The sequence below is a fragment of the Lates calcarifer genome, linkage group LG8, assembly GCF_001640805.2.
Source record: "Lates calcarifer isolate ASB-BC8 linkage group LG8, TLL_Latcal_v3, whole genome shotgun sequence".
Taxonomy (NCBI): Eukaryota; Metazoa; Chordata; class Actinopteri; family Centropomidae; genus Lates; species Lates calcarifer.
In genome coordinates this window covers 8,724,389-8,855,025 of record NC_066840.1, presented here as the reverse complement: position 1 = coordinate 8,855,025, position 130,637 = coordinate 8,724,389, and the positions used below count along the sequence as shown (strand labels likewise).

The following is a 130,637-nucleotide window of genomic DNA, read 5'->3' as shown; positions in this document are numbered from 1 at the left end:
TAAAATAACCCTGATGATGTCACAGTGAAGTCATTGGGGTTATTTCAGACTGGGTTTAAGGTTTCAAACTGTTAACCTGATAGCCTGTGTTAAAAACTTTGGAGGCTCTGGAAAGACACAGGCGTTCACCAGACAGGGAGGTTCTAATGAGTTGCATTGTGGGAAATGGAGGGTTCAGTGTTTTTGAAGTTGGGCCCACTAAATGTTTAGGATATCTTGATCTCTGCTGCTTTGGTTTTGACCATTCTGTTGTTTTTTCTCATCTGTCTCTTTAACTTAATAAAGGTAAATGCTGAATTGCTGAAACACCCCCTTTTTGAAATGGCATTTTTTCCTCTGAGAGAAAGGTCTGCCAAATATTTATGCAAAGCTACAGTCTAGGCAGAAAAATGAGATTGACAGCATTGCAGAGCATGTCTGCTTGACTGGCATGTGATCACAGTTTTGCTTGTGAATGTATTTTCTAATTCCAGCAGTCTCAAAGGTGGCCTCTCATCTTATTAAGGTGCCTAAGGAGTAATTACCTCTAAATTAATTGGGAGGGAAGAACAATGCACTTCAGAGCGGACTGGTCTTGTGTCATCCATTATGTATAGGCCCTCTGACGGCTTTGAAGTGATCATCACACTTCTGTATTCTTCTCCCAGAGTCCTGTGAAGTCTCTATTATGGCCTTCGGCTGTGTCTCTGTCTTCAACACATGAAGGTGAACAAAGAAAACGCTTTACCCCGTAGCCATGGCTATTACAATGTACAGACAGAATTCAATTAAAAAACACTACTAACAGAACATGTCGGAGTTATTGAGATTTAATCGGAGACTGTCGCACTGAAACACTCTAGTTGAATGCCACCAATTAATGGAAGACTAAATTAATGGATTACTGGAGGGCTGAAAGAGCAAAAATGCTAATTCCTGCCTGTTCCCCACCACATATTCTCCGAACTGCATTTAGATCTAGGGTATTGTTGTAAACCTCTAAATGGGAATGCATTTGAGCTTTTTAGCCTTTTCAGCATGCTTTTAACTACACACATTATCACACAAACTCTGTGTTTACTTGAGATAATGAAAATGAGAGCAATCCACATTTGAGGGTTCATACCAGGTTGTGGGCAAATTACTTGGTCATTGTTGTTTATATAACATATACCATAATGCATCATGCATGTGCTGTATATTGCAGGAACATATTGCTGCAATAAATGTTTAAAACCTTGACCCAGGTGTCCTGACTGACATAGTAAAGCTGTCTGCTGTGTTCACTGTACTTGATGGAAACTTGGAGGCAACAGGGTCCAGACATCATTCACAGGCATAGGTTGGGGAGGAGGTGGGGGTGGGCGGGTCCCAGGGGCCCTACTGCAAATCTTTGCCCTGGGGCTTCCTAATCCAGCCATGATTTCAAGTCATTTCCGCTGTATGTTGTTTCACACTATAGATTCAACATGGCTAATGGAACCATCCTGAAACAACTAAATATTGAAAACACACAGACTGTGTCATTTATTTTATGATTTTATGAATTGATCTTTCCTCCCAGTTAGATACAATAATCTCATATTTCATATACTTGTTATACCACTGTTGGCTGGTATGCCACAACAGACTTTAGCCAAACCGCGAGCTGGAACATTACTGCCAGTTTAAAAAAAAGCTTTCCAAGACAAATTGTTCTGAAAGGATCTGGTTTATTTTTTGTTTTTTGAGCCATTGCTAGGGAAATACTTTCACATCCAGAGTTTCCTCTACAGAAGTATTAGATTCAAAATATTGAGTTGTTGCCTGAGTCATCACGCCGCTGTCTAACAATATTTTACTTTCTCCAGCTTTGAGCAGCCCCCCTACACAGTATTAATTTTGCATTGCATTGTGGGAAAACAATGCCCATCAAAAACTTGATTTCACTCAAATAAAAGGAGCGTTTTTATTACGCATGTTTTCATTTCTAATGACATTTCACTTTGTCCTTCCAGAGTCAACATGCTATGATGTTGCTATGATGACTTTGTGGTTTGTTACATGCAACACTGCAGCAACACTGAATGTTTCTGCTCAGCGCTTGTGCAGTGAGTTGCAGCATGTTTCAGGCTTTTCACACCACATATTTCCCAGGGCAAAAATCTTTTACAGAGGACACAGCATTCAAGCCTCCCTGCACCTGATTATTATCTCGGTGAACGCAACCTTGATCTATTGATCCTTACCTGGAGTCATTCAAAATTTCAAAAGGCCCATTGAATCATGTCAGTCATTTCAATATCATGGTTCTCCTGTGGTTTTCAGTTTTAGTTTTAGGGCAAGCCCAGATAATTGGATTTCCTAACCTCAGACTGTCGACACTACCAGAGAGGTTTGGGGAAATTAAAATCTTCCCCATGCAGTGAATCAATATAAAAACAATCCCCCTCACTCTTAAAATGTGCAAGACATGCACAGAAAAGCAATTAACCCACTGCAGGAATTGATTTGGTCCACTTCAGCTTATCTCTTTTGGCATGGCCAGGCTTTTACATACCCGCTGGGAACATCAAAAGTTTTTCTTGTTTCAAAACCTGACAACATCCCAGGATTAGCACTGATTTTATCTTCACCAAGCAATTACCTGCTATGGTAATCAATGCAGGGCTGCTGCCTTTAATAGTCTGTGGTATCGCCTCCTCTGCAGGCTGCACAAATTACAGTGATTCATCACAGCGCCACACTGCATTGCCAGCAATGCTGAATCCATTCACACATACTGTACACACACACATGCACACGCCTTCACGTTGCTGTTGCTACTACGCTGGCTGCTAACTAGCTCTCTGTATCCTGATGGAGAGGTTGCACAGACCCTGATGCTTAGTCTCGTAAAAGGAAACATTTCATCAAGTGGATTTTTGCTAAGAATTAATAAATTAACAGCAAGAATGGAGGCATTCACAAGTTTTCTATCTCACAGCAGCAGATCCACAGGCTCACAACCTGCCAACAGTAGTAAACCATCATGGTGAAGCGGCTGTCCAAGTCCCCAAGAATCATATTTACAATCCTAGACAGTGTGTTAACCAATATTTTTTGGCACCCAGTATTCAGAGCTCAGTAGCGGCAAAAAAATGTGTCTAAATTCCACTACACACCACTACAAAACTATTTGAGAGCACTATAGTGGCTGCATTTATCCACTGCAGAGCAAAACTGGTCTGAAATTCCAGCAGACAAGAGTCTTCATGAGATGGAGTGAATTAAAGAGGATGGCCTCTGCCTGGCTGGATGGGGTTGGAGGTCACATCAGCAGCCTCAGAGGAAACTGGTGGACTCCAGGACACAAGCTTCTGCTCCAGTGATCTGCAATGAACACATCTGTCCATTCTCCCTTTTCACTCTCTCCCTAAATCTTTTATGCACATGCCCCCGCTCATGAAAAAAAAAAAAAAAAAAAAATCAATAGCAATCCCACCTGTTTCTATCTCCAGGCGACACCTGCCAACTCCTGCACACAAAACATCTCACACGCAGACATTTTAGACAAACACAGAGCAGCTGAGCAGTGCTCAACAGGAAAGACAGGAGACAGGAAAAGTCAAAACAGGAAAAGATCTGTATGCTCCCACATCTGACAGGCTGGATACATAATAGGAAAATAAGACAAGGGGGTCGCAGAGAGAGTCTGGTTTGGGAACAGGACAGAAGGGCGGGAATGGGACACTTCCTCTTTTGCTGTCACTAGACTGGGTTTATGAAGCAGCACTTTACTATAAATAAAATATATATACACGGGCGACAAATTAAAGGAAATACCAACATAAGGTGTCTTACTGAGGTTCCACCAGTCACCAGAACAGCTTCAGTGCGCAACAGCATTGACCCCTTGTGCGCTATGGATTGGGGCATTATCATCCTGGAGGAGACTAATGCCATCAAGAAAGAAATGTTTCATCATAGGATGAAGGTGATCACTCAGAAGTCACAATTCCCTCTAAGGTGACAAGTGAAACCAAACCAAGCCAGCAAAATACCCCCCACAGCAAAGAGATCTCCTTACTGTAGGTACAGCATTCAGGCCTGTACTGTCTACTTAGTGTACGACACACATGCACTCACCAACTTGTCTAGAATACAGTGAAGGATGAGTCATTAGACTATATCTATTTTTCCACATCTCTACAGACCAGTGCCTGTGGTTTTTGTACCACTGATCTATCAAATATGCATTCATCTTCATAATGAGGGGTTTATGCACTACAACCCCGCTATAATACCCCTCTCCATGTAATTGTCAACAGACTTGCTAGCACAGTCTGATCACGTTCTGCATTGATATTCTCAGTCAGCTGAGGAAGAGCTGCTCCTCTCTTTTTCCTTCCATAATCGCACTAATGCACGAGCATCACGGTCATCAAATGAGAGCCGCTGACCACAATTTCTATTCTATTCTATTTACTGATATCTCTCCCTCAGACCTAAATGTAGCCACTGTTCCTACTGAAACAGTGGCAAGTTGAGCAGTGTTTGAAGTTCCTGCCATCCGTGTCCAAACAATGAACCTTTCTAAATCACTGAGATCTTTTCCTCTTGCCATCCTGATAGCAAATCAGAATCAACTGGACCTTCTCAGCATTTTATACATGCCACAGAGCATGACTGGATGTTAATTGCTTAACTGTACCATGCAGTGCACCTGTGTGGAGGTATCTGCATTTATTATTAGTGTTTCCTTTAATTTGTCACTTGTCTTTATATATATATTTATATTAAAATGATATAGTGCATTATATTTTTTAAATATACTATCAATCTTGGTCGTTATGGTACATGTAAAGATTATATATCTAAATAGTTTTGGGGAAAACGGCTGCAAACAGCCTGATTTGGTCTTGACAGCTGTGTTTCAGAACAGTGGAGAGGCTGCATTGCCCTGCAGAGAATACGAGTGGTGCAATACAGCATGGATAGTTGGCACACATTATCTTGGACACTGTGAAAAGCTTGGATTGAAATTTCTTGCCTCCTGACTGCTCTCTCACCAGTAGGAGCAATAATATGAACCATGTTTCAATTTTATGTCTGGAATCTGCAAAGAGGCTGAATATAATTCTACACTGAGACCTCCTTAACAACAGAAATGTGAGCAACAGCAATAATATGTGAAACCCGGTCATTAAATGTGTAATGCTGAGTCTTGCATCTGACTCTAATTACTATAATATACCATGTATATACATCACTAAGCAGTAACGATGGGTACACATATTACATCCTCTCCTTAGAGTCTATTCCCTCTAGAGTCAGACATTTACCCACCCTGCAAGAAAAAAAATGTTTCATTTTAGTTTATCTCACATATCTTTTCCTCCTTCACCACTGCACTGGAGAGATTTGACATGAATTTTAGATTTCTATGTGGTCAGTAAAACTGAATGGTGGCATTGCAACTACATTTATTTAATAATTAAAACTCTATTCTGGGAATATCCAGTGTGAGACTTGCGTCTCTTTTCTTTTCTTGTCACTCAGTTCCTCAATTGACAACTACTTTTTCCTTAGTGCCAAGACACAATATGATTAAAATTAAAAAGATGTTTTACCCTTTCATCTAAAATGCCAGAACTTTGAGTGTTTTCAGATATTGCCCTTTTCAATTGAACTGAACATAAAACTGAATAAATCTTATTCATATTTCAGAATTTCTCAATATTTAATTCAAATGCCTGTATTTGATGTCATGTGAATTTAGAAAACATACCATAAAACATACCCCGTCCCGTTTGTTCCCCTTTCAATACACTTTCTTCATACGTATTAACTTGCAAGCCCTCAGACAGCAGTGGCTCTATGATGACACTGGCTCCTCACTGACTCCTGTGTGGGTGGATTACATCTGGAGTCCTGTCTTCCTTTGAGAGACAAGAATGGGCTGAGCATACAGACAGACTTATTCTGAGGTCTGTTCTCAAAAACAAGGGAACCGTATCTGAACAATATCCCCTGCTCTATTCAGTAATCCGAACAGATTGGTGGATAAACACAACCCAGACTAAATCCACGGCTCATGATTGCAACATTTTCTTTGGTTCAAGTCCCGAGGGTGAGGGATCAGCTGTGTGTGCATCAGCAGCCCAATTTGATTCTTTATGAGGCAGATGCTGCTGATAAGAGGCACTTAAGATGCTTACAGGTTGTAATTCTCAGTATCACAGTCCAAGATTTAAGGGTATAAACAGGAGAGCTGGTTTGTTAGTGTCAAAACACCTTTAACTCTTATGTTGAGAGATAAAACGAGTCTCTCAGCTGCTGTTAAAATGGAAATGATGATTAAGTGGGTCTACATGAGCAGAATGTTGCTTCAGTTCTGAGAAAGATTCAAGATTAGATTAATCAGATTAATGGTGCAGCAACATCAGCCCACAGGCAAATTCAATGACAACATAAATGCCAGTGATGAAGTGAAGTTTTCAGACCTTTTACTAGAGTAAAGGTGATAATACCACTATGTCCTGCATTCAAAACTGTATGTAAATTAAAGTACAGATTATCTGCAAAATATACTAATATACTGCTACTATACTAAATACACTAATTCTGGTCCATTTAGTAGCTGTACTGGTTCTTTCAATAAAATCTCATGATCATTATTGGAAGATGGACAACAAAACAACAAAATCCATTTGCTGATGAAGATCATGCGACATGATGAAAAGCACTTGAACAGAATTTAATAGACTGTCAGCTGAACTTTGACTTTCATTATACAGAATGCTTATTATCATATGTATATTTTATCCCAGATGCATTGACATGAAAGCAGTGTTTTATTATTGCAACTAGTGGAGCTGGTTTTACCACATACACTTCATACTGTTGGACAGTTTAAACTTTAATAATGCATCACTGTGTGCCACAGCAAGGACACCATCTTAATAGTATGAGCCACTGGTATGCCCCTCCAGTGCCAACTTTAAGTTTTAGTTGAAATGAAATAGTGTTTCTTCTTGTGTGCTATGCAAAAGTCATTAGGACAGATCATCCAGGAACCACCACATTTTTTTCCAACCATCCAATAGATAGGTAGAGATATTTAACACAGATAGTGAAATTAACAAAGTAAAATGTCAAACTGGTAACTATAGCTGTAGTGGAGCACATTTCCCATTGAAGTAAAAGTGGATATAAAGTACACTATAAAGTAGCATAAAATTTAAATATTTAGTTAAGGTACAAGTGTCCTTTATTATTGTACACAAGCACAGCACTTGAGTAAATTAGATTTACTCTCCAACACTAATAAAGTGTATATTGTAGAGAGACAATCTGCAGACTAGAGGACATTCACATGAATGATAATATGTATGCACAGAAATGCACATTATTATATGAGGATACAAAGTAGAGCATCAGAGAGTAAATCCCTCAGAGCCCATGTTCAACCCTTCTTAACTCCATATCATAGATTGAGTATTAGAGAGTGTGTGACCAAACCTTACTGTAAAAAGCCAAGACTAAATCTTGTTTTTCTTACAGGCTGGAAGAGTTTACACTGTCTGTCGACCAGGACACAAACAGAAGGTGAAAGGAGCTCCTAAATCTAACCAGAGGGTGAAGCACCTATCCGCTGTTTACAGAGACTCAGAGGGGCCTTTTCGCTGTTTAACTGTGGATTTCCGCTTGGGAGCTCTCCTCCGTACGAACATGCATGCCAGCCCATTTTCTGCAATGATAACATTTACTTTGCTGCAGGTGGGGTGTTAACAAAACACTGTGTGATGTGAACACGCCACAATAAATTTCCCACACACATAGACATAAACCGTTTCTCTCCTTGCAGCTTTGCCTTGAATCAAGAAAATCTTGCTGTTTCAACCCCAGAGCAGACGAGAGCTAATGGAACAATTTGTAATCACATCACATCACATCCAGCCTGTGACAGGTGGCTTTGTGGGACTTTTGTTTCAAGTTCTATCTTGCTTATGAACAGCAGCATGTTTTGAGGAGGGGGGGGGGCTTTGCGCGCCAGTGGCGATGTGTTGAGTGCTCAGATAAGAGCTGAGAATATGTCAGATCCTCTGCTGGATCAAAGCAGCCGTCACTCTCGCTCTGTCAGGAAAGACAAAATGCAGACTGTTACATCAGGCTTGCTGGGCTGGCTGCTGCCGCCGCTGCTGCTGCTGCTTCTGCAAAAGCTCAAACCCCGCTCCGACATCTTTGTTATCTCTGTCATCGCATTATTTTCTTCGTGTGCTTCTCTGCGACTTCTCTCTGCCTCTTTCTCCCAATTACCATGAGCTGCAGTTTGAACCTTGAATCAGAGATTGCAGAACATTAATGCTTGCGAGTTTCACAGGGAGAGAGAGAGAAGGTGAGACGAAAACAGGATGTCAGAGCCTCCTCGTCGTGAGTGTTTACATATTCAGCAATGAGAATATATACTGAAATTGCCTTTTGCTCTTGCCAAACAAAATAAGGCCAGGGGTTGCCTGAGATAGAAAAGAATTGCTCTGGATGGAGTAAAAGCCTCTATATGTAAACACAAGTCTTGTGTTTATTGAATTAAAAGAAAGACAGCGTCCAGGCGGCACTGTGATTCGTGTGTGTGTGAGTGCAGGGAGTTAGTGGCGTGTAATACTAATGAGATCTGATTGCCCCTGATCTCACTGAGGTAGCAGAGTTTCTCCCTTCGTGCCAACTTAACGTTTCTTTATTCAGTGGATAGTGCTTGCAGATGAACAGCTGACAGCACTTCCTTCCCTTTCAATGCTCAATGACTCAAAGGGTGCAGCTTTTCAGGGCCGTAGAAACATACAACAGCACTTTGGCAGCAACATGTATTCCTCCACTTCTCTGCTCCTGCATGAAATGTTTATACAGAATGTACCAAAGCCAGAAAAAAATGTGAGCATGGCTTATTTCCTGGCTAAAGACAAAAATACTTTTTAATGATGTTAGATAATAGGAAGGTGACGTGAGGACTGACTGCATCTGTCTCCTGTCTGGACACGAAAATAAAAAGTGTACACAAGTGATTAAAAATACATTAGTGAGAGCAGCCGTCTACTGACTTAATACTCTGCTGGTCCCAGGGGCTCCGGCGGCTGAAGCATGAAACAAGCTAGTATTTGTTTTGTTGGACGCAGGTAGCTTCAGTTCTCACGGGAGGTTTGCTGTTAATGACTTAGCAGAGAAAGAGCGTAGGTGTATGAGGTGGGTTGGGATTAGAAGAGAAGGGAATAAAAGCAAGAGAGGGAGCTAATCACCAAAGGCTAATTAGTCTTTCAAATTTATGCAGAAGTGTTCAGGTTTCTAGTCGGGAGAGATTTCATGCAATCTGTGCAATTTCAAGGTAACTCTGCCGATGACAGTGTTGTTTATTACTGTCAACTTATCGTTGCATCTGACTTCCTGAGAGTAGATGATGAATTTTATGTGAAAAGCAGTGCCTTAGGCTGAGGTTTAATTAATTAAAGGAACTTCTGGAAATATGCTCATTTGCTTTTTTGCAGACAGATGATAAGGTTAATACCACTCATATTAATTCATATTTCTTATGTGTTCATCTGTTTGACTGTTTCCTGACTGCGGCCGGTAACTTTGTGGAGTCTCTGCTGAGAAACAGAATGGCACCTAATTGCATGTAAAATGGTAAATTGGTGTCAATTTGTGAGGCGCTGGTTGGCAGATTTTGTTAGTTTTGGCTTAGCTTAGCATGAGAAGTGGAAACAGACGGAAAGAGCTAGCCACTAAACATAGCCCTGTTTCCAGTCTTTATGCTAAGCTAAGCTAACCAGCTGCTGACTACATATTTACCAAGATGAAACCTCTATCAAACTTAGTCATCTCTCAACAAGAAAGTCAATAAGCATATTTCCCAAAATGTCGAAGTGTTCCTTTATGTATCTATTCATCATGTGCTCTGTATTGATTTATCAATGTGCTTGCAACTTAAAACTGAGCCACATTTCCCACCTCCATTCCCTATTACTTCAAAGCTGATATTTAAGACCCAGGCCATGTATTACTTGTGGAGTCCATTCATGAATCACTCTTAAACCTTAAGCCTTAAACACAGGCTGTTTCCCCTAGATTGAATCCCTTGCCCCACTGGTCACCTTGCCCGCCAGCCATTCATGCCCTACTCAATCCTCAGCGGGCTTAATGTGTGTCAGGACTGGGATGGAGTGTGCCTGCTCAGAGACAGCCCAGTGGGATTGCAGCGTCCACCCAGCGCCCGACTTTATTACCTCCATCTGTTTCCTGTGAGCGAGCCCCAGCTGTGGCAAAATAACAGCGGAGCATTTGGGAAAAGCATCAGCCTGATTTAGGAGTCGCAACACTCCCTCCATCGTCCCTCTTTTCCACTCTCTTGTCGTGCTGAGGCGCGTTGTGCTGCATTTCACACTCACACATTCCTAAATGTTTGGACAAATCTCACCTCTTTATCTTCCTCTCACTCTTTGTTTTATCTCTGTTTGTCTTTTCCTATTATTTCCTGCTTCCATCAAGGATGTATGTGTCTTCTTTTGACCTCACTTATCATGCTCCTGTTGCTCTCCTCCACCTCCACCTCCATCCTTCTCTCTCCCATCACCCTTTACCCCTAGTCTCTCAAGAATACATGTTAGTAAGGATGCTTCTCTCCCTTTAGGGGAGAGACGCCCGCCCTTGGGGTTAGTCTCATCTAACTCTCCCTTTATAGATCGTTCAACTTCCTGTGAACTCATTTGCTTGCAATCATGCAAACCCACACACATACACACACACGCATGCACATGCAATGGAGGAATCCTGATCCGCGCCCCTAGTTTTCTCCTGCTTCTCCTCTTCGTCTTATCAATAATTCAAGCCTCACTGATGGCAGCCCAGGCAGGGTGAGGCAGTGGAGGCAGCTTGGGGCTTTGAACAGAAGGTCAGGCCTCACCAGGGCTTCTGGGATGGCATTAATTAGATGCTTCCTGGTGCCCCCTAAACAAACACCTCTACACTGGAATTGCTCTCATTACCCTTCCCCTCGCAGCAGGTCCTGAAGACTCTGACATATCCACACAATAACACTAACCGCTTTCGCCCTTAACTGCTCGCCTGGGAGGGGTCCCTGCCCCAACTCCTTCCCCCCCTTGTGTTAAACACACACCGATACACACTCACATAACCTGACCTCGATCTGTTACCAAGCCCCCTGTAAAAGCTATTTCTGTCTCCCACTAATACCTCAGTGTTTATGCCCTTCCTCATCCCGTCACACCTCTATGCTCTGACCTCCAGGCTGACCTTTGACGGGCTGATCCCACACCCACCCAATCCCCCACTCAGACTAGTTTCTGTCCCAACACCTCATTACAAGAGTGATGGCTCACTCATTCTCCCCATCAGGCTGTCCAAGGCAGCCGCCTCCGTCCTGATCTGTGGCCATCCATCTCTCTGGCAAAAGACAGAGGAAGGAGGAGGACAGTAAAGCAAAAAGTAGGTGTTAAGGCAGACAGATATATTGAAGCCGAGCTAATGTGTTGGCTGTAAAACTAGAACAAAATCTTGTTAACTTAGTCCTGCTGAATGGATAGTGGAACAGAGTGAATAAACTGCTTTTTCTTGTATCAAACTATTCATGTGTTACCTATGACAACTCCCTTTTGGGTGCTGAATAATAAAAAAAAATGCCACCTAAAACTTACTGCCTGCAAGCTTCAAAGAAAAAAGTCTTTGCCAAAAAGATTTTTGTTGAAATATGCTACTTTTGGTCTTTGCCATAGAATGTGAATCATTAAAATGTCTGCACTGAACAAGAGTGGCAGTCTAGTGTTGTATAATGTTCACCATTTAGCAAGCATAGCAAGCCAACATTTGCAACTCAGTACTAAACACAAAGCCAAGGATGATGGGAATGTTTGTTTTGCAAGTATTTCCAATGTAAAAAAACAAACAAAATTTTAAACAATGCTAGTGCTAGCTAAAATAACATAATCACTGAAGTCCATTCAGTGACTTTAAGTCAAAACCACAAATGTGTACCCTATAGTGTCAATGGAAGAAAATACATGAGGTCACCAATCCTCTGGGGATAATGATTATATGGGAGCTTATATATTTTCACAGGGTCCTATTTTCCCCAGTTCAATATTCTGCTAATGCACTTGAACCCTCTTCATCTTTTTTTTTTCTTTAACTGGAACAAGGCCCAAAACAGCTAAATAAACACAACAACCCTAACCATAAACCATTTGATAATCTCTTGTGTAGGCCTATTATACTAAGAGCCATTCGGCAGTGCTGGAGAACAGAAAACACCTTTGATGAGTTCCCACAGTTCCCACAATAGTCCATGTCATATTAAGCAAATACAGAGCTGGGGAACATCTTTTTCAGGTTCCCTTTATATGCCATATATAGGGCTGGGGAACATAGGAGTGACACCTAATGCATACAATTTTATCGATGCAGTAGCTGTTGAAATATTTCAGTCTGGCCCAAAGTGGTGAACTGAAAAGCCATACCAGTACTGGCAATACTACTACAAATTTTAGACTAATTTTCTTTAGAAAGCGTGACAGTGTTCCCATCAGGGAAAAAATGAATTTACAAATCAACAACTGTCCACCTGTCAGGCAGTCATTGAGGTCAAATCACCTGGTCTTTCGGCACAAGTACAACAGCCACACTGGCTTTTTAAACCTCTCTTATCTCATCGTCCTTCACCCTCAAACCAGCCTATCTAGATGTCTAACCACAGTGGCCAAATGTACTGACAAACACATAACTCCACTGCAGGCTACAAAGACACAGTTTATCGCTGAGGCAGCCAGGCGGGAGAGTGCAGCACACACAGTTTGCCTTGAGGCATTCCTTGGGCTTGTCTTTCCAGCAAGATAAAGGATGAAGGGGTTGTCTTCCTTCCCTGCATAGTAAGTCAGATTTAAAGGGGAAACAGAGAGAAGCCAAGATACATGCACCTCTCCCTCCCCTGCTGCCTCCGCTATTGATTGAATACTAGCAGGGGGAATGAATCGGCTGGCTATCCACGGTGTGTCATCAAGAGCCAGACGAGAAGCTTAAGATTGGAATCTTCTGTGTCTCCAAACACCTGAGGCCTCCGGCATACTAAAGACCTCTCACATCCTAATATAAACCACCAAGGGTATTTTGTGCAAGCTTTCGTGGAGCTCTTCATTTTCCCCTGCATCCAGTTAGTGTCGTTCCCTCACAATGACAATTCAGACCTGAGCTCGCGAGTGCTTTATCCCTGACCTCAAGCAGACAATGTCACCACACTAAATATTGGTTTTCATGAGTCAATTCCCCCCGGAGCTCCTCATTTCTTTTTAAATCCACAGCCGAAAACAAAGGCTGGTGGAATTGGATATTAATTGTGTTCCATCAGAGTTGATTACCAGAGAGGTGTGCACATGTTTGTTTGTGTGGCTTCGCATTGTGTGTATATGAGTGTGTGTGTGTGCGTGTGTGTGTTTGTGAGCGCATGTCTGTGCATGTGTGGCCACTGCGTGGGCTGGTGAATCACAAATCTATTTTGGATGCAACGCTGAGCATATAATTACAGTCATCTCTGTCAGTGACGGGAAGTCTGATGGAGACCAGGACATGATGGGCCCTGCAGGTTGATTGAAAGACACTCATTGGAAAAAAAAAACAGAAAAAAAAAACAGCAACAGCACTGAGCAGCAACTTGCACTTACACACTTAAACAGGTCTACAGCTGTACAATTATATACAAACCACACAATAAGACTCTGGAAGAGCAAACTAATTTCAAGTCTGTTTCCTGGGAATCCAGTGGGATATGTGGGGTGAAAATTAAACAAGACGCATGGCTTTTCCCTCAAGATTTGCCCTCTAGGGACGTCACCTCTCATTCATCACACTATTCATGATAAGTTCCTCATTGTTCGAAATGTGCCTAATATAACTCTTTGGTGAAAAGAGATCATCAATACACCTCCTCATCATAGACAACAGGCTATTTTAAATGAAGGTCTGGTTTACATTATTCATCTTCTAACTTCTAGGTGTCAGTACTCCTTCAAGGGGAAGAATCTTCTCATAAAGCCAGCACCAGACACTATATGATAAATAATGTATGGTTTCAGCTCTAAATCTGACTGTTGATGACTACCCTGAGCAAAGGACATACAGAGGACTGAGACATTTATCTTTTTCTTATTTTTAGCCACACAAGCAGCTTGTTTCTAGGGATTACAGGGCCGGTCAGTATAGTTGGTCCAGTAAACTAATTATTTTTACTCTAAAAGGCTACTTTGTTTTGGTGCCAGCAGGTGCAACTGCGTTGGCAACTGTATTTTTCAATATTTATGGATCACCAAGTCAAGTCTCTCCAGCATTTTGCCATCAAGTCTCAAATTAAGTCAAGTTCTGAGGCAGTCAAGTTAGCAAATGTTAGCATGCTAACACTCCATTTTAAAGGCTAAAATTATATTTGTGAAACACCACAGTCTTTGTTACTGTGAGCTTGTTGGCATTTAGCTAAAGTCAGCGAGTTGGCACTACTTTGACTTAGTACAGCTTCATAGAGCCGCTAGCATAGCTGCTGTGAGGGTGTGGGGTAGAGGGCAACTGTTGTTTTCTTCCATCCTATGTATTTTTAATGTGCTGTTTTGTGTGGTGTTTTATTGTTAAAGTTCATTAGAACTAGGACGTCACTGTGGCCCTGGGGTCTCAGAGGCCGACAGGGTCATGGCGACATCCCTGTGTCAGGCTGCCTGAGGACTTGTTACATGTTCTCCTTCCTCTTTCTTCTTGTTTCCTGTTTTCTCGCTCCTGTCACAAAACTGCCCAAAATAATAATATAATGAATATCAATAGAATATGCATTCATACATGTATTGATAATAGCTTTTAAAGTACATGAGAGCAGAGGTCACAGTGTCCATGTCTTAAAGGGTCTGAAACCGACTTAAACTGTCTTAATAGATTTCTTTCCTGATCCTCTTTTTACTTCTAAGGCTTACATTCAGCTCAGCAGTGTGGGCATTCAGAAATTCTCACTAGATGTTTTATTCAGTACAAATCTTGTTCATTTACCAATGTGCTTTGTGCCAAGCAGACAGAGTTGTCTCCTCTCTTCAGCTGTGAAATTAAAACTGTGGTAAAAAATAAAAAATAAAAATAAAATATAAAAAAAAAACCCTGGAGGGTGTCGCAGAAATGCTGTAAGGGAAAATGTGTGGCTGACCTTATGTGTGCTTGTACATCTGTGTCCAGTGATGCATGCACAAACAGCATGTCTGAGCGGCTCAAATGTTTCATGCATGATTCTGTACTGTAATTACAGTGTCCAATATGTACTGTGGCACTACCTATTTGCATGTGTTTTGGTGAGGCCTCTTCTTGTCTATGCTGTGATGGATATACATGTTTGAGCTGGCTTAGTGAACTCGCGATGTGTCAGTGTATATATTCATCCTGACCTTCATTATGGGACCACACAGAGAAGGCAAGCAGGGGTCAAACACGCTCTCCCGGGCAGTGGTGGCAGTGGCGGGGAGGGGGGCAGACTTTATTAGCGATTAGTGCAGAGTCCCAGGGGGAGCCAGCCTCAATTACTGCACACAGCTTGCCTCCCAAGCCATCGAGGGAACCTAACCGTGCACTGCTAAGCTGCAGATACCACATCTGGAGGAGATCGCTCTCTCGTTGAGCCAACCAGACCTCAGATAGACTTCAGCAGAGAGGAGTAAGAGCTCAATCATGCGTTGAGCTGTTATTAGTATCAAGGGTTGCATCCAGGGTAACAATACATCCTGTTTCTGGGGGGAAAATGGGATACCATGCACACCCAAATGTCAACATGTGAAGTGCAATCTCTCATCTTTGTGTTTTCCTCCATCTGTCCGCCACCTCACCTCTCCTCCCTCTCCTCCCTCTCCTCCCCTCTCCTCAGTTACGCTCCTCAGGATGCAGGCGTCTAAAGTGTCCGCCTGCAGATTACCGTAGCGTGTGAACGGGCTAATTTCCCGTTTCCATGGTCACAGAAAAAGCTGTCAGTCTCAGTATGTCAGATGTTATCAAAGCAAACCATCTATTAGAGCACTCAAACGTGCACTGTCTACACACAGCCTCACGCGCAAACATCAACACAGAAGAACACAAGTGTGCACGCACTGAGCTCATCTCAGCCAATTCTGTGGAAGATAACAACGCTGACAAAGCTGGGCCCCATGATACTTCCTGTTGACGTTTTTTTCTGAGTCAATATTTCAACAGATGTGCATTTTATCAAATGGTGCGTATGTTCATTGGACTTCTCAGATTCCATCTCTTGATGTATGCGTGTGTGCAATATCTGTGTAGTACATTATCTTCAAAGACATGCATAGAAAGTACAACATTTAAACATGACAATCAGTATCAGTGTACAGATAAACCATAAAACACATATAGGGAAGATGTGAGTCATTACTCCCCAGAATTCATGGGGATTTGGTAATGAAGCCTCTGAAATGCAAATTCACTTTAGTATGGATATATGTGTGCAATATTTAATTATTAAAATCAACAAATGGTACATTTAGATACAACATTTGTTCATGGTCCTCTCCTAACAGTGAGTCCTTATGTTCTTATACTCCTTGTCCAGATGTAACAGGACACTCCTGTTTGTGTACTTTTGGCCTTGGGCTGTCATTCATAGTTTAAGTTATGTTCCTATGTCACATTAATTCAATATAGTGATATTTCAAACAACAGTTTGCTTCCAACTTTGTGGTAAGAGTTTAGGGAAGAGGTCATATCCTGTTTCAACATGCCACAAAAAATCCATAAAAAATGGTTTTCTGAGTTTGACATGAAAGAAACTGACTGGTCTGTGCTGAGCCCTGACCCAAAGCCCAGCCCCCAAACTGGAATGCTGACAGCGAGCCAGACTTTCTACTTGAACATCAGTGTTGGACGTCACTGATGCCCCTGTGGCTGAATGAGGGCAAATACCTGCAGCCAGGTTCCAAAATCTTGCAAAAGTTAAGAGTGGAGGTTGTTACAGATTAATGTCCGTGGTTTTGGAATTTTGGGAAACAGTCTTAACCACAGGGTCTATTCAATAGCTTGATCACATCACATGATCTTCCTCAGCAGATGGAGTTTGTCATGTAATTTAAGAATTCTTTAAATGTCTTAAAAACCAAGTTTCAAAGTTCATTCGTGATCTTGGCAACAGTTAACGCTAAAAGATCCATTAGCTGTTTGGGAGCTTTGAATCAAATCACATGATCTTTATCAGCAGATGTAAGTCTATTGTATATTTCTGGAAGCTATACACTTTCTCATTTTAGACCCATCTATACTTCACATCACTGAAGCTCCTCAAACTAAGAATACCAATTCCAACCAGGAGGATAAAAATATCCACCCACCCAAGTCTGGATCCTTTGGGTTTCCGAGTTAAAACCAGGACAAGAGACGAAAACAATGAACAGAGCCTGCAGTAAATGCATACATTTCTCCGCGGAACCATCGGAGGCAGAAACAAAGAGATAAGGACAGAGCGAGACAGAATAAAGGAGGGAGAAGCAAGGAGAAAAAAAACATCTCACTGCTTACTTTTAGAGAAGCAGCTACCCCTGGGAAAAAAAAGTATTTTTCTTTTATCGGAATTGGTTCTTACTGGCTACCTAATTGCAGCTTAAGCAGACACTAATGATAGTCACAGCTGAAGCACTGACTGCTGTTCCACAACACAATGAAACTATCGTCAGATATTACTCCTTGAGGGAAAACTGTTTTTTTTTTTTTTAATCAGCAGATCATATTTCATTCTGTCTTTTTTTGCAGCTTCCACACTGCACTGAGAGCAGCCTCGTAGGTTTACGTAGCCAGAGCCAAGTGCAACAGTCTCCAAACCAGTGACGTGTTCCCTATTCAGAAGAGGCTCAACTGCAGAGGCTGACCTCTTAGTAATCCATAAACATCTTAGACACAAACACACACACATATGCACTCAGAGAACCCAATCTCCTTTTCCTCACATGCGACTAAATACAATTGGATTAACGCTTGGACTGTGAGGACTCTTTCCTTCACAGCTTATAGCACCTGAGAGTGCTGTAACACTGTCATCAACTATGACCACAAAACCCTGGCAATTGACACTGAACCAGTGAGAGGCAGGAATGTGAATTTAAAAGAGCAGAGCGCTACAGTGAAAAGAGACTGCCTCTGATCACAGGACCCCCCCCCCCCCCCCAAAAAAAAAAAAGTCCAGATAGGAAGAAAAAAACCTTCCTTCTCCTCCAGAAAGCCTTTTCCACCTGGTTAAACCTCACAATCTACTCCGATGCGAGCAGAGTGGCAAAATCTGCTCCTCAAAGACGAGACGAGCGAGATCAAAGCAGGCACGGCGCTGCAGGAGAGCAACAACCCGAGCCAGCACAGGATGTTCTGTTTCGACACACACACACACACACACGGAGGCCTCAGTTCCAGAAACACCAGCTACTCTTTCTCTGTCTTAATGGCTGGACTACATGTTGTTTGCAGCGAAGCGTCAGGACTCCGGAGAGGAGCGGTGTCTGATTGCTCTATCCTTCCCTGGTGGTTGCACGCTCGTTGGGCTGAGGTTTGCAGATGTATTCAGGGTTTGGCAGCGTTCTGGTGGTGGTGGTGGGGGCCGGTTCGGGCGGGCCTAAATTGCTGAGTGACCTTTTGCTCGCTGCCTGAATTGACAAGTTTGTGAAAAGGTTCCGCTCTCTTGCTGACGGATCCAGGGGATATAGCTGACACTGACACACGGCAGAAAGAAAAACAAAGATAGAGGACAAAAAGAAAAGAGGGAAGGGAGAGGAATGTGGAAATGTGCCTTGTTTAGACTTAACAATGTTCGCTTTCATGCTGTCTTGTCATTTTTGAGTTCTGACAGCTCAGGCAGAGCATGAAACCAAAGTTAGAGCTGGTAATTGGGTAGGGCAAAGGGGTCTCTGCGTGTGGTCTGTCATACGTCCCATCCCATCTTAATGACAAACCACAAAGCTCAAACTCAGCTCATTGATTGCTTTCACTTACATCTAACCACAGCTTGTCCCACAAAGATCCTCTCTTTCCCTCCTCCCTTTTTCTCACTTCATCGCTCCAACCCTGCGGTGGTGTGAGCGCGCTTCAGAAGAGTGTCAGAGTTGACTTGCTCTGGCACCCCGTGCCATCTGGCCTCTCCCCGCTGCGGCGATACAGACATCAGCGAATGACAGCGTGTGAACAGCCTCGTATGGATTTAGAGGGATTGCGCATCAACAATGGGCGGCTGCATAGCACAGGACATCTAATCAGCCCCATTTCGCTCAGCATTTGTTTTCTCAGGAGCGCTCAGAAGAGAGAGGGGTTTGAGCAACAAGAATGCGAGGAGGGCACTCAAGGACTTTCTGTTCCCAGTGCTGTTTCCTCAGTGATTCACAGGCAGCAGTTTTCCCACCTCATAGCTGCAAACCAACATAATTAATACTTAAGCAGACCTGGGCGTCTGTTCTTTTCTTCTCTCTGTTCTGCTCCTCTGTTTGCTTTTCTCTTTTCATTCTCATAATAGTTACAGGTCTTTCATTTGAGCTGGTTCTGCTCCATCCCCAGAGCTGTGGCGAAAATTGATGTAAACATTAAAATAAACTGCTCATTTAAAGAAACTGTTTGACATTTTAGGATATGTGCTCATTTTCTTTATTGCCTTTAGTTAGATGAGAATATCAATGCAGTCAAGTTGCAGTTTAACAGAGGATAACCTGTTGGACTGTTTTTTGGCCAGACATAGCTTAGCCTGTTATCTTTGTTTTATGCTAAGCTAACAGGCTGCTGTTGTTGTAACCTCCTGTCACTGAGGTGTTGCCAGGAAGTCAAGCAATAAAATAAAAAAATAAGAAATGTTAATGAGCTTTAGAGGTGCTGGTTGGTAGATTTAGTTAGCTTTAAACAGAGCCAGGCTAGCTGTTTCCCCTGTTTTCCCAGTCTTTATGGTAAGCTAAGCTAACCGGAAGCTGCTGCAGCTTTACACTTAACAAACAAACCTAAGAGTGGTATCAATCTTCTCTGTGCAAGAAAGCAAATAATATTTACAACCAACCTCTGAGCCTATCTGATTTCCGGAGGTAAAAAAAAAAAAAAATGTTAGGGTCATTCCCTTATTTCTCTGTCAATCTTTAGTCTGATTTTCCACCCTTTCTTTCTTTTTACATTTGAAAGAACTTGACTGAATTAACCTCTTCTCCATCATTATTTATGCCCATTTTCTGACTTTCCATTACTGTCTCAGTACCTCATTCTTTCTCCTCCTCTCTGAGTCCTATTTTGTTGCAAACACAGCCAACGGCCTTCACTGCCCCCCACGTGTTCCTCTCCAATCTCATTTTCCCTCTCCTTCTGCTGGAACAGTTTGATTTGAATGCAGAACTGCAGCTTTCTCAGTCTCGCTCTTGCTGCGGGCCGTCTATTAGATCAAGGCCTTTTGCTTTTTCATCTTTAGACAAGGAGAAGAAGAGGAATCTCCCCAGTTCCTTGACTGAATAGTGCCAAGAGCTGCCCGGCCTTTTGGCTTTACCCAGCACATCATCAAACGGACAGTGAGAAGAAGGGAAAAGGAGCCAGGGAGATTGAGCAGCGATAGACAGAGCTGAGATCAAGGTCCCGACGGAGGCCAGCACTCCCACTCGCTCCACGCTGATGACTCACAGAAAGGATATCTGCTGGTCGGCACATTTCCATCAAACAGGCGGAGATAGAACACAGAGAAAGTTTCACCTCCTGCTACGTTCAAATAGAAGGTTGACTGTTGGGCATGAAAAACATCTACATTTACATCATTTACAGCACACCGTAACCTAAACACCCATTCGCTCTGGTGTCTGTCACAGACAGAAAAATGCAAACATGAAGTACTGAGCCATCTTTGATTTGTTAATCCTGGATGACGTTATCTTGAACTGTGCTGTCTTTGAAATAAAGGCAATAGGAGCAGAAAGTTAAAACTATGATCAGCTCTAGGGAAGACTTCCAGAATGCACTAGGGCAACAGACTCACTGAACAAAAGTCGACTTTTATATGTGTTTCTACGGTGTTACTACTGCTACTGTGCCTTACACTGTAACATAGTGATTAAGATCTGTTAATGCAGTATTATTGATTAGAAAACCTAGTTCAGCTAACAAATCCTCTAAAATTGATCTTAACATAGATCACTTTTCCTCAGTTTAAGTCCATACCTGAGAATTATACCGTATTTTATCTATGATTTATAAACAGATTTAATACATTTTAGCATTCAAATAACAAATATCCATCATAATGTCAAAGATAGGAGCAGGGTCCAAAGAAAATATTAATAATGCTGTGGAGGGCCTTGCTTTTTAGTAACTGTCCCTTAACTCTTTATGATGAAAGTTTAATTCCAATGATTTCACCCAGATTGTAATGATTTTTTAGTTTCACTTCTAATAAAATGTTGAACTTTTGTCATTGTATGTCATCATACCTACGTCACACCATGATCCAGCAAACTGGTGAACAGGTCTGTGCCTCTGCGGGTTTGGGCTCTAAGTCTTGTTGCTATGACAACGGCTTCAGATCATTTTTAAGCCCGTTTTGAAGAACTGAAAAAATCTGGGCTTGTGCAAAATCATCAACAATCAAATCAAGCTCGCTCCTCTTTCCACTTTCAGGTAACAAGGCCTAACTGCAATAAACAAAAAGGAAGGAAGGGAAATAGAGATGTAAAATAATTTTTTTTGATGACTGAAATATGTGCAGTACCCATCACAATCCTTCTGCTGTCCCATCACCTAAAAATGGATCACTCTCACCAAGTCTCATTAAACTGCCTGCCTTAGTTAAACGTATTGTAGACAATAACGTGCACTCATCCTTTCTCATCTTATTCAGCCATAACAGTACTCGGGCGTGCCTCTAAGAACTGCTTTCCTGAATACCTTTGAATTCATACTTGGCAGAGTTCACTGAAATAATAAATCAAGCACCAACGCAGGTGGTAACAAAAGTTTTACAGGCTGTAAACAAACATTCGGCATTGTCTTGGCTGTAAAACATTTAGAGACAGAACGCAGAGGAAATGAGCTCTAAATGTTGCTGCAGAGATGTTGTAATGAGCCTATTGGTGGAGTTCAATACATCTGTCGTTTGTCACAGCCACCACCCATAAAGGTCAAGGGAATTTTTCAGAGTAAGCAGCATGTAGGGGCTTTTTTTTAAGCCTCTGCAACTGATTGAACTTGTGGGTGTCTCCCTAAAGTGAATGATGGCCCTGAAAACCAGATTGGTATAGACCATTAACTCCAAATGTACAGAAAGAAAAAAAAAAAAAACACAGGCTTTGAAGAATGGCACAGATTCTGGGTAACTCAGAGATGCTGAGCTAGAGGGCTGTGTCCATCTAGTGTTCGGACGTGGTAATTGAAATGGTAGAAATATGATAGAAATGAACTACATTACAGTTATGCATGCTACAGGAACAAAGTGTGGTTTCCGGCGCCTGAAAATACAAGCAGCGTGTAAATGTATAACCCCCCCGCCCCAAACAAACACACACACACACACACACACACACCACAGTCAATTCTTCCATTATTACCGTACAGCTGTACAATAATGTGCTGATTTTGTGTAACACTTCAGAGTTGTTTTGTCATGTCACAAAACAGCAATGGAAAAAAAACTGTTTGGTTTTAACCACCATTTTATTTGGCATAATTTAAAATCATCTCACTGTTAGTTCATTTATACAAATATGCTTTTGTTATATATAAAACAAACAGATTTCTACAAATCAAGTTCCCAGTGTAAAAGCGTAGTACCACGCACACGGTAGCATACAGCTCCGGGACACAGACATACAGAGCCCACAGGTGTATGTTCCACTTCAACAGCATTATCTGAGTGAAATCAGGACATGGCAAAAAAACAAGCTCACCACAGTTGACAGTTTGACATATTGTGCACTTACATTCAACCCTCCACACACCGATCTGGGAAATTTTCACACATCTTTAGGCAGATCTCAAACCGCATCACTGTTGTTACATAAAACCTCCCGCTCGTGTTGCGCGTCAGTTATTCTAGACTTTACACAGGCCATAATCTAGGTTGACTTATTATAATACACACCGCTCGAGTGAGTAAATGAAAATAACTATAGTAAAAGGGTTGCTGTTATTACTGGCAGCTGTAAGCACAAATGAGCAACCAGTCATTACTAAAAAAAAATTTATAAAATGTATAAAAATCCTCAGATGTGACAAGGCACGTTCCACCAACGCATCTCTTGCTAACTGTATGTGCAAGTTGTGCTTGTGCCTTGCCCTCACTGCACCATGCAATGCAGGGATGAAAACCACAATCTGTTAAGAGCTGTGGGCCACGAGCGCTCCGTTTCGCAAATGCACAAAGACTTGCCGCGCAAAATGTCAGTTTAGCACCTGTGTCTTACAAACAGTGCTGCAAGAGGAGTGTGTTTACTGGCAGGAACTAAGGCAGAAAGCTTCAGAAGAAATTACAAAAATGGAACCCAGAGTTGGTCTGACCTGTATTTGAAAGGTCTCATGGCACTTGCAGCACTGTAATTACCACCTTTGGGCTTGACAAAGGAGCCCTGCTATGGTCTTTGGTTTAGATAAGGCACCTGACCAAATAAAAGGCTCCTTCCATACTGTAGACAAACTGCTGTTATATGGTTAACAAGGCAGATATGACACTGCTTCTTTCAAGATGAAATGATATTCATCTAACCAAGACAATATAGTAAAAGAAGTATATAGCCTAGCATAAGCCAGTTAAAACATATTCTGGTATTATATGCTATATTGAATCAATTATGCAGTCGTAATAGTCTGTTGACCTTAAATGTAAGGCAATTGTGTAAATGAAATGGGAAATCTTATGGAGTTCTGGTTTATCAGAGTATTAATTACAAAACAAACCTTACTGATCAAATAAACATAGGCTATTACAAAAAAATATATTCAACTTTGGCCATTACCACACTCATAGGTTAAAAACATTTGAAGAAAAAAAATCATTTACAGAGTAAATTCAACATAATTAGATAAAATAAAGTCTCTTTGACACCACCCCGTCAAAAAGTTATTCTTAGGCATGTTTTTAATGGCACTCAGTGTGAGCCTCAAGAGTTAAGACGAAGACAGAGGAGAGCTGTACTACAACCTGACTTCTTGACGATGTCAGCCCAAGAAATCCAGTACCGGTGCAGGTTAATTTAGCAGAGGCCTTATGACACCTGCTCTTCTAATACTGAAGAGGGCAAATGGTCGGCTGCTTTTAATGGATCCGGTTTATCTTCAAAGGCCTGCTGGCTCTTCCATGCGTGGCAGTGAGAGAGCGGTGCGAAAGGCTGGAGGTGGGAGCAGGGGGGCAGCCTGCCAGACAGCTCTAACATGCCAGACTGAGCACAAAGGGAACTGCAACTCGAGAGTTTAACCTCTAATCTGTGCATATTGGTTAAGGGGTACTGGCATTCGTCTGGGAGTCATCACACCTTGCCTGGACTCAAGCTGCTTGAAATTAAAACTTGTTCACCCTCTACTTGTCTGTTTATTACATCTAAATAGGCAAGTCAAAGCACTTTGATGGTGATGGTGCTTGAGACTCATGAGATGCAACCTAGGTGAGAGTATGAGGTAGTCATTATTTCTCCACCTGAACAAAGGCAGATCTCTTCTCTCCAGTCAAACAGGGTAGCTTGGTTGGTTGGTTTGGATGTTATTATGGCTTGTGACAACCATGATCAGCTTTTTATAAGGCAAAGCAGAGAAGCTATAAATCTAGAACAGGTGTAAAATTGGAAAAAAAAGGTGTAAATATAAAAAGTTAAAATGTAAGAAAAATAGAGGAGATACAGTCTGTTGCCCCCATTTAGGCATAGTCACTTTGGTGATGAAGGCAACGGAGAGAAATCCTCCAGGAGATGAATAAGGAAGAGAGGAGTAAGAGAGGAGAAGAAACAAAGTCTGAACTGCTGGAGGTGGTATGGAGGCAGCCAGATGACGACCTTCGTTCCTCAGCCTTCCTTTGCATCTGTGGATCTCCATCATCTCTCTACGCAGTCTACATGTGGGAACCGTTTATTACAACAGCACACATTTCTTGGGGTTCTTTTTCGTGACTGGATACAACACTGCCCTCACAGCATCAGCAAACACCTCCCTGACACCATCCTGCTGCAGAGCAGAACACTCCATGTATTTAACAGCCCCAATCTGCTTGGCCAGGGCGTTGCCCTGCTGCTGGGTGGTCGGGGCCAGGCCCTGCTCCTTCAGCTTTTTCACCGTTTCTGCATCGCCCCTCAGGTCCTTCTTGGTACCCACGAGCAGGATGGGCACGTTGGGGCAGTGGTGGGACACCTCGGGGTGCCACTTGTGCCTGACGTTGGCGTGGGATGAGGGGCTGCCAATGGAAAAGCAAATGATGAAAACATTGGTCTGGGGATAGGAGAGCGTGCGCAGACGGTCATACTCCTCTTGGCCCGCCGTGTCCCACAAGTTGAGGCTGACAGTGCGGCCGTCCACACTCATCTGAGCGCTGTAGTTGTCAAACACTGTGGGAATGTACTCTTCAGGGAAGGCATTGGTGGTATAAGAGATAAGTAGACAGGTTTTACCCACTGCCCCGTCACCCACCACCACACACTTTATGGTCTGCATCCTGCCTACGACCACTGGGGCTGCAGCACCTGACAACAGAAAAGAGGGCACCTGGGTCACTTCTAGTTACAGCACTTCATTCTCTGAGAAGCTAATCTCAGCTTTTCATCACCAGTGATAACGGCCACGATTATTAGACGTTAAGAGACACAGGTAAAATTACCGGTTAGTGACTCTGCAACAGTTTGTTCAGTGGTCCGGCTTTTCACCCAGTTAGCAGACGAGCTAACCGCCGCCGACGTTAGCTCATCGACGTAAGTAACGGTACATAGGTTAACGTTAGCGACAAGTTCAGCCGCCCACTAATTAACAACGTCTGGAAAGTGTACAGAACTAGTCCCTAAACAAGGACAATGGGCGAAAGAGAAGCAAGACGCTAATTTTCTGGCATGTGTTATTTGGCACTGTTCACTTACGATACTAGGCGTTCCCCTACTAACTAGCATCAAGCTAAGGAACTAGCGCATTTGGTGGCTAATAACCTAGCTAGTTAGCAAACAAGTTGAAAGTTTTTTTGCGAGGCACTTCTCTAAAAACCTTGTACCTGACCCGATGACATCCTAAAGTTACTCAAAAAATTATGTTCTGCTCTAACGTGTGTCTCAGAAGCAGTAATTTGCTGCGGCCGTGAAATCTGAAGGATTTTGTGACTTACCGCCACTTGGCTTTCGATCTCTTTTTGCCTGGTATAGTCAATCACAGCCGCATCCGGGGAGCTGTCCGTTACGTAAAAAATGACGTACGGAAACAATGCAAACCGGTAGTTGTAGTTTCGTTTTGCGACCGTTGTTTGTCTAACACTAGATGGCGTTGTTATGCTGTTCTGTTTTGCCGTGATTTATCTAACTTCCGTATGGCCTATGCGGAACTCAGTAGGGTACTACGAAAAAGTTAAAGCACTGTAACAAGAATCTCAGCTTTTAGTTTTGGCTTAAACTGCAGGTGTGCTGACAGAAAACAGTGTCACAGTAACAGGACAATCTTTGTCTGACAGCATAAATAGTGATTTGCACCCAGTGGTGGAGAGCTTCCCTTCAAATTAAAAGTAGCAACACTTAAACCTAAAAATATTCCATTACAAGCAAAAGTCCTGCATTCATAACTTTAATAAAGTCAAAGTATAGAGGTGTCTGAAGCAAAATATAATAGAAACAAATTCAAAATCACCTGTGTGGATTGGCCCCTTTCAGAGTGTTATTTTGGATTTATTTATGCTTTGACACATACAGAGCATTTTAATGTTGCAGCTGGTCTAAGTGCAGTCTGCTTTATACACTGTTGTAACAATGCTTCATATTTCTTTAATCAAATATTTTGTGTTTGAATCTTAATCTGAAAATCTACAGCTGTCAAATGTGTAAAAGGTACAATATGTAGAATGATACTGAAATCAATGTTTATAAAGCAGCAGGAAATGGAAATACTCAACTGAAGTACATGTACCTAAAACTATATATGCAGAAAATGTCACCCACACATTCTTGCCTCTAATCAAGGTCATATGAAACTGACAGATTTCTGAATGGAGTTTGGCATATTCTCCCACAATATTTAGCACTTAAAATACCTCCATTACATTTTGTGACAACTATTGAAAAGGTGTTCCTGAACCATACTGACTTCCAGTCAAACACTTTAAATCCAGTCAATGTCGCTGCAAATGAGGGAGGCTTGTCTTGGATTTTATCAGCCTGTTGACATTTAAAGAGTCGCCTGAATGCATGGACACCCACAGACTTTGTACTTTGGCCTTACCCTTTCTTCTGAACTTGCCACATTCTTGCCATTAAATGCCACAGTGTGTCAGTGTGTGTGCATACGTACCGCACATACAAACAGGCCATAAAACAATCCTGTCTCCTGTCTTTTGGACCTCATCCTCACTGTGGTCAGCACTGGTCTTAAAGCCCATACATCATTTATTCACCTTCAGACATGGCATTATTCTCACTAAGCCAGCGCTTTCACATCAATGCAGAATACATGAAGGCAGCTAAAAGAAGGGATCACTTTTGACTACTCTGTCCAGCACCCCTGGAGACCCGTTGATGATGTCACCTCTATACACTGAGCCAGGTTAAGAGGCCAGCGCTGACCGACAACCGGACACTCAAGAACACAAAGAGGCACCAGTTTATTGCCTTTCCCAAGAGGTTCTGGCGTCACTGCGGCCTATAAAGAGAGAATTCCCACTGCGACCCTACACCCACAGTCACCCTCCACCCCAGCCCTTGCACCCCGCCATTCTGCCAGGAGATTCCCTGGGACGTCTGTAGCATTTCCATGACAACAGCCACTGACAGAATTGGGGGTGACTGTGTCAAGGGATGCAGCGAGCGGGACTTCAGATGAGGAGGGAGAGAGAAAAATGAGGGTGACAAGAAGACAAGGGGACAGCAAGATGCAAGTGCAGCAGTTGATGAAGAGGAGTGGGGACCTTGAAAGTGAGAGCTGTCAAAACAAGTGCTTGCCAGAATACAAAGCTAAAGAAAAGGTTTAAGGATATGTCAGTAATACAGACTGGAACTTTTTAATTCAACTGATGAGCACCTTTTCATCAACAGACAACACCTCTATCCACATCTCCATCTTTATTCATCTTCTCTTATTTACAAATCCACATAATGCAGTGAATAACAACCAATGCCATTCAATAAAGTTATAGAATATTTTGATATAAAAGAGAAATTACAGTAATCATCTCCTCGCAGCCTCGTCTTCAGTTTGTAAAGTGCATCAGAGCGATAAGGCGACAAGAGGATGAACAGTTCAATAGTGTACCGAGTTTAGTGTGAGGATGCAACGATCACTTAGCAGGGGGGGTCACAGTACTCAAAACGTTTGGACACTTTCCTAAAATAGAATAAAGAGAAAAAAAACATTTTTTTTAATGCCAGTGTCATTGAAACAGTTGTTGCAAAGGACACTCCAGCCATATAGTGTTCACTTGGTTGAATTCATTTTAACAACATGAAATATATGTTAAACTGTTCTACATGTACACATGGGTCTTTCTGTAGTGTCCTATTGCCTGCAAAGGACACAAGTGGATGTAAAAAGAGGTAGGATTTAAAGAAGGTATTCTACTTTTCTAGAGGTGGGTGAAACACATGAGATAAAGTATCGCAGATGCTCCCAGTGCAGCTCTGTGTTACATGTGTAGAACCTAAGCGCTCAGAACTACATACAATTTCATTCATAAGAGTTGAATTTAGATGAGCTACAGTTGAAAGAGAGCAGATTCAGACCAGAAATCATCTGACGGATGACTTGCACCATTCATGAATACCCACACTGTATGAATTAGACAAATGATAAAAGGCATGAAAAGATTTGACAAACAGCACTTTTTTGCTTCCATCACCTCCAGAGTGGCTGAGCTGCAGCAGCCCGGGGCATTTTGGGACCAGGTATCCGTGAAGCTGTAGGGATTTTAGAGCTAGCAGGAGAGGCGCTCGTGCTCGTGGTCTTGGCAGTTTTATTTCGGGCTGCAGATATGACAGCTGTGCGTATTGTCTTGGCCGTGGCAGACGATGGGCTGTGGGCGGTGCGAGGCTGGGGAGAAACCTGAGTCTCAGAGTTTGGGGCGAGCCGTTTTGACACACGGAGAGGAGACCCTCTGACAAAGGCTGGCTGGGTGCTGCCTGGGACCTTCTCAGTAACAGACCTGTCTGAGGTCCTTCGAGTCAGGGTGGTTTTTCCTGGAGTCTGCGTCTCACTTACAGTCCTCTCCCGTGTGCTATTACTTCGTTTCACCTCCACCTGAACAGCAGCGGGCCGAGTGATGGGAGACGAGCGCATTGATATGCTTCGAGAAGCAGACAGCCGGCTAGGGGTGGGTGGGTTTGTAGGGGCTGAGGCACCGTTTGAAGGTTCAGTTTTAGAGCGCACCCTAGGAATGCCTGTGCTGTTGGAAGGTCCTGCACGTGACATAAGTCCTCTTTTGGATCCTATTCCACTACGTACGGGGATCTTCATGGTTTGAATCTCCTCCTTTGATGTAGGTGACCCTGGAGCTGCCCCCTCTCGAAGGTCAACCTCCCTCTCTTTCCTCCACTTGGAGCAGAGGCTAGGGGCGGGTCGTGGGAGTGGAGAGGTTGGGGGAGACAGGGCGTCATAGGATCGGAGACCTTTCACCAAAGTGTGGCACTCCAGCGTTTCACCAACGCGGTACGATCTTGCAATCTCCCTCTCAGGGCATGGCAAATCAGAGTATTCCTCTGGCTGCAACTGGCTGAACTCTGGTAGGCTGGAGGGCATCCAGTTCTCATCCACAGGTGTGGACACTACCTCTGTGTCTGCCTGCTTCGTTGGACCCGCATCAGGTGAAGGCATTGCAGCAGTTGTCGCAGCACACATCTCTCTCATCTGTGGTTGTGACTGGGCTTTATCTGGAGTATTTACAGATGGTTGTGATTGGCTCTCAGATCTCTGGTACCTCAGCAGCCCAGCCCTGGTCTCACTGTGAGAAGGTATTCCACTCGTATGAACAGACTGAGGTACAGGCTCATTGACAGGCGAGCCATTAGATTTACTCTGAGGAGAGTGATCTGTTACTGGCAGGCCAAATCTATGTCTGTGAGCAGAGGGCTGGGCTTTAATGCATAGAGCAGTTGTAGCAGCAGGGTTTGTGCAGGAACTCGGTGAAGAGTCAGTGTTCATCAAAGCCACATGTACATGTGAAGTCTCAGCTTCTTTTTCAAGTCCTGTTTCCTTTGTTTGGCCTTGCAGCGCATAAGAAATGCTCTCAGGCCCCTCTTGTTTGACCGTGAAGGTACGTCCATGCTGAGAATGACTAAATGTAGCAACATGCGAGTCCTGAACTGCTCCCATGCTCTGGTTGGTCGTTTGGCTGAGTTGAGCCCGGCTCCCTCTGCCCAGAACAGGTTCTTGGTCAGTAGGGGAACATGTTCCATCAGTCTCTGGAGAGCTACAAAGCACAGTTGCGTTCTCATGGTCAGAAGAGCTGTTTGAGTGATAACTGTTTGACGTCGGGCTGCTGCCCAGCTCAGGGAAGCTCTTAAGAATGGACGAGTTATGGAGGTGGGCGTCATTGTGGAGGTGGTGTGAGTGTCTGCGGGAGTCAGAGCTTCTCAGGCTGCGACGACTCCAAGTATAGCTCAAGTTCTTCTCTAGGAGTTTCTCCAGCTCGTCCTGGTTCTCCTGACCATGAGGCTCTCTGGCGAGGCTCGGGCCCAGGTCCAGGCTCGTACAAACAGCCAGAGAGCGACGCTTCTCGCCCATCTCACGCTGACGCTCCAGACGTTTCTGTTCCTTCAGCTCCCGCTCTGCATTCTCCTGTAGAAAAAGAATAGTTTGTTAAATCTTTGCATCTACCAGTTTATGAAAAAGTACAGCTTTCCAATGGACTTCTGGATCTAACCTGGACAGCTCTTTGGAAGCGGTGGCAAAACAAATGGAAGACCCTGCAAGCCTCCTCCAGTTTGAAAGTGCTGTCATCCTCACAGAAGAACTCCACCAGAGCCTGACTCGACATCCTCATGCCCTCTACCTCATCCTCTGCCTCCTTCAGACGCTCCTCAGCCACCTGCACAAGAATGGAAAGACATATTTTACCATGTCATCCTTTGAAAGACTTTTCTACTTCGTGCATTCTTGAATCTATTTATTAAGACTGTGTTCATGAAAAACAACAAAATGTTGTATACCTCTATGAAACGTTGCGTATGCTGCTGAATCTCTGCCTCAGTCTGGGTGTCTGCCTTGAGGGCAACCACTCTGCTTTTTAACTTGGATAAATCCTCCAGCACAGATTCCTCACTTAACCTGCAGGGAATGAGAAGACATAATACAAAATTATGCTTAAAACTGTACAGAAACAGCTGTGCATTATGTCTTACAAAGGTCTCACAACCAAAAAAAATCTAAATCCAATCTGAAAGTGTGCAGGATTTAACTTTTTCAATCGACTTGGTAAGACAGAAGGCAGTAGCATGCAAAATATGCTTTACTATAAAAAGCTGAATAAGGATCGTCATTCCTTAACACAATGCAGATAATCAGTGTGTGGGAGAAAGAATCAGAAACAGTGCAAAACTCTCCTGCAGAGCTCAAATATTGGCTTGGAGTATCAATGTTGTCATGACCCACTTTTGCTCAGGCAGCGAAGCTGTTGCCAACAGCTGGGTGTCTCACTCTGATACAAGAATGCAATAGATTTACATTACGTTTTCCATGTTCGTTTTTAATGTTATTAAGCAGGGCTCGTATATTCTCTCAGACTAGCTGATCACTGATCACATCTGAGTTTTTGGGAAGAGACTGACCTAGAGGCGGAGCCAACATGGCCTAGTTGGCTGGGAAATGACAGTAAACTCTGGTCCTTTTTCACAGCTTCCTGTGGAGACAAACACAAATGATTATCCAGTTATTGTTTCGAAAGAAGCAACACAGAATTTGCTAATGTTGACTAAATCATATGCTCTGTGGAGCAGTCTGGTTTGAGGGTCTTGAGCGGCTACTGTTCTCTGAGGACTTGGTGGTTGGAAGTGTTTGTTTTTTGCAAAAACTGTTAGGACTAAATTCCCCAAAAGCAATCAAGATTAACACCTTTTCACTTTTAATGTACAGGTTTGAGCAAATACCTTTATACATCATACAAATCCTCATCATAGGCAGCACCTATACACTGTCCTAAACTTTATATTTGAGCAGTAAGTTAATCCCACTGTACTGTTTAATATATTTATTTTATTCAGGATCTAACTTGCTCTTGTTCTTACCATAGCTACAAAATGCAGCAGATTCATGCCCGGCTTGTTGGCTTTGGTGTCAGCCAGTTTGAGCAGCGATGAAATTCGGAAACCGGCAGCATTCCCCGCATATCCACCCTGAGAAGTCATGCACAAGGTCAGAATAACATATACACACACATACAACATGTGACAACTTTAAACAAACAACGATACAAAACCCAGGTGCGCAGTCAGAGTGATGTCCCTAAATACACACACCCAGACCCCGAGTGACTGGTGTATTGTGCACCAGATAAAAAAGGGACGGGCTCTGCTTTGTCAGGCTGAAGAAGAGAAAATAAATAAAGTAAAGAAGCACTCACAGCGTTCATATAGTTCCCAGCTTTCAGCACCAAACGAAGGATGGAGTGTAATTCAGGACAGCTCAGCAGTTCTAGGCGGGTAAAAGACAGAGATTCAGTATTGTCTCTCAAGGTTGAGGCATAATGAGTATGAATGTGCATGCAGCTGACATCGAGGCCTTGAAATGAGTCAGCAGCTTTGTTTTGCAGGTCTGACACTCAAGCTGACTGATGAAATAAACTCTGATACGAAAAAAACAGATAGCAGATCACTCCTAAATCATTCTGGATCCACATATCAACACACTAAATGGGAGCATTTAAAAGGACAAAACAGACTTAGATCTTTATAGCAGAGGAGTACACAACTCCCTGCTGTTACTTTACCTCTGGCTGCCTCCCTCAGACATCTGGCTGCCACACACAGAGAGGTCACAGCGGGGTCAAACTCTTGTTGCAGGATCATGGCATCCAGACGAAGCCGAAAACTAATGGAAGAGGAAAGAGAGGGACGGGAGGATGAATGGACAGGGGTGACTGATGACAGAGACAAAAAGGCACTCCTGATCAATCATCAGTTAAACAAGCGAATGTCATCGCAAAGTGAAGCACGTGAGGAAGACAAGTGCCCCATAAAAATAAACAGGAAAAAAAGAGAGGAGTCAGAGTATTGGGACTGGAGATAATTTTATTCAGGCTAAGGTGGGGTGTAGCTACCTGGGGACCTCCACCAGCAGCAGCATGAAAAGATCGGGCTCTCCAAGCCAGCTCCGCTCCCCACTGAACCTCCTCAGGCGGGACTCCTGAAAGAGAACAGATGCTGAGCAAAATCTGGAAAGCAGCTCCAATAAAAAAAGAGAGAGAGAGAGAAAAAAAATCTGGGATACTAAAACTAACATGCCGTTAACAGTCAATTCCAATATCTTTCAGCGTGCTGCTTTAGTGGGAACAGACCACATCATACGACATGGTGTAATGGCAAACTTTTGATCATCCTAACCAGAGCCAGATGATGAGTAAGAGAATGGGGATGGGAAAGGAGGGGGGGGGGGTTGTCGCTGTTGTATTTCTATGCCAAAAAAGGCACTTTACCTCCTCACTGTCAGGCAGCAATTTGCAGAGCTCTGTGAGTTTCTCCGCTCCGTAACGGTCCCCAGCACCCTGCCTGATATCCTCAACTATCTCTTTAGCGGGCCTGCAGAAAAAAACGTCAGTATTCACATTTTTTAGTATGACATCATCAACATGCGATGGAGTTTTCAGCCTGGGAAAAGACACAACGCCCTCCAAGAAAACTCATGTTATGAGCAGTATCAACCCTTTGTTTTGCCTTGATCACACAATATTGAAGCTTATCTTATTCTTATCAGTCAAAGTGTCGGGGAGGGAGGGCCGGTCGACGCCACGCCGGCGACATGGAGTGGCATATCCACTGAGCAAATAAAAAGCAGACATGCGGAGAAGACGCCTGAGAGGCCTCGGGATGTCAAGGTGAAAGACCAGAAACTGAGCCGACTGACTGTTTGACCTCTGACTTACTTCTTCCGAGTGACACATCTGTCCTCTATTCCAGCAGTTTTCCATTACCCCCCCCCCATCTCACAGCCCATCACACATGCTCATACTCCCAATACGTGCATGCTACTGTGTGTGTGCCTTTATTCTCAAACAAATTCTCCTCATTCACAAACATTCACATCCACATCTAACTCTCTGACAACAACACAAACACATCCATTGTATACTGAGAAAAAAAATATTTTCATAAGCACTCCCTTTAAAAACAGAAGAGTGGTTAAACCGTCTTTGCTATTTGTCCCAACTGGTTCTATTGAAAACACAATGCTGAGTGAAACAGCCTATAAATAGAATTCGTGCATAATAAAAAGATATTGAAATGTCTGCTCAGACACTGATAATATGAAGCCATATTTTGTTTAAACTACACCCACATTTGAACAGTAGCTCTGTCTCAGTTGAGAACAGAGAGCAAATAAGCTCCTAATAAGACAAATGTTTGTGCGCGGAAGAGGCTGTTTTCACATAATGGCTTTCCTTGCAAGTCCTGACAAATCTAGTTTAGAAAAGAAGTGCTCTTCGGTTGAGAGGTGCACACGTGGAGGCATGACATTATAGCAACTCAGCACTTTCTTTTCCTCTAATTCTTTTTGTACCAGCACATGATTTCAAACATCAATAGCAATGTTTCAGGTGCCATACTGTATGTATATGTGCACTTTAACCATTCTAACCAAAATAGGGCTGCTTCATTTGACCCAGGCAAATATGACAGGCCACCAGTGGGGTCTCTCCCTGTAGGTGGGGGTAGCTTTAACATTAGATGTTTTTTAAAGGGGTGGGGTGGCGGGTGGCAAGCAGGTGTCAGCTCTGACTCCTACGGCTATACCCGGCCACTTACCCACCCACCTCCTTCGAGGAACCCCTCCCCTCCTCCCCCTTTCACCAGTCCAGCTGGTCAGGGTGCACCCTCCCCTGCACCTGTCCCCTGCAATATACCCGACCAGACTCCCTCTTCTCCCTCCTGATGAGAATTCACACTTCTGACACCTGTCCAGGTTCTGATATATGGCTGCATGCTCCAGTTCAATCTCAAGTGAAGTGCTGTTCCCCTGGGCACTTCTGTTTCCTGCACTTAGAACTACTTCCAGTTTTGATTGATGGTGACCTCCAGCAAATGCAGACAAAACAGCTAAAAGCTGGAACTGGTCAAGTTTACCAGACTAGTTGGAAAAGGGCTGCAATTTATGATTATTCATTAATGACAAGCTTGCTGATTGCTGTGAAATGTCAAAAACAACAGAACAAAACCCAAAGATACTGGGACTTGAAGGGACAAGAATGAGAAGACTTACATCTTGAACTGGCGGAGAAATATTCCAGTGTTCATACTGCGTTTGGAGTCCAATAAGGAGATCTGTAAGAAGGAAAAGGACACTAATAAGGGAAGGAAAAGGGCAAGAAATCTCACTATCCTCATTCATTACTGAAACATATCCCTGCCATCTCTGTGATCTGACCTCTTCCGGGCTGTCCTGAGGGGACCTGCAGCGCAGCAGAGCAGACCGGCGTCTCAGGGTGCTGGTCCTGTCCTGAGGCTTGCTGTCTTTCTGACCGAACAATTCGTCCAGAGAATGGAGGTCGATGGGGAACTCGTCCTCGCCCGGTGCCGCCCCGCTCCACACACTCTTCCTGCCCTCTACCTTCTCTTTGGGGATGCGCTCCCAGTTCAGCTTCCTCAGCCGGCTCCGACGGGCGCTGTCCGCCCGGCTGAAGGGCGAAGAGGAGGAGGAGGAGGAGGGAGAGGAGGAGGGTCCAGGTGGAGGTGGGGGAGGAGGGGGTGGCGGCGGAGGCGGTGGAGGTGCCAGGGGAGGCGGCGGCGGCGGAGGAGCGACCCGCGCTGAGCATGAATCCATGGCTGTCACTTCCACAGCTTCAGGGGCAGCGGCGGGCTGGGCAGGCTGTGTTCCATGAAAGGCACGAGTCTCCTTGATGGCCACCGACAGGTTGATGAGCATAGATGCGGCCTGGGTGCCAGAAGAAGTGGGGGTGGGGTGGGTGGGGATGATAGTGGGTGAACAGTCTCTGCTCAGCCAGTCAATGATGTCCTTTCCACTTCCCAGTTAGCTGTAGTTCAAAGGTTCCATCAGTAATTCCAGTCTGGGAAACAAGACAACAAAAATAAAACTCTTACCTCAGACAATATTGAGCACAGAAGGAGACAGGAAATCACTGCAACCCTGGAGGTCTGCCACAGTTAGTAACCTGGGCAATTTGAACTGAGGCAGATGACCTCACCTGAGCTGACACCTGGCCTGATTTCTCCTTTCATTAGCACGGCTCCACTGCACTGACTGATCTAACAAGTAGTTGGAGCTAAAAATGTAACCCCTGCTTCAACTTTCAGCTGAAGTTCAAGGCGTTTTTGGGAAAGTACTAGCTGGGCAAGCTGCCCCCACCCAACCCCCCTCCCACCACCTCTGTAGGCTGTTTGAACAGCTTGTCCCGTCCTGTTCAGTTTCACCTCACTGCATGCACACACACCTCCAACATGCGCCCTCTCCCTTCTAATTAGAATATATGGAGACACCACAGGCAGCGTTAAGATGCACAGTTAAACCACAAAGCTGCGAAGTAGAGGGTCTGCCTCGAGAAAACATGACTTTATAATATTCCCCCCTCCGCGTTATGGGAGATTAACATCTGAGAGCCAGTTGTGCGCACTTGCACCAGCAAGTTTTAAGTGGCCAGGGATTAGTAATGCAATTAAGAGTGACTCAGAGGTTTCAGGTGTCTGGTTCTGGGGAAAGTCTTTAATCATGACACGGCTTTGCGTCTAACCAAAAACACATCCTCTCGTCTTCTCTCTCTCGTGTTCTCAACATGAATCGTAAACTTTTTCGGGGGGGAAACTTTTCAGGGATGCGCTTGATTGCCAAGCTGTTCCGCCGAGCGCCGCGGGAGTGCGCTGCGAAAAAAAAAATTTACCCCGTCGGTGTGGAAATCTCAGCCTCCATCATTCATAGAGATGTGTATCTTCAACAAGGGAAAACTCATTTGTCAGATTTTATTACTCAAGAACTCGTGGGAAGGATGGAAAGTAACGGGAAAAGTGAGTAATTACGCAAACAGAACACGCAAAATTAACATCAGCTATGACTTTTTTCAGGCGATTTAAGAAACCTTGCGGCAATTTTCATGTTGACATTTGTTTAAACTGAAAAAAAACGGTTCTCTTGATCCGGTATTTTACATAGGTTTATCTAGCATTAAAATTATACCTCAATTACAGATTACCATCACACTGTTTAAGTAATTCTCATGTCTGATTCAGGACACCCCAATCATGTTACTTCACTTACCTGCCGTTGATGACTCGTCTCCTGTGAGGTAACTCCACAAACACTAACAGGAGCCACCGCTTTCATTTGAAAAAGAGGGAAATGTCATAAAAACTCGCTTTAATCACTTTTTTTGTTTGTTTGCTGTATCTCCCCTTTTCCTGGTGACTTGTGCCGCTCCGCTCCCAGCAGTCCTCTTGTCTTTCTCAACTTGCAGGGAAACTTCCACACAGTTCCGCGGGAACGCGCAGGCGCGCCCCCGCACGCTGATATGCCCTTATTGTATCCTCCCAGTTTTTCCCATGGGCGGATTTAGGGTTTTCAGGTGGGAAGTACACACTCGATCTTTAACTCCACTTTTTGTCCACTTTTAGACTCAGAGGATGTTTTGGTCGGACTGAAATACTGGTGTATTTGCCAAGAGGAAAAAGATGGATTAAGAGTGTTAAGACCCTCAACAACACAAATAACTTTAAACTCTTTTTTCATTTAATCTTTCAGAGGAATTAATGGCCTTCATATCTACTATAGTGTTTTATAACAATGGTTGCCAGATTAGATTGTACAGAAAAGCTTGCTGCCAGGAGTTGTATTGACAACTTGATAAGTCTCTATTTCAGGCTAATCATCATAGTGGGAAGGACTCTGATCTGTAATTGGTGCAGAAGGCCTTGATCAGGCTAAGAGGAGGCTGATATTGAGAACCTGAGAGAGGGAGCAGATGGCTATCAGACATGGGAAATGATGTCCATGTCTCCTCCCTGATCCAAGAAAGAGGGGGGCACAGGTGAAAACCAAGAGGCTAGAAGTCCCTCTAGGGTGCTGAAATGGCCCAGGTGCTGGGATGCAAGACCCATAACGCCGACCTTTCATCCGAGGTGCTGGAGCGCTCCCGGCCCATGTCACCTGTTGATCCCAGGGTCCGGCTCAGGTAGCCCCCCCCCCCCCACCCCCCCCACCCCCACCCCGCTCTCACAGGCCACGCTGACAGGCGGTCGTCATCACTTCTGGGGCTGCGGTAATTAGGGGGTTACGACCCTCAAAGATCTGGCTATTGTTGCTCCTGTGCAGCAGGGCATGTTATAGTGCGCCTGTGCCAGAATAAACCTCTCTCAGGAAACTTCACTCTCTATTCAGTCACTCACTTCTCTGAGTACAGTGCACTTCTCAGAATACAAGGAAATGCCACTGTTGAGAGACGGCGGCTTTATAGTCCATAAAGGGCCCTGAACAACCCCGCACAACTCCACATATTATGCCAGCATTCGCGCGACATTGACATTGCGACAGTGATTAAAGGATAGTGAGGAGTTAACTTGGCATCCCTCACTTGTTTCGCCAAGACAGTTAAATTGCAAGGAGACAAAACAGTCTGTGATGTGTTTACAGGCCCACTCCCAGCCTGGTCCTCCTCCCCCCCCCCCCCCCTTTTTTTTTTTTTGGCATAACAGTGAGCTTCAGAGCCTGTGCTTCAGTTGGCCCATTCTTTAGTGAATGAATGCACATGAGGAGGTTCATGTGTAGGATTTGTGTGTGTGAGTGTGAGACGGGATGGATACATTCAAGTTAGATTGCGCTGCTGAGACATATGTTGGTGAAAAACAGGCGTTTTTCTTGATGAAGCGTTCAGGAAAACATCTCCAAAAACTGCTGCCTTTTTCCTCTAAATGGAAAAATACGGATTAAAACTTGAGACCCCCAATGCCAGCAACCCTGCAGAAGCTCAGGGTGCTCAGTTTGGTGGGGTGGTTGCAGCCATGCAGCAAGTGTTAGCCCTTCACCATCTCTCCTTCTTAATCTTGCTTTGAAGTCCCACAAGGGTTACGTAAAGGTGAAGGCTATTAGCTCCCTCCTCCCCTAACACTCATAATTATTGGTGCTCTCTCACTCTCTCTCTCTCTCTCTCTCTCTCTCACACACACACACACACACACAGACAAAAACACACAAAAATGGTATTTGTTTTACACAGTGCTTTTTTCATGGTGATCAAATTCTATACAGTGACCTCTGCTGCAAATGGCTTTTCACACTGCAGAAATGAATCCGGATGTAAAGAAATCAATACCATAGATTTTTGTTTGCCCAGATGTCCCATTTATATAGAGTGTAAAAGTGGCTGTAAAACTCTTTCCATGTCAAACTATTGATGTAACCGTATTCTGCCTCTGGTGACGGCTGGTCCGCCTCCTGGTTCTTGGCCATTTTCGAATGTGGAGTAAATAGGTCAGTGTGACTGACTCTGCGGGGGTACTGAACACATGTATAGACATGCACACACACACACACACACACACACCTGGGTCTGATCCCAGACTGGGACAGTAGGTCTGGGGAGGTACTCCTAATCAAATCCAGCTTCTTCAGATAGTTCTTGGTTTTCCCAGCTGCTCTCAGATCACGTGCAGTTCTCCACAACAGACAAGGATCTCTGGCTTTGGTCAGACCACCGGCCTGATAAGGAGAGACAGCAAGAGACAGACAACACAGACAACACAGACAACACTCTCAACGTCTTGCCCTGTTTTTTTCCCTGAAATTCTCTCACACACAAACACACACAAACTTGATATATGCATGCATACAGTGCATATGTTATATATGATATGTTATATATGATAGTAAAAGACACAGAGTGGCTGGTGCTGCACAATGTGACTCTAAGGGTTCACAGACAGGCCACTGGACGATGATACAAACATTATGGAGACAGAAAGATGAGAGGACTGTGAGTCAAACTTGTGGAGAGAAGAAAACACTATAGAGTGGAAGCTTTCACTTTTTCAGGTTTTCATCTCTTTGTCAGAACAGACTTGTATGTTTGAAGTTTTTCTTCTGTATGTCTCTCTTTTTAAGCTTCCTGTACATTGATTGTTTAAGACTTCCCCCTATGTGCTTTTGCAACAATATTAGCCACGGTCCCTCTGAACATAATCGATTTGGAGAGCAGACAAGAGACACTGCTGAACCCTGTATCTCGCTTTGTTTTCATAGACGGTCCTAAGTACACAGCTGACGCTTTGCTATGTTTACCAAGCTGTCTACTGTCTCAACATTGGATGCATTTGCGCACACGTGTGTGTCTGTCGGGTTGTGATAAAAGTTAAATTCCCCAGCCTGGATGTGGGGGATGCTAGTGGAGGTGCTTGTGGCCAGTTGTCCATGCGCATTGTGTGAGTGTGGTTTGCTTAAATTAAAATCAGCAGGGTGGAAGGGAGGCTGAGGTGCTTGTGGTCAGTTGTCCTTGGGGAGGGTGGGGGGGTCAACTCTGTTTGTCTTTGCACATCTGGCCACTAGAGCCACTTCCGACTCCAATTAGGATTTCCTGAGACTCAATAAAGGGGATTATTGGCCTGCAAAAACACTAGCCCAGACTGTCCCACCTTCGGTCGCCTTCCTGCCCCAGCTGCTACGGTCATTACACTAGCCAGAACTACAGTCGCACTCCACTAGAGGCTCACAATGACAGAGGGACATAAAGCGACATAGACGAATCAGCCCTTTTCTTCCCATGTTTTTCTTGCATGTCTTTGTCTCTTTTTTGGGGGGGGTGAAATTTAAGACTCCTCTTACATTTGATCCCTGGTTTAGACTCTCCTCATATGTGGAATGAATTAAGCGCTTCATAAATGATGTCAGTGAAGAAATGGAAACTAAATTTCTCCCGAACCGGCTGATGAGAGACCACAGGAGTCTGTATACCAAGCTGTGGTTGGGCACAAAGCCCGGGGGCAGAGCGCAGGGGAGCTGGGCCTGCGTTGACAGGGGGTCCTGAGCGGCTGCTTGTGTGGCAAGAGTGATCACACAGTTAATATTCAAAGGGCTGGGCCTGTTGTAAAGAAGCCACTAAATAGGGGTTGACAAAGCGCATCGTACAAACAAAGGCTTCTCCCTAAGTAGGCTGTGTATATAGCACGAAGCGCAGTGAACGGATAGGCTTTGCTGGGGTGGTCATGTATGGAGTCTATAGTGAGTTATTAAAGCAGGGCCTCCTGCTCTTCCTCCCCCACCATCACAGTTAACTTCAAACCCAACCACATATTCTTCCTTTCATGTCTCTTTGGCTGTGATTAGTTTTTTTTTAACTCAGTCGCAAAACTGCAGACTTTTGTGCATCCTAGTCCAAACTGATTGCATTTTTTTTTTTTTTTTTTTGCTTGAACTCAGGATTTTGTTCATTAAATATAGATTGCATTATTTATTTTACCTGTACTGCATAAAACCTTGCAGTTATAGCATTCAGATAAACTGCATTATTTCCCCTGGTTTCCATCTGAGTAATGATTATAACATCTACGTGCTTCGTGTTGAGTATAGCCTTGCAAATTCCCTTCTACATCACCACACACACACTCGCCATGCACGTACACACACACAATTACTTCAGCCATCTAAACCTAATTATTCTCCCCCTGCTTCTCTATGCCAACCAGTGATGTCACCCAGAGAGAGACAGTGCCTGAGGGTGCCCATGCTGGCAGGGGAGAAGAGGAGAGGAGAGGAGAGGAGAGGAGAGGAGATTAGCAGTAAAGAGGTTAACACAGTAGGAAAATGAAGGGGGGACCCCCAGAGTTTTGGCCGGCCCTTGTGTTGGGGCTAGCAGGGATTAACCAGCCCGCTCTGCTGCTGGACCCACAGATCCCAGCCTCCTCCTTTCTCCTCCTTCCCCGGCTCCGATAGACATTCAGCCAACATATTTAAGGCTGAAAGGAAAACATGGAGGAATTATGAGGGCCAGGCCCCAAGGGGACTCCCTCTGGGATTAACCTGGCTGCTACTCTCTTCCCATCCTTTCCTCTGGCATTCACTGGTCCTGCGCTGAAACCTATTCATCCTCACTAAACTGTTGCATAACAATGCGGCCTTTTGCTGCAGCACTGAAGCTGTTGGTAAAACAAGGCACCCTTGGGCCTCCAGAACCCCCTGAGCCCAAGGCCCAGTTTCTTGTGTTATGGGGGAATCTTTTGGAGGCCGGAGCTGCTGTGTGGGTGACTGGACATGTGGGGCACACGTCATAGTGCCGGCAGGAATTAATGAGTGGAATATAAGATGTGGGATAATTTTAAGAAATTGGTTGGTTTTTTGGCAAATGCATTTATTTGCTTTCTTGCCAAGAGCTAGTTGAGAAGATCAACCACACTTATATATGCGCATTCAGTAAGTAACTACAGTCCTCAGCCAGTTAGTTTAGTGTAAAGACTGTAAACAGGCCAAGGGGTTGACTGGCACACAAACCCCCAGTAAAACCACACACATAAGTTTTTGTACATATTAAATAAACAAGGTCTGTGTGTTAATAAACTAGCTCAAGAGGTGCTGGTAGGCAGACTTTGTTACCTTTGAAGAGCAAGGCTAGCTGTCTCCCCCTGTTTCTCCCAGTCTTTATGCTAAGCTACTTTAAGATCTAAGTATTGCTAAGAGTATGAAGTTGTCTCTGACATGAGGGCTCACTGGTCTCATCTGGTGAATCGTAAACATGATAAAAACAGCTATTGTCCGAGGCAATTGCAGTTTAACACTTCTAAAAAAAAAGACAAGATGATCTCAAAAGCCTTAATGGAGAGGGGCAGGATGAGGGAGAGATGACTTAATGTGGGTCAGATGAATGGGAAGACAGCATGGGGTTTATTCTACTCTCTGGAAATCACGTGCAAACCTTCTCTCCCTTCCTTCCTCTCTCTCTCTCTGACACATGGAGATCTGGCATGTTTGGCAGAGGGAGAAAAGAGTGGCAACAAAAGGATGAGTGACCAATGCAGAGTTGCGATGGCCAGCTGAGTTATTTGGTCAAAACCCAGTAAAATGGAAGGACAGGCTGTTGCTAGGCTGTGCTGTGAGAAAGAGAGAGCACTCCGGCTGAGCTCATTGAAAAGAACCAGGCCCCTGTTTACTCACACAGATATTCCACTTTAGAAGCACTGCAATCACCAATTAGTATTATTACCCACTATTACCTCCTATCACTCTCTTTGAGCCTTCATTAACCACTCAACCTGTTGAAGGGGATCTAAAGAAGTTACCAAGAGGCGGGAAGGAAGCCTAAGTGGCAGTGAGTGATGGGTGGAAAAAAAAACAATGGACATGGAAATTTACTATTTTTATAACTCACATTATTACCTATAGCTCACCCAAATGTAACACACCCTATTCAACCTGCTCCCCATTTTTGGCTTTTACAAAAGACACTGCTCTGAATTTATACTAATCTGTTGGCACACCCTGCACTCTCATTGCTTTGGAAAATGTGAGAGTGCTTCAGATTTTCAGAATGTCAAGTCAAAGGTCTAAACATTGTGTCAGTGTAACGGCCTCTCTGCCCTTGACAACTAAAGCACTACACACCAAAACACACACAACTCAAACTTAGAACAAATCACACCCCCATTTTTTCCCTTGCATAATTCTGACTGCAGTGGGTTGTAAACATAAATGGTAAAATGCCAGAAAAAAAACTAAATAAAAAACAAAAAAAAAAAAAAAAAAAAAACATGATTCTGCAGGACCTATAGATTTATGACAATATCTTTTATCCACTAAAAAAGAGATTCAATGACTCTGTATGCAAATACTTTGTATTTATATTGCTGTTTTAAGGAAAACGTACAGTTTCCCTGCACATTTCAGTATGACAAATAACCAAAAGTTTGGTTCTCTACAGAAGTAACTGTCAATAGATATTAAAAACATAAGTTTTTCTTATTGCAGAAATTTCCAAATTCCATAAAAAAGACCAAAACAAATAATGAACTGATCCTACCAAGATACATAGCTTATTCTCCATACACTTCCAGTGTTGTCCAAAAATGAATTCATTTTTATTCATGAACCACCCTGCTGCCATGATTAGCTGCTTGTACACTCAATCTGTGGCACAAAATAGTCCCCAGCATATACACTATTTATTTCTGTTTGAGTAACCTCTTTAAAAGACAACAATTTCCAGCTGTTTTCAGAAACTACTTTTCCTTTTGAAAAACAATATATTTGTGACCAGTTTTCAAAGATTTAGATCTTCAGATGGAGGAAATGGGCCAGAAAGTACAGAGAGAGGGATTAATGCATTGTTATTATGTAACTGCTGCCCGTTGTTCCCTCCTACTGATCCATGCACTATATGTCTGCTGCCTCTGTTTGTCTGTGAGTTCTGCAGTTGTGCGTGTGAACTGCGTATAAACAAATGAATTGCCCCTCCTCAAGATCAATAAAGTTGTCTGAATCTGTCACTAGCCTTATCCTTCAGAGGTTTCAAAGAGAACAAAAGTGTTCTTGTGAGCAATGGAAAGAATAAAAAGTTAAAATCCTTTTTATCAGTAACTGATGTAGTGCTTTATAAGAAATGAGAGACTCTGGGTGTCTGCTTTAAAACAATGTACACAGGAGAAGTATCACCCAGCCCGCAGAAGGTTAGATAAACAGATCTTTGCATTTCTGTTTATCCCTCACATGTATTCCACAGCAGCCTCTGGCTCTGTGTTGTGAAAACTCAGGATGGGCTCTAAAGGAAACAGACTCAAAGGATTATCTTGGGCCGGTCCTATACACAGAAACCAGAGAGAGAGAGAGAGAGAGGAGAACAAGATATAAGAGAAGAGAGATAGATGCAGAAGGAGAAAGCAAAACAGAAAAAAGAAACCCATTAAGATATGTGTGTTGAATCCCTAGAGGCCAATGTCTTGTTTGAAGAGCCCTGAGGTTAAGGTCAGAGGTCACAGGTTGGGCTTAGAGGTTATCAGCGGCTGTTTAGGGTTAACTGCAATTGTCTGTATAGATGAGCACTTCTACAGTTAAATGGATTAACTCAGTGAAGGTATTCAGGGGTTAAAACCAGAGTGCAAGCCCACATCAGCCCCACAGACACAAACACAGAGCATACACACTTACACATTTTTTGTGCACATATGTACTTTGGCAGACACACTGGGGATTGTATGGGTATGGTTTAATGTGGAGCTGGGGTGTGAGAGGAAGTCAGTGGGGAGCAGAGGTGTTGGACCCTGTCATCCTGTTGTTACTGGTCACACCTGCCTGTTGTTCCCAGAGAGTGTAAAGAGTTAACAGGAGGTGCTGTGTTTGTGTGTTCAGAACAACAAAATTTAACAGAGAGGAACTAGTTAATTATACCACGATCCAAATATGATGTGGAAATCATTCATTTTTTGAGTGATCCAAGGGCTTGTCCAAAGTACACACAACTGCAGCAGACACAACAAGCGTCAATCCCACAAACACACCCACGCACACAGACACACACTTACGTGAATGATAATGCTAAAGCTCTTGTTTAACGCCTCCCTCATTCAGCATGCGGGGGGATGTACTACAGTGCATTCTTAATGGTCTTCCAACTGTGACCAGGAGGAGGAGGAGGAGTGGGGGAGGTGTCAAGAATAGATCTAGGGAGGAGGAGAGGGAGGCAGTAACTTTAGAAACAAAAAGCTTTGACTTGATTCTTCCAAGACACAGAATATTTTATTTGCCCATTTGTTTACTGTCTTTGTTTTCATTGTGAATCAGTTCTGTTTATTCCTGTGCTGAATACATTTGACTGATGCTATTTCTCTGTATTTGCACCCACATTAATGCTTGTCAGTAGACCTATCAGAGTTGCAGTCACTACACATCACAGACCCTCGCAGCAGTTCTGTGCATGTAGGACACCCCTCTCAGCTTCGACTTGGCGACATCATTGTTTTGGTTCTTGTTGCACAGGAGACCCCACAGTGAATTCTGTGTATCTTAGGCCAATCTCAGTCATCTCCACTGACCCGCAGAGGAGTCGCGCATGAGACACGGCAGTCGTAACGTCCAGCTCCGGCTGGTGCTGTGATCAAGCATAAACAGAGCACGCCTGATTACTTCCATAGGACTCGGTGACAATGTGGGCATCAAAGTAGAGAAGGGTGCCACTGTGTGGAACATCAGAGCTGTAGGGTCCAGGTTCACAGATCTGGGCACAGAGTGGGTCTTTCATACGCGGGACCCCGATCCCTGACTGACGTGGAGACTCCTTTGAAGTGCAGTTTGTTGAGGCCTAAACGCCAAAGCTGGTTTAACGTGCTGAAATGGATCCTTTGTATTCCCACTTGGTAGTCACATATGCTCACAGATCTGGCATACACAGAAACACAGACAACACGTCCCTCCCTATACATTACGCCATGTTTGATTTTTCACTGATCAAAGTAAGATGTATGGAGGAGAGGCTTATAGGAGGAATTGTAATGACATGTTTGAGTCTCAACGTTAATTCTGAGGCTATTTCCCACCAGGTGCTTGACATGGGTGTAAAAACAGGGGAGGGCCACAGATTGTGCAGCCACAGTGCTCCATGGGCCATAATAACACAGTGCTCCCATAAAAATAGCAGATAAGGTTAAGGGTACTTATTACAACTGACAGCAATGATAAAGTCTGCTGTGCAGTTTTATGCTCCACTCTTGCTTTGTTAGATCAGATTATAAATATGCGAACATGACCATTGATGGGACATGCTGCTGAATATTTTTAACATCGGGTATTGTGAGAGTATATAACAATCAGACACAGTGCAATGTGCTGCATATTTACATAATGTCCATATAACCGTTCATTCAGTAGTCCCTCTTCCACTCCCATTTCCCCAGGTGCACTGGGCAGGACTTTGCTAGGTAATGCTAATTATGAGCTAGTTGGTTTCAAGCATTGTGTATCACAAAAAGGGGATTTGCTCCAAACTGAGGCCATGCCAAAAAAACAGGCCTGCACACACAGCACATAAGCAGGGATGTCTGAATTGCTGGTTATGTCACAACATATTTTTTCTCCCTCCATTTAACAACTGTAACATAACAACAGAAGCAACAACAGGCCTAATAATAATATTGCTTTACAAATCGCAAGACTATTAATGACGATTAATGACATTCAAACAGGTAAATCATGAGAATGTGAGAGATAAATCAGTGAAGTGTATCTATGAAAAGTTTCAAACTGATCAATGCCAACATCAGCTCTTTATTATGCTGTTCAAAAACTCACAGCTGCTCTGTTCTCTGCCTCCATATGTTTTATGTGCCCCTCTCAATCTGTATAAATTAGTAAATAGTTCCTGTTTCTGTAACCAGCCTCCCAGCCACACTGTTCTCTACAGCCAGAGACTGAAAGTCACTCAACCACACTGTAGCAAACATGACAGCAGGGCTGCCACAGTCTCCATTGTCCAAGTGTTTCTCTTTCCTGATTCGGTCTGAAAATTGCCACACTTCAAAGCGACTAAACATTTGGGTCAACATTTGTTATTTGTCCTCCTGCATGCAGTTGTTGATATGTTATGTTCTCTTTTAGAGTTGCTGGAACAGCTGACATCCTTCAGCCTTCATATGGTTGTGTTTTTCTCTATTTTTGATGGAAAAATAATGGCCCTTATCTGGAGAAAACATGCACACTTGTAGTTAAGTCAATGCTCCAGCCTGAGCCAATATCCATTTCTTAATGTACATTCACTTCCCCTCACAGGACTGTTCAGCTCTCTTCCACTTCTGGGACTTGAAAGCCTCACCCAACAGCCTGCTGGTCCAACAACAATATGAGAGCAGGCCCATGAATATTAGCCTCTGGACTGCTGCCCACATCTCACATTTTGGATTCAAATAGGTAAATAGATAAACCCACCTCAGACACAGGCCAGTGAAGATTTGCTAGGCTATGCACACAGTTGCTAGCTACATTAGCCAAAATGTCAGCTACCATTATGGTTCTCAACCTGTCCTAACACACCTATTTGTCCTCATGTTATCACAGCAGAGTTTTAGCTAGTTAAATTCTTGATCTTTTGGTTAGAAAAAACAAACAAACAAACAAACAAACAAAAAAGACAGAGAATATAGCTGTCTCTCAGAGTTAGAACAGGACATGTGTTAGCCAGTAGCTTGAATTGGCTAGCTAGCTTGTAACTTAAGCCAGGAAGTCGACCACTGTTGGCTAATAACACACTGGCTATGGAGGATACAGTGTTTACCATTTCCTCTTGATTGCATTAATTATTTGTCTTGGTTTAATTAAACACAGATTTAATTAAACACAGTGTTTCTTTGGTAAGTGTCCATGTCACAGTGATAATGAAGTGTGACATAACAAATCAACAGAGTACATTATTTGGAATTTTCCTTTATAGTTATTTTCCAATATCAAGACATCTGGTCATTCATGGTCGCCTATTTGATTAGTCTTTGTTATACATATGTTACCAATATGCACTTCCGCTCTCTGTAAAATTGCTCAACTTTTGCTTAGCATAGTAGTAGGAGTATTGACTGAAATAAGGCAGGAAAAGCACAAATGTAATTAATTAACGTTAATAACGGCTGCATTCCATTTAGATGTGTCAGTTCCCGGGTCCACATTTTGTGCTTGCTCACTGGCCTGGCTTATTGAGCTCAAAATGGAAACTCAAATGGAACAGTGCCATTATTAATGATATCACTTCCAACTGTGCTTTCTCTGTTATGATGAGTCAAAATGAGTGTTGAGAAAAAGACATGTTGGTTGGGAGAAAATTAAACCACCCCCTCACAGATAAACACTACCAGGAATGCAACATCAGACTCTGTAGACTGTGAGAAGATTTTACATAGGATTTTTTCACAGCGGACATTTCCTAGTAGGAAAGACAAAGGTGTAATTAATATCATCAAAAATAATTGTTAAACTGTTACACCTGTGCTGTACCTGCTTGAACAATGGCAGTGTAGTTGACAGAACATTACACATTATGACACTAGGCCCCTCAACAGCTTTATTGTATACTTGTCAACTAGTTGTATATTAATATGTAATTAACTACAGATGCAAACACATAGTGAGTAATTTTAACTTGATTGGTGGTTAAAGACTTGGAGTCTGCAACTCTGTGTCTGTGATGTCAAAGGTCACCACCCCATCCACTCCCTCACTGATCCTTGTTTCTGAATCAGCAACCTCTGACCTTTCACCCCCATGTTTCCCACTGGTTGGTCCCATCTTTCAGGGGGCTGTGTCTGAGGAGTAACCCAAGGAGAAATCCAGAGCTCTGGGGAGAGAAGGTTAAAGATCATTCAAGAGTACAGAGCTGGGAGGTAAGATTTTAGTACACCTGTAACTTTACATAGAAGTGCACTTCTCAGCTGCCGTCTGACAGATTTCGGATAGCAACTGCGCAGGAGTACTGTGTGTTCACCATGGGGGGGGGGGGACATATAAATCATCAGATTTACTGCTTCATATAAATCTTACATGTGAGAAATCCAGAGAGTGCCTGACCTTGTACCCAGTGTTATATTGTTTCACTTTTCATTCATACAGTCAGCAAGACAAAAGTCCCTGTGATTCCTGTAATTGTTTTGCAAGAGATAACACAGGAAACAGGGAGGATGTAATCCTCTGAATTTGAACAGCTTGCAGATAAATCAAAAATAAATAATTCCCTTATGTTGTGACTTTCCAGTAAATTTCAGAGATGAAAGTTTGCAAATTAATTCTTTTGGCAATGCTCATAGAGCAATATTAGACAGTACAGCAGATTTCATGACCCCCTGCTCTCTTGGTGGCCTTTGACCCTGGCAGCCTCGTCACCACAGCTGTGTGTGAATACTGTCCCACGCTGGCTGGAGTAAAATGACTCTTATCCTTATTCCAACTACAAAAATAGTACAGAGTTAGTTTCATAAGTTCAAGAACAAAACATAAAAAAATATATTAATTGTGTTGTTGGAGATGTGTACTAAATGTTCTCAACGAATTTTGGTTTGTTACATCATGTAAAATGAAAAAAGTTAATATATTATGCCAAAGGGTGTGTGACCCTGAGGAGATAATGATATAATCATTGCCTGCATGTACTGAACAGCTCAATTTTAAGCCAGAACAGGGTGTGATTGCTGCAAATTTGCTGTGACAAAAATGAGTGTGTCTTTTGCTTGAACCACAGTCGCCCAGTGCCACACAGATTAGCACTTTTACTTCAATTATCCTCTTCACTTGGTTTTCACATTTAAAGTAAAACCACAGCCATCACTCTGGAGATTCAGCCCAAAATTCTCCTTGTCATTTTTTTTTTTTTTTTTTGCTATGACATTTTACAAGAGGTAGGTCAGCACATCTACAAGGTCAGCTCTGTAGTTTGTCATTATGGTCTCCCTGTTTATGACTGTGCATACGTGTGTGTGTGTGTGAAATTGTCTCCAGCGTATGCTTTATTGCACCCTGTGGCAAGGGCAGTGGATGTGGCGGCCAACAGGCAGCAGTTAACGCCTTTTCCTCCCGACTCCTTCCCTGTTCCTTCCACAGCTGCTGTGGTCCACCCCGTTTCCTACCTATGCTGTGTACACACAGATACAGACGCACAAAGACATACACACTACAACTGGCCAGACATGATTGCACATGTTGCACCCGCATTAAGTAACACAATTATCTTTAATTAAGAAGGGAAAAAAAAACACCTTAACACCCCTGTCAAGTTCTTAGAAATCCAACTTGGCATATGGAATAACCCAACTGTGAGCAACATTAGGTTAGAATGACAATATTTACAAAATGTTGTCAAAACCTTTCCTTCATGCACACACTCAAATCAAGTATGCATTGTATCTTGAAATGAGTCCCAGTTTCCGTAATATTTCTACAACTGTGTGTGTCATATAAACAGGATACCTACAGAGGAAAAGAACAGGGTGGGAAAAGACAGAGGCAGGCCAAGAGGTAAACTGTTCAAACAACCACATGAACAAATAATTGTACGGTCGCTATATGAGAGGAACTCGTGAATCACCATGTGGGAGAGAGGGAAAATAAACAGATCCAAAGGAGAAGAAGAGACTCTGGACTGAACTGCTTTAGCTACATGTATAACTATGAACACTGCAACTGGTGATGGTGAATGAGATTACATATGGAACATAAACACCTCAGAGAACCAGCTCTGTGCTGCTGCTGCTGCGTATTATTATTATTATGAAGCTTATCTTCTCAAAGTTGATTTAATCCTTTATTGTGTCACAGTGTGCAGTTACATAACTTGGAACGGCATCAATAAGACAGAAAGGGAAAAGTTCTCACACACAGAGGAAGACCATAATAAGCTGGCTGTGGCGTATGAACCGTCAGCCTGTGGAGAACAGGTGCAGTAGGTACAGTTCAAACACACGGGCTTCCTCTTAAGCTGCTTATACGACGGCGGCAAAGTGGAGACCTTTGGTTTTAGGGTGAACAGTGGTGTATTGTGCCCCGAGCCTGGTGAGAGGCTGATTTCTACTCTCCGGCGGTGACCTTCTTTCCGGACAAAGTGTTCCCCCCACCATGACTGACTGACTCACAAGGTACGGCCTATTACGCAACTGGTGGGTAGAGAGGGGGTGGGGGTGGGGGTTTAGTGATGGATGATCCATTTTTCTGGATAAAAGGTTTCACAAAGTGGATGACTTCTGCGTGAGAACGGGACACAACACAAGTCCTATTTGCTCAAGGCTGGCCACAGGTCAATTATGCTGTAACTGTCACTGGTGAGGAAAGCCATTTGAATGATGCAGAGAAACAGAGAGGGAGGCCATGAAGAGGTGAATGACTGGCCATATTAATCTAAAGAAAAGAGGACCACCACATACGTAGATTTTTGTTTTATTTTGTGGAATCTGTGTGTGTGTGTGTGTGTGTGTGTGTGTGTGTGCACTTTCAGGCCTATGGAACAACATAAATCCTCCCACTTGTATCACTGTGTTTATAGTACATGTACAGTTAGTAATTATATGGTTAACCCATGACAGCTTATTTGTGTTTTTCATTTTAAGGATGTAAGGTTCCACCTCCATTTGATCTTAAACAAACAGAGGGATGGGCCACGACAAGTGGCTCTGTTCACAGTAGGAGGAGGAGAGAGGTCACGGAGAAGCAGCAAGCATGTTCCCAGTGTTTTGTAGTGGAGATGCAGAGCATTAAAAGGGTATAGAATAAGTGGTGAATATCTAAAAGAGTGAGTTAATGATGCTATAAAGCTAACTGAAGATAAGACTCTGAGATAACTGCCTGATGCAGACTCACAAAGTTTTTTAATGAGCAAGTGAAAGCAAACAACATGCTAATAAAATAAATTAAAACAAGACTGAAGAAAGTGTGTAAACTATAACCTTAAAAGTAAAAAAGTAAAAGACATGAAACACAAGGGAGTTCAAATCTGAGGCTGCACACTGATTCACAGGGTATGAAATACAAAATCAACTGTACCACACATGGTCACGTAGACAGACAGGAGAGCCCCTCAGATATTCTAGGACCCCAGCCAGCCAGGGGGAGTCTCCTCTAATCCTTCCCCACCCCAGACATCCCGTCTCTAGGATCGCACGCCACACGCTGCCCCCTCAGGTGGATCTAAATCAGATCTGGCAAAGCTGGGATCAGTGGAGTTTTCCATCCGCGGAGACTTTTTTTATGTAGGAGATTTAGTTTTAAACCCTGGGACAAGTCATATCTTCACCGTGAAAATGCGCAACATAGTGTGCAACATATGAAGTGACATTCAGAGCAAAAGTTGTGTGTTTGACTAACAATACACTGCTCTCCTCTTCGTGCAGGAGGTGGTAATTTTTGGACAGAAATGGGGGCTCTACATCAGTCAGTGTGACCGGGACAGAAGTGGGTGCTGTTGTAACTGGTAGACAGTCCCAGAGGGCGAATAAAAGCTAGGACCCGGGGGTCGGAGAGGGCGTCAGTCAGCCGGTGTAATTGATAGGAGAGACTGACAGCTGCTGTCATGAGAGGTGTCACTGAGCCCTCTACACTGCCACTCTCCTCCTCATGAAGAGAGGAGGAAGCACTGGTGCAGGAAAAGAGGAACGGGCAGGGTGAAACCAGAGGGGTCAGGGAGTCAGGGAGGGACGACAGGTGATGAATGCAGAGATTTAAAGGAGGCACCGGACAGGCCCTGACACCTTCACTGCCAACACCAGCCCTGACCTGCCCTGTTTCTGCTCTCTGACATTGTGATAGACATGGAAAGGCAGGGTTAAAGTGTAAAGTAACCTAATGCAATATAAAAGTACTTCAAAGCATTGTCATGTGACTTGAACGATGACAAATGATAATAATTTGGTGTTTGTGTTTTCCCCCATCTGCACTCAATAACTTAGATTAATGTGAAAGTAACCTAAAACGGATCTGTATTTTTCCACCTGTGCTGAATAACTTTTAAGTTAATACCCCTGAAAAGGTGAGTATTAAACGTGACTTCAAACAGAAACAAACAGTTTACAGCAGTGCATTTTTCTGCATAGTTGTGTTGTTCAGACACAACTTCCAACCACAAAATGTGTGGCTATAAAACATCAGTCTGCACCTGACAAAGGCCAGGAGCATGAATCAAACTACCAGTACCTGATGATTAACCTAGCTGGCAGCTTGAAGTCCAAGTGTTTTCCACAGAGCTGCAGTTATTGGGAGCACACTTCAATTATTTGAAGACGTAACCCTGATGAAATAGGGGCTGTAATAACCTAAATCACAATGATTTTAAAGCTTTGTGCTTTTTAAAAGTGACTCAGCTTTGTCTCAGTGTGTTAGTGTGTCAACACTCACAGCAGGTATTCTGGCTTGTGTTACAACGGCAAAGTCACTCTTGAGGAAATGCCTTTGTTCTGTCTTTTTTTTCTGTCTGTCTTACAGAGAGGAAGCTTATAGTGACAAATATGTCTGTTGCTCCAGGGCCATCTGGCAAAGCAATAAAGTGGTGCACTCATGCAGAAATTATGGTTGTCTACTTCTCTGCCATTGATTTAATTTGAACTTTCCTCTCATTTTCTAGCAATCTTATAAGTGTAGCCATTTGTTCCTTCCCCTTATCACTGTGAAGGCAGCTAATGAATTAAGAAGGCATATACTGGCTCTCTCTTTCCATGCAAGTTATAACCATGGAGACAAGTCTAGCAGCTACAGGATTGGTTGTAAACATTCTATCTTGCAGAATATTTATTTATAAAGATGTAATTCTATGTGGCACTCTGTGCAACTGGTTCAGTTATCATCATCAGTCTGGTCTGACCAAGTCAGCAGCATAAAGTGAAATTCAGCATCTTCATGAATTTCTACTTTTTGGCAGTTTAAACAGATTTTTGTGTCGACTTTCATCCAGAAAATGAAATAAATAGCTTTATTAGCTTCCCTGCTGGGCTGGAGTAACAGTTGTGAACTCATTGATCAGTAAGCCTGAAACTGTAGATGTGTACTGAGATATTTGACCATGATAGCTGTTCCAGATGTGAGTGAGCAAGAGAACATTCATCCATTACAGTAAAAATATGCTTGTCTGAGCTCATGCACGGTAAGACACGAAGTTATGAGTCACCAAATGGAGCAAAAATATCTAACTAATGAACAAATAACTCCCTCTGTATCCCAAAGCAACCCTATTCAAGTATCTAGGAAAGCATTCCAAAACACTGCAGATAATGTGGGTCATCAGCTTGGTTTGGATCTTATCCTGAAATAAATGGGCTGAAATAATTTAGGCCACTCATTTGGTTGCAGAATATCCTGGCCTGGCAATTAAACAGCACAACAAGCTCCCAATATCTCCAGGCTGTGCTGAGATTTTAATAGCAACCAGTCTAAATTGACCTGAGAGTCAATGAACCTCTTGCTCTCACGTGCTTCCTAAAATAGCCTATGTGAAAGCAGGGTCTATTGTCGAGAGTTGTCACCCACCCTTTAGGCAAGGGAAGATGTGTTCACCCTGACTGCCTTCCTAGTGACTGTAGCGTGCACAAAGATAAAGCATGTCAGATGCAATCGCCATGGACACACAGTGCCCATGACATCATTTCTGTGCACAAGTGGCCCGCTAAGCAGTGTGAAGAGTGAGAGCAAGGGAGAGTGAACGTGTGGAAGAGTACACAAACCCTGCACCCTATGCATGCTTTGAGCACACAGAGCAAAGCCAACATGGGCAATGATGTCAACTGTTTTCCCATAGAGGCACTATGGGAAAAACTGGGGTGCAGCAAGCAGTAGCCCCCTTTTCAACATCTTCAAGGCAGAATGGCACGTTAATGACTGCCTGATCACTTCACGGGCCACAACCTTGAAACTGACGTGTTAAACGTGAACTGAAAAAATACTGTGTGTGTAGTAAGACAATAAAATGAGACCCTGTGTTGCCTATAATTCAGGTTTCAAAGTAATGTTGACTGAGGTTTGTAATAAAACTGAGATGCTGCCCAAAAGGTTTATAGGTTTTATTAATAAACTGAAGAAGGGGGTTCTCTCAGTGGTGGGAAATGTGTAACAACGATTTAATAGTTGTATGAAAACATCATATTATATCACAAGTCAGGGGATCTTATTGCCAAATACATACAGGTAAATATTATATATGTGGGACCTGCAGAAATAAAAAAATATAAGGAAACATGTTGGTTAAAGCATGCATGTATAATAGCAGGGCTCCAGAAAACTTTCTTTGAAATATGTTGCCCCCTGTTGGTGATTATGAATATTTCAACTATCTGCACAGCAGCCCACATACAGTACATTCACTTCTTAATTAATATCTGACAGATTTTGTATCCCATACATTCATTTAAATTAAGATCAACAAAACTGTTATGCAATGATAAGGCTCCTCTACATAGGTAGCGTTAGGAATTTTTGCTTTTAAATTTGGAGACAATTTATTTCAAAATACTGTACAGTCCTGGACACAGGAATAACACAATTTGTTAAGCCAAAGAACACAATGAACAGTATTAACTACAGTCTGTTTGCCTTGTTGATTGTCAGTACTACAGTTCTGAATTTTTGCGTTGTGCTGTTTCTTAAAGCAGGATTAATGAACCACCACCACAAAACTGCCTTTCTGCATTTGTTTGGCCGTACTGTTGTCAAAATGTGAAACAAAATGTGAAGTAATTCATAATCACTTTACTGTGTACAATTGTGTACTGTACGGTGTACAAGTGTGTAGCATTTTCTAACTTGAATATGCAGTGCACTAAATGCAAGATCTTCCATGTAAGCCTGCATATCAGAATACTTTGACCAATAATCATTACATCATATGACTATCCTGTATTAATCTGTTACCTTACAGACTGAAGACTTTGGCACGTCAGGCATATTTAGATGTCATGCCCATATTGAAATCAACGGAAATCTTTTCTCATTAATACTTGAAGAACTGGTGCTGTCATTATTTTCTGGATTTGCACTCCGTCCCACTGCACCAATGTGTCCTTCCGCGCAGAATCATTTGTAACAGGTTTATTTTTCGTGGGTGAAACTTATAACACACGGTTAGTAAACACTACTTCAAGCTCATATCTTCTGAATTGTTATTTTACTAATACGGCAGTTATTGCAATTTCACACACGTTTCATCGTAATGGCGATGTGCGGAACTAGTTTCTCTCAAAAATGAGTTCCAACCATTTCGCCATTTCATGTTCCATAGCTGCTTTGTTGTGAGGAAGGAATCAGCGTGAACCGCAAAAATATTTTCACAGTTTATACTAGTAAAAGTTAGGTATTGCAACGAGGTTTGATGATTACTTATTGTCAAACTACATGCTAACCGCTGCAAGATCAACATTAACCGCTGTACAAGGTGCGGAAAATCAAAGATCAGGTTAGCTAGTGAGCTACATAGTCTGCCTGGCAACGTGCTTGCTGGCCGCAGCCGACAAAGACGACAGCCCACATTTTTCTCTTAAACTGTCATTTGCAAGAAGACACATTGACGACCACCGTGCAAGACACGAAGACCGAGGAGATGGCGAGCTCAGTGGGAAACGTGGCTGACAGCACAGGTTGGTTGCTTCTATTTCACTAACGTTAGCCATGACAGATAGCATCGCTAGCCGAGAAGACGACCCCGTCTTCCGTTACAGCGTTAGCGGCTAGCAAGTAAAGCATAGTAAAATTAGGAAAACAATTAATTTTGGCGTGGGATAATTGAACACGACGACAACGGCAAAATAAGCCCAATTTATTACCCTAATATATCATATTACATACGAGTAACAAGCATGGTAACGCAGTATTAGCATAATTTGTAGCAGCGTCGATTCGTAACGAATTGGTCTCCTAAAATAATAGCTCGTGAGTGTACATTTGACGACTATGGGCAAAATAAATATTTTATTAACAAAATTCCTGAACCTATTTCAGGTGTGTGACGTTTTCGTAAGGGAGCTACTTTAAAAACTATTTGCATTATCGTTCGTTAGCTGTTAGCCATTACGTAGCCCGAACGGCACTCAGACTCCGTTGTATTTTGTTAACGTCAGAAAATGGCTTCCTCTATTAAAAGCATCGTGTCACCAACACATGTAGGTTCGGATGATTGTTCTGAGCTAATATTGGTCATGGCCACTGAGAAAACGAGGGCCGTAAAACGCCCCGTTGCTTCAGCAGGTCGTGTAGATATCATCATTGGTGCGGGTTCTCAAGGTTAATGATTGCTATCCATTTTATCTATATATCCATTCTCTATCTATACACTATCCATTCTGTATATATACAAGAAGTGTTACGTAATTTTCATGGATGGATGAACCAGATCTACTGCGTTCTCATTATGGCATCGATTTGCAGGTGTGTGTATGCGAGTCGGAATGTCCCCTAACCATTAAACTTCCTCCACTCCCTCTGTACACCGTGCATGATTTGTTTGTGGCTTTATCCTGTTTATGCCACACCCTGAACAAGCTGAGCTCAAGTGACACTATCTGATATTAATCGTTTCACCCGCATTGATAGTCATATGGTAGTATGAAAATTAAAGATGGCGATAAATGTGATACCAATACAGTAGATTAGATAAATAGATAAATAATCACCTTAGACTGTTAAAAGCTGTATGACATTGAAACGTGGACCCCCCCCCCCCCCAAAAAAAAAAAAAAAAAAAAAAAAAATTTCTCATCTCATGCATTATCATCTTCTCCCAATTTTGTATCACAATTTTCTACTTTGTTAGCAGAAACCCTAGTTCAAATCTCACTAAATACAAGAACAAACACACTCGCTGCAACTTTGCAAAACTTAATTAAATCATCTTGAACTTTTGTAAAGTCCTTACAGCGACATAGTGCACTGAAACATTCTCAAATAAAGAATAAGAACTACTGTCAATTTTATACATTATTGGCAGTCCTCTGCCAAAAAATTCTAATTCAATACAAGCTTACATTTATCATACATGAAACTGAACAGAGATTTGATTTTTAATCAAATCGTGACCACAAGATTTAAAATCGAAATGCAAAATTCCTCCGTATATGTCAACACTTGATCTCAGTGTTCCCTTGATTTTACCCATTGCCTTGTTTCCTGTTGAGTTCAAATTGTTATCCATTGTTTGTCATTGACAGCATTATCTTCATCTCCTTTATTTTCTGTTTTCATTTGTCTGCTTTAATTTCTTCCATCACCTCTAACATGTTGTTTCCCCCCTCCTTGGGCTGTGTTGGTGCTCCAGAACCGACAAAACGTATGCTTTCCTTCCAAGGGTTGGCTGAGCTGGCGCACCGGGAGTATCAGTCAGGGGACTTTGAGGCAGCTGAGCGCCACTGCATGCAGTTGTGGAGGCAGGAGCCTGATAACACAGGCGTGCTGCTGCTCCTGTCCTCCATCCACTTCCAGTGCCGAAGACTCGACAGGTGAGGTGTGGGGGGGCTGACTCAACGCACACTGAGCATGTGGCGTGGAAGTGGCAGAGAATAATTGGTCATCTGTGACTTTCAAAGTGCACAGCTGGTCTTGGGGAGTGAAATGCAACAACTGATCTATCCTCTGGAAATCCTATCGCTTGGCTTACAATGGTCTTGTGCTGTCCCCTCAATTTATAACACTGTTTAGTTGGTGGGCATACCTTTGCTTTGCAGGTACCATGGTGAAGGTTTGGTAAATATCTTGATTGCCATTTTCTGTTTCTTTAATGTATCCAGTGTCAGCAGTATACTCCAAAGTAGTTAGAATTTAATATTTTGTCATTCTGCTGTCAAATACAGAACTAACAGAAATCAGGCTGAAAATAAGCTGAAACGTACTTGATATCCTGTAATGACAAGTAAAACTATTCAGTGGTTTCTAGTCAACGTATGACTTTATGATTATAAAAGCTGAATATGGTGCTAATTCATTGTAGATGCACCACCTGTCTTTATTTGGAGTATACTGCCAGCATGATCATTATTTTGCATAACAGACATTAACTGATGGATTCACTAAGTTTGGATGTCAGTCAAATGTGTGTTGTGCTGCGTGTCATGCATTCATGTTTTCAACATTTTAAGGATATTTATTAGGATATGCTGTTTAAATGCTTTAACGTAAGTTTCTCCTTGTAAACACTTGCACTTTGTTGCTGCTTCCTCCACACAATGCATCGAGCCGACACTGCCAGCCACTCCCTTTGTAACCATCCTGTACTTGTTCTGGTTCTACAGGTCTGCTCATTTCAGCACCTTGGCCATCAAACAGAACCCAATGTTGGCTGAGGCCTACTCCAACCTGGGGAATGTGTACAAGGAGCGTGGGCAACTGCAAGAGGCCATAGAGCATTATCGCCATGCTCTGAGACTGAAGCCAGATTTTATTGACGGATACATCAACTTGGCAGCAGCTCTGGTGGCTGCGGGGGACATGGAGGGAGCAGTGCAGGCTTATGTGTCTGCGTTACAGTATAACCCTGTAAGTGACATGTCATATGTTAAATCTTTACATCGCCAGATAACTCTTATCTACTAAAATAGAAACATATTTGGAGTCAACACATTAATTGGTGGTTGATTGTGGCTATAAAATGATCTCTCCCTCCCCGGCAGGATCTTTATTGCGTGCGTAGTGACCTGGGAAACTTGCTTAAAGCTCTTGGACGTTTGGAAGAGGCCAAGGTACGTTACAGCGGGTTGGCTTTTGTATAGCTGTGTTGTTTGTGTTTTTTGTTGTAGATTTTTTTTTTCTTCTTGTCCATAATTTTTGTCTTTAGTTTCCCTCACTAAGGCCATAGATGTTATCCCATTTTCCTTTTGACATTTTTAAGCCACTTGGAGTCCTCTCCCTTCAATCCCCTTGGCAAACTGAAGGACAGAAAATGGTAGTTTTTTTTTTTAATTTCTCAGAGGTACAGTGAGCTTTTTACCCCTAACTTACTAAAAACCTTTGGAAATATTGGACTGGACTAGTCAACACCCATATGAGGCAACTAACTTCTCTGTATTTTATTATATTTTTTTATTATCATAGAACACACACTTTCTGTTGATTACTTTTTAGACAGCTCCATGTATTTTGTTTTTCAGAATAGTATACACATTACATTTGTCCCCACTCTTATCACTTTTAGTCCCAGTGTCCATTGCTTTACCCTGACCTTTTACCAAAGGTCAGCCCCTCCCCTTTCAGGAAGAAAGGCTGGAGTTTTGTAATTGAGATGGTGGATCTATATTGTCATTTTTGAACCTTGGCTCATGCATTTTCATGTAGTTGATTTTGGAGGGAAAATGCTGGCTCGGTCTTTGAAGAATACCTGAACTGATGAGAAGCTAGTTTAACTTTGCAGTGCAAAAGATAAGATGGTTTCTAACCTAACCACTATACTCCAATGTTGTTTTATCAAGTGCCCAATGACAAGTGTTTTGTCTCAGTTTGCTGTCAGTACAGTTGCTGCCAGTATGGGTTTTTTTTGTTACGTGTCCATTTGTCACTGTAAAACTTGTCTGAATTACAGGGGGGCTCCCTGGGTTGGGTCAAATCTGGAGATGTGGAGTTGTCCAACTGGTTACAGGCCATCTTATTTCGTGCTAGAGGGGGGTAAAGGAGTGGGGAGGAGCGTCAGGGAGTCACAAGCTCCCCTGCTCTGTCGCTCCACCCCCCGCGCGCTCGCTGAGGATTGGTGGAGTGCGCGCTTAGAGCTGTCTTCCTGACCATTACACCACTACGCTAAACGGGTGCTCATGCACACATGCATCAGATTTTTCTTTTATATATGGTTGATTATAGAAATTTCACCCAGCTGGTTATCTTTTTTGATATCCACTGCCATTGAGTAGCGTGCTAAACTGGGGGTTTAAGGAAGCTTATCTTCAAGTGCCTTAAAGTGGTCCAAGCAGCATCAGGCAGACAGCTCACAATCTGTACTCCACCGCCCGCGTCAGATGCTGGGTTAGAAAGACAGAAGCACGCGCAGCAACAGCGATGACCTCTTTATTTCAGAGCTGTGGAGGCTTCTAGATACAAATAATTAAACCACAGACTTTTCTCCCTACCCCATTGGCCAGGATTCAAGAAAGCAAGCCAGGATAAAGAAATCAAAGTTTTAAAAACATTTCATGAAAATGCTAAAAGAATAAACGAAAAGCAATGATTAATACTTTTTCCCTTTTCCTTCAAATATGTAATATCATTCCCAAAGAAATGGGATCAGTTCATTTGGGCAAGATCAAGCCAGTAACTGCCTTCCTGTAGTTTGACATGCAAATTGAATTGACGTACAGGTGGAAGCCTGATTATAATTCAATGATAAACTGATCACATCAAAGCCTTTCTTCCCTCCCTGTTTCCCCAAAAGCATTCCTTTTGTTTTCTTTGAAATGAAATATTCATTGCATGAATGAAACTAAGAATAGTCTGTTTTTGTTTGTTTGTTGTGATTTGGAAGAACCTGTTTTATTTCCACATTTTTAAAAAAGAATGTATTGTTTGAAAACTTTTACTAACGATCTTGTTTTCTGATTTTGTCTCTTTTGGTTTTTCCACAACTGATATTGTTATTTAGAAGGTTTCAGGTGGGTGACACTATTCCTGCGTAGGTGCCTGGCGGAAAGGAACCTTAGGGCAGCCTCAGTCCTCTCCTCTTCTTCCAGCCAGCTGCGGCCACCACTCTGACAAAGTCCAAAAATATGGTAACGGGTTTGTAACTGCCAACAAAAGAAAAACCACCTCACTTTATGCTTGAGCTGTCTTGTGGCTTCCTTTGAAGAGCATAAGAAAAAAGTAACAAAGCAAATTACAGTAAGCATTTCTTAAAATATGCTACACTAATTACCCAACTCTATTAAGTAAAAAGAAACTTGGATTTGGAAGCAATAATCGTGAAAAACAAGTAAGAACCCTCTAACTCTTACATGTTGGTTATTTTTCCTATTTTGTTTTGTTTTTCCTTCTTTATTTGGAGTTGCAGCGTTCTGATGATGCAGATAGTGCGCTGTGAGTCTGCAGTAGCGCAGGGGCTGCGCAGCGATACCCTCCAAGCTACCAAAAAGGCGGAAAGCGCAAGCATGCGACCCCCCCACCCCCCTCACTCCCTTTGGCCTCTTTGTTGCGGACCTCTCCCCACTCACAACCAGCCTCGCTCCCAAATGCCCCCAAATCTCAGGCACAATTGGCTTCAAAAAAAAACAAACAAAACAAAAACAGATTTTGCTGTGTCTAGTAAGACAGTTTTCTGAATTCTATGTCAAATGTTTATTGGCTGTTTATTTCCAAATGCCCCATGTTATAATGTCACAGTGTAGCCACTGGTTGATCCCTCAGTCCCCACAATTCCCCCTTTATTCTGAGGTACTTTATGGGTGCTGAGCGTATGCCAGTCTGGTGTGGCAGGTGTTCTGCCAGGGGTTGTTGGTCTGCAGCTCTCTCATCTGGCCATTCAGCGAGCGCAGCGGCGAAGCACAATGACCTTTGCCAAGAGCAAGGTCGCGCAAGCAGCATAATATGGTGAATTGTGGTGATGGTGGCAATAGACACACACCGCGCACTTGCGTTTGTTGCGCATGCATTACAGGGACCATCACCTGCACGAATGGTCTAGCATCCCAGGTTGTGAGATATTATGCCCACATAAGATTAAACTCAACAGCATTTGTGGACATATTTGATTATATTTGTCATAAATCTTAATTCAGCACTTTAGGTTATAACTAGTCAATGATGATGGAATCAGATGGCAACAGACTATATTTGTGTGTGGGAACCACTGCATTTCTTGAGAGAGTGGTCATAACTGCAGGATGAAGGCCTACGTGTGGGTGTTGGTTGGTTGGATTTGCGCAGCGTAGGAAAAAGCAATGCAGCTTAGCGCGGCAGACTTGTGCGCACGCGAGCCCATGCTGTAGACTCACTTTTTGCCATCATGGAGAATAGTCACTAATTTTGCTTTCTCTGCCCTTTTTGTTTTTTCTTACTTTTATTCTCAATCTTCTATTTGTTTTTATTTTACAATCCCTTGTCCTCCCCTCTACAAACTATACCTCTCCCATTCTACCTCTACTCCTCCTTTCCTGTGGTTTTTCATTGTAAACCCACTGAAGGCTTGTTACCTGAAAGCCATTGAGACTCAGCCCAACTTTGCAGTGGCTTGGAGCAACCTGGGCTGTGTGTTCAACGCCCAGGGAGAGATATGGCTGGCCATACACCATTTTGAAAAGGTCAGTCATGCATATGTTTTTGTAACATTTTCAATCCTACTACTTTCTGTCTTGGTATATTCTTGTGTTGCCCCATGTTTTTAAACTTAGTTTCAATTTCTAGGCAGTGACTCTGGACCCAAATTTCCTTGACGCTTACATCAATTTAGGGAACGTATTGAAGGAAGCCCGAATCTTTGACAGGTGAGTAAATCATGACATCCAGTATAATGCTCCTTTTAGACATTCATGTTAAGTCTTTTGTCTTTAAAAGCACCGCCCCTCCACACCCCTCAGGGAATTTAGAGTGAGTCAAGAACATTGTCAGTTCCTGTACTTCCTTGCCTGTGTTGATCTTGCAGCATAGTTTTCACATGACATTGTCTAGGCAGGACAGATTTACTGCAGCTACAAAACAGCCATCATGGGGTAACTCAGCTGCCAACAACAGTCTTATTTTCAGCAATATACAGTATTTGTAACATTATAGAAAGTGCTTCAATAGTAAAAATGGTGCAACACACTTGGCTTGTAAGATGTTATATTAGATGTTATATTAGAAATACAAATCTCAGCAAAATATTGATCTTGTTTCTGCTCCTTATGTTTTCAGGGCTGTGGCTGGATACCTGAGAGCCCTGAGTCTTAGCCCCAACCATGCAGTTGTCCATGGAAACCTGGCCTGTGTCTACTATGAGCAAGGTCTCATTGACCTGGCTATTGACACTTACCGTCGTGCTATTGAATTGCAGCCACACTTCCCAGACGCCTACTGCAATTTGGCAAATGCCCTGAAGGAGAAAGGCAATGTAAGGCAGTTCTTCTTGTGTGTCTGCAAGTTTTGAATATCTGTCAGGATTAAGTAGCAGAACATTTACTGAATTTAACTTCAGAAATGCCATTTCCTTTTCCAGGTATCTGAAGCAGAAGAGTGCTACAACACCGCCTTGCGTTTGTGTCCAACCCATGCTGACTCCCTTAACAACTTGGCCAATATCAAGCGTGAGCAGGGAAACATCGAGGAGGCAGTTCAACTCTATAGGAAAGCCCTAGAGGTGAGTAAAGTACTGTTGGTATTTATATTTCCCTGACAGGTATGATAGGGGAATATTGTTGTATATATGTGCATGGCATTCTTGGACTGTTCTCCTTAATAACACTTTTTGTTTTTCATCAGGTGTTCCCCGAGTTTGCAGCAGCTCACTCAAACCTGGCCAGTGTCCTGCAGCAGCAGGGAAAACTCCAGGAGGCCCTCATGCACTACAAGGAGGCCATCAGGTTTGTAAATGCTAATCATGTGGTGTTATGCCATATTAGTTCAAGCAAAAACTTGAGCATACTTAATTGTATTTGCATGATGTCACATCACTGCTCAGAAATCCCACCACTTGTTGGACATCTCTTAAATAAATGTTCCTAACTCAATTGTTAACACTCTGCATAGTTTTCCTTTTTTTTCTTTTCTTTTTTTTTTTTACAAGACAACATTGTTAATGTTCTAGCACATGGTTTTGTATTCATAGTGTTTACATGGTTTTCCTGTTTGATTTCCAGAATCAGCCCCACATTTGCTGATGCCTACTCTAACATGGGTAATACATTGAAGGAAATGCAAGATGTACAAGGAGCACTTCAGTGCTACACCCGTGCCATCCAGATTAATCCTGCCTTTGCTGATGCTCACAGCAATTTGGCCTCTATCCACAAGGTAGGGATAATCCATAATTTTGACATCATTTCCATATGTTTTTCATTTCAGCTTACTGTGACTCTAAGATTTTACCTGCCTCTATGTTGCTTGGATCCATGCTCCAGTGAACACACACACCTGTTTATATGCTATAGAAGGCAATGCTAAACTGGCAAACTGGAGACATGACATGTGTGATTTTTTTTTTTTTTTTTAAACTATTGTGACATCAAATATTAGAACAATAAGGCCAAAGTTGACAATGACCAAACTATTCTTTTTGAGGCAGATGTGTTTGATATGTTTCAATTTCTGACTGTTTTGCAATTATGACCCTTTTAATTATGTATCCTAATGTTTCTCTCCACAATTAGGATTCTGGAAACATCCCAGAGGCAATTGCATCTTACCGCACAGCCTTGAAACTTAAGCCAGACTTCCCCGATGCTTACTGCAACTTGGCGCATTGCCTGCAGGTTTGTAAATGCTTATATATTTGTCAACTATTACGATACAATAAAAGCAGTAGTTATTTAGCCTTTGTTGTTGTTGTGTGAGAAGTACATCCTTTTACTTCTGTTGTTTTTATCACTCTTCCAGATTGTGTGTGACTGGACAGATTATGACGAGCGGATGAAGAAGCTTGTGAGCATTGTGGCTGACCAGCTGGATAAGAACCGCTTGCCTTCAGTGCACCCTCACCACAGCATGCTGTACCCGCTCTCTCACGGCTTTCGCAAGGCCATTGCCGAGCGCCACGGAAACCTTTGCCTGGACAAGGTACACGCACTGATCAAAGCAAGTAACCTTTAATTAATTTTTTGGGGGGATGGAAGGTGGCTGGTGATGGCAATGGCTGTCTGCAGGGATATGGGGAAGGTAAGGGATGGGTGAGATACTGATTATATTGTACCTTGTAGAAGAAGCAATGACAGCTGGTGGTGAATGGGTTGCTTGCAGGGATAAGGGTGTTTGATATGAAGTTGGACATGATTTGAGATTAACTAGTGACAGTTTTGGATTCAGCATTAGTCATTGTAACTCAGTCAAACTACAATGGCTGTCTTGCTTTTAGTTGTATTCTTACACTGTTGCTTATTCCACAGATCAATGCTCTGCACAAACCTGCTTATGAGCATCCAAAGGATCTGAAGGCCAGTGGTGGACGTCTGCGTGTTGGCTATGTCAGCTCGGACTTTGGCAACCACCCGACTTCGCACCTGATGCAGTCCATTCCTGGAATGCACAATCCTGAGAAATTTGAGGTAGATGATCTTAATTTAAATTCTAGAAATTATGAATTTAACTTGGTGAGTCTTACAGTCTTACTTGCGTATTTATTTTTTACATTTAACTTAAAACTATGATTTTTTTTTTCCCCTAAGGTGTTCTGCTACGCACTCAGCCCTGATGATAGTACCAACTTCCGTGTGAAAGTAGTAGCCGAGGCTCATCACTTCACAGACCTGTCACAGGTAAAAGTTAACAGTATTTGTACATTTACTTCATTTCTCTTTACCATATGCATCTAACTACATTGATTTTCATTTAGACAAAAGTGACTAAGTAATGTCAAAAACAAAAACCCTTTTTACTGAAACTGGTACCCTGCTCCTCCAGATCCCTTGCAATGGCAAAGCAGCTGATCGCATTCACCAGGATGGAATCCACATTCTGGTCAACATGAACGGATACACCAAAGGAGCCCGAAATGAACTGTTTGCCCTCCGCCCTGCCCCAATTCAGGTAAGCTCTACATAGGATCAATCAACACCAAGATGTACCCTGATGAGACCTGCGCAATAAGATAATTGCATCTTTACTCACATTCAGTTTGTTCAGACTGATCAAAGACTGCACAAATAATTGTTTTTCTTTTTTCATTCAACAGGCTATGTGGCTGGGTTACCCAGGAACCAGTGGCGCTCCCTTCATGGACTACATCATCACTGACAAGGAGACGTCACCTATGGAGGTAGCTGAGCAGTATTCTGAGAAACTCGCCTACATGCCCAACACTTTCTTCATTGGAGACCACGCTAATATGTTCCCTCACCTCAAGGTTTGTCCATCCTCACATGTCTAATAATAAGTAATCTGAGTTTCAGTGTAATCACGGTGTTTGTAACATTTGTTTCCTTCTCTGATTGACAGAAAAAGGCAGTGATTGACTTCAAGTCCAATGGACACATCTTTGACAACCGCATTGTTCTTAATGGTATTGATCTAAAGGCCTTCTTGGACAGTCTGCCAGATGTCAAAGTGATAAAGGTGAGTTAGGAGAACCAAGTCGATGTTTTATGTATATTGACGTAGCATTGACAAACCAGTAAGTTTAGTGTGAGTTGGGCACTACAAGTTTTGGACCTCTAGATGGCATTGTTTGACTACTTGTTCATGTTGTGATATTAATTTTCAGTCACAATGACAAAGCAGAATGAAACAGTAACTTGTCAGTTTCCTGCCCTTGGTTTATGTTAATGAGAAAATCTTGGCCAGTATCTGCTGATGCAGATTTTCATTGGTAGAATCATTAAATGTGCTAAAACAAACTATACAGTTGAAGCAGTTCACTTGAAACCGTTTTCTGTGTCCAGATGAAGTGTGACAACAACCAGGAAGCTGCTGGGGACACAAACGGAGCTCTGTCCATGCCTGTGATTCCCATGAACACAGCAGCTGAAGCAATCATCAACATGATCAATCAAGGCCAAATCCAGGTCACAATCAACGGCTTCACTGTTAGCAATGGCCTGGCCACCACACAGGTACGTCTGACCTGAACATGCTCAGCAATATAAATGCAAATAATGAGAAGTAAAACATGGGACACAAAGTGTCCACAAATGCTGAAACAAAGGCAAGAGCAGCAATTTAATTTAGCTTGCTGCTTTTTCAGATCTTTTCAGCAGATGAGGTTATCCCTCAGACTGTGTCCTTACAGGTATGATGTGTTCATGGGTGGGTTAAGGTGGTAGCACTCAATTGCTGATAATGGGAAATGGTGGCACTATGGATTGGGTTTAAAATTAGCTCTACTGCCTTGGTTTGGCAATATATATCAACAAGTTCACACAGTCACCGGTCATACAAAAACACTGAGGCAGCTTCATCTTTAAAAACACAGATTTGTCCCACCTTTTAGATTAATAACAAAGCTGCAACTGGGGAAGAGGTGCCACGCACAATCGTCGTGACAACTCGCTCCCAGTATGGTCTTCCAGAGGACTCTATCGTCTACTGCAACTTCAACCAGCTCTACAAGATCGATCCTCCCACTCTTCAAATGTGGGCCAACGTAAGTTAGACAGACATGGTTATAACGAATGCTTTGAGTGTTCCTTCAACTCTGCACTTGAGGAGTAAAGTATTTCTTTTTTTCTTTACAGTTTGCATTGTAAATCATGCTTAAATCTCCTCTCTTGCTGCAGATCCTGAAGCGTGTGCCCAACAGTGTGCTGTGGCTTCTTCGCTTCCCCGCTGTGGGTGAGCCCAACATCCAGCAGTACGCTCAGAACATGGGTCTGCCTGGTTCTCGCATCATCTTCTCTCCCGTGGCGCCCAAGGAGGAGCATGTGAGAAGGGGCCAGCTGGCTGATGTGTGCTTAGACACTCCTCTGTGCAATGGTCACACCACAGGCATGGATGTTCTCTGGGCTGGAACACCTATGGTAACCATGCCAGGTGAGCACACTAGGCTTTTAGGTACTGACTTTAAACCTGGCTTACAACTTGCATTATAATGTTTCATTATAATTATGTTTTATTCATTCTAGCTATAATATGCAGAAAATATGATGGTGTATCTGTTACCTGTGGAACATATTTCATACGAAGGCTGTTTTTTAATTGTAAATTCTTCTTATAAAGGTGAGACCCTTGCCTCCCGTGTGGCTGCCTCACAACTCAACTGTCTCGGCTGCCCTGAGCTAATAGCCCAGAGTCGTCAGGACTATGAGGACATAGCAGTCAAACTGGGCTCTGACATGGAGTAGTAAGTAGACTTTGATCTCACTTAATTTGAAAAACATTCTTTTCTGTTTGCTAAACCGTGAGGTCTGACATTTTCTCTCTCTCGTTCAGCCTGAAGATGGTCAGAGCACGTGTGTGGAAGCAGCGAATCTGCAGCCCTCTGTTCAACACCAAGCAGTACACAATGGACCTGGAGAGGCTCTACCTGCAGATGTGGGAGCACCATAGCAATGGCAACAAGCCAGAACACCTGGTCAAATTCCAAACAGTCGAGACCAGTGAGAATGCCTGAACTGGAAGCACGCTTATATCGTTTCCCAGCCATGTCCAGCCTCTCCCCACCATCTTTTTTTAATGTTTTTTTTTTTTTTCAGCACCCTAGCTTGAATGGTCAGTTTCCACTCCAGTCCGCTCACCCTGAATGATTGTCTCTATCTCTCATTTACCATTAATGGGACTCTTATTTGTGAAGGAGCCTACAGATGTACAAACTTGTTCCCCATCACATTCGTCACACATCTGCATTTCCTGAGCCAGATAGAGCCTGAGACCTACAGGCACCTTGTCTGAGACTCTTGTCCTAAAACAGTATATTTGGTGAGCATGAGAGGATTGTGAATGCTCTGCTACCCCTTTCAGTACTTGGATCAGTGGATTTTGTTTCTCCTGTCAGTGTGCATACAGGACTAATTGCAGCTTGTGGAGAGAATGCCCAGCTGTCATTACTTGTTGATCTATTTATAAATGGATAAAGAGTGTTGTGTGTTTTAAAAGGACAATGTTGCACCATGAAAATTGTAACTGACTTAAGTTTCATCAGCTTTAACATGCAATTGTAAAACATAGATTGCAACTGCTCTTTAGTTTGTCTTATGCTGTTATTAAATGACTGCAATGAGTAGATGTGCAAGTTTTGAGGAATATGGTCTAAATTAAGACTTCTTCCCCATACCTAATGCCAACTTTTATTAATTTTGTCAATCAAGGAATATGTTCAGTAGCTGTTGTCCTGTTTGATGTCACACTCTGCTTGTAAAAATGATTGGACAAAGCTGGAAAAAAGAGTCTCACAGTCATCGGAACGGGCCTAAATTTGAGTTTAGATGTCAGAGCTGTTCACAAATTGATCTTGTTTTTTTTTTAAATCACACAAGGAACGGCCTAGGTAAGTATTTTCTAAGCAGTTTTTGTTTTTGTATTGTCCGTTAACTGTATGCTGTCAATGGCGCCGTAAGGCTCTAAATATAATAAAAGAAAATAAAGAGATGGCAAAACTCTCCACTGTGTTTTACTCCCACTGACTTGGTTGTTGGTGGAAACAATTTGAAAGCTGGTTTGGGATAACTGTTCAAATCTGGTGACAATCTATGATTAACCTAAAAATTTTGGATTTTCTCATAATAATTTGTATCAGTTTGTTCTTTTTTTTTTTTTTTTAAGCATGTTCGTCGGAAACAACTGAAGGGATATGTATGTATATGTTTTATTTACGGAAATGTAGTGCCTTATAATCATAATAGATCTACATTCCCATTGCCAAAATAATAAGCAAATGGCTGCATTCAAAATTATACATTAGCATAGAAGTCACCTGCTCATTGGAAAAGCCCCCCACATTATGTATTATTGGATTGTGCATTGACATGTTGCAGCACTAATGTCATTGTGTTCACCCAGTTTAGACCACCGTCAACAATAAATAACATATTCAAATTGATGATATGCTTTTTATATAACAGTACAAGAATAGCGTGGCATTAAATGGGAATACTCAGGTTAAGTCATGGACGCCTCGAAGTACCTCAGAACTGAACGGAAGTGTGTCATTTGAAGCCCGCTCCGATTGGTCGAATGTCTTCATTACGACATCCGGTACAATGGAACACAAGATTTGAATTTTTCTTTGCTTCGTCCCGTCTGCCACCCGTGTCACTTTGATTTCAACAACAGGAGCGCCTTGGTAATCACGTCTCTAGTGAAATATATATTTTAAGCGAAATAATTGTAAATGCAGTGGATTCTAACAGAAAACACTCAACTACTTTCAAAAAGTCCGCCTAAGTCCAAAAATAATGTTAGCTTGCAAGTTGCTAACGGTAACGCTCCTAACAGCTGCAGTTAGTTATGTCGGTCGTGTGGCTTTGTTTATAGATTTGTTTTAATGATAAAATGGACCTGTTAAACGAAATGCAAACATTTTAACCATTAGCTAGCCTAACGTTGTGGATTATATGTCATATGTTTGATACGTTAGCGCTGGACTTTAAATGTTAAATGACTCCCATGTTGGTTCTGTTTTCACAGAGTAGAGGAAGCTATGAATGATGATACCTGCAAATTGTTTGAAAGAGTTGCTAAAAAGATGGGGTGGACAGAAAATGGAGGACTGGATACAGCAGAAAAGAAGGTTTGTTGCAATCTTCATTAACCTATGGACATGTTACCCCGTTTTAACAATAACAATAAATAGTTTATCTCTAGGGTAACTGAGAGAAAGAACAATTCACAATCATATATTAAAAAAACTAAATGTTAGCTGCCGCGATTAGTTGATTACTCATGAAGTCAATTGAAAGATAATTAATTTACCGTTTATTCTTTTTTCAAGTAAGCTTGCTAAAAATTATGAAGAAAGTATGAGCGTTTTTGTTTCTCTTCTGTCATATATCACAGTAGACTGAATATATTTGTTTTTTTTACACTTAGTCGAATAAGACCAGTGATTTGAACACATCGCACTGAGCTCATAACAGGAAAGTTTCACTACTTTCTGACATTTCATAGACAAAATTATTAATCAAGGAAATAATCAGCAAATTGATCAATAATGAAAGTAATTGTTGCAGCAATATTTAAACACTTTATGTTTATGTAAGCTATAATATCTGTCTCTCTTTGTTGTTTCTAGCTGATAAGCTCAATTGGTAAGACTCGTCATGCTGCCACAAGTGGTCATCAACCTGTGGATCGATCAGTTTCGCCGATCCAGCTTGGCCTCTCTGAGAGTGAAGATGATGACAAGGAGAACCAGTACTCCAAGAGCAATGGTTATAGAAACAAGTCTTTGATTGAGTCCAGTGACGACGACTTTGACCAGTGTGAGTGAGTTAAATTGTCTAAATATTGTTAAACTGTGTGACTCGGTTTGCACATACTCATTTTTTTCATTTGACCTTTTTGTTCCTTAGTTCTTGTGGGAAGGGCTACACCCAGAGTTAAACCTGCCACACAGACGACATGTAGCACTGCAAAGAGGGACAAGTATGAAAATGAAATTCACCGAGCAAAATCTTTGTCTTGTTTCTGGCCTCACTTTTACCTTTTAATTTGTCTCATTTGGGGCATGGCAGTTTACCTTATAAATCATTGCTGTCCTTTTTAGTTCAAAAGTTCAACTTGTGGTGAGTTCAGACGATGACAGCAGTTTTGAGACATGTAAGTCGCCTTTTTCTGTTGGGTACATTTATCAGTATCTGTAATAACTGACAACAAAAGAGTTAAATTCTAGTAACAGTAACATGATGAGGAAATGTTTTATATTGTGGACTATATTTCACTCAGTTAATCCTTTTGCATTGTTAAGTTCTGCAACGAGTGAAAACCCCCAACACCAAGCCTAAGAAAATCTCAGAGAGTGGGAGTGAAGACAGGTGTGTTTGTGTTGTATTATTCCTTTACATGCGTTGTAACTGTCTGGATAAGTTGTTTTTAATAAATATCTGTTTTACCTGTGTTTATCTTCAAAGCCTCAAAAACTTCATAGTGGATGACCACTTATCAGATGATGACTTTATTGAGACAAAATTATCTTTTAAAGGTATGACCTTTTGAATGATTATTAGTACTGATGTTATATCTCAAAGAAACTCAACTTAGAACTAGATGTGTATAATTGTGATGTTTTCTTTCCCTAGTGCCTAAGAAGAGCAATACTCCAGCAGCCAAGCCTCCACCGAGGAGACCGCTGTCTCAGTGGGACTCCCCAGTCTTTGTTAGTGACAGTGATGATGATGATAATATTGTGGTCAAGAGTACATGGAGAACTCGTCACTCAAAACCTAAACCCCCCCCAAAAGCCAACAAGAATAACACTCTGCTGTCTGACAACGACGACAGTTCACCATCGCTGCCTTTGCCTCCCGTCCCATCTCCTTTTTCTCTTCCTCCCCACAAAACTCTAACATCACTGGCCTCTCCCAAGCGGACTTTTTCAGCACCCTCTAAGCTGGATGAATCAACCAGTTCTGAGGAGGAGTTCACATCCCTGTTGGAGAGACTAAAAAAGAAAAATAAATTCACAAGCACTTCATTCTCACCTAAGAACACCAAAGGTAGCTGTTTCATTTTTATCGTTTCCACCAGTCTCTTGATTTTCTTTTCTTTCTAGTTGTGAGGCTGTTCCGTTTTGTTTTTAAATCTAGAGTGCAGTAAGGAGCCTCCTGTGTTCATTCCTCCTGTAAAGGGACTCACAACACCAGCCTCTAAATCATTAGGGGAAACACCTAAGCATGTGAAAACACCAGGGAAATCCACCATCTTGAAGCCCACAGTCAGTCAGACGGAGCCCAGACACGGTCCCACCAGCAGGTATGTCTACTGACCAGTTATTATTCACAGCCTTGAATGTTGGACAAATACTTCAACAATCGCAATATAATTTTTTTTGTATTATGTGCCTTGAGCAACGCTCAGTCAGTCTGACTGCTTTTACTCTGCTCTTTCACCTCTAGGCTGGTGTTGTGTAAGACCCCAGGGTGCTTCTTGGAGTCACTTTCAAACCCTGGCTCCAGCTATACCCGCAGTTTCAAGCAGAACAAGGAAGACCTCACCAGTAAACTCTACCGACTGTACAATACCAGCGTATTTGACAATAAGGTGACAATCAATCAATCAGTCTCCCTTGTTTCATTTAAAACATTTTTAGGACTATCACCCGGTTGTTTAAGTACTTTGTTAACATATGTTTTCTTTATCTTTGTCTGACATGGTTTTTCTAGCTCCCTGTCAATATGTCGGTGACCTGGAATAAGAAGATGCGGAAAACAGCCGGTTACTGTATCACAGGGCAGGAACGAGGCGGAGGGAACCGCTACGCCCGCATTGAACTGTCAGAGAAAGTCTGCGATTCTGCAGGTAAAACTTCAGAGAGCCAGATAGACTATAGTATTAAATAGCGTCTGCTTGATTGTCCCTGAATGTAAACATGTCATCCGTCATGCATTGTAAAATTTGTTGGCTTATGTGTGATGAATCTCTGCATCACACGGCCAGGCTTATTTTATTGTCCTTCCCTCTTAGATCGACTCAGGGACACATTGATTCATGAGATGTGTCACGCTGCAACGTGGCTGATAAATGGTGTAAGGGACGGGCACGGAAACTTCTGGAAGCTTTACGCTCGCAAGGCCACGGTGGTGCATCCTGAGCTGCCCATGGTCACTCGCTGCCACAGTTACGACATCAAATACAAATTCCAGTACCAGTGCACTCGCTGCCAGAATACGTACGTCTGACTATATTCAACTATCAAGCTCGTATCATTCTTTATCGTTCTTTCATCTTGCTTTTTACAGCTTTGAATGCTATTCCTAACACTTGATTTTTACTATGATTCTTCACAGTATCGGGCGTCATTCCAAGTCGCTGGACACGCAGAAGTTCGTGTGCGCCCTCTGCACAGGTCAGCTCGTCTTACTGACATCGTCCAAGTCGCGCGCCCCCACACCTTTTGCCAACTTTGTCAAAGAGAATTACGGGACTGTACGACAGGAGCTGGCGGGACAAAGCCACGCGGAAGTGATGCGGAAGCTTAGTGCAGACTTTGCCTCTAAGACTAAACTCAGTCAAAGCTGAGATCCTGTCTGTAACTGCACTAAAAAGCTGAGAACTGAGCTGCACAGGGAACCACAGGGAGAAGGGAGTCTTAAATACCTCAGTTAACTAGTCTTACATCAGTGAGCAGCTGTGATTATTAATATTGAATCTATTATGTTCTCCGTGTTATATCTGTGTTTGTCAGTATGTGGTTATAGACTGGACCTACTGTGACTGGAAAAACTGAGCCTAAACAGGATGTTCATGAGTGTCTGTGTGCATGTGCATGTGTGTGTAGATGATGTGGTGCCAAACAATGCAGTTCATACCACCTGTTATCCCGGGTATCTAATGCGTTCTGGGGATCAGTACGATTTGGTCCATTTTTTTACAAAATATCTGACTGATTTGACTTTCCCATTATAAATTCTTCAAATAAAGTTTAAAGCGTGACTGTACATTAAATGGACCTTCAACATCTTTATGTTCTGATATCTATATATGAACAGTTAAAAGTTGGGTGACAAGAAAATAATACCAGGATAATTTGGCCTTTTATTTATTACATTAAATTTGTAGTGGTGGTTTATTTATGATTGGCAAAGAAAACATTTGAGTTTTTGTCAGTTAGTTTGAACATTAAATTACATAATTTTAGATATGTTAATGCAGTGTCAGTCTCCTGGGTTCACAGGGTTCATACTCGTATGCACCTTAAATCACACAAAGAATGTTTGGGTTACAAAATAAAATTTTAAATACTTTTAAATACAGTTTTTGACTATGTATGGCATGTCCTTTTAAATGTTTTGCATAAATACGGTAATGTGTGTGGATGAAAGAGGATTGCGTTATGTTTTCCGTGACTGCGCCTCTGCTATCAGGCAAATATTGACAGGTAAAATGCAGATCTGTGGCGGTGTATTAATATTGTCCCTGACTTTTGTGTAAATAAGCAAATGAAATCTTGATAACAAACACTAGCTGTTGACACACCGCTGTCTGCGGAGATGAGGTTTTAGGCTTGATGTCTCGACACGTTGACGTGGTGAAGCTGGGTAAATGGACAACCTGTATTGTTGGCACATACCGGGAAGATGCACTGAATGAACCTGAATGAACCAGAATGAAACCGGTCTGATCATGTGGCTGCTGTACCACGTTATGTTGGAAATGCTTAGGAGAGAAGGGCAACTTTAAAACAGGTGTGAGGTGAGTCCTTTTTATTTTTTCATTTGACTTAATGCAAAAGTGATCTTAGTTGTTTTTTTTAACTAATGACATTTTTTTTTTATTAGGAAACAAGACTGTCAGTGCTGCAGGTCAGAGGGAGCTTTAGGTCATGGGTATCCCCTGCAATGTGACAATGCTAGAGAGCCAGGAGCAGATTAACTCCACCATCTACCACCTGGTTAAGATGGTCAGCATGTGTGTGAGCTGCAGCTTGAACACCGTGCTCAGTCTTCCTTTACTCTTGGTCATCACGCGCCCCCCATCCCTCCTCAGGCACACCCGCTTCCTGCTCCTCACTCATCTCCTCTTGTGTGACAACCTCCAAGTAGGTCTACGCTTTAAACTTTTAATGAAAGCATGTCCATGTAGCTTCTGTTGATGCTGAGATGACAGAAGGCCCTTTGAGTTAAATGACTGTCTTTGCCATTTCAGCAGCTCCTCTGGACAATCAAAGCAGTTCTATTAAAATCCAGTGAAGGTATACCTGTGACCCAGTGTCTGATCTTCTGTGCTGCTATCCAGGCCTGCTCATTGGTTTGTACTGTGTTGATTATCCATTTTTCTTTAGCCACACTGAGCCACAGTGTGTTTCATACACAGGTCTACACTGCTGTCCTGAAATAATCACTGACATAATTAAATATCCGATGTAAACATAAATTAATTGACTTTCAGGTCAAGTCATTTTGTAAAGGCTTCTCTTTATTTTATATTACTGTAAATACATTTTTGGTCATTTTGGGCTAGTTGGGTTAGTTAGACAAAATAAGCCATTTGATGATGTCAGTGAAATTGTGATGGTCATTTGTCACTTTTTTCTGACATTTTGTGTTTTAAATGATTAATTAAATGATAAATCGGTTAATAAGGACAGCTCAGAAAATTACAGCAGGGATTTGACATTTTTAAACTGTTTTAACAACTTATTTTTGGAGAAAATCTCCACTGTTTGCCCACTCTGTAGTTTATAAGTGTACTTCATGCTCTGCTCTCTGCAGGCAGCCTCCCTGCTCTGACAACCAAAACGGAGGGCTACATCTTACTTTGATTTCTTCACTTTTTGTACAGGTGGACCTCTTACTGAGCACTGCCCTGGCCGTAGACCGATTTGTAGCTGTCAAGTGGCCCCTGCGCTATGAATTCCTGATGTGTCCTCAAAGGAGGCGAGCAACTGTTGCAGCCATATGGACCTTATCGGTTGTGCTCAACGGTGGTGCTTTATGCATTTGCCTCAACACCGTCCAGGTGAATTTCTCCCTTCCCCGCTGCCGACCTCTCATCCTCACGCCCTGCCTATCTGGGACGTCGGCCGTGCTACTTTACTGCACAGTAGGAACCGCAGTGGTCGTGCCTCTCTGCTCTCTGACCATCCTGGGGTGCTTCTGCCTGCTCTGCTGGGACATGCATGCAGGGCTGCTCTGCACCAAGAGAGCTTGTGTGACCCTGACCCTCCAGGGTGCTCAGACCCTTCTCTTTTCAGTTCCCGTGGTCATGGATAGCTACTTGATCCCCGGATACCTGCACAGTGATGCTCTTGATATAGCGGCAACCATCACCTACAACCTGGCGGTGTCACTCATCCCTTTAGTCTATGGATACCGCTCGCGAGAGCTGCAGCAAAGGATACGACAGGCTGCACACAGGAACAAAGTCATCAGCCAAAGTCAGTCATAAAGTCTGATGAGAATTCATTTGAGGAACAGTTTCTACCTGTAGTGGCTGAATGAGAAGAGCAGTATCTGCCTGTTCAGCACAGGTAACATTTCCATATGTATTGCACCGTGCTTTGAATTTACTCGATTGTTTAAAAAAGTAAGGTTGGACAGCTGAGTCAATATTCTGTGGTAACGTAGCAGCATATTCCTGCTATTCATTTGCATTTCAAAGGCAAACAATGTGTGTTTTACAAGCTGCAGTAGAATAAATTCAAGCTTTTATGATGCAAGTTTGGTTTTTTAACTGTAATATAGATAGGGGATGCTTATAATAAATAAAAATAAAAGACAGGACAAACTGCTTCAGGATATTTAATTTGTATCTTCAACACTAATATACTGTATATCTACAATTAATTCACTATATGTCATACAAAACGTTCATGAATACAGAAGAGTAAATATACACGACAGAAGGATAAATACTCAATGCTACAAGAAAAATACATCAACAATCAATCATATTTTTAAAGATGATGAGACTCATGGGGAAGGTGTGCAGGTCGGAGAGGTCAGGCAGCTTCCCTGATTGTGATGATCAACCCCCCCCCCCCTTTTTTTTTTTCCTTTTTTTTAAAGAGGCACAGGCACAAAACCACAGGTAGTACTGAGGTGAGACAGCACTCCCAAAATCATCAGCAGTTAACCAGCTGCTCACATTACGAACCTTCATGGAAAACCAGTACACAAGAGCCCAAAAGATGAAACACGGGAATCTGCAGTCGAAATCAAGCATCCTACAGATGGATGAAACCTAATGCACACGCTGTGCTATCAGTCAAAGCATTGGAATGTACTGTGTTGAGGCAGGCACTGAGAATTTCTTGACAACAAATAACCTACATATTATCATAAATATTATTAATGTATTTTTCATAAAAGTATGCAGCATTTGGCAAATGTAATATAGATTATGATGTAAGTCAACGGAAGATGGATCAGTGGTTCAAGTCGTTCATTGGCGTAAGTGGCGGTTAAACCTTTGTAAGTGAAAGCGTATGGCGCGACATAATAACAATGAAAGGGAAATTTTCTGATTAGAACCAGATACACGAGCAGCATTACATGTTAAAACCACCACTGGTCCTCTCTCGACGCTGTACCGTCGACCCTGACGTCGCCCGCTTCCTTCAGTACAGGCAGGTTTTCTTCATAATGCGCAGGAACTCCTGCTGGTTGACTTCTCCGTCCCCGTCCCTGTCTGCCTCATCTATCATTTCCTACACAAACAAAAGGCACAATGCGAGAGGAAATGAAAAGAAGAACGGAGGGATGGAGAAGGCAAATCGAGCTGGTCTGACTGGCATTCACGAGCAAATGTTGTGTTGACATTATTCAAAATTGCAAAATTGACCCTTGGCTTTGTAAACACAGTCAGCTTATAAGATGCAGTAGGCTGCTTTTATTAGGCAGGAGTTATCCCGAGTGTTCATATATGTGAATATTGCTTTATTACATAATTATGTGCTTTACCTGCAGCTCTTCATCTGTCAGGTTCTCTCCGAGCTCTTTGGCCACCCTCTTCAGATTCTTGAAGGAGATCTTGCCTGTTTCATCATCGTCAAACAGGCGGAAAGCTTTCAGGATCTCCTCTTTGGAGTCTTTCTCGGCCTATATTGAACAGAGGATGGAGAGGGGGTTTACCACAAACTAAACCATCCTGCAGACAATAAAATAACCAGATCCTAAACTCAAAGAAATGTGGCCAGAGTCTGTCTGTGCCAATGGGGCTGACAAGGTGGAGTTAAGGTTGCTGGCTCTAATAAATGAACTGGTTTAAAGAAATTCAACACTGTTGGAGTTGCAAGCAGTGGAAATGCACAATAAGTACAGCTGCCGACATAGATATCTACCATTTTCTGTGTCATGACAGTGAGAAAGTCAGCGAAGGAGATCTTCCCCGTGCCGTCCTTATCCACCTCACCAATCATCTTCTTGATCTCCTCTTTCTTTGGTTCAAACCCCAGAGCTCTCATCGCAACCTGGGTGCAGAGTGGACAGAAGAAAATCAAACAGACACACACACACACACACACACACACAGAGAGAAACCATTTCATTTCTGCTGAGTGTAATCAGTGTTCGAGCCCTCCTTTTTTACCTTGAGCTCTTTGACGTCGATGTATCCAGAACCATCTGTGTCAAACAGCTCAAAGGCCTCCCTGATCTCCTGCTTCTGCTCCTCTGTCAGCTCAGGTTTGGGGGTTGTCTTCTTGCGAGGAGGGGGCACAGGACCCTGCAGGGATGGTCTCTTGGCACTGGTCGCCTGATTGGAGGACAGAGGAAAAATATATCTCAGTGGTAACATTGGCAAAAGCCACGACATCTGTAGTAACGTCAGAATCACAGAGGTTTCTGGGTGAAAACTGGCATTTTCCCAGAGCTATAAACCATAAGGAAAAATGTAAATATTCATATGCATATCCTGTGACAACACACTGACATAGATTCAGGCTATTATTAGAGTGTGAGACATTCTTACTCACCATCTGTTGCTGTATATTTGACTGACAAAAAGGAAATGCAGATCTATTAAGTAATCAATGTTTTCCTTTGGGCTGTGAAGCCTCCCTATCATTTAGGAAGGAGGAGGAGATCATAAGACGGTTTCTACTTTACATCAGTCGCTCCCATTAACCGTTTCACCACACAGAGTGAAAGACGGTCTTTTATTCATCAACACCTGCTGTTTATTTCGCAAGAGCAGCGGCCAAAATGTGGAGAAAAATGAACGTCTCGAGCTAACAGCATGTACTGCTTCAGCTGCCCGATGGAGTCCAGGTAGGTGTTTGATTTGTTTACCCTTTGTGCCAGCGGACGAGCCCGTCGCTTTTTGTGGAAATTGAAGCGTACGGACCAGGCACAAGTCGGAGTAAAAATGAAACGCACCAGTCGGGCAAAGAAATGATTGGTTCCTCAAAATCACGGGGCGCAAGACACGATCATAAAATTCAGAGCTGTAGAGAGCGAGGTTAAACCTCCTTGGATTTTCCATAGAAATTTAAAATGCTACTATTATAGACTGGAGTGTCATATTCCTATACAAAATATATCATGTTATAAACAGTATAATATAAATGCAGCAGATGCTCGTGCTCCTTGCCTCAATACACCCTCTAGTGGCAGCAGTCCTCAGATCAGAGATACATGAATGGAGCTTATTCTAATAGAATAGAAGATGATAATAATAGTGTAGGGGATAATAAGATAAAAATGAATAGCATAGAATATGATGATGATAATTATGAGGTTTGAAAAATTGTATGATAATAATTATACATTATACTTCTTATATGAATCAGATATTTCAGATATTGCCTCTGTTGCCAAGAAGGCCAATACCACCTCCGAGGAAAGCACATTATTATTCTACTTTTCACGGTTTGTATGTTTCCACTTTTTTCTGACATGATCAAAAAGGTGATCATTCCACTTTACACTACTTATCCATATGTACAAATGCAAGTAAGTGTGACACCATCACCCACTACAATCTCAATAATAAACATAAGACAGAATTATCATCTTACTGTACTTGTATATGTTTTTGTCTATAGCTGTGTCTTTTACTTTGCTGTTACCCTTTTCTTACTATAAAGCAGTGGTCCCATTTAAAATATTAAATTAGTCCGAAACCCAAAGAGACACTGGTCCATCTTGTCATGTTATAACACCAGAACATGAGAAAAAACAACACGGGAAGAGAAAATTATTCTTGAAAAAAGTATTAATACTGAAGGTGATAAATAATTTCACAAGTTTCCCCACATCAGTTGAGGGGGCGTGGTCTTTGAGCCAGGAGGCGGATATAGAACCAGGTCGTGATCTCCGGTTGGTCTGAAGTGTGGCGTTCTTTGACGTATTCTGAACACCATTGGCTGTTCGCAAACGTCACCTTTGTGCTGAGCGTTAGCTCCACCAATCACAGAGCTGGTCCCACTCAGCTGATACAAACGGTTCGTGGTTGGTACGCGTTACAGCTGCACGCGCACACTGCAGGTAAATAGTACAAATAATTGTACAGCAGACGCGCTTCTTCGGTTTAAAGTCGACACATTCGTGCTCTGCGCATTGAATATTTAGAAACACTTTTCACTATTGATTGTTCTACTTGTGAGGAAAATACTTTCACCCCGGTGTCTGCCAAGTGTTGATATTTCGCTCACCTGTTGGTCACTTTTCATTCATCATGGCCACACGTGTTCGACCGGTGAGTTACACGGTGAACTTTGCTAGCTGTGAAACTCTGTTTTAACCCTACAAGACGCTGTAGTGTTGTTGGTTTACACAGAATATTTTGATAACCGCCCTCTGCTTGTCGCACAGAGCAATAAACGGTGTGCAGTCATCGGAGGGTCTGGTTTCCTGGGCAGACACCTGGTGGAGAAGCTGTTGGACCGAGGCTACTCTGTGTCTGTGTTTGACATCCGTCAGAGCTACGAGTTACCTGGTGTCACTTTTCACCAGGGAGATCTCTGCGACAAACAGGTGAGGGCTGTCCTCTTAAATCTGGAGTGCTGTAGACTGTTGCGAGGCTTGACTCTCCATCAAAGAGTTTGGAACAATATAAAGTACATATGACAGTATTGTATGGCCAAACACCTTGGATATTTAATTATCAGGCCTACACATTAAAAGGACTTGATGTTGGATCAAAAACACCATTAACTCAGCTTTGAAACGTTCAAATACAGTGTCATTTTATGGCTCAGACACATGCAGCTAACTTGCAATTTGTAAGTGAACACACAAGACTCAAAAGACTCCAGGAAATATCTTAGGCCAGAACTAGCGACTCCCTTAGGTGCAATTGTCAATAGCTGTGAGGTTTCTATGTTTTTTTTTTCTGCTGCAGGCTCTGCTGCCAGCTCTGAAGGATGTGTCCCTGGTCTTTCACTGTGCCTCCCCGGCCCCTGGCAGTGATAACCGTGCATTGTTTGAGAGCGTCAACATTCAGGGCACACGCATCGTTATTCAGGCCTGCATCGAGGCTGGAGTACAGGTGAGGCAGCTGGAGAGGCAAAGTAAAAATGACTGTTTTAAGGATGCGAGGCACCATTAAAGTGTTTGAACTGTTTGTATTTGCCAGAAACTGGTCCTGACCAGCAGCGCCAGCGTGGTGTTTGAAGGGACGGACATTAAGAATGGGAGAGAGGACCTGCCGTATGCTAAAAAGCCCATTGACTACTACACACAGACCAAGATTGAACAGGAGAAGGTACTGAACCCAGCAGATGCTAGTGCAGGTTCCAGCTCATGATTTGGAAGGAAATTTGTGATTATAATTTAAGTTACTGAGTCATTCTTAAAATTTTTCCCCCTCCTCTTGAGATGAATATAATATCTTCTGCCCCATGCCCTTCACAACCAGTCATACCTTTGAGAGAGAAGCGAGCAGATTATCAGAGCACCCCTGATGAGAGTTGAGTATGACATTCCGTCTTTGTTTTAGTTGGTCCTTGAGGCCTGTGACAAGGAGAAGGGTTTCCTCACGGTTGCCATCCGGCCTCATGGCATCTTCGGCCCTCGGGACCCACAGCTGGTTCCTATCCTGGTGGATACAGCTCGCAGGGGCAAGATGAAATTCATCATTGGGTAAGTCACAGGAGAGGAATTATCAATTCATTGCATTAATGCCAATTCAGCAGCTTTTTAATTCATGGATATATATATACATATATATATGTATATTAAATGGTGTTGCTTCCACAATAGTAACTTAAGTGAAAATGTGTGGCTTGAGATTTTCATGCTCACATGAATCTGAACCTGTCAGGTTGCGTCTCGGCTTCCAGAGCTCGATAAAAATCTGTGCAGTGTGTAAACTTAATAAACACTCATGTGAAGTGCTGCACACTACTGATCTGTCACCCAGTTTTTGGCAGAATTATTGCTAACTGGTTTTACCAGATGGCATCTGAAACCTTCGTGACATGTGCTGTTTGTTTTAGATTTTATCTGCATGTGTTTATACCATTTCACGGAGGGTGAAAACAATGACATTTTATTATCGCTAACACCTACTTCTAAACCCACTTGTCCACTCCTCTCCCTCTCCAGCCACACTCTCACCCACTTCTCCCCTGCCATTTGAAAAGCTGGAGGTGAAAGTGAGGGAGTTATTCAGCCTATAGATTGTTATGCCAGTGTGTTGAGGGACAGCTGTTTCTTCTTTTTTTTTAGCTCCTTTGTACTCAGTGGTATTTCTCTTTATCTCCTTTGCTGCAGTGATGGAACCAACCTGGTGGATTTCACCTTTGTAGAGAATGTAGTTCATGGACACATCCTGGCTGCTGAACGCCTGAGGCCCGATTCCCCTATATGTGGAAAAGTGAGTGAAAATAAAATCTGAACCCTGAGCCAACCTCATGGTGCAGCTGGTTTAAAGGATTCTGTCCGTGAAATCCAGCCGCTAGTTACATACATCCCTCTTCAGGATCAGACTTGATTTGATCTTGTATCCTCTCTGCTTCACTTCCAGCCATACCACATCACCAACGACGAGCCGGTTAGATTCTGGGACTTCATGTCTGAGGTGTTGGTGGGGCTGGGGTACGCTGCTCCACGCTACCACCTCCCCTATGCCCTTGTGTACGGGTTGGCCTTGCTCCTCTGGCTGCTGGCCCTGATCCTGCGTCCTCTAGTGTCCTTCAAACCCACTTTCACTCCGATGAGAGTGGCTCTGGCCGGAACCCACCACTACTACAGCTGCGAACGTGCCAAGCAGGACATGGGCTACAAACCGGTCGTCAGCCTGAAGGAGGGGATCGCCCGCACGGTGCAGAGCTACCCTCATCTCAAACAAGGGGCTTGATGGGAGAATAGAGATGAAGGCTAATGGGACATGTAATCCCGTGGATGTTAGTACAGCTGTGTGAGAATGAGGTGGTCAGCTCACACCGAATGGACAAACCAGAATGAGGCGAGGGACAGTTGGTCTTGACTCAAACGTCACAGTGTGTAGTATTTTTTTTTCTTTTCAGTGTTTATGTACATTTTTCGTCAGCAGATGGCAGCAGAAGGTCCTGGTTTGGTTAACAAATTACAGTCTGACATTACAAAACTTTTAAAGCACTTAGTAAACAGTTTGTGTCAGCTTAGATATAGAGATCTTACACTGTGAAACTGCAAAGAATTACTAATGTTCTTGTTCTGTTTTCATGTTTAACCTGTGTGCTATATGCACAGTGAGATGCTGCTGAAAAGCCAAAATGCCTTAACACATTCCACTAAATGATGGTTCTCCTAATACAACTTGCATGAAAAGCATTGTCCACAATGATTAGCTTCACTCTATATGGCCAAAAGTATGTGGACAGGAGTGTGTATTGTTGGTTTTGGGCTGTTTTGTTAATAAGTAAATAAGTGCCTTAGCTTGTATTATGCTACAGCATACAGTGATTCTTCAGACATTAGTATGCTTCCAACTTCGTGGCAAAAGTTTGGTATAGGTCTCTTCTTGTTTCCCCCAGTGCACAATGCTTCAAAATGGCTTGACTTGACTTGGCCTCTCACAAAGCCCTGACCTCATCCACATCCCATTCTTTAAGATGAATAAGAACAGAGACTGTGAGCCAGGCCTTATCGCTTTGAATCAGTGGCTAAACTGGGACAAATCCCTGCAGCCAGGTTCCAAAATCTTGTGGAAAGCCTCCCTCAAAGAGAGAAGGCTGTTATATAGAGCAGCATTTTACTGCTTATATTTTAAATCAGAAGTTCACAAATTTTCAAGTCTGTCCTAAAACAAAATCCCATACCCATTTGTACTCTGATTTCTGTAGTTGTCCATATTGGATATAAAAAGGGAATCCCTTAGTGTGATTAGGAGACAGTCCTCATTCTGTGTGAAAATACAATCTGAAATTTGAGTGAAAAAGCTAATATGGGCATCCCTTACACTGAAATTGCATTTGGAAAGGTTCTCTTCTCTGCTATGGGCAGGAGGAATGATTACAATACATATGGGCAATCAGCAAACTCATAGCTGATGTCCACATATGTTTGGCCATAGTATTTTCTTAGATACATGATTCACACACATTTTTCTCATGTTCCAAACACAGTTTCTGTCTCTGCTGTAGTATTGCAGTAACTCTGCCTCTCTGGTATTCGATACGATATATCATCAGTATGGCATGTGTTTCTATGAGGTAGGAAAACTATTCAAGGACTGTCATTGAATACAATAATGGGATGGGCAATGAAAATATATCATAAGTTACAGTCCTTCAAATCCTCATTCCAACTGTCATTCACTCTTCATTTTGATAAGTTATAAAATCCTCTGAACTTGTCAACATTCAAGTGCCTCATTTTCACTGTATTCACGTTAAATGTGTTAATCAGCTGCTATGAAGATTTGCCTTTTCCAGGTGAAACATTTTTGTCATTCCGTGTCTTGGTGTGGTGTCAGTTAGGTCAGATACTGCAGCAGCAGCACCCTAATGATTCACTGCGAGAGTCAGAGCCACCGGGCAAGGCCGTCGGACTGGTTTCTTGTTCGGGGGAAAGAGGGAGAGGGATCCATGTAGATAATAGACCTGAGAGTTTACACTTGCCAGAATGCTCACCAGAGTGAAACTTTGGCTCTCAGACTTGCTAATTTCCTCTTCTACCTACTCTCTGTGACATGTTGCGAAATCTATTCACACCCTTTTTCTGATTTGAAAAGGCTTTGTAAATGTATGCTCAGCCTCAGTGAGATTGTTTTTGGTCACAAACAGTGGTAGGTTGATCTCCATGTTGTGTTTTCAAAGAGTGTGTCCAGTCACTCAGAAATTGCTCCTTTCTTGCCATTTGTTGAAGAAATTGTTAGTCAGTCACTTAGACTGAGCAAATATTTTGTTGATCTTAGCCATATATTTTATTTTGTACTTGCATTATATAGAACAAGAAGTTAAAATAAGTCATAAATGACCTGTATCAAACTGATTATGTAAGAAAACCAATCCCTGAAGACAACACACATATTTATGTTTCCATTTGTACACACAAAAGTATTCAGAAGTTTTATTTCAAATCTAAAATAATTTCCTTTTTTAAAAATTGATTTGTATACTATTTTTATTTGTTTGGACCATTGTTTCAGTCTTTTATCTCAGTTCATTTGTGTGTGCTGCTCCTGATCTCATTGTAATGATGACTGTGCTTCCTGGGTTTTCCTACCCACTGAGCGTGAGAGCAGACAGCTCCCGCAGGAGATGTTTCTGTGAGTTACTATAAGTTGCTGCGTTTGCATGTGCCATGCTGCGCACAATTGTCGCCTCTCTCTCTCTCACCTTTGCCTCGTTCGCTCCCGGAGTTGATTGTCAGCCACCTGGGCGACAGGTACGTGCTTGCTTACTCCCATGAACAAAGCGCAGATGTAGTAAACAAAAATGAGTTCTTAGCAACCTGTATTACGTACATGTACGTGCACACGCACGCACCACACACACACACACACAGAGAGAGAGAGAGAGAGAGAGAGAAGGATAGACAAACACACACTGCTCCACCCCAGATCCCTTCCTTCCTTGACTGGCTGGGCTTGTTAGTGATTACGCCCGTACCTGTTCACTAGCTCAGGGGTTGGGACACCTGTCAGACACACAGAGAAAGACTTTCCCTCCACTCACACCAGCCACACTCAGAGGGACACACTGTTACAGATTCTCTGCTGAACTACTTGGACTTTGCTGGACATAAAGTGATAGCAGGTATGTACTCTGACTGCCAGATGTTTGTGTTATTCCCAACACGATCCAGCAAATTATCTGGCCTCTTTTTGTATCTAAACCTTCAGAGTGTAAAAGTGTTCAATCATGCAATATTAACTGTTTTGTTGAAAGTGTCAACCGCTGATTGTCAGTGTTTATCCTCATTTCTCTGGGTGTTTCCCTGCTTTGATTGCTCGCCAGCAGAGTGGCCAGTCCTGCTCCTCACTCGCCTTCGATGCCATTGCTCTTCATTAATCATTTATCTTGTGTGGACTGATGTGTTAAACCCAGGACAAATATGCTTTCTGAGCCCTCTGTGTATTTGTTCTGTCACAAATATTCAGTACAATATCTGTAAAAGATATATGGTGACAATGTACTTTAGAAGGAGTGAATTCACAGCCCCAGGAGTTTTACAAGTTATATTTGCATTCTGAATTTGGCAGTACTCCACAGTTTTGCATAAGCTGTAGCCTGCGTCTACTTTCAGATAAGGGAACACTCGTCAGTGTTTCATTACTATTTTCCTTTCTTCCCCCTTTAAGTTCCTCAGGAAAGCATGTTTGCCTTTGAGCAGTTCATTTTTGACCAGAAATAACTGAGCAATTGACTAATTTAGTGTGAGAAGAAGCAATAAGTTCCAAATCACATAAATCATTCTGTGTGAGCATATTTCCTATCCAAAAACAAAGGGTCATATGTGTGTATGTGTGTGTGCCCATTCATATTTAGGGAACAGTATTTTTTTTTTAAAGTGGTAGGACAGGATGATCTACATGTCTAAAGGATGAGACTGAGGAATGCTTTACACAGCACATGTTCCTGAATGGGAGGGAACATGGCGTGGGAAGGACCATTATGAAACTGACTTGGTGCCAATAAATTGCAGTTTGCTGTTAAAAATGGTACACTTTTGTTTAACGTGATATCTGTCACTTTTATCTCAAAGTGTTACCTGTATGCTTTTTAGGGTGGCCTGTGAAGAAAACTGAAGAAAGAAGAGAAAGAGAAACCTCTAGAACAAGCATGTCAAACGGTGAGCAGGCTGACTGACCTGATCTGAATGTGAGATGACGTGTTTGTGCAGTAAAAGCAGAGGGCATCAGAGGGTGTGTCTCTGTGCCAGGCTGTTGACTCTGTAAATTCTGTCATTACCCAGATTTAATGCAAACTACAAAGTGGCTGGTGTGTGTGTGTGTGTGTGTGTGTGTGTCAGGCCAAAAAGCGACTGAAAATCTCACGTGCCACAGAGCAGATGGTGATGTAAGATGTCATTATGATGCGGCCCTACAGTGTGTAGGATGTCTCAGATGGTGTATGTGACATGCATGCGTTTGTGTCTCAGAGGGAGACAGAGCGACTGTGTTCCGTACCACCAAAGTGCGGACCAAGCTGAAAGGAGACGGCAGCTGGCTGCAGCCCCGCAGTGAACCTCAGGCTGAAACCGAGGAGGTGAAACCCTGGTAAACCACGTGTTTAAATCAGATTCTGTCCCATGTTACCCATTAGTACCTGAAAACACAAAAACCAAGCAGCTGTGCACCCATGCAGGTTAGCAGAAGTCAGAGCAGGCCGCCTGAACGGAGCCCCTGTTGAGGAGACCAGCCCAGTGTCTTCACCAACAAAACCCACTCTGGCCCCCAAACCTGACACTGAAAGGTAAACAACGGTTTCTAATGTTACTCGGTTATCTACAGAGCACTTTGAAACCTCCTGCAAGACATGATTGTGCTGATAATGAGTCTTCATTCTGAACTTAGGCCACCAACGTCAGGATACCTGATCAGGTAAGACTTGACTTGTGAAATTATGAACACCTTAGTCTGGTGCCATTTGGTTTCTGACAGTACAAGAGTAAGCAGAACTTTTACAATTACAGGAGTAAACATTTGGATAGCTGAGAGTAACTGAGAGTCACTTCATGGCTCAAACATTTAGTCTTTCTCTTTGAAACTGAATTAAAAGCAGACATAGGAATATCTGAGCACTGAAAACAGCACTGCATGTTACATTCTGCTATTGAATCGTACAGTATGTATACTGACACACATTTTTCCTTCAGAGGCGTTTTCACTAAACTAGAAAACAATCCTGCATCATCTTCAACATCTAACGGCTTTAGGTAAGTAGGTCTCTTGCTGGAACAAGCAGAGTTAGTGTGTCAAGTTTTGCACTTTGATTGACCTCTCTGATTCCCACATTCATTTATTTATTTGTTTTTCTTTTTGCAGCGGAACAACACAATTGAACAAAAAACCCTCAGAGAGCTACAAGAGAATGTAAGCATGCACGCAAACCAGTCAGATTCCCAGTGAGCTGCTGGCAGCAGATTGAGAGTGTATTTTCATGACTGTGTGTGTGTGTGTTTGTGCTTCTGTTTTCTTAGAGCCCCCCACACTGTGAGGCCCGCTTCAGAGAACCAGGAGGGCCAGCTTAGCCACGAGGAGCAAGAGAAACGGTAAGACTCTCTCCCCCGAAACACACAAAGAACACCATCCAATTTGAAGTCACACGCCCAGGAAAAGAGATTACATTAACATCATAATGATTCATTTTCGCAGGACGGAGGCAGCCAGCAGTGTTCTGAAGAAATCTGCAGTCAAGCAACGGTCTTATGTGCTTTCCGCTGCTAAGAAATATGAGTACGTATGTCTTATGTCTCCTTATGCTAATCTTAACACTCAACCTGTTTCTGGAATCCTTAAATCATAAAAGAAGTGAGAGACGCATTGAGAAATTGTACTTTTCACTCACATGTGATTATAAATGGTGAGAATTTATGGCAGTGTTTTATGTTGAAAAACTGCAGGTCTAAAGAAAAAGCACCTGACACCTCATTGGTCAACAGCAGTGTATCCTTCGTGGCTAAAAGGTAAGTGCTCCCTCTGATAAATCTGACACTGAAGACAAAAAAAAAATAAAAAATTGAACAGCCAAAAAAACAGCTGTGCTCAAATGTTTGTCAGTTTTTTTAATGTGTGCACAATCAAATCCATGCATGTGTTCATGTGTGTGTGTGTGTGTGTGTGTGTGTGCGTGTGCGTGCACGTATGCTTGGCTGCAAATGTGCAGGGTGGAGATTATTGATGATGATGAGAGTGCTACGACTCCAGCACCTGCCAGCTCTCCATCCCCCTCCCCCGTCGCCCCCGTCACAGCTGTTGCCTCGGCGCCTAAGCCCAAACCAAGGAAGATGTAAGTCCTGTGCTGTGTTTCTGGTTTCCAGCGCAACAAGTGATTTCTGTTCCTTTGATTTCGTTCATTGCCCGTGTTGTTTACAGAGCTGACAGCAGCGTGAAAACAGCTGCTGACGTGGCTGTTGATGAGCCAGTGGCTCCAAAGGTGGAAGAGACCACGCCGGAGCCCGTGAAAGAGGACCCAGCCCCAGTGTCTGTTACAGAAAAAGACCCGTTTGAGGGCATGAAACCAGGGTGCACTAAGGTGGCCACACCGCTCCCTGAACTTCGTCCCCGTGTGTGTTGAAGCAGTCTGCACAGGAGCTGGAACCTGAGGATTCAGATGTTTCTGGGCAAGCTGCCACCCCTCTGGTTAAACTCATCCCAGCGTTTTCAACCCCGGCGTCAGACACTCCAGCGCCTGCTGCTCCTGGCTCCGGCTGCCCCAGAATCACCTGCTACAGTGTCCCCTGCCCCAGATCCACCTGTCCCAGAATCACCTCCTCCAGTGTCCACTGTCCCACTTTCACCTGTCCCAGTGACTGTTGCGACAGCGATCGCAGTGAGAACAGAACCTGAACCTGAAGAAGAACCTAAATCAGCACCAGAGCCAGAGCCAGAACCAGAGCCAGAACCTGAGCCAGAACCAGAGCCAGAACCAGTTGCAGCTGTGGAACCAGAGCCAGAGCCAGAACCAGTGGCAGAGCTGGAACCAGAGCCAGAGCCAGAACCAGAGCCAGAACCAGAGCCAGAGCCAGAGCCAGAACCAGTGGCAGAGCTGGAACCAGTGGCAGAGCCAGAACCAGAATCTGAACTGTCTCCAAAGCCAAGGTCAGATTCTCAGATATCAAAATCAGTGCTGCCACATACAATAGCTTAGCATCAGTGGTGGAAAGCAACTCAAGTTCTCTACCTAAACCACTTGTATATTAAGATTTTACATACAAACATCAACCTAATATCAACTAAAACAACAGTATAAACAGTAAAATGCTGCTTACACATGAATGCATCAGTGAGTCCAGTAATTGAATATATGATAATATAACACTCACAGGAACCTTTTTTCTGCTACGTTTGTCACTTTAAGTACATTTTGCACTTTTACTTCTTTTCTTAAGCTTTTACTTGTGAAGGAGTATTGTTATATTTAGGTGCTGCCATTTTCACATAAGTAAAGGATCTTTATACTTCTACCACTGCAACAGCATGACACATATTTATATCCAGCACTGCGATAATGAGCCTCAAACTTCAACATTTGCAAATGTTGTTTTAATAATAGTTAAATAGCTAATAATTCTTAAGCAAAGCTGTAAATGTGCTTTCAGATGGTTTTCTTTGTTTAGGTCTCTGGTATGTTTGCTCTCATTCTTTTCACATGTGTGATTGAAAGCAGCCCTGGAATGCCTCGTGTTTGTTCTCCATTTATTTTCACAGCTCCAGAGTTGAAACACTCGCCGCCATGTACGAAAATCTCATCCCTTTCGACACGAGTTCAACCAGGTACTGGACAAAGAAATAGAGAAAAAGAAGAAGAAAAAAAGAAAAGAAAAAAGATTACCATGGCACAGCTAATGTGTTAGTGCCGCCAGCCTTAACAGCATGCCATCTGATAATCAGAGTTTGTTTCCTCTCCAGCGTCAAGGATGATGAGCCAGAGCTGGCAAAGGAAGAAGGAGGCTCAGCGGACAGCCGCGCCGCAGAGAACGGGTATGAAACCGACAACTTCCTCATTCCTGTCATTGCAGGGCTGGCAAGAAAACAGATAGCAACAAACTACCACTGTGTTCACTTCAAAGTAATCACAAAATATCCCACATCTCAGTTTCAGGTCCCTTAAACTACCTTACACAAGAAGGAGTCCCGAATTAGTCTTCATTACATGGGGCACTTAAAAATGTAATATTGAGAGTGTATGTGTGTGAGTGTGTGAGTGTGCCAATGCAGATGCACTGATTTTTTTTTCTCACTGTCAGCAGTGTTGAACAGGAGCCAGCTCCAGCACTCAGCAACAATGAACCGCTAACAGACGATCTCCTGTCTCTCAATGATGGGTATGTTAGAAATATGTTCTTACTGATCCTCTCACTTAAGTAAATCCTCTGCATGTTACCCACAAGGTGGCACTGTTGGACTTCTAATGATCCCCCCCCCCTCTCCTCTGCCTCAACTGGCCCTGCTCTTGCTCTGAAATTTCCCCTGAATCCTAAATCCACCCCCACCGCCACCCTCTTTTGTTCATCATCTTCTCTGCTTCCTCTCTCTCCTCTCTCGTCTTTCCGCCTCCGCAGTCCAGAGGAGTCGGCAACAGAGGCGGCGCCCGTTCCCCCCAGCCCAGGACGCTGGAGTCAGGATCTGCTCGGCGGACTAGACAGGTATAGGAAGAAGGCGCTTTCCTGCCCAAGCCCCTAACACCAAGTTATGCAAAGAGTTATCCTTTCATCAGTGGAAAATCAATAGCTCCCTTGTCAGTAGCAAGCTGAAGCATTACCTTGACTTACCTTTGCCAGAGTTGGATATCAAGTTTCAAGGGAGCCGGTGTGCAAACTCTGCTCTGCTTTTGTGTTTGATTTCTTTAGCGAGACAGAGCCAGCCAAGACCGGCGGCGCCCTGGATCTCCTGGCTAATGATGTCATTTTAATCAACACAGAGGCACGCAGGTGAGAAAGAGACAAACATGTGAAGGCCTCTCCCCACCCCCACCCCACCCCACCCCCGTCCCTCCCTCCCTCTTGTACCACTAATTCTTATCACCACAGATGGAGAAAGGGAAGGGGTGGGCAAAGAATCTCAGCCCCCATCTCAGATTCTTAATAAACTCCATCCGCCTCAAGTTTGATCCATAAATCAGGGCCTCCTCCACTTCCAGCATTCTATTTTAACCCCCTGCTCTACGTTAGATGGAAAACAAAGTCGCAGATTCCTGAAGCGACTGAGTAATACTTTGAAACAGAAAAGCCACGTCTTATCTGCCGCGCAACTGGAAATAGAAGAGAATGTTCTGTACTGATTAGTATTGCGGCTTTGTTTTGTCTCCGCCAGCCTCAGCACGCAGCGAGAGGAGGAGAAGCAGACAGATGAGACAGCCAAAGAAACACAAAGGTAGAGGGAGATGACAGGCTGCTCTTAAACAATTATCTATCTATGCAGAGCTGCTCCTGCTAAGAAATGCATCCTATTCAGATTTGCCGTGTAATGATTTATACTAACTCTGCCTGCAACTGTACTGTGTCTCTCTGCCCGCCAGCCCCACAGAGACAGTCACTATAACCACCAAAACTGTGATCATTACTGACAAAAGGTACGAGAACACACACACACACACACACACACACACACACATACATACACACACACACACAGAGGAAGTCTATCCTGTACTATATTCAGATGGTTTTCATGCTCGTTAAATTGTTCAGTGGATTTCAAGCTTTTCTAATGGACTGACGTCATAAATAGTGTATGAGAAGAACCACACTAACCTTTACTTGCCCTCTTTTCTCTTTTCTTCCCATCATGCCATTCATCCGCACCACTCCTCCTTACTTTTCTATCTTGCCTCGGCGCAGTGAAGAGGACAGTGCAGATCCCTGGAGCTCACATGTGACAACTACAGTCACTGAATCAAGGTAGTTTATTTACTACCCTGTTATATATTATGAACCGGGGCTTTAAGATGTTGCCGTCATAGTGTATGTAATATGTATGTAAATGTGTTTAAAAACTGGTTTACCTCCACTGACACTGAGTGAAAAAAAACTCATTTCAGTTGTAAGATACATTTTCATCCCTGTTAAACAGGTAAGTCAAGTTTAATGTGGGTAATAAAAAAATGATTGTCTGTAGGAAAAATGTACTTGTTGGCCAGAGATCTGAAAACAGACTTGATAATGTTAATGGTTTGTTTGGTGTAATTGATATCAAGTGTAAACAGGGTTCACTTTAGGTGAAGGAAACCTGAGATACACTGATTTAGCCATTCAGTAGCAGAATAGCTCTCTCCATTTGTCAAAGACATTCAGATTCTGATTTTGATTGAGTCTGGCCCCTGGTTCCTCTGTGTTTCTGTTTACCATTCAAACTGCATTAAATCTTTCCATTATGAGTCAATGTGATCAGAATTCCTCCGACACAAGATGGGCCATGCTGACAATTGAGAGTGAAATCAGTGTGAAATTGTTTTTCAGCTCGGCTGATCCGTTTGATCCATATCCGATAGGGACCACATCCCCTAACAGGTAATCATATTGGTTTGGAGCTGTGACTGTTTTCCAGCCAGCCCGATAGCATCTCAGCATGCATAATGCAGCAGTTTCTGATTCTGAGCCACTTTTCTCTATTGCAGCTCCTCTGACCTGCTCCAACCCCTCACAGATATTTCCATCAACAGGTACAGGGAACGATAATGCAAATTCCTCTTTGTCTATATTGTAACCTCTGTTGGTAACATGTAACTACAGCTGCTTCACTTTATACGTTATTGCAGCAATTATTATTCATAATCAGAAGATATGATTATCAGCAGCTCTCTCATTGATATGCTTTTGTTGATTTATTATTTATTTTCATATGTCTTCAGTGCATCAACCACATTCATGGAGACCAAAGATCCAAGTCCAGACACAAAGTAAGTTAGTTGCACTCTTTAAGTCTAAAAAAATGAAGTAAAATAAGGCTACAACTAACAACTGTTTTCAGTATTAATTAATTTGTTAATTATTTTCTATCAGTAGATTAGAGCTGAAATGATTAGAAAATTTATAAGTTAGAAAGACAACAATGATTTGCTGCTTTTCTTTGTCTTAAATCATTGTGCAGTATATTGGATATCTTTGGCTTTTTGGATCATCACTTTAGATCTTGATAAACTATGATAGTCATTTTTCACTATTTTCTGACATTTGATCGATAAAACAAATAATTAATGGAGAAAATAATCTGCACCCCAGCAGTAAATACATCATTTTTTCTATAGAATACCAGAAAATTGTGATGAACGCCTGTTGCAATTTCCCAGAGACATCAGATGTGTTTAATTGTTTTAAATGACCAACAGTGCAAAAGATATTCAAATGATAAAAATATAGAATTTGGGAAGCTGAAACTAGAAAATGTTTGTCTCTTTTGCTTTAAATTACTTAATTGATTTTCAACTAATTGATTATTGATGAGCCATTTCAGCACTAAAAGTAAGATTTATTTATGTACAATGTGACTGTGTGTGTTTGACAGTATGAGTGGCAGTGCGTTGAAATCCCTCGCAGATGACGTCATCCCCATCAACACCGACACCACAAGGTATTAAACCAAGTGCATAATTGTGTTATGAATGTGTGAGAGTGTGTGTGAGAGGACCTACAGAAATCAATTTCTCAAACAGTGCACATAACCCGTGTCTGATATGCTTCATCTGTCACAACGTCTGCACCGTCTCCCCTCTCTCTCCACTTTGGCTCCTCAGTTTCAGCACTCACCGGTCATGGGCACGCTCATGGGACACCGGCACACCTCAGCAGGCTAACACAGAGGAGAGGTGATGACACACTTCGATTTACTCTTAAGCGTCTGCACAATGCGCGCGACTACTATGTTTCACTCATCTACATGCAGCCCATCCCTTGTCCATTACTTGCTAAAAGCCTTTCAATGTATGTCCCATCCCCAGCCAAGAGCCTGAACCAGAAGGCCAAACTGAAGGTCAAGAGACGCTGATCATGTTTGAGAGGAAGTAAGTCATCTTTTTTATTAAAAGCCCCGGGTGCATATCTGCTCCTTTTATTCCGGTAACCTCCTTCCCTTTCACTACAGTGAAGTAACTAGGCTTTTGCGGAATCTACTCGTTGAGCCAGAAGACATTGTGCACTGATGCTGATGAAAATAGGTCAGATATATATTGGTTACAACTTCCCCCTCACAACTGCGGTAAACAGATCCCCTTCCAGCCTTTTTCTTTTTTTTTTTTTTAATATATGCAGCGTGAAGTCATCCTTCTCTTATGCTATATGCCCTGTCTTTGTTTGTGCTCAAGGTCCACTGAAAATGACTCCCCATGGGACAGGTGGACATCGCCCACTGTATATACTATCAAATCCACTACAGGAGAGGAAGAGGGAGAAGAAGAAGAGGAGGAGGAGGAGGAAAGGTATTGCTGCCGTGGATGAGCTCATTAAATGCATATTAAAGCACTTTTATTTTTTTCTACCATTTTAGCAGGATGTGATTATAGCTCCTTAAAATGCAGCGGCTGTCAACTATTTAATTGAAAGCGAGCTAAATACAAGTTCCTCACGGCTCACTCAGAGAATAATCAACTTCCTCTCAATGTGTTATTTTTCACTTTAATACTGTCACTGTTTTTCATCTGTGCTGCCAGACTTATTGTAATGCAGGAATGTCCTCTGTTTTGTAGCCCTGAGGAATACACAGTCGCAGACAGTCACAACCATCACCACTATCAGGTTGGGAAAAAAAACTTTTTGAAATTCTTAAAAACTCCCATCTTATGATCAAAAAAACCTCGGAGATTAGAAGGAACTGGAGAGCGTGAGAGGCATATAGGTGATGTTTACCATTACAATGCATGGAAGGAGGAGGGAGGAGGGCTCAGGATGAGACAATGCTGCAGCACAAAAAGAAAACAGACCGCACCTGGTCAATAAACCTCCGACCCCTCTGGAGCTGTGAGCTAGAAAGATCAGCTTTACACACTTATAAAAACCCACAGAATTCCTGTTCACTGGCTGGTGTCCAGCTTATTGACTGCTACAGCCTACAGTAAAAGTCTAATATAGCTTTCTTTACTTTCCAGAGAGATACACAGCGAGCCCGAGCCTGCTATGGATCGGTAAGTTTATGATCTTGTTAGCGTCACACACAGAATAATGCAAGAACACTTTCTCCTGAGTGTTATTTTCTACTATTTGGTCTGTTGATTTTCTCCCTTTTTGTAAAGACACTTTTACCAGAGCTCTTTATGTTTTATGACTGCAGAAATTTCAAACAAGGATTGGCTACTGCAAGGAAATTACATTTTCCTGTTATTCTCTGAGTGGTCTAAATGTTTCATTTAATGAATTGTATTTGATATCAAACACCAATATCCAATATTTAGGTCATCTGGGCTTGTTTTACACTTTCACCTACCATATCTAGCCTTTGTCTCTGTTTTTGTAACACAGCCGTCTTAGACTGGGGGGATGAGAGATTTAGGCCAAACCCTTTGGGAATGCAGCTGTATCCGCTTAACACTAAACTCTAGGAAATAAAGTTACCTGCAACTCCTGTACGGCGCCTGGTGACACAGTCTCCTGTCTTCAACTCTGTTACTGAAGTTAAATGACAGGATCTGCTCTTCCATTGTCTTTCAATTTGCCCTCATTTCCTTCCTTCTAATTATGAGTCTCCAGATGTCAGATTAATGACGTGTATTAGAGATGTCCTTTTGTCAAATCACAGCCCGTTAAACAGCATGCCATTAACAAGCGATGGCAGAAAATGATTATCTCCTGAGTTACATTTGACAGATGTAGAGCCCCTCTGTATAACCCATCACACTGCTGTCGTCAGTGAGTGAAAGATGAGAGTAACGCTGCTTGCACTCTGTCTCCAGTCATGAAACCTATTCCAGCACTGTGATAGAAGAGGACCGGCCGTGTCCAAACACCAGAACCTGAGACCAAAAAGTGAGGGATTTTGCACATTAGACTTTTAAATAAAAGTGACAACTAATATCTATCTTAACTAAACTCACTCTTTCCTTCGCCTGTTTCTGTTCCAGGGGGTTTGTATATGTGAAGGAGTATGTCAATGCAACAGAGCTGTCCTTGTATAACGCCACGGACTCGACTGATCGGTAGGACGCTTACATTATTTCCACCAAAAAATAACAGTATTGATTTAGAAAAACTAAATAAACACTGCTCTAATGATGATTTATGTAATGCTGTTGTTTCCACAGTGGGTCAGATTATTTGACATCAAGTTCTACCAGTTACTCATACAGCAGCCCCTCTACTTACTCCAGGTAATAACAGAGCTCCCTAAACCTGTATTAAACCAGCTATAAGCCTGAGCCCTTTTTAACACTTGAACTGCTTTCATCTCTTGTTCCTTAAATGACAATTCAACTGCTTTCACCAGTTACATGTTACTTCTTGACTGCATTCTTCTCTTCAGCTGACATTTCAACTCCTTTCACCACTTATTCTTTGACTGACACTTCAGATCCTTTCAGATCTGAGGCCTCTGACCAACAAATAAAACTTCTCACAACTTAACTGTTCATACACAAGTCACTTTAATTGCTTTCAGTGCTAACGCTTTAGCTGACACCTCAGCTGATATCTTACTTCGTTTTATGCACTATTACTACACTCTCAGGATCTCCACATTAACTAACACTTCCAGTTCAGTTCATCACTTACACTTTGGATAACATTTCAACTTTAACTTTTCACTTCAACTTAAAAACTGAGGACTCACACTTCAATTTGCTAAATCAGGTTCCTTAAACTTAATTCAGCAATCACACTTCCACTGAAAATTGAACCTCTTTTCGTCACTTCTGTTTTAACTGACACTTAAGCTACTTTCAGTGTTGGTATCGCAAGTTTCACTTCACCTTTACCTTCAGCTTCTTTGTATTTCAAACGTTTCACCTGCAGATTTTCTTCAGCGAGTGAAAGTACACTTTATTCAGAGAATTTTGCTTTCTGTAGTTGCTCTCATTTCCGTAGTGGGTCAGATTATTTGATATCAAGCTCTGTCAATTACTCTTACAGCTCCCGCTCTGGCAACAGCACAATTCCCTAAACCTGTTTTAAACCAGCTTTAAGCCTAAGCCCTTTCTCCCACTGCCTTATTATTTCCAGTTCTGACGAAACTAGATACATATAAGCAGTAGGACAGAAATTCCACCAAGCCTGCTCATTAGGAGGCTAAGCAGGGACATGAAAGGATTATTTACACTTCTTAAATTCCCTCACACAGGACAGAAAAGGTCACAGGTTATTTAACCAGACAGAGCTGTGGTTGCACAAGAGCCGTTTCTGTATCAGCAAACTGACTTATCTCAATCACTTTGTCTTCCCCAGTGGCTCGCGGACATCCACCTGTACATACTGCGGAGAGCAGGTGGGCAATGACGCCAAGATCACCATTGAGCACCTCAATATCAACTGTCACCCTGCCTGCTTCAAGGTAATTCAACTGTCTGCTCAGATACAGTTCTGTTGGAGATACAAAGTGGTATTTATTGGTGCTCTAAAATGTTGGATATAGTCCCCGGAGAAAATGAGCTTTTGGTCAAAAGAGTAATGAAACATGTGTTTAGTCACTTTTTAAACCAAGAGCTGGATGAGCAGATTGATATCACTCTCATGTTAGATTTCCATAAAGACTGGGGGAACAGTGGGAAACTGTACATAGTTCTAAGGTTCGTTCTACCAGCAGTTCTTAAGTTTAATAAAAACTTACACATTATATCTGGTTTGCGCTGGACTATGTCTTAACCAGGAGCACCGACTTTCTCGTGTCTCCAGTGGTTGCCTAGAAACCTCATGACAAGACTGGCGCATAATCACCTGTAAAAGCACAACTTGTTTGTTGCACTGATAAACAAATAACATGTTAACTGGGGAACTTTGGAAGTACTATTACCTTTTGTTATCTTTAGACAGAACACCCAGACTAGCTGTATATATATATACATGGTATATTGCCAGTTAATGTAGCCAGTTACTAAAAACAGTTTTCTATACTGTGTATTATGGAGCAAAAAAAATGTATTACTGAATTTCAAGGATAAAAACACTGCTCTAAGCTGTATTTTCTTTAAATTACATTTTCTAATGACATTCTCACTATTTTTTCAGTGTGCTGTGTGTAGTAGGCCTATGGGAGACCTTCTCTACAGTATGTTCCTCCATGGTGGAAAAGTCCACTGCGAGAGCTGCTACTCCAAAGCTTTGGACTGATTATCAAAGCTCTTCAGCAGCCTCTTATCCTCGTCCCCTTCCCTCCATGTTCATTTGCATATAAAGTGAGAAACTGGTCTTTTGCAAAGTTCGGACTGTGTTCAGTCTGAACTTTGCTGTGGTTTTGGGTGCTCAAAGAGACTGCTATAGTGAACAATACCATTGCTTAATGTTGATTCTTACATTAGGTCACGTTTCTAATTTCTCAAACATGTTTAACAAGCTTGTGTTGTTGTTGTTGTTGTTGTTTTTTCCTGGTGGTGAAAGCTGTATCTGCCTCAGTAGACTATGAAGGATATGTCTGTACAACATGATGCGCTACATGTAACTGTGAACAGACTAAAACTGGCAAGTGGGATACAATGTTATAATTTAGCAACAATAGTTATGCAAGAAAATTACTTTGTTACAAAATGTTTACTTCCTTTGTTCTTGATACAAAATAGTGTGTTCACAATGTATGATGCTTTGTTAACAAAATAAAATGATTTATATGATCCTGGTAGAAATACGTGATACACAGGTAGTGTGCTACAAGACACACAAGACTGCTGTGGAGCAGCATTAGTCGAGCAGTTACATGTTTTGGAAAAGCATTGTTACAAAATGATTGCACTTAATGATAATCTCTGCATCATGTAACAGAATACAGTTAAAGTGTAAAGTATCTATCACAGAAATTCATCAGATGAGCTGCTCCTGAGTACTTTACAAATGTAGTAGTGCTTTCCCACTGGGAGCTGTGCTCTGCCTTTCTCCATTCCTTGGTGAAATAATGTTTTCCTTGCATAGTTGCTTAAAATAGCTGCACACATAAATATGACTTCAGCTAATAACCATCAGCTACCTGCTGAGTAACTGTAAAGAAGCTAATGCAGTTCATTGGCTACTCTCTTGATGGTCTTCACACACAGTTAGGCAGAGCTCCCCTGGTGCAGAGGACAAGTCTTTGGCTCTGCCCCAATCCGATCAAAGTGTGCCTCCCACGAGAATGTGCATCTCTGGAATAACTGCACTGTATGCAGTTAATGTTAACAATGCAAGGCTGAGTGAGGGCAACGATGGCACCTCGGTTATAGTGATAAACCAACTTGAAAATATTAGCATATAGTGTTATTTTCCCATTACTGAACTTGGAATGAAGGACAAAAGTATCATGTCAGCTGAATGCAATATCCAAATCTGTTACAGTATAACTACACTGCTCATGAGAATAAAGGGAGTTTTGGCTCAGGTGCAAAAATATGAGTCATTTCTGCTTCCTTCCCTCGTTTGAACAGAGGGGATGCATAATATGGGACACCCCTGTACGCCTGGATGTGCTCCATCCTCCTGCTTGTTTCGAGGCCTGTGTCAGTGTTTTCCTCTGGCTCTGCTCACAGCTATGTTTTGGATGTGCTTCCACAGCAGTGAAGGGTCTGACTCGTTATGTCTTATCAGAGACTCCAGCCCCTCTGCTTGGTCCAGACTCTGCCAGTAATCCTGAGGCCATATTTGTAGCCATCTGCAGACAGATATACAAACAGATTAGGCTCATCACAGAGGATATTTTAATTAGACAATTAAAAAAGGTTGATTTCTCTGCCCTCGTGACGTTGTTATTCACATTAAAGAACAGAAAGTGAAGGGATTTCACAGCTTGGCACAGTGACTAATTTAAGACAGACTAACTCACCCGTCATCTGCAGATAAGTCTTGGACGTCTCCGTACCCGGGGCTGGGCAGAGGGCATCCCATGTGAGAGTTATCGGCCATTTTAGGCTGAGGAGGTTGGTTCTTCTTAGGCGCTTTCTTATATGCTCGTTCTGCTGCCAGTCTTGCATTCTCCTGGTCACACACGTAACATTCAAATCCATTCAGGTAGTTAGGTTTAGTCATGTCATTAACCCCCCACTCGCGAGTCTCTAAAGCCTCCAGCAAGCGAGTGTTGGTAATTCGGCTGGGGTTCTTGAACTCTAAATACTTTGCATATTCGTCATCATTCTCGTCCAGACGCTTGAGGAAGTCAGCGAGAGCTTTTGGCGAGGGGAAGTTATCTATGATGACTGCAGAGTGGTCGTTGGGCATCCAGTCCGCCACTGCAGCGGAGCCTCGATAGACAGGCACACAGCCCTGATGGAGGGGCCGCCACAGCTTCTCTGTCATGTAGTCCGGACACAGGCCGTTCTCCAGCGCCAGGTGGAACTTGTAGCGTGCGACGAAATTCATGAATCCTGCTTCCTCGCCGGTAGCGGTGGACGTGTCCTCTAGATGTTCGGGTAGGGGTCTGTTGTTCAAGCATTTCCCGTAAGAGTCCACCTACAGAGACAGAAATAATGTGTGAGAAAGGAGGGAAAAGATGTGAGGGGGCAGTTGGTAAGAGATTATTAATGAGACAATGACACACATTTAATGGTCTACATTTTTCACAAAAGCCCGATTAGACATTTCTAATTGACCTCTAACATTTAATTCTCTGAGAGCAATTAGTTACAAAGTGTTTACAGTGGTGTTACTGTTATTGACCATGACCTACATCTCAACAGACACTCTAAGCTTTCTTGGCAATGTCACAGTCTGCTCTCTGACTGGAACCTTTTACTGCTTTGACAGCAACTGCAGCACTGTAAAACTATGACTGGACTGGACTGCACCTTGTTACTATAATTGAAAAATTGAATCCTCCCTGAACTTACAAATCACCAGTGGTAATCTAGATAAATAAGGCACCACCTGGAAACAGCTACACCCCTTCTTGGCAGGCATCTTAGTGAACCGCACCTTGATGTACTTCATGAGCTCCTTGACGTATCTGTCTCTGTCTGATGGTACATCGCAGTGAGACTGCATATAAAGCACGGGGGCCAGGCCCTCCCTCCTCAGGCGGTTCTTCTCCTGCAGGGGCACGGCCACGGGCTGCAGCAGGTAGTCCAGCGAGGGCAGCCACTGCAGGGTCAGAGGGTAGTCAGACTCCCTGCGAAAGGTGGCGGTGTAGTTGAAGAGCCTGATTCCCGGCGCGTGAGAAAGGACGTAGTTATTCATGGGTGACTCCTCGTGGAACAGCGCCCAGGTCTGGTGGCGGAGACGAGGGAGCGGTGCCTCATATGCTCTGAAGTCTGTCCCATAAAAGATGATGGAGGATGTCCGCTTGTACAGCTGGACCTTCCAAGATCAAACTGAAAATTACTGGCAGAACAACTTGGCCTGATAATTATTACTAATGTGTGCATGCATCTTCTATCTATCTAGAGCCCTGGGAGGTTGAAGAAATCTGGTACCTTGCGGTTGCTCGTGACCAGGCAGGAGGACGTGGCACAGTCAATGCGTTCAGTGTCACCAGGAAAGTGTGGGAACAGCCCCCCGCTCCACCAGAGGATGATGGGCAGCTCCTTGTTTCTGCGGCGGTCACTGTTGCCAGGTCCTCTGTATGAGCTGATGGAGGCAAACTCCATCTCTGATAGAGCACTCTGGGGATGAAAGGCTCCACGGTCCACTGCGTCTAAAGCCTCCAGGGGAAGTTGATCGTCCGGAAAGGAGGCAAAGGAGACCCATACCCAGCACAGGACGCCAAACAGCCCCAGACACACACAGGGCACCAGCCTGCCCCTTCCTGCCATCTGCCCGGTAGGAAAGAACAGAAATTATATGTCTGACCGAAATTAGTCGGCGTTAGTGGCCGTAACTTAAAGTTATCTCTGCTTGCAACCAACTTCGTTTAACAAACAGCCTCGCTAACGTTTCAGTCATACGTGTCAGTGTTATCAGAGCATGCATCAGCATCACAACATTGATTGTTTCCTACCATTGTCACTGCAGCAAACGCATGAAGGTACGTTTCTCTTTATTCTTCAAAAAGCTGTGTGTCTGTTTTCTGTAAAAGTTGGCTTTGAGGAGCGGTGACGACGGGATGCTGACCGATAACAGCCAACAGTACAGAGGGAATAAACACAGCTGGTCTCTTCTTCTACGCTTCTGCTTTTTTTCCCCCCTACCCTCCTTCTTCTTTAGGTCGAAAACTAACGTCAAATCACAGCGCCCTCTACAGTTGAGGTTTTACTAAATATCAGTGAACACTGCAGCACAAGTTTGCTCAGTGTTCAGTTTGGACAAAGATGCATTCATTTTATCACAAAATATGACAACAGTCATCTTAAAGTACTAAGGTTAAAACAACTACTGAATGCAAAAAACTAATATGATGTCAAAACAGCTTTGAAATATCGTCTCCAATACAAATACAAACTAACCCTGCATTTACTTCTGTAGATGAGATATTAATATAATAAAACGTTTCCATGTAATTTATTTAATTTGCTTTTCCTAGTTTTAACTAGATAATGTAAATGATATTCTATTTAAGATGAATGGTAGCTGTTTTAATAGGTTATGTAAAATAGTCATAAAAAAGATAATTGTTGTTGTTTTTAAATTAAAGATTAAAAGGACTAAAAACAGGTGTTTCCTGATGTAAATTTACATTCAGCTTTACTGTGTTTTTCACTCTGGACAGTTTTAGTTGTATATCAGTGCAGCTGTAGTGTGTATCTTTATTAATATATCTCTCTCTAAAGGGCAAAGTTCACAGGTATCGCCATCTGCTTTTAACACTGATGGAAATCTTACTTAGCGAGTCCCTGTCAGTCAAAAGTCAACAAACCTCAAAGTTATTGAGATAATTAAAAGGAGAATAAGCAAATGTTCCCATTTGAAAAGCTGTGACCATCGAAATATATTTTATTTTTACATGAAAAATGACTTAAATTGTTGACAAAAGATTCATTCAATTTATAGATTAATCAACAAGGCAGAGTAAAGAAGTATAAAGTGAACTTAAGAACACTACTCATTGCATTCACCAACATTCACTTTGTTGTCATCATCTATGGAGAGTTGTTAGATTGTCGGACTTTAGGACCCCGCTTTGCCTGGGCGGTGTGCACGTGCGGCTCCTCGATGGTCGCGCGCACGTCACGACACTCAATCTCAGTCAGATGCAGGGGAGCAGGGCAGACCACGCAACAACAAATATTAGGAACAGGGTGAGTGAAAACACATGTTTGTTCTGTTTCTGTTAGTTGCATTCATTTATAGATTAAACACCTCACTGAAACATTTGTTCTTTTGTTGCTCACCGTGCTTTTTAAAAATTGTTTTGAGTCGCATATGCACTGAGGCTAACGGTTAGCCTGGCTGGACTGGAATGTCAACAAGCCGTCAGACTAGCCGGCTAGCTTGCTAGTTGGCTGCGAGGCTCTGCTAAGCCGCTACACAGCATCAACAGTTTCAGGTCTTTTGCATGAGGGTTTATATTTAGAAGTCTGTTACCTGTTTCGGTTCCCGTTTAACTTCTGTTCTGTAGCACTCTCTGGACAGTTTCACACACGTAGACCACCGACGAGGTAGTTAAAGGACAATTTTATCCGGCAGCCACAATTGACAACAAGCTGTGACATGTTGGTGGTCTGCGCAGGTGCAGTGGCCGTTTCCAGAGTCGGCGTTTGATCCTGACTCGCCCTTCTTGTTGTGGCGTAGGACTCATCTCGTCACCTGTGACATATGTCACAAACAAATGCTTTAAAAAAAAATGTAATGGCAATGTTTATGCCCCACACTATGACTGGCATCTGTTTATTTCAGTTTAGCCAGCTGTTATATGTGTAGACAGCCATGAGTCCGAGTTACTGTGTCATGGAGTAAACAACGAGGCTGTAGTGGTCCAGCCCAGAGCTATCTTTTCTTCAGCCAGAGACCTTTGGCAGACATCTTGGTCATTCACCCCTGTCATTGTGTTCCTGAAACTAGTCAACCATTACACATCTCTCATATGGCTTTCATATGCTGCCAGAGAGGTTCATTTGAGGTTGAATATAAATGTTGCTAGAACACCAGTCTTTTCCTATAGTAATCTGCTCTGAATCATCAGTCAAACTCTGGGTGGATGCATGTTGCATTTTTTTCTGAGAAGTCAGATTCTTTCATTTCCTATTGCTCAACAGTGATTTGCATTTCTCTTTTCATAGTAAATATCTGATTTTGCCTTTCTAGGTTAAATTGACCCTGGTCTGCCACCTGGTGTGGGGGGCTGTAACCCAGTGAGGAGGCCTTTCTGGGTGGGAGGGAACATGATGAGCGGGAAGAGCCTGCTGTTGAAGGTGATCCTGCTGGGGGACGGTGGAGTGGGCAAGTCCTCCTTGATGAACCGCTATGTCACAGACCGCTTCGACTCCCAGTCCTTTCACACCATCGGCGTGGAGTTCCTCAACCGGGACCTGGAGGTGGACGGGCGCCTGGTCACTCTTCAGATCTGGGACACAGCTGGTCAGGAGCGCTTCAAGTCGCTACGCACGCCCTTCTACCGAGGCGCCGACTGCTGCCTGCTCACTTTCGCTGTGAACGACCTGCAGAGCTTCCAGAACCTCGGCTGCTGGAAGAAGGAGTTCATGTACTACTCAGACGTTAAAGACCCTGAGCGGTTCCCCTTTGTGGTGCTTGGCAATAAGGTAGACATGGAACAGAGGGAGGTGGGGGAGGAGGAGGCGCGGGCGTGGTGTGAAGAGAACGGCTGCTGTCCTTACTTTGAGACCAGTGCTAAGGATGACACTAATGTCACAGCTGCTTTCGAGGCAGCTGTCAGAGAGGTTCTGGCTGCTGAGGACCAGATTGACCACGCACTACTGAGTAGTACTATCGATCTCCATGGCAACCGCAAAACCTCTCGCACGTCTTGCTGCTGATTGGTCAGGTGTGGAATCCACCTTGTCTTAATCTCTGTGGCTGAAACTTGCCTGAGGCAGGTTTGAGAGCCAGTCAGATATTATTTATGGTACACATACTGTAGGTACAAGGTACTGAGTACAGTATATCCCCTAAAGATAATATGGATAAGATACAGCTGCTCTGAGGAGAGCGGTGTCAAGGATTCAGCTGGTGTCTAGATTGTTGAATTATTGCTCTAACCAAGGTACAGGCACACTGTAACAGGCACACTCATCCTTTGTACTCTGTCTGCTTTCAGTAGTGTTGCACAAAAACATTTTTACCCAGCTTCAGCTTTGTCTGCCTATGCAGGAGTTTTATCAAACAGTGCTTTCAGAGCATTTATTTTAATCAAATTAATTAAAGTTTTAATTAATACAGTGGAAGAGAGAACATACCAGTCCTCTATTGAAGAGCACACTACCTTTGGCACAGCAGCACAGTTGTTCATGTAACGGCTCAACTCTCTGTCCATGAGCTGATTTTCCAGGGTTTTAGAAGGACTGAATACAACATTGCCTTCTCTTTTTATCAGATAGGTCAGCAGCTGCTGGAGAGCTAATGTATTTTCTGTGCCCGTCGGTGACCACGTTTGAAATCCATGCAGATATTGCAATTGAGAACTCCCGACATCAGTATGATGACCAGTATGATTTGAGGTACGAGGAAGTTAAACGATTGCTGCTCTCAAAAAGGAAGATGACCTTGTTTTTTTGTTCAGTTGGAAGGGAATTGCAAGCTTTAATTTTGCAGCTCTGACTGTAAGCATTGGGTACGTGCTATTGCGGTGCTCTTATTCATTTGATTATTAGATAAATTACCACTGCACTACTGTGTAGCCGGAGGTATCAGGTGTTCGAGCCAGGCATTATCAGATATTTATTTCCCCTGATTTATGTATATGGCCCTGTTTACTATGTAAAGTTCAGTGTTTCCCAAAGTTCAGAAATAATACTGCTGTTGTTGATGAACTGCTGTTTATTTTTCTGAGAAACACATTTCCATCCTTTGTTTTTTTTTTTTTTTTAACAGACATTATTGTCTGATATTTACATCAGGCCTCTGTGTTTGATCAGAGGCTGATTAAAGTTTGTGTTCCTGATGTGAAGATGGGGTTGTAATTATTAGAATTAACATTAATTTTCTAATCATGGCATGTTTGTAATTTTGCGTCTGCCTTCTTGATTGCGTGGCAGGCCTTAACATTCCAGTCTTTTAGCTATTCTGCAGGTCCCCTGTGCTTTACTGATACATTACATATGCCTCGTGCTGTCAGTCCGGTCACTCTCTATGTCTCAGCTGAATGTGAAATAGCATGAGCACAAGGATATTCCCATTACCACTAATGTGTGCATCACCTCTCCTGTCCTTACATACAGTATTTAGTGAAACTTACAGCTGAGTATTCTGAAAACTTAATGAGGTTCACTTGTGTTCATCTAAATGGTACTTTACTTTTACGTCAGTGTTTTTAAAAAACGGTTTACTTGCCACAGGTGCATTTGACTTCATCCCCTTGGTTTTTACTGCTGTTGGCCAGAGGGCAGTGTTGTTTGCCTGTGTGGTTTTAGAAAATAATATGCCTGATATTCATTCAGTGCTTCAAACTAACTGAGTTTAACATGGTTTAAATTCATTCTTAGCAGTATTTCAGTCGCTGCTTGAACAGTATTTTATATTGTATCCACTCAAACAACCAAACCTGTTGGATAAATAAGATCAAATGTTTTCATCTCCTGAATGCACAAAGTCAGCATAGTTCTCATTATGGCCCTGTATTCTCATACATTTTTTGGTTGTGTTGATGGTCCTGTGTAATGTCTCAGCCTGAGATCACATTATTTTCCTTTCAAGTCAAGAATTGCACCATATTGCAGTCTGCATGGAGACTAATGGAAAACATTACAAGAGCTTCACTGTGAAAGTGAATCCAACCCAATCAGGTACTGTCATATTTTCTTTATTACATGGTTCTTTGTTTTAATGTAGGCTTATAATGAATAGCTTATTTATGTGATTATTGTTTTCTGAATAGTGTTACAGCGTGCGAGAGAAAGGTTATTAATTGTGAACTGAGTTGGGCATTTTAACAAAATGGAGCTGTTAGCCTACATCAATTCAAAGCAAAAATGAGGGCTGAAAATGTATCATTTCGCAGTGTTAATCTTTTCTGGATTTAACAGAATACCTTGTTTTCTTACTGCACCGTTTCAGTTTTTTTTCCTGTTCAGATAATGTAGCCTACCACAGTGTTTACCTGAAGTCTACCATACCTGAGGGTGAGTGGGAATTTATAAGCTGGTAGCATAACCCCACAGTATGTTGCTCTTGTTGCTGTCCTTTCTCACTGCAACCCAGCCTAATGTCAGTATTTTTTTAATGTTGCTGTAATATTTATGAATGTAAAAAGTAATTTCTTGGGGCTGTCCATATTAATGGCTTATGTAAATTGCAAAGGGCATTCATTTTATAATAATGTACAAAATGACAGTGAACGTCTGTTTCACTCTCAGTGCTCATCCCACGAGTGCGATTTAAGCTGTGTGAAAGTTAGACTGTTCATCTTAATTATGTGTTGATCTAATGGACAACTTCCCTTACTCCTCTTTTTGCACTACGGAGGATAAGACTGGTTGTGCCAACCTGCTGGCAAAGCGATGAATTCTCTCCAGTGCTTGGCTACAAATAAAACATGCGACATACCAAATGGAGATGCTATCTTGTGTGTTGTTATTTGTACTGATGCCTTGAAAGTCCATGAAAGTACATAGCTTTAAAAATGACTTTAAAGTTTGGAAACAAAAGCTCCTTTAAGCTATTTTTAAAACTAAAATAGGTCACTCAAATTTATTACTAACTTAACTTCTGTACCTTTCTCCAGTCACTTCACCATCAGGAGAATAAGAAATATTCGCAATAACAACCAGCATTTTTTAAAATAAGCATTTCTCAATTTCGCAGTAAGATCATGAGTAAAACACAAGTCTTGTACTTTTACCCCAAAACACACCTAGTTTGAATTTCATGACACAAGACCTTGAATGTCACTGAACCAAGTATGTGTGTGACCCAGGAGACGGTGAAGAGTGTTTATTTCCTCTTCATTAAAGAAGAATATTGAGCATGCACTGGCATTTTTATTTCCCCTTCATTAAAAAGGATATCAAGCATGCACTGCATACTGTGAAATGTGACCTAGCCATAATTTCCATTTTGTCTGCCTTTCAAAGTACATATTTTTAAATCTCAGATATTGGTCAAATGCAGAACATTATAGGAAATAAGCACAAAATATTGAGCATCGTGACTCAGTGAACAAAACAACAAACAGAAAAAAAACAAAACTTCCTAACTGCGTTTGTACCATTTTTACAACTTAAGATGCAGCACGCAATAGCTTGTACTTTAATGAAAACATCAAAATAATGAAGGGAATCAATTTAACAATCACTACCAAGTTGTAACAAAAAATACTTTACAAAACAATATCATTTTGATGAGAAGCTCATTTGTGATGGTTGTCATGGAAATCTCCCGCAGCAAAACTGGAGGCGCTGTCAGGAGATGTCGGACGTGCTTGCGGGGTATGGAGAGCACAGCGTGCCTCCCCTGTCCCTCTGCAGCCTCCCATACAGGTCGTAGCCTCTCCTCTCCTCTTTCGCCCTGTGCCTCAGCTTCCTCAGGTACGCCTGGTTCACAGCCAAGTGCAGAGAACAGTGCACCTGTGGACGCGAGAGGAGAGAATACAAAACACCTTACAAAACACCTTGGCCCCTAGATGTGGCAGGGAGCCAAGGATGGAGCACCGGTTAAACACTGTGACGCTGCTCCAGACTCTGCACTTTCACACACTTCAAACAAATGTTTTCAGAGGCACTCGGCACAAATACTTCAAAGAATATTCTTTTTTTTATTATCAAATATTACCAACACAAAAAAAAAATAATCATCAAATAGCCAGCTGCCACTTGACAAATCCACCACACACAGCTGGGTAAAGCTTCCACCAAATAGAATAATCTACTCATTATGTTGCAAAAGGTTTTTGTTAGTAATACCCAAAGTGTAAAAGTAGAAGTAAATTCAGCTACAGTAAGTAAAAAGAATTGTTATACAATAACTACAACAAAATTCCTAAAGGATTAGAGACAAAACAAAGCTGCCCTATCTCTATAAAAGTACCTCAGTCATGCATTAACAGCAGGTGGGGGGGAGTCACACCTCAACAATGTGTTTCTGTGTCTAATAATAAGAGGTTACTCAATAAGTTAGCACCTAGTGCTTTTGCCATCTCAAAATTATGAGAAATAATTTCAGACCTTTCTAGATCAGAACTACACAAGTATGTCCCTTTGTCAGAAAGAAACTATCCAAGAGAATCTAAAATTCCTTCAGTCCCCTCACTCTGAAGCCATCATTTCCATTATTCAGGGGGTGGGGGTGGGATGGGGGGTAGTAGATGCAGCAGCATGTGGATGCGTTTTGTTTGTGGTCCCAGAAGAGCTGCATTGTGGCTTTAGAGAGGTCTAACCCTCTCTTTGTCCAGAGGACCCTCTCCCTTGACATGTAATTTGACCCTCTGGCAGAAGCTCGTAGCGCAGGTGGCCCCCAGAACCGGATCCTTATTGGCCGGCTTTTAACGTTGGGGCATGACTCCATTGTTGAGGCTTTTCTCCCAGCCCGTGAGAAAAGTCCTGAGGTCAGCGTGAGACTGCAAATGCGCGCTTGTCTGCCACCATGGCAACCAGATGTGAGGGATGGTAGCCATGGTAACCCATAATCCCCTATTCTCTGCAACAGCTGCATTCTGGCTGCGCATGTGTTACCAATTGGTGGATATTTCTTGCATATGTTAATTTGTTAGTGGAGTGTCATTCGTTGTGATGGGAAGCAGGGATGAGTTTTTAGACACTAACCTCAGCAAGCAACAGGAGAAATAATTTACAAATATGTTGGTGATGTGGCACTGGAAATAATGGAATAACACAGCAGAAAAACCTCACACACATAAAAAAACAACATAAAGAAAAGGAAATACAAAATGATAACATCCTTACAACAAGGAAAGTAAAAATATAAAGGCAAGATTTTTTTAAAAGTCCATAACCACAGGTGGTCCTGTGCAGATGATGTGGACAGGAGAGAATTGTTGTTGTCCCTTTAGATCCCCGTGTTGGTGGTGAGGAAGTGACAGAGTGGACCGGAAGCTGGTGAGCCTAACACCGTGCACCTATCCCCTTTCTCCCCAGATACCGCAGAACCGCAAAGTTATAGGTGGTTGACACAGTATAGGTCAGCTATGAAAGGAGAAGCAGAGACAGGAAGTGTCAGAGCAGAAGTAAAGACAAGGAGACATCCAGAATCTCTACAAACAAGAAAAGAAAATATGATTAAGTGCTAATGGCATTAATTTGATAGCAGATACCATCCGTATAACAGCTTCTGTAATGGAGCATGCAAGTGTAATGGGTGCACCATTTCCCTGGCTGGAAAACCACCAGACATTACAGCATTATTATGATGTTTGTGTCAGCTGAGAAAGAGGAACAGAGAGCGATAGTACAAAAGTCATCAGTCATGGAGGCCTGAGATGCCTCACCGCCTACACTTTGAGCGTCACTAAGTCACATGAGCCATAACACTATTGTTGTATGCCCCGCTGTGGAAGCGCAGCCAAATTGGCTCCAGCTGAAGCATAATCACTCACCAGAGCCAGGAGAGTGATGCCCGCTCCGGCGAAGGCGGCAATGTAGAGGTCATAGGTCATTCGGTACTGAAAGGATGGGATTTGCATTAGTGGTGATAACATGCCTGCTTTATTTCATGTCAGGCCAGTTGTAGAACAGGACTGCAGAGCTTGAATTATTCCCTGGTCCTTACCTCTCTGGTCTTGCAAACATTGGACAGAGTCATACCACAGGCTTTCCCTGGCACTGCATTCCATGGCAGGAGCCCTGTTAAAATTAAGACGATCTCATCAATTCTACTTATTACAGAGACAATTAAAGGGTAAAGCTGGTGTTAATTTATACTTTATCTTTCATTACTGTCCACAAATCCCATGAGCAGACCAAAACCAATGATACAATGTCATACTGGACTACCTTGTCTGTGGCTCTCAGCCCAAAGCTCATTGGTTCCCATTGAAGATATAAATCTTTATAATACATACTTTCTTATAAAAAGAAAGAAAGAAAAAAAAGAAAAGAAAAGAAAACGTAATAAAACAGCAGGGCACTGTAATCTTTAACAAACGCTACCAAAACATAACTAAATAGCACATATTGGGGACTACTTTCAGCTGTGGATTAATACACATTTGATGAGCTAATGGAGTATTTATAGCAGCAAGAGGGTTTATGTGGGATTGATCTAAAAACTGCAATTCCCATGTTCATGTTAATGAACAAAACATGTTACCCAGTGTGGCTCATTCATGTGTTTTAAATAGTTATTGGACAACAATGGAGGTACATGGCTCTGAGGAAGAAGCTATATCAGGCTTTGGCAACACAGACAATACTTGGTAGATGATCAGTTCATTGTTGTTTTCTGTCTTTTCATGAGACTTGTTAACAATAAGAAGAATATATAATTGAATTAGTGTGAATTAGTGACACAGGTTTTATTACCATATTGCCTTGCGTCAACACAGAGCTGGTTGATACTCGCTGGTGTCTCAGTCAGCACGTCAATGGTGTGGCAGGTGGCATCCATGTTGTAGAAGAAGTAGACCGGCAGGGCGGAGAAGGCAAACACCAACAGCCACAGCACAGCTAGGACATATGTCATCACTATAAACTGTACGAGAGGAAAGCAGAGCAAACATTAGGGTGCGTCACCATAACAAACTGATGCACATAAGTAATTTAAGAGAGTGTTTTTATGAGCAGTGACTCACTCAGTGACCACATTTACTTTCTTCTGATTAGCCTTACTTATTATCTCACTCTGTGTTCTCCTCCTCTTCGAACCACTCAGTCCCACTTCCCCTCCCAACCGCTCAAACACACACTGTATGCTTATCTTTGCATGTCCCCAAAGGTTTTTAGCAGCCTTAAGATTTTCGGCTCAGCACCCACCAGGGAGTGATATGTGTATTAATCCCATCCAATCTCTCCAATCCCCTTTACTTGTCCCACTCTGGGCCCTCTCACCGAGGAGCTGAGGCAGCGGCCGCACATGGTGCTCCTGAACTCTCCGAAGGTTTGCTTGGCAACGCTGGTGGTGTAGAAGCCCTCAGCCAACAGCACAATGCAGTAGAGGAAGAAAAAGGAGGCCAAACCGTAGATGACATACTGGAAATATTGAATGCTGAGAAGGAGAGGGAAAGGGAAAAGAAAACAATCAAAATTCAGGGTTACAGAGAACCCAAACCTTCAAAATAGCGACTACAGCCTGAGAAATCACATGGGGAAGGTTAAAAAGATGTCACTCTATGGAAAAGCTCAATTCTGCCACTTACATGTAGGCAAGGGTGATGTAGTCCTGAAGGTTGCGGGCAAAGTAGGTCTCGATTAGTCTCTCTGTCTCCGTGAGCGCCTGGTGCCCACAACCGCAGAAGAGGGCAATGCCAGAGAAACACAGCAGTGTGGCGACCAGGGAGCAGTACGGCACCCCACCCAAACAGCGCATACAGCAGTCATAGCAACCTGTTAGTTGAGACGCAGCACCATGAAAGTGAGGGCACATTATTAACAGATGCTATATGACAGACAACACAGGGGGAAGTAGTCTGTTCTAATGTATTAATTATGCACAGTAGAATATAACAAGAAAGGTATTTCTTTTTCTACTCTTTCCACTTAGACATGTAATAAACTTGTAAAAAAATAAATAAAATAAAAAAATAAAAAAACATCTTTCTGATTAACTCTAGTGGCAGCCATGCAGATAACTCTGGCTGTATTTGCTCTCATTCCAACACAATGGAGGTGAACTGAATTTTGTTTGTGCTGCTAGTAAAGAATATTTTTCTTCCTTGATTAATATTTTATTTTTTACTGTAAAATGTCCACAAAAGTTGACATCTTTAGAAGTCTTGTTGTATCCCACCAAAAGCCCAGAGAGAAGCAACACATCCTCACACTGGTCAAGCTGGAACCTGGAAATAGTTTTTGCTTAATAATCGACAAATCGACTGTGTATTGATTATCGAAACTGTCAGACATTAATTTTCAGTGGATCCACAAAAAAATTTACTGATTAAGTGTTTCATTATCTAACCAGCATAATAGCGAGCAATTTTCCTGTTATGCTGAATAATTCGCAGAACACACTGTCAACAGCTTTCATTGAGGCATTAAGTGCTTCCCATGAACAAAGGTATACATTGAGACTGGTGTATTATCCACCACAGGAACGCAATTTTTTAAAATGGTGTGAACAGCAGAAATCTGCATACCTAGATAATACAGGGACAAGAAAATGGTTATTTCTAAATCTGAACCAGCCATTTAAAGAATATTTGTTCCTTTGTTGCTTCATCAGTATGCATCAAGCTGCAGCTGTAAACACTTCGGTTCACTTGGTAAAGCTGTGCATTCTGCCCAATAGTCATGTGCTGTTTGAATGGATGCCAAGGGCCAAGGGCATGGGGATGTGTCTGCTCTGACCCCGGCTCACACCCTGACTCCATTCACCACCCAGCATGGAGGGTGTGAGAAAAAGGGGGAGGATGGCGAGGAGAGACAAAGTGAAAGAGAGAGAGAGGCTGCTTTTGTGACTGCAGAGACAACAGTCTTTGTCCCACAGCATCATGGGGGTACAAGGGCCACCAATGTCAAGCAAACAAAGGCCAGAGGCACCTCCATGCCTGACACACACACACTACACACACACATATACACACACACACACACTCCTGGACTTCCTTCTGGGGAGACACAGGAACAAGAAAGTTATAGTGAGGAGCTGTCTGTGCTGGATGAGGACGTCGGGGAAAAAGCAAATCTTTAAACAAACAATGCAACTGTGTGCATGTGTGCCATTACACGCTTGCATGCGTGCATCCACACAGACACGCACAATGGAAGCAGACTGACTGTGGTTGGTACCATTACAGTAAACACAGATGGCAGGAGGGGCAAATAGACAGCTCTTTAATTGAACGCATCTACATGGCTGTGTTGGCTGTCTGTGTGACAGGGAGAGAGAGGCGAACTGTGATCACTGTCATTCAGTATGAAGGAGGGAGTTTAGCAAATAACACACAGTTAATTTCAGTGTTGTTAAATTAGAAAGGAAGTTAATTAAAGTAGGGCAATTACACACTCTCCTATGCACACAAGGAATTGTGATCACCACAAGTGCAAGCAGACAAATAACAGCTTGCACATGATCCAGAGCTTTACACATCATACAGTGTAGAACCAACATCAGCCCCACGTGCCTTCAGATACACCTTGTTCCAATTAACTAATTAATGACATCACCAGCCTGAGCAAACAGCTGACGCGCTCTGAACCGAGGCAGCCCCGCAGTCTGAGGACTGTGACTCAAATGAAAAATACAGGCCTAGTTCTGGTAGAAAATGCAGAGCCGAGGCCAAGTTCGCCTCTTTAAAAATTGAGAAAGATTGCGACCGAAAGCAAATGCGACAAGGCTCCTCTGAAAGTAGCCCTGCCATCTCAAGCATGAAATAAATCTCATAATATCAGTGGAGCATCAGCCGGTGAGTAGCCGACCTCTAAACTGACAAAAAGAAGAAAAAGACACACAAAAAAAACCTTAATAACTTGAGATGCCCTCTTACAGTCCCATTCGTATCAGCGTGCAATCATATAAAAATAAAATGCAGATTTGATAATAAGAAGTATTCTATCTGCTAAAAGCTACTAAAGTTAGATTTTAGTGGCAGGAGTTTCTTACCCATGTCTGGAAGGATGCGTTCAGGACTTTGGTTCGTTTGGCTACTGCTGCCTACACTGCAGCTGGTCCGCTGATGATATGCGCAACTTGTCTTCGGCCCCCGTATATCAATCTAAACTCGCTTTCTGTTCCCCCAACAATGGACAGACCCGCTGATGACTGCGAGTGAAATCTTAAAGAAACAATGTCGCTTTTCAATGAACTTCAAGGCGGAGAATAATGAGGAGTTCAAGGTTCTTACGCTTGTAGAAATTTACTAAGTTCATTGTTGATGCGTATTTGCATAGAGTGACCAACTTGCAACTTCTTATGCAAATACAGGAGTGGGAAATATTTTTTTTTCTCCCATGGAGAAACTATCTTCTTTTCTTTTGTGAGTTGGCCATCCCAACTCTATAGGGCTTTCAACCCCTTGTTCGCCAAGGCCTTTATTTTATTTATTTTTTTTCAGGCTGATTAAATAAAACCAAATGAGAAACAGATCATGAATCATGCAGAATGGTACTGATGAGATGCTGTATGTCTATCAACAGTAAAGGTGAGATTAAAACACCATCAATATGAGCCTGTGGACTGCCAGGTGACGCTCTCCAGACTTAGGAAATTGTCAGATATTATCTGTTTGACTGCAGGTCTTTGAGATATGGCACAGCACAGGAAAGATCTGACATATCCCAGCTGGCAAAACTGATATGGGCTTTATCATTTATCTCTTAAATGGGTCTATTTAGTCCCAGAATGTTCCTTTAAAAGCAGACTTCAAATGGCATTCACAGACAATGAATATGTGGATAGTTCAACTTTTGATAAAGTCAGATAGTGCCTCTTGAGCTGTATAGTTGAGGGGCAAGCTTATTTGATAAGAGGAAAAAAATCACTGGTATTTTAATTAGACTGGATTGTTATGTCATCTGTGATCATAAAATCCCTGATGTGTATCAGAAATAATCCACTGGGTGTTTTGGGTATGTGCCAGCTGGTTTCTTTGTCCGTGTCAGCTCATGCAACCTCGTAACCCACAATCAAATGTTGAGCTTGAAAAAAACACGAATTTGATTAAAATGAAATGTGCTGCGAGTGGAGCAGAGCAGCATGCAGCAGGGAAACATCACTGATCTCGGGCGACCTGACTGTGGCGGAGTGAGAGACTGTCCTCTGATTCATCTCCACCCTCTGGCCAAATACCAGAAATAAAGAGCCAGATTTGGCTTCGTCTACGCCCAGTAGATGGCAGGCTTTCTCCTGCCATGGCAGCAGACACATGAACAGTTTTATCCCATAATGCTATTAATTTATTTTTTTTCTTTTAGAAAAATCAGCTTTAAACATCTCTAAACATGATGCTGTAAAAACCTCTTTGTCAAATTGTTACACTTTTTGTCAACCAGGTCAAAATGTCTCTTTTGAAAATGCCTAATCTTTAATATTAATTTGTACATGTTGTAATCTAATGGAATCTGTAATTCTTTATGCAAAGATGCTACTGTAATTTGTAATTTTGTTATGGGGCTCTTTATTTCCTCTCAGTTAATGTAGTTAGGCTCAAAGTACAACCCTATTAGATTATTTATTTTTGAGCTACTAGCTCACAAATCCTCAGAGAGACAGCACTCATGTTATACAAGCCCTGTTCCCCACTAACTGGGTTGTTGTACACTGTGTTTTACAGGCTCTGACTCCTGGCTTTCCTCCTCCTGTCCTCTAACACAGGTGCGTCTTCAAAGGATCGCTTATGATGGCGTAAAGATGATAAATGTTTTCTTTTGTAAAAGCTAAAACAATTACCCTGTCCTCTTTGTGTAATTGTGTGTTCACAGATTTGTGAACACGTTTTACCCATACTCATTCATACTTAATGCATCACTTAACCTGGTTTGATATCTCAATTGTTCCCCAGCATACAAATGTATCAGTAACACATGAGAGCAACTACCTTTTGTAAAGAATTCTTTTGAACGCGGTATGACTACACTCCAAACATCTGTCATCAAAACAACAAGCCTGTTGGGTTACTGGGTGCAATACAGTTGGTTTTCTGCCTTTTGGGTGCGATCCAGCGCTGTGGGTGAGAAGCAAGCGCTATCGTGTAACAGGTGTGAGGTGGGTGACTTGAGATGGCGGTGTGCCTTCCCTCTGCTGCCTCTCACCTGTCCGCCACCGCTCTCTCCTCCCTCCTGTGGTTGTCTCCGAGGTGAGCGTCTTCTTGAGAGACTTTCATCACCTCCCCACCGGAGGAACATTAAACCCTTTTGTGTGTCTAAATACTTTAGACTCCCCATCACTCAGCATTAGAAATCTGAGAAAGGCCCAATCAACTTAGCAGACCATTACTTCAGTCTTCTTCTGGCTTCAGCGGCCATAATCCCTAAAGATAATGACTAATACTTGTGTTTTAGCAATGGCTTGCTGTGATCTGCTATATCTCATGGTGGGTAATACTGTATGCATCACCGGTGTCATATTATGGTGTTCAACATTTTTCTATAGAAAGCATGGGGAACAAGTATCTTCTGGAAACTTCAAATTCTTCATTTATCAGATCTCCTTTTATTTTCCTTTTATGGTAGCTTACAGGGATCCTTATCAGAAAATGGATCAACTTTACTTCCACAGAATTTTGCAGTTTTGCTGTTGACAAATGTTTGAATACACTGTGTATCAGAATAATTCAACAAATTTGATCATTAAAATGCAGGAAGCCTTTGACAAATATTCAGAATATGTTTATTTCACAGGCTGAATTCATCCTTGACACTGTGTGAGTGAGGATTATGCACATTGCTTGCTTTATTCTGTTAGTCATCAGAGTGATATTTGTCTTTGAGCCTGAATGGAATTCTATTCTCGTCAATGTGCCCTCTGTTTTTCTGCTGTAGACGACTTCTCCTCTGTTTCAGGTATAAAACAACTGTTGCTGCAAGCAAACACGTGGATGTCAGCATCAAACCCAGGCCTGCTAACAATGTCAGTTGAGCAGATCTAGGAGTCTCAAGCTCACAAATGGAGGCCCTTGAGGGGCTTTGAACCAAGTCAGGTGTCCCTGTCCAGGTGGGTGCCCTGTCCAAGTGGCATGGCTCCCCACTGTCACTGACCAGCAGATTAACCCAGACAGTGCTATAAAGTGGAGCTGGTTTTCCCCCATCTCTGACCACAATGAATAAGTGATGCATTCCCAGGTCCTTTTGTACAAGTTGCTGAGCTAAAGTGATGTTCCCTGACCTTGAATCCACCTGGAAGGGGCTGCTGTTTTGCACCAGCTCTGGTGCCACAGCAGTGTACGTGATCTCTGAATTCATTCCCGAGTCCTCGTCAATGGCATAGATCTTTGTTACCATTGTGCCTGCTATAGCAGAAGGAGAAACAGTCAGGCATGAGGAGTTGCTGCTGGGAAGGATCACTTTTGGCTGGTTGTCATTGATGTCCTCTACAAAGATAGTTACCCTGGCAGTGGATGTCAAAGCGACTGGGTGGCCATGATCGCTGGCCAGCAGGTAGAGTTCGTAGCGGTCCTCTGTCTCGCGGTCCAAGTCGGTGGTGGTGCGAAGTGTCCCTTGGGTGTTATCCACAACAAATGGTCCGCTGCTGTTTACAACATGCAACTCTGTGTTCCCATTCTCCCCTTCATCTGGGTCTGTCACCCCTACCCTCCCCACCTGGGCGAACGGTGGTACATTCTCAGGGATGAAAAAGATGAAGTGAGGGGTTAGAAAAACAGGTGCATTGTCATTCTGGTCCAGAACTCGAATGGACACTGTGGTCACGGACTCCAAGGGAGGAGAGCCGCTATCTTGTGCAAACACAGTGAGATTGTATATGCCCTGCTGTTCCCTGTCCAGAGAGGCTGACACGGACAGTTGACCAGTCACAGAGTCAATGTTAAAGATGGTCGACGTGTGTTTGTCCAGGCTGTAGGTCACCCTGCCGTTGTGTCCACTGTCTGCGTCTGAAGCTGAGACCTGCAGCAGTGGAATTCCTGGCTGGTTGTTTTCCCCCACCTCCAGCTGATAGTGAGACTGGAGGAACTGTGGAGCATTATCATTGACATCTGCCACCAACACCCTGATCACATGCCTAGAAGGAATGATCACAAATGCTTCACCTGGCCTCCCGTGCACCACCACAGAAATATGATGTTCCCTTTTCATCTCATAGTCTAGGGGCTTTGATGTGGAAAGCAGATATTTGCCATTCTGTGGGCTCAAAGTGAAAGGCACTTCGCCCTCAATGGCAAGAGATGAGCCTTTAAAGCTGCTGTCACCCTCAAGCTCTAAAACAGCTAAGACGGTGGGGGGCTGGTTCTCTGGTAACACCATCGTCTGGTTTTGATGCTCCGCTATGAACCCGATCTTGATCGTCAGCTCTTGATTCGCCTTGGGGAGCACGGATACGGTTACCTGAGTGTCGGCTGGGGGGCAGTGATGGCCACTGGCTAACACTTTCAACACCAGCTCCTCGGAGTTGTCACTCTGGAGGTCCTGTGTTAGTCTGATGTGCCCAGTGAGGCTGTCGAGGCTAAAGAGCTTCTTGGCTCGCTCAGAGACTTTGGGACTGAGGGAATAAACGATGGCAGCGTTTGGGCCTGTATCTGGGTCTTCGGCTCTGACCTGAGAAACCAGCATGTTCTTTGGGGAGTCTCCGGGGATGGTGACACTGCGTGGGCTGTCAGAGCTAAAGCTTGGACAGTTGTCATTAACATCTGTCACTGTGACTATTAAAGTCGCTGTAGCACTTAAAGGGTCTGCGCCGCAGTCGGTGGCCACCAGCGTCATCTGATAGTGGTCCTGAATCTCTCTATCTAGGGCTGTTTGCACAACCAGCATGATGAAATTGTCTTTGTCAATTTTTAAACTGAAAAACCCATCAGTATCCTCCAGGTGATACTTCAGCTCTCCGTTAAGGCCGGCATCCCTGTCCTGAGCCTGGTCATCCAATAAGAAACTGGTCCCTACAGTCACGTCCTCAGACACCCTCAGGTGTATTTCACTGTTTTCAAAATGAGGTGCATTGTCATTGATGTCCTGTATGATCACAGGAAACTGTATAAGGTCTCCCGAGGGCCTCACAATAGCATTGTGCAGAATAATGCATTCCTCAGCCTTTGTCTCCTCGGGGCAGAGGGCCTCACGATCCATCTTTCGCTCAGTGGTGTAGAAATTCCCCGTGTTTTTGTCCATCCACAGGTACTCCTGGGTCAAGAGCTGGTACGGAGGTGGAAAGTGTTTACTAAGTGACCCGGCCAGAGTACCAGGCTCCTGTTCCTCTGGGACAGAAAACCAGACAGAACCACATATGATCTGCCTGAGATGGACCAAAAGCAGCAGACTCTGACGGAGAAAGAAACAAAGTGTGAGCAGTCTTTTTTTTTTTCTTGTCTTCAAAAAAAGGCAACAGCATTTTTTTTTTAATTTGCAGTTATTATTTGACAGCCCTGGCGTTGCCCTTCAGTCTGACAGACATTTTTCAGGTAGTGATAAGGTTTAAACTTCATGCCTCAGTGAGCCCTTTAAAAGCAGGCAACTGTACAATGAAGGTAATGTGATGCCACTCACTTATCTCCAACCAATTACACTCACATACAAATAACACGCTCAAAAAAACAAAAAGCAAATAGCGAAGCATGTATTTGGTGTTATAACAGATATCTGCAGTTTAAAAACATTTCAGTATTTTGTACATTTGAGGATTATACATGCTTCTTTTAATCTTTAAGAAGTTACATTTTTCATACAACTCAACCCGACACTGGTCCTCCAGGTGCTCCAACACACATTCAGTACATTTACTAACACTCCAAGTCAGCTTTCACAAAATCTGAAACAGAGAGACGGTAATCAGATACCACCAGAACAGACAACTGCTGCTTTTGACTCACTGACCTGCAGTAGTCCACCCCAGTTCATATTATCAGGAGTCCCATGGCCCATCGCCCTCTCGCATGTTACCCAAGTTCCCCCGGCAGCAACTGAACACTGGATACAGAGGCAGCAACTTAAACCAGCTGAAGGCGTAGTTCATTACATGCCCCTCCTACAACACTTACCTTGCGTGTCAGACCTGACACAGGAGAAGTCAGAGGAACAACAGGTTTACCTGCATGAATTGAATACATTGTTTTTGTTAACAACTCATGTGTTGCTCAAGAGTAAAACAATGAGCAGCGCGAGGCTAATATCTTGCCTCTAAACTATACAGGGCAGGTTTAATGTTTCTGTATCAAATACCAGTGCTTACACACCTATTTCTATTGGCACACCTGCCACCTGCTTTTTCATAAGGTTTTCTCTTATAACAACTTTTTTTTTCTTTCAGATTTGTTCTCTGGTGCTGTTCTGCCCACATTTCCAGAAGTCTCTTTAACTCAAGAGGTCAGTACATTTCAGAGGGAAATACTGTACTTTTTAAAGAACTTTTCTGTATTTGTGTCTTTTGCTTATCTATGCTTCTGCATTTCAATAAAAGTTTGAGGTGAGGATGGACTGTCACTTGTACTAGAGTATTTTAAACTTTTACTCTAGTACTTCTTCCATTAGTAGACATGCAAGTATATCTCACTCACAATTACATAATATGGACCTTAGGCTTGCACAGCTGTTCTTTAGAGAGTAGAATTTACACTTGAAGGGCCTCTATCGACAGAGCAGAGTACTGCACCACTTACAGCAGCATTCTAATATTTAAAAGTTGAATTTTGACATATGGGGAAAGAGATCTTTTTTTAATTAGTTAGCACTTTTACTTCCTTCCAGGAACCTCAGGGTAGATCAAAATTGTGTGGCTAAATAAAAAATATAACGAAAGGCTATTCATTTTAAAACGATATGACCAGAGTGACAGGGCCCCTACAAAATGTGTACGTGGATTAATCGTCACAGTTTTTATTCTTCAATAAAGCGTACTCAAACTCTTTAAGGTCCTCTGTAAAAAAAAAAAAAAAAAAAAAAAAAAAAATTTGCCTGCCAAAAACATGATAAATGTCTTATGAATACTAAACGGGAGAAATCAACTTTTAAAAGTCTGCACAAAGTTTCATTATTTCATTTGAAAGCGTGGAAAGAACGGTAAGCCTCAGACGGAGTTGCATAACGGCTTATTTCTGTCTGTCTCATTTGCGAATGGTTTTCCTTTTAACTTTCCGCCCACTTTTTTCCACTTACAGTGGAGCCTCTCTGAGGTTTCTCTGCGAGGTGATTGGCTGCTGCGATCCGCTAGTTGAGCGGGTGTGGAGGTTCTTTATAATAAAACTACAGTCGCTGCTTGTCAGCTTTTAAAAAACCGATCTGAACCCAAGACACACAGCAGCTTGGCGGCTTTTTATTTCTCTGTTCCAGCATGTCATCAGACATTAACACAGGTGAGTCCAGCGGCTACTTGAGCCATTAGTTTTAAATGATGATAGTGATGGTGATTATAGGCCTGTAAGAGACTAGCTACCACCAGTATAATGCTTTCAGAGAGGCTGTTACATATATTTTACTCTTTTAAAATTCCACTCTTGCTCAGTTCTTTTTTATGTATCACATCAAGTTGTTGCCAATTAAAGCTACACTGAGTCAGTGAGCAGTCTTGTAGATGTAGCCTGCTCTGCTTTTCATTTTACACGTTTTCTACCTATGTTCTCCTATTTGTTGGTGCAGACTATAAGGCATGTATCTGTATCTGTCTTCATATTTTCACATCTCTCCCTTTTTTTACTTTCTGCTCTTTAAAGATGCATTCACTGGACTTTTTCATTGTATGAACATAATCTTGCTGTACTTGCTAAAACCCCCTATTTCTCATAGGTGACCGTTAAAGCTTTGTCACATTCATGTCAGCCTAATGAAATGACTGTGTTGATCCTGCGCTGCATCTGTTATTTTATGACTGTGCACCTATACAAGAAATGGCCAAAACTGTTTGCAGCCCAGAGCACAGAATCTAGATTTAAAATGTAATATTTTTGTATCACAGTTTGCAGACCAGGTGTCTGGCTGTTTGGTGTTTTATATGCCCTATAGGCCATTGGGTTTATTTTCACACATCAAGTTACCTGACACAGCCCACTGACATAAACTTCAACCACAGGCTTTTGCATTTAGCTTTTATTTAACATCATTCTCACCCACAAGATATTTGTAATAAGCAAGTTAATTCTCATACAAATGTCCTACATCACTGTGAAATGAGATTGTTTTATCTCCTGAACTTAACCAGGGCTTTTAAACATGATTTGTCCTTGATATATACGTATGTATATATTTCCACTTATATCACAGAGTAATCTACTGCCTGTCAGTGCTCAGCTGTGCTTTCTGAAACAACCTCAGATGATCGTAACATTTTCTCTCAGTGAAGTAATGGGATTTCTTTCCAACTGTTGTCACATTTTCCACAGACTTGGAGCTAGAACTGGGCGAGCTGCTTCAGGAGTTCCAGGATGTGGTGGAGGAGCTGAAGGCCCCCTCGCAGAGCAAACCACACGCTTACCAACGTGTCCTGCAAGAGGCCAAAAGTCGCACGGGGCAGGGGGACGACAGTGGAGTCGAGGACTCTGATTACAGTATGTACAGTATGTGATTAAGACGATGTTTGCTTAATGTGCAAAGCAGAAGGAAGGAAAGACATTATTTACTGCATCATTTGTTGGCGAGGGAAGTTGTGTGAAGGCCCCATGGGTGCCGGTTGAGCCCCTTTATCAGCCCAAACAACTGCAGCTTGGCACTTTTAATTTGCATGAAATTAGTGGTACAAGAGGACACATCCCTGTACACTTCTTTTAAAGTGGCTGTTTTGCTCATGACAATAGCTGTGAACTGGAATTAACCGCAAATTATGGATAACCCATCTTTTGTAATTGTCTGGGCTTTTTTTTTTTTTTTTTTTTTTGCAGCCATTGTGCGTTTGTAGACGGTTACAAGATAAAAGAAGAAAGTGTGTTTTTTTTCTGCTCCCATGTGTTGTCATTATTGAAAGTATTTTGGCCCCCTAATGTTTCAACAAGGCAAGCAGCTTTCAAAAGCTGACACATGGGAGTTGTGAACAGTGAACAGGCGTTTACCTTCACTTTTACTGCATGTTATGATCATTATGTGCAACTCCTGCATTGTGTTAAAATTACTGTCGTTGTTGTTGTTGATCATTTGCATGAGCTGGCCTGTGGTCGCTTGTCTTCTTTTTATCATCTCTGCTCACTCTCTCCTTGTCCCCCCCCCCCTCAGGCAGTGAAGCTTCTTTGGGGAACAGTTTGAACACCAGCGAGGAGGAGCTTCACACAGCAGGCATAACGCTGGCACCGAAAGGTACTAGAGGCTTCCATTGGCCTATCTACATCCAGATAGCCTTCGTTCTTACAGTGATCACTATCGCTTTTTGCTCTGATCACTATCACGCAGCCACACAAAAACTCTCTACATTCGACTGGGAGCTCTTTTGTTTTTACACAACAAAGCCCCTGCCGCTGTGACTGTGACGTGTCTCAGCCCCCCCCCCCCCCACCTTTTCCAAAAGTCTCCTTCAGGGCTTATTTGTGCTGTTATGTAGTGGTGAGAGTGGCTCAGGTGTGTTTGTGTGTGCATGTATGTATATAAATCAATGGAGCGTTTTATTGCATGCAAATGCCCTTAAACCTCAATGGATGAAAACAAGACGGTGACCAAAAGGTGTCATTCGCTCTGTCTGTGTTTATACAGAATACCTTACTCACATATTTACACCAGAGATCCTGATGGGATTCATCGAGCTATCTGGGTTTTATAGCGCTTAAGATTGGCTTTATCTCAGTTTGTAGAAAAGAAGCTGAAAATGTTTTTGCCAGTCCAAAAAGCAGTTTGGTTCATATGTAATTCTGGGACTTAGATTAGTTTTCAGCTTTTTGGTCCAAAGGAAATACCACTGAACTGAGCTGCATTTCTCCACAAAAATGTTCCATTGCTGTTTTTTTCCCCTATAGTTTCTCAAATTCTGTTTCTTTCTGTCCTCTTTCTGCAGCCAAACTGGGAGACACAAGGGAACTTGAAAGTTTTATCGACATGTTGGACCGAGAACTTGCTGGTGTGTATTTAAGAGAATTACACCCCCTATCACTCAATCTTTTCTTTATTCCTTTTGCACTTAAACTGACAAGCCAGGAGGTTGCAGTGTGTAATGGTGGCAGAGAAGCTGACAGAGTCCATGTTTTGTTACATTGAAAAGCAGTGTGTGTAGTAGTAGCCACCTTGTTTCTAACCTGTATTACAACCAACTCCTGTTTATCTCTGAGCACCTCTTATGTGTAAATGCCATGTCTGGGGACTCAGGTGGACTATCTACATGGCCTTTACTGATAATAGCATACTTGACTACATAAGCATTGTGATCCTGCTATCAGCTCTAAAGCAGTAGTGTTTCAGAGGCCTGTGAACACATGTGTCCCTACGCACACACATAAACTACAAGAACAAAACATACATTCTCTGCTATCAGTGGTCTCGACACAGAGAGAATTAATGTTACAAATGAATCGGAGCTCCTCCTGTATCTTCACAAGGCTCACTTATTAGTCTGTGCTTGTTTGCTTGAGTGTTACACGTATGCCTGTGTGCTTTTTCTCTCATTCTGGCTTCTGAGCGTTTGTGGTTTTCTCTCTCACTATTTTACAGAGATGTGAAGATGGAGAGAAAGCAAGCCATGTAGAGGGAGGGGGTGGGTGGTGGTAAAACAGGCCAGGGGCGACATGGCTGGCTATTGCCGAGCAGACAAGGCAGATCTACACCAGAGCAGATCTGAGGGAGCAAACGCTCCCCTGGCTGCTCCAGGGGAAAAGGTTAACATCAGAAATTAAAAGGGCACTCCATTCCAAAATGCAAGAACACCCTCAGACCCCTGGCAACGCTGCGTCCAGACGATGTCCCTGCAGCATCAGATCCAGGATGTGCGACATATTCTCAAAACTAGACAAAGCTTCCATCTGTCCGGGCATATGAGAAAACGCTGTCTAGAGTATAGAAATCATGCTCGTGCCATATTTGAAAATCCCATGAGTACTGTGCCAGTAAAGGGCCCTAAATCCTTAGTGCTACTTTTTTGTTTTTTTAAAGGATGCTGATCTTTATCTAGTTCAAAATTACAGATGGCACTTTAATTTTAAACTAATTTCATGTCCAATGGGTTTAGATCTGCTGTGTAACATCAAATGTCATTTTATGCTGACGATTCCAGTGTACAGTTCTTGTGAATATTCATTTAAATATAAATTGTTGTACAGATTAATGCACATATAAATAAAGGTAAATTTTGATTTTACTTTGTGTTGTATTTCATTTTTTGTTGACTTACAGAGCTAAATTCAGTGTAATTTCAGATTCAGAGACACTGCTGGCCTTGCTGGCCGCATCCGTATACACAAACACACAGCTGAAAGCTTTACACTTTACTAAGAAAAAAAAAAAACCAAAACACTCCTGACACTACTGACAACAAATTATACTCAGTGTGCCTGCACCTTCAATATCCCCTAAACTGACTGTTGCTAGTGTCATACCACATGTATCAGGAGCCCATCACCCATTCTTCTTTGTTTGTTCCTGTGCTTCCTGTATGTCTGCTCTGGTTATGCTTTGAGTTTCACTTCTGCCACTAAAATCAGGAAACGCAAATTTAGACACCATGTGAATACGGCTTAAAAAGGAAATGCGTCAGTTGTGTTGCGAGAAACAATGCTCATTTAGACTTTGTGTTGTAATTCCTATGCGGGGGCTCTGACTCCACTGTAACTTATTACCACAAATCCAAGCTTTGAACTGGGGGGAAGGAAATGGTTTTGCTTTGTTTGTGTTGCCTGCAGAAGAACATCTTAGCAGTTACCTCACTGTGACTTTTCCATCTGCTGTCGTTTCGCTCTAGTATAGGTCTACCATGTGTCATCCATTTAAGCGTCTCCTCCCTGTTGTCAAAGCAACACGGCTTAGAGAAGCAGACAAGGAGTGAGGTGAATGTTGTGGTTGTAAGGTGTGATTTTTCACTCATGACTTGTGATTTGACTCGTGACTGACATCAGCAGTATAATCCAGCTGAAGTATGCTGAATTATTTTTACACTGCTGAAGAATGAATAACTACAGTCAACAATTTGTGTAATATTTAGCAATCACACATGTGATTCTGGTTTCAGGGTGGTTAAGGTCATGAAGAAAGTTTTGCCTTGTGGGAAACAGAAAAGTCAGGGACCAGCAGTTTATTGAATTGTTATTGTTTTCCCCTTAAAAATCCCCAGACAGCTGGTTGATACACCCTGCCATCCATACCACTGGCCCTGGTGATATATTATAGATAGACTGCTTGGGTGGGCATGCTTTTTGACACCATGTCAGTGGCGATGGCCAAAGGAAGGAAGACTGTACATTTAAGATACTGCTCCTTGTCTGTTTATGTCTCATTAAATGACACTTTGCTCAGAAAGTTCAGCTCTGCTCTGAACTCTGGCCAACTATTTAACCCTGCTGACCGGGACGAGAGCTGGCGCTGGTCTGGGGAGACAGGGAGAGAAAGGGTATAGTAGTGAGAGCAAATGAGCTCAAAATGTGACATTGCTGTAAAGCAAAGAGGAATAATGGGAGCACAGAAAGACCAAAAGGGAAAATGACTGTGTTCAAACAATAGAGAAATACACTGCGGTGGTATAGAGTAACCTGCTCCTCCTGTGTTGTCTGTTCCACTCCAAGAAAGGCGAGGATGACTGATTGAGGCCACAGCTGTTGCAGGATAGTAACAAACAAAGTTTGCTTCAGCATGACGGAAATTCCCCCAAATGAAGAGCGCATCCTGTTTTTAGAGACTG

General features: G+C 42.7%; 14 protein-coding genes and 1 long non-coding RNA gene across 30 annotated transcripts; 9 read left to right on the top strand and 6 right to left on the bottom strand.

Moving 5' to 3' along the window:
- Window positions 1–22,643: 22,643 nt before the first annotated feature.
- On the bottom strand, window positions 22,644–26,385 carry rhogd (ras homolog gene family, member Gd). Its single transcript, XM_018675679.2, has 2 exons — window positions 26,297–26,385; window positions 22,644–25,670 (listed from the first exon to the last, which is right to left on the bottom strand). The coding sequence occupies exon 2, from the start codon at window positions 25,639–25,641 to the stop codon at window positions 25,066–25,068; it is 576 nt and encodes a 191-aa protein (XP_018531195.1). The 5' UTR covers window positions 25,642–25,670; window positions 26,297–26,385; the 3' UTR covers window positions 22,644–25,065.
- A 1,830-nt stretch (window positions 26,386–28,215) lies between these two features.
- fhdc2 (FH2 domain containing 2) lies at window positions 28,216–37,849 on the bottom strand. Of its 2 annotated transcripts, XM_018675674.2 has the most exons (13): window positions 37,579–37,849; window positions 35,737–36,376; window positions 35,572–35,633; window positions 33,791–33,893; window positions 33,416–33,501; window positions 33,086–33,186; window positions 32,720–32,790; window positions 32,385–32,492; window positions 31,929–31,999; window positions 31,311–31,428; window positions 31,025–31,189; window positions 29,006–30,939; window positions 28,216–28,494 (listed from the first exon to the last, which is right to left on the bottom strand). In XM_018675674.2, exons 2-13 carry the CDS (start codon window positions 36,232–36,234, stop codon window positions 28,452–28,454), a joined length of 3,360 nt encoding a protein of 1,119 aa, XP_018531190.1. In that variant the 5' UTR covers window positions 36,235–36,376; window positions 37,579–37,849; the 3' UTR covers window positions 28,216–28,451. The 2 variants fall into 2 exon arrangements, with proteins under 2 accessions (XP_018531190.1, XP_018531194.1); XM_018675678.2 differs by having other exon boundaries at window positions 28,216–30,939.
- A 19,140-nt stretch (window positions 37,850–56,989) lies between these two features.
- On the top strand, window positions 56,990–70,904 carry ogt.1 (O-linked N-acetylglucosamine (GlcNAc) transferase, tandem duplicate 1). 11 transcript variants are annotated; one of them, XM_018675671.2, is made up of 22 exons: window positions 56,990–57,362; window positions 59,066–59,216; window positions 60,006–60,249; window positions 60,384–60,452; window positions 63,870–63,986; window positions 64,090–64,169; window positions 64,579–64,774; window positions 64,880–65,020; window positions 65,143–65,243; window positions 65,520–65,673; window positions 66,030–66,131; window positions 66,256–66,435; window positions 66,762–66,920; window positions 67,041–67,130; window positions 67,276–67,401; window positions 67,547–67,717; window positions 67,810–67,926; window positions 68,253–68,423; window positions 68,801–68,953; window positions 69,087–69,360; window positions 69,526–69,649; window positions 69,739–70,904. In XM_018675671.2, exons 1-22 carry the CDS (start codon window positions 57,326–57,328, stop codon window positions 69,917–69,919), a joined length of 3,138 nt encoding a protein of 1,045 aa, XP_018531187.1. In that variant the 5' UTR covers window positions 56,990–57,325; the 3' UTR covers window positions 69,920–70,904. The 11 variants fall into 11 exon arrangements, with proteins under 11 accessions (XP_018531187.1, XP_018531183.1, XP_018531184.1 ...); XM_018675667.2 differs by having other exon boundaries at window positions 64,859–65,020; window positions 66,256–66,453; XM_018675668.2 differs by having other exon boundaries at window positions 59,036–59,216.
- Window positions 70,905–71,479: 575 nt separating this feature from the next.
- gcna (germ cell nuclear acidic peptidase) lies at window positions 71,480–75,906 on the top strand. The gene is made up of 13 exons (XM_018675661.2): window positions 71,480–71,587; window positions 71,932–72,034; window positions 72,536–72,725; window positions 72,816–72,888; window positions 73,010–73,062; window positions 73,211–73,277; window positions 73,374–73,444; window positions 73,542–73,958; window positions 74,049–74,214; window positions 74,358–74,502; window positions 74,625–74,760; window positions 74,926–75,130; window positions 75,249–75,906. The coding sequence occupies exons 2-13, from the start codon at window positions 71,945–71,947 to the stop codon at window positions 75,478–75,480; spliced, it is 1,845 nt and encodes a 614-aa protein (XP_018531177.1). The 5' UTR covers window positions 71,480–71,587; window positions 71,932–71,944; the 3' UTR covers window positions 75,481–75,906.
- A 301-nt stretch (window positions 75,907–76,207) lies between these two features.
- Window positions 76,208–79,534, top strand: LOC108882886 (olfactory receptor 10G4-like). The gene is made up of 4 exons (XM_018675657.2): window positions 76,208–76,653; window positions 76,740–76,999; window positions 77,107–77,208; window positions 77,743–79,534. Exons 2-4 carry the CDS (start codon window positions 76,784–76,786, stop codon window positions 78,346–78,348), a joined length of 924 nt encoding a protein of 307 aa, XP_018531173.1. The 5' UTR covers window positions 76,208–76,653; window positions 76,740–76,783; the 3' UTR covers window positions 78,349–79,534.
- On the bottom strand, window positions 78,686–81,257 carry cetn2 (centrin, EF-hand protein, 2). The gene is made up of 5 exons (XM_018675660.2): window positions 80,876–81,257; window positions 80,491–80,655; window positions 80,243–80,371; window positions 79,863–80,000; window positions 78,686–79,609 (listed from the first exon to the last, which is right to left on the bottom strand). Exons 1-5 carry the CDS (start codon window positions 80,876–80,878, stop codon window positions 79,520–79,522), a joined length of 525 nt encoding a protein of 174 aa, XP_018531176.1. The 5' UTR covers window positions 80,879–81,257; the 3' UTR covers window positions 78,686–79,519.
- Window positions 81,258–82,343: 1,086 nt separating this feature from the next.
- Window positions 82,344–86,688, top strand: nsdhl (NAD(P) dependent steroid dehydrogenase-like). The gene is made up of 7 exons (XM_018675656.2): window positions 82,344–82,599; window positions 82,716–82,877; window positions 83,245–83,391; window positions 83,479–83,607; window positions 83,842–83,984; window positions 84,618–84,720; window positions 84,871–86,688. Exons 1-7 carry the CDS (start codon window positions 82,579–82,581, stop codon window positions 85,201–85,203), a joined length of 1,038 nt encoding a protein of 345 aa, XP_018531172.1. The 5' UTR covers window positions 82,344–82,578; the 3' UTR covers window positions 85,204–86,688.
- Window positions 86,689–86,827: 139 nt separating this feature from the next.
- znf185 (zinc finger protein 185 with LIM domain) lies at window positions 86,828–91,570 on the top strand. The gene is made up of 12 exons (XM_051072219.1): window positions 86,828–88,087; window positions 89,058–89,123; window positions 89,433–89,550; window positions 89,639–89,746; window positions 89,848–89,874; window positions 90,150–90,209; window positions 90,319–90,366; window positions 90,474–90,545; window positions 90,649–90,729; window positions 90,897–90,959; window positions 91,160–91,282; window positions 91,369–91,570. Exons 2-12 carry the CDS (start codon window positions 89,114–89,116, stop codon window positions 91,568–91,570), a joined length of 912 nt encoding a protein of 303 aa, XP_050928176.1. The 5' UTR covers window positions 86,828–88,087; window positions 89,058–89,113.
- Window positions 91,571–91,606: 36 nt separating this feature from the next.
- Window positions 91,607–101,737, top strand: LOC108882883 (proteoglycan 4). 3 transcript variants are annotated; one of them, XM_051072217.1, is made up of 22 exons: window positions 91,607–92,094; window positions 92,704–92,769; window positions 92,905–92,976; window positions 93,246–93,320; window positions 93,558–93,641; window positions 93,846–93,926; window positions 94,309–94,368; window positions 94,514–94,567; window positions 94,836–94,895; window positions 95,454–95,504; window positions 95,612–95,656; window positions 95,846–95,893; window positions 96,499–96,564; window positions 96,728–96,799; window positions 96,932–96,994; window positions 97,295–97,724; window positions 98,075–98,110; window positions 98,876–98,948; window positions 99,044–99,118; window positions 99,224–99,289; window positions 100,359–100,464; window positions 101,139–101,737. In XM_051072217.1, the coding sequence occupies exons 1-16, from the start codon at window positions 91,607–91,609 to the stop codon at window positions 97,425–97,427; spliced, it is 1,518 nt and encodes a 505-aa protein (XP_050928174.1). In that variant the 3' UTR covers window positions 97,428–97,724; window positions 98,075–98,110; window positions 98,876–98,948; window positions 99,044–99,118; window positions 99,224–99,289; window positions 100,359–100,464; window positions 101,139–101,737. The 3 variants fall into 3 exon arrangements, with proteins under 3 accessions (XP_050928174.1, XP_050928173.1, XP_050928172.1); XM_051072216.1 differs by having other exon boundaries at window positions 93,243–93,320; window positions 99,044–99,085; XM_051072215.1 differs by having other exon boundaries at window positions 93,243–93,320.
- On the bottom strand, window positions 101,639–106,668 carry fut11 (fucosyltransferase 11 (alpha (1,3) fucosyltransferase)). Of its 2 annotated transcripts, none has more exons than XM_018675655.2 (5): window positions 106,545–106,668; window positions 104,498–104,836; window positions 104,001–104,381; window positions 102,916–103,538; window positions 101,639–102,744 (listed from the first exon to the last, which is right to left on the bottom strand). In XM_018675655.2, exons 2-5 carry the CDS (start codon window positions 104,834–104,836, stop codon window positions 102,594–102,596), a joined length of 1,494 nt encoding a protein of 497 aa, XP_018531171.1. In that variant the 5' UTR covers window positions 106,545–106,668; the 3' UTR covers window positions 101,639–102,593. The 2 variants fall into 2 exon arrangements, with proteins under 2 accessions (XP_018531171.1, XP_018531170.1); XM_018675654.2 differs by lacking the exon at window positions 106,545–106,668 and adding an exon at window positions 105,022–105,183.
- On the top strand, window positions 106,149–110,686 carry rab9b (RAB9B, member RAS oncogene family). The gene is made up of 2 exons (XM_018675659.2): window positions 106,149–106,258; window positions 107,265–110,686. The coding sequence occupies exon 2, from the start codon at window positions 107,342–107,344 to the stop codon at window positions 107,951–107,953; it is 612 nt and encodes a 203-aa protein (XP_018531175.1). The 5' UTR covers window positions 106,149–106,258; window positions 107,265–107,341; the 3' UTR covers window positions 107,954–110,686.
- Window positions 110,687–111,050: 364 nt separating this feature from the next.
- On the bottom strand, window positions 111,051–117,997 carry plp1a (proteolipid protein 1a). Of its 2 annotated transcripts, none has more exons than XM_018675648.2 (7): window positions 117,846–117,997; window positions 115,441–115,627; window positions 115,133–115,289; window positions 114,608–114,776; window positions 113,856–113,929; window positions 113,683–113,748; window positions 111,051–111,697 (listed from the first exon to the last, which is right to left on the bottom strand). In XM_018675648.2, exons 1-7 carry the CDS (start codon window positions 117,847–117,849, stop codon window positions 111,533–111,535), a joined length of 822 nt encoding a protein of 273 aa, XP_018531164.1. In that variant the 5' UTR covers window positions 117,850–117,997; the 3' UTR covers window positions 111,051–111,532. The 2 variants fall into 2 exon arrangements, with proteins under 2 accessions (XP_018531164.1, XP_018531165.1); XM_018675649.2 differs by lacking the exon at window positions 111,051–111,697 and adding an exon at window positions 111,866–113,272 and having other exon boundaries at window positions 117,846–117,995.
- LOC108882881 (uncharacterized) lies at window positions 116,483–123,112 on the top strand. Its single transcript, XR_001960843.2, has 3 exons — window positions 116,483–117,648; window positions 119,515–119,555; window positions 123,026–123,112. It is a non-coding gene; the product is annotated as an uncharacterized LOC108882881 (long non-coding RNA).
- On the bottom strand, window positions 120,554–123,858 carry pcdh20 (protocadherin 20). Its single transcript, XM_018675645.2, has 2 exons — window positions 123,722–123,858; window positions 120,554–123,169 (listed from the first exon to the last, which is right to left on the bottom strand). The coding sequence occupies exons 1-2, from the start codon at window positions 123,767–123,769 to the stop codon at window positions 120,641–120,643; spliced, it is 2,577 nt and encodes an 858-aa protein (XP_018531161.2). The 5' UTR covers window positions 123,770–123,858; the 3' UTR covers window positions 120,554–120,640.
- A 1,170-nt stretch (window positions 123,859–125,028) lies between these two features.
- On the top strand, window positions 125,029–129,104 carry si:dkey-27i16.2 (regulator of cell cycle RGCC-like). The gene is made up of 5 exons (XM_018675650.2): window positions 125,029–125,196; window positions 126,220–126,384; window positions 127,043–127,123; window positions 127,812–127,874; window positions 128,462–129,104. The coding sequence occupies exons 1-5, from the start codon at window positions 125,175–125,177 to the stop codon at window positions 128,467–128,469; spliced, it is 339 nt and encodes a 112-aa protein (XP_018531166.1). The 5' UTR covers window positions 125,029–125,174; the 3' UTR covers window positions 128,470–129,104.
- The last annotated feature ends 1,533 nt before the right edge of the window (window positions 129,105–130,637 follow it).

Coding starts and splice junctions, on each gene's coding strand:
- gcna (XM_018675661.2), top strand. CDS start 71,945: ATGAATGATGATACCTGCAAATTGTTTGAAAGAGTTGCTAAAAAGATG. Junction 73,959..74,048: donor CTCACCTAAGAACACCAAAG/GTAGCTGTTTCA, acceptor TTTTAAATCTAG/AGTGCAGTAAGGAGCCTCCT. Junction 74,215..74,357: donor AGACACGGTCCCACCAGCAG/GTATGTCTACTG, acceptor TTTCACCTCTAG/GCTGGTGTTGTGTAAGACCC.
- cetn2 (XM_018675660.2), bottom strand. Junction 80,372..80,490: donor TCGACGTCAAAGAGCTCAAG/GTAAAAAAGGAG, acceptor CTCTGCACCCAG/GTTGCGATGAGAGCTCTGGG. Junction 80,001..80,242: donor CTGTCATGACACAGAAAATG/GTAGATATCTAT, acceptor TGTTCAATATAG/GCCGAGAAAGACTCCAAAGA.
- nsdhl (XM_018675656.2), top strand. CDS start 82,579: ATGGCCACACGTGTTCGACCG. Junction 83,392..83,478: donor GCATCGAGGCTGGAGTACAG/GTGAGGCAGCTG, acceptor TGTATTTGCCAG/AAACTGGTCCTGACCAGCAG. Junction 84,721..84,870: donor ATTCCCCTATATGTGGAAAA/GTGAGTGAAAAT, acceptor CTTCACTTCCAG/CCATACCACATCACCAACGA.
- fut11 (XM_018675654.2), bottom strand. Junction 104,382..104,497: donor TGGTCACGAGCAACCGCAAG/GTACCAGATTTC, acceptor TGATCTTGGAAG/GTCCAGCTGTACAAGCGGAC. Junction 103,539..104,000: donor AGCTCATGAAGTACATCAAG/GTGCGGTTCACT, acceptor CTGTCTCTGTAG/GTGGACTCTTACGGGAAATG.
- ogt.1 (XM_018675662.2), top strand. CDS start 57,326: ATGGCGAGCTCAGTGGGAAACGTGGCTGACAGCACAG. Junction 63,987..64,089: donor CCATACACCATTTTGAAAAG/GTCAGTCATGCA, acceptor TTCAATTTCTAG/GCAGTGACTCTGGACCCAAA. Junction 67,131..67,275: donor ACTTCACAGACCTGTCACAG/GTAAAAGTTAAC, acceptor CTGCTCCTCCAG/ATCCCTTGCAATGGCAAAGC.
- LOC108882886 (XM_018675657.2), top strand. CDS start 76,784: ATGGGTATCCCCTGCAATGTGACAATGCTAGAGAGCCAGGAGCAGATT. Junction 77,000..77,106: donor TCTTGTGTGACAACCTCCAA/GTAGGTCTACGC, acceptor TTGCCATTTCAG/CAGCTCCTCTGGACAATCAA. Junction 77,209..77,742: donor CTATCCAGGCCTGCTCATTG/GTTTGTACTGTG, acceptor CTTTTTGTACAG/GTGGACCTCTTACTGAGCAC.
- pcdh20 (XM_018675645.2), bottom strand. CDS start 123,769: ATGGGCCATGGGACTCCTGATAATATGAACTGGGGTGGACTACTGCAG. Junction 123,170..123,721: donor ACTGGGGTGGACTACTGCAG/GTCAGTGAGTCA, acceptor TTTCTCCGTCAG/AGTCTGCTGCTTTTGGTCCA.
- znf185 (XM_051072219.1), top strand. Junction 90,367..90,473: donor TCAGAGAGCTACAAGAGAAT/GTAAGCATGCAC, acceptor CTGTTTTCTTAG/AGCCCCCCACACTGTGAGGC. Junction 90,960..91,159: donor GTATCCTTCGTGGCTAAAAG/GTAAGTGCTCCC, acceptor GCAAATGTGCAG/GGTGGAGATTATTGATGATG.
- LOC108882883 (XM_051072216.1), top strand. CDS start 91,607: ATGTTTCTGGGCAAGCTGCCACCCCTCTGGTTAAACTCATCCCAGCGT. Junction 94,568..94,835: donor GTGATCATTACTGACAAAAG/GTACGAGAACAC, acceptor GCCTCGGCGCAG/TGAAGAGGACAGTGCAGATC. Junction 94,896..95,453: donor ACTACAGTCACTGAATCAAG/GTAGTTTATTTA, acceptor ATTGTTTTTCAG/CTCGGCTGATCCGTTTGATC.
- fhdc2 (XM_018675674.2), bottom strand. CDS start 36,234: ATGCTCATCAACCTGTCGGTGGCCATCAAGGAGACTCGTGCCTTTCAT. Junction 33,187..33,415: donor CTGCTGGTGGAGGTCCCCAG/GTAGCTACACCC, acceptor CTCTTCCATTAG/TTTTCGGCTTCGTCTGGATG. Junction 30,940..31,024: donor GCTTCCAAAGAGCTGTCCAG/GTTAGATCCAGA, acceptor CTTTTTCTACAG/GAGAATGCAGAGCGGGAGCT.
- rab9b (XM_018675659.2), top strand. CDS start 107,342: ATGATGAGCGGGAAGAGCCTGCTGTTGAAGGTGATCCTGCTGGGGGAC.
- si:dkey-27i16.2 (XM_018675650.2), top strand. CDS start 125,175: ATGTCATCAGACATTAACACAG. Junction 125,197..126,219: donor GTCATCAGACATTAACACAG/GTGAGTCCAGCG, acceptor CATTTTCCACAG/ACTTGGAGCTAGAACTGGGC. Junction 127,124..127,811: donor CATAACGCTGGCACCGAAAG/GTACTAGAGGCT, acceptor CTCTTTCTGCAG/CCAAACTGGGAGACACAAGG.
- rhogd (XM_018675679.2), bottom strand. CDS start 25,641: ATGCAGACCATAAAGTGTGTGGTGGTGGGTGACGGGGCAGTGGGTAAA.
- plp1a (XM_018675648.2), bottom strand. Junction 113,930..114,607: donor TGTTGACGCAAGGCAATATG/GTAATAAAACCT, acceptor TAATTTTAACAG/GGCTCCTGCCATGGAATGCA. Junction 113,749..113,855: donor ATGTTTGCAAGACCAGAGAG/GTAAGGACCAGG, acceptor CCATCCTTTCAG/TACCGAATGACCTATGACCT.